The sequence below is a fragment of the Hetaerina americana genome, unplaced genomic scaffold, assembly GCF_022747635.1.
Source record: "Hetaerina americana unplaced genomic scaffold, ioHetAmer1.1.p SCAF_20, whole genome shotgun sequence".
In the NCBI taxonomy this organism is placed as follows: Eukaryota; Metazoa; Arthropoda; class Insecta; order Odonata; family Calopterygidae; genus Hetaerina; species Hetaerina americana.
This window is the reverse complement of record NW_027286764.1, coordinates 209186-353364: the sequence shown is the minus strand read 5'-3', so window position 1 is coordinate 353364 and position 144179 is coordinate 209186. Positions and strand designations below refer to the sequence as shown.

At 44.8% G+C, this 144179-nt stretch overlaps 1 protein-coding gene across 1 annotated transcript; it reads left to right on the top strand.

Moving 5' to 3' along the window:
• Positions 1-47398: 47398 nt before the first annotated feature.
• On the top strand, positions 47399-131351 carry LOC139688540 (U8-agatoxin-Ao1a-like). Its single transcript, XM_071586073.1, has 3 exons — positions 47399-47572; positions 122955-123015; positions 128502-131351. The coding sequence occupies exons 1-3, from the start codon at positions 47485-47487 to the stop codon at positions 128641-128643; spliced, it is 291 nt and encodes a 96-aa protein (XP_071442174.1). The 5' UTR covers positions 47399-47484; the 3' UTR covers positions 128644-131351.
• Positions 131352-144179: the final 12828 nt, after the last annotated feature.

The following is a 144179-nucleotide window of genomic DNA, read 5'->3' as shown; positions in this document are numbered from 1 at the left end:
GAAGGCCATCTTCTTGAGCACGGTGAGAATCCATTCGATCCGGACCAGGTCAAATGCTTTCTCAAGATCGATAGCCACCAGTGATAAAAAACGATCGCCATACAAGGGGGCGGAAAAAATGATGTCGCGAATTAAAAGTGCTGCATCGAAAATGTTTCGCGTTTTCGACACGGCGTACTGGGATGGAGAGAGGACGACGTCGGCAGCAGCCGTCATTCTACATCGTAGGACGTGCGCCAATATTTTATAGTCTGCGTTTAAAAGGGCGATTGGCCTGAAGTCGTTGAACGACTTTGGCCGCGTCTTCTTTGGTATAAGCGTTATCACGGCGGTCCTCTGACTTGCAGTCAGAGAGCCGCTAGCTAAAATGCAGTTAAAAAGGTGGGTTAAAATAGGTTTTAAAACATCCCAGTACGCTAGATAAAATTCAAAGGGTAGGCCGTCCAAGCCGGGTGCTTTGCCCTTCGGGAACATGGAGGAGACGCAGTCCAGTTCGTCTGAACTTATGTCTCGACAAAAATCGTCTTTTTGATCTGTGGGAAGCGTAGGGAGAGGGGGGAGAGGGGGTGCGTCTCCCTCCTTCCATGGAGGATACCTGTTAAAGGTGTTTTGAAAGTGCCGGCCCGCTTCCTTAAGGAGGTTGGTGTCACCGGCGGCAGATTCTCTGACAGGGATTCTGTCTATATCGGAGCCAGAGTTGGATTTCATCCAGCGCCGAAGCTCAGATAGCGTTAGGGGGCCCCCTTTATCCGTGTCCAGTTCTTTTTGCCACTGTTGGGGAGCGTATTTTTGGAGCTCGTGGCCAAGGATAATTTTTTTTAGGGACGACACTTGGGCGTGGAAACCCTCCGGCGCCACATCCTTACGCAGGAGCTCTTCCAGCGCTCGGCGGTAGAAGGAGATGGTGTAGTTCTTTTCCCTACGCCACTCGAAAGTTTGCCTTTTGATGTGGGTGACAATGCGGGGTTTGAAAACCTCGTCCCACCATAGAGCGAGGTTTGCACCGGGACGGAGTGCCGCGATCAGTGCACACACCCGGGTGCGGATAGAATCACGACGAGTCGCGTCCTCCAACACGCGGAGGTCCATGCGCCACACGGAGCCGCAGCGGTGGACGTGCGCGCCCGGGGTTGTGTCCGGGCACGTAACTCTCATGATCACTGCGCAGTGATCAGAGAAGGACACCGGGAGGGTGTCCACTGTCTGGACATCATTCTTTAGGGATGTCGAGACGAAGAGGTAGTCAATCCGCGTCCGAGAGTTAGGCCCTGATCGCGTGAAGGGGGCGGGACCGGCGCAATAAGAACGCACTGCGTCAATCGCTCCAATGGAGTCGAGCATCAGTGAGAGCGCCCGGCTTGGGTAGTATGTCACGTTATCCCTGTTCGAGGCACTATCCTCTCGGCGGTAGATAGTGTTAAAATCTCCGCCCAATATGGCCTTCCCCGAGAAGGAATACAGGTAGGGGAGGAGAAGTTCATTGAAATATGTTTCGCGCTCTGCCCTCGCGCGCTCACCGGAGGGAGCGTAAAGGTTTGTGATATGGATACCATTCACGATAACGGACGTTATTCGGCCCGAGGGGTGGCGGCGAACATGAGAGAACGGAATGCCATTTCGGACTAGGGTGGTGGTGCCAGAATGACTTTCGGCGAAATTGCCGATAGCCTGAAAGATGTTCGCATCCCAGACTATGTCCTCCTTTACCTCTTGGAGGAGGATTACATCAGCCCTAAGGTCGCGGAAAAAACGTTGGAGGACTGCAATTTTTAAAGCGCTATAAACGCCAGCAATATTAAGCGAAATAATATTCATTGGTGGAATGAGAGGACAGCTATGGGCACCGGACATCACTTACCAGAGTCCTGGTCATGGCTTACGTCGCTTCGGTCGCGGCTCGAACCCGGGCGACGAGTGCTTCGCCGCTTCCCGGGACGCTTCGTCCGACGGGTCGACGATCGAGGTCTCGAGTTGTCACCGCATACCTCCCTTCCGACCTCGTCCGAAGAGGAAGACCCAGCCGTGGTCTCTACGAAGAGCGGGTTACTCGGCGGCATTCCACGGGGGGCCCTGTTCGAGCGAGCAGAGCTGTGGGCCGTCCCAGCCCAGGAGGTGGCCTCAGGGGGGGGCGGGGTGGCGGACTGGTGGTCTTCTGCCGAAGGGGCCCCATCGGGAGAAATTAGAGGAGATCGGTCGAATTGGTCCGCCTCTAGAGGAGCCCTGGGAAGATCGTCGACACCTTGGCTGTCCTCAAAGGAGAATGACGATGGAATGTCTGGGATTGTTGACGTCGACAAGGTTTTGCTCGTACATGTGTCAACTTCCGCGGCCGGTGATACTTTCTTGATTTTCCGTGACACCGTAATCGAGGGGCCCGCCGTTGAGGAAGGGGGACAGTCGTAATCGGATACATCCTCCCCCGCTGTCACCCGTGATTCTCGGGGAGTTGGAAGCCCGTGAAGCAAGGATTGCGGGAAGAACGCATCGTTGGCGTGGCCAGAGAAAGGAAGGACGCAGGATGATCTGTCCTCTTTTGACGGGGTCACGGAGATAGGGGCTGGTGGTCGTGAGTGTGTATCCGAGCTGGTAGGGACCGCAGCTTTATCAATGCTCGAAATCAGCAGTGCAATGTCGTCCGTCCTCTTCTTCTTCGGATCCCTTTCTTCCGTTGACGACTTTCGCTCCCTCTGAAATTTCCCTCCAAGTGGAGGGGGATGCGGGGGTTCGGCGGGGACAGCTGGGGGCGCACCCTCGATAAGTATCAGGGACCGCGCCCTCTCCTCCACAGCCATCTCGGGCTCATCTATCTCTTCGGCGGTGTTCGGATTGGAGACCAAAAACATTGCTTCCGCATAGCTCTTCCCTCCCTGGTTCCGAGGGCAGGTCTTGCGCTCGTGGCCTTCTTGGTTGCAACGGGCGCAGGTGCGGCGCTGACCCTCGTAGATGATGATGGCCCGGTTGCCGCCGATGTGGAGGTACGAGGGGATATTTCTTTCGACCGTCATCCGCACCACTCTCGTACCTGTCAACACGCGTGCCAATTTGTCGCCCTCCCACCTGTTCTCCCACGAGCGATGGATTTTTCCAAAACGTTGAAGCTCGCCTGTTATATCTTCCAATGGGGTTTCCACGGGGAGACATAGAACCCTGACATTACAAGGGCTACCGGAGGTCTCGTCAATGGTAATCGTCGTCCTCGGATCAATTTTGGATGGAAACGGTAGTTTTCGTGGGATATTATCCAGAATCCTCTTCATAGTAGCTTCAGTTGCCAACTTCAGGAATACCAAATGGCGGTTATATCCAAATTGGATCGCCACAATCTCTTCGGGTGTGAGGCCCAGCGACTCTAGTGTAAAGAGGTGGACCTCCAACGGAGTAGTGGGTTTCGCCTTCTCATCAACTTGCAAGGCGAGCGTGTTTACGCGACGTACGACCATTTTGAAAGAAATCAAATGGAGCACGCCAGCGCCAAGAAAAGAAGAAGAGCGCACTGAAAGCACTCCAAGAAGGAAAGAAAGAAAAAAAAAACACTCACGAACGCTCCCTCCCCGCCACACGCACCCGGCGGTAGCAAATAAAAAGGAGCCTAAGCTCTACACCAGGAGTCAAGGTCAGTCTTGATCCAGTAAACAAAACAAAAGTACGGCCTTCCCGGCGGAAGAAGTCGAGAGTCAAACAGCACGCTTCTTGATGAACTAGGCGGTCAACCGCCGCTTGAAACAAAACACGATCGGAACCTCGATTTCCGAGAGACTCCGGCAGTGCCGCTCTCCAAACCCCGGCGGCCGAAGCCTCGGACGCCGGCGAATTTTAGACACTCGGTGAACACAGGCACGTCCTGCTATCGAGGCAGCTATCGAGGAAACGTAATTTACCCTGAGATCCGTGGGTCTAATATGTCGCCAAGCGCCCCGATTCTTTAGCCAAGAGATGGCGTCAGGGGGCTGTTTCACCCACCAAAGAAGAAATATCTATAAATCTATATAAGTGAGTATTTATTCGCGTTTGGCGGGATTTTGTGTTTGAATGTGTATTTGGCCAATGTGGCTCATCTCTTTCTTCTGGTTATGCGTGCCACGAAACGCACTGTTCCTTTCCTGTATGATGTTGTATGAATTCTAACCCACTGACCTTTTCTCTTGTGTGGTGTGTATTTCTCCATGAAGAAAGAGGGTGGGGAGTCAGGGCTTCCCACCTTGGTTGGGAAAGCATGGTTTCCGTTCGCACAGGGGAGGGGAATTCCTGAGAGTAGGGAGGGACAAGGGATCATTTACCTCATGTTCGTTTTGGGAAGGAGATGGAGTGGAGGGGAGGGTCTTGGTGAAAATTGGACTTCATTGATGAGTGCCAAGTCCTGGCGTCGTATGATTTCGCAGGGAAGGCTTCCCTCCCCCCCACCTCATCGGCAATTTGAAAGTGAGGAAAATCCATCCTCCACCCTTCCGCTAACCCTTGCTAGGGCATGCCTCCTGGAACCATGATATCCCTAATGATCCCTAGTGATCCCTAATTACCCTAATATCCCTAGTGATCCCTAGTGATCCCTAATTACCCTAATATCCCTAGTGATCCTTAATTACCCGTATATCCCTTGTGATCCCTAATCACCGGTTTTCACCCCTTTTTGCCCTGTGCTTCTTTGGGTATTAAGACCATGTGCCCAGTAACTGACCAGGGGGGGGAGCCCCGACCTCACCCTCTTTTTCCACAGACCACTATGGAACAGCACTTTGGGACACACCCCTTTGGATTTCGGCAACAGGAAATCCCCCTCCAACCAGCTAGGACGTTCTCTCCGGACCTTGAAGAATTTTGCACCTGTTTACTATGTCTTCCCCACCCCCTTCCCTTCCCCCTTTTCACGTGCGTAGTCACCCATGCTGCCTTCCACCTTTCCTCCCTCTTCCCACCACTACCCTCCCTTGCTTGCTATTTTGTATACATATATACTGGACTCTTGAGGGATGACTGTTGCCTGGTGGTGATGTAGTTGCATTGAAACCGGTCGCATTAATAAATCTTATTTTGTAGAAAATTGCAAATTTTTAATCAGTCTTGATATTCCACCTTATCACCTGAAACGTCTCTTTTTATACAAATGACGCCATTGTAGAGGAGGAATGATGGTTTTTAATGCAACCTGATGACTTCTCCAATGTTGACCTTCGAAAGGTAGAGATACGTAAGACCCTGAATGTTGGCTCTTTAGAAATGACTTGAGAATAACATAAAAATTAAGCCTCTATCTCGATTATCTGTAGTAATAGTTAAAAAGTTCCGATTCCTCCTCGTATTCAAGAGCCCATTTGAGGTGAAGGTATCATGTGGGAATAACATCTGGACTCTCTTTCGATCGATGGAACAATTTCAGTGAAATAACCAGTGTCATTGGGGAAAGCTATATTTTATGGCCTAGGTATTTATTAAAACTTGCTCAAAAATTCTGCCGTTGATACACAACAATTAAGTATGTACCAATTTGAAGCTTCGTAGGGAAGGAATGTTTCTATTATATTTGGAAAAAAATACGGACAATTGAGTTAATTATTACTCCGATGAAGGAAGCCGCCGCCTCCTTCCAGTCGATTGGGAGAGAGGGGCCAGGGCCACTGCCACCGCTCGGGGTCCCCACGGCTACACGGGCCCCGGCCAACTGAGCGCATAGGAAAGGATGAGGGAGGGCTGGGGCGATGGGGACTCGGCGGCACGGTGGAGGAATGGTTACGGAGGGTGGAGTTTCCTTTTCACGTGTGGTGCCCCATTACTGGCCACCATCCCCTCCCGCCCACGGGAAGGGGGACAGCGAAGCGGGAGACGGTCGTCATGGGACCCCCTCCCTCTCCGGAGGCTAGCGCGACTCTATTTATGCTGCCTCCTTCCACTTGTTTGGTCTCCTTCCCCTTGTTGCTCAAACACATTTGTTGGTGTGAAGTGAGACACTTCAACGTTGGAACTGGGTGGAGGAAGTGCTTGTTACATTTTAATCTAATCCATGATTCATCTATGCGGCTGCAGATACACGCATTTTTTATTATGTTTTCTTATGCATTTTAAACTATGTGCAGCGTTGAGTTTGTTTAATGATATTTCGAATAATTTAAAATTGAATCATGTAATGTGGGATGGTTAATGATTGTTCATGGTTCCCCAGACAAGATTTATGGAGTATTATTCAAACATCTAGCCCAGCGTAATCGTACTCGTACTGAAAAATGAATGGCGTAAATACTAAAGTGAGGACATTTCAATAGGTTTTTCTTTTAAGAAGACGCGAACTGGAGGCTATACCTGGGTATTTGCATAACGTCCAACAAATTGGGGAATATCTACACGAGAGACCGATTAGGAAAGTATTGGAAAGATTTATCAACAAAAGATCAAGTAAGAACGGGGAGAGTAACGGAAGTGAATGGCATGTAACTCATATTTTGTATTTTGTAAAATTAACGAAATTGTATTTGGGGTTTAAACATAAGGCACCCCAAAAATAGTGAAATTGAAACAATAAATTACCCGATCCTGCTCGAACGGGCCCAATTATTATTATTATGTCGCACGAAGGACCAAGTTGAACCCCCCACACAAGAGTGGGGTGTACCAACTGCTTGGCAAAGACTGCAACCATAGATATACTATACATAGGCCAGGCGGGAAGGAGATCTGAGACGAGAGTAAAGGAGCAATGAGCATGCTTTAGAAACAACATCTCCAATCGTCATTCTTCGCCAAACGCCTGAGAGATTGTGGCCACAGCAGCGATTTCATCCCGGAAATCCTGCACATAGAGAAGAAAGGTCACCGCCCCAATGCGCTGGAGCAATTAGAAATACTTCAGCACATGGATTACGGAGATGGCGTTGTTCACCGCAATCTGTTTCATGATGCTGAGTTCTTTAAGAGTGTTCTCCTTAGACATGTGAATAGAACATGCTCTGTGTAACATGGCGTGGAAGGCCGATAATTTTTTAGAGCAGTAGTGCCTAGAATTATGGTGAATGACTTCGTCTGTATAACACTTCTTCCTGAAAATGGAAAAATCAAACCTATTGTTTTTAATTTTAATAGTCAAATCTAGAAAGTTGAGGGAACCATCTGCTTCTAATTCCTTTGTAAATTTTATATTTTTATCTCTAGAATTATGGAAATTTAAAAACTGTCTAATTGTCTGTCAGAACCCGTCCAGACGCAGAAAACATCATCTACATATCTATACCAGCAAGGGATATTTTTTTATTGGGGGATTCTCTGAGGACAACATTAGTTGCTCTAAATTGTCCAGGTAAATGCCTGCTAGTAGCGGAGAAGGCGGAGAGCCTATTGCCAAGCCGTTGCTGGTAAATTTTGCCGTTAAACACAAAACTGTTTTGTTCCACACACACTTTTAAGGAGGAGCACAATTAAAAAATCACCGGGGTTGGAACCCTTGCTATAATAAGGGTAACTTTCATAAGGTTTAGAGCTTATGATCTTGGAGCACTGGGGAATACATTTTTTGACATCAAACGATACCATTATGCACTTGGGGGTTACTATTTCTTTAGACAACACATCAATAAGTTATTTTGATTTTTTTATTCCGTATTTCAGGGAAAATTCGTAAAAAGTTTTGAATAAGACGTTTAACTTAATGGCCCATAAGTGGTTTGGGGCCAAAACATTGGAAATCACAGGCCGAATGGGTACCCTGCTACACAGATTATTTACCCTGATTTTTGGCAGAACAAAAAATCTGGGTACTAATGGATTCATTTGCATTAGGTTGCGTTTCTTCCGAGGGCTTATTATCACTTCACACGAGTTGATGGAAGCTTTGCACACTTCCTGATATTCGGGTGTGGGGTCCTTAGTTAAAACTATTGCTTTATTGTTCAAGATGAAATCTTCACACTTCTTTTTTTTCTATGTGGAAAAGCCAAGGGGTTTAATTTCAATTTCAATAAGATTTTCACCAAGTGACGCCCGAAACTGTTTTATTTAATTAATTACTGCAGTTTTTATTAATACAGACGCGTTAAGAAGGGAAAATAAGGGGATAATTGATTTATAATAGGCCGTTTAGTTATTTTCCCTTAGCCCCCGACAAAATTTACGCACATGATAAAGTAATTTCAAAAAGATGGCGTTACACCTGAATTAAAAGACCTTTGTAAAAGTTTCACAACATGCAAGTTTTATTTCACTTCACTCAGTAGCTCCTGTGTAATTTAATTCTTCAACTTGAAAATTGCACCACAGAAAGAGTACACTTTTTGTCTATACTATAATGTTTTTTAAATTAATGGAGGTACTATTATACATATATCCTGTTGGTAATATTCAATAGTTACTTACCGGGGACCAAATGAAAAGTTCACAGGAAGATGGCTCAATTACATGGGAAGGCCTAGAGTTAACCGGCCTGACCTAGAGTTGGCAGCAATTGTTTGAAAAATATCACTGCACTAGAAAGTACGCAATCTGTAAAGCATATGCTTCAAATTTGAAGACGCTACGTTGTTTAGTATTTGCTTGGCAGTCATACTTAACGTTTTCAGTGAAATTGTGAAAATGGAGAAAATTGGTCCTCCTTAGGTGATACAATACTTATATTTGAAAGCCCTCCACCCGACCAATATAGTGAAAGCTGAACTGGATTCTACTCTGTATGAGTCTGCTCCTTCGTTTACAACAGTAAAATATTGGGTAACATAGTTTAAACGTGGCCGCACGAGCTGTCAAGACGAGCATCGCATTGGTCGACCAAATGAGATGACGACTCCAGAAACGGTTAAGAAAATACACAAAAAGATGCTGGATGACTGAAAGTGCCGCGAGCGAGGAATAGTAAGCGTTTCAAAAAGTGCGGTATATCGCATATTATCTGAAAATTTGGACATGAGAAAGCTGTGTCGCGTTTGCTCACACTCGAGCAAAACCAGTGTCGTGAAGATATTTCAATTGAGTGTTTAGCAACGTTTCACAGTAACAAAGCCAAAATTTTTGCGCCGTTTCATAACCATGGATGAAACATGGGTCCATTAATTCGCACCCGAGAAAAAAGAACAATCAAGACAATGGATTCAAAAGGGCTACCAAAGAAAGCGAAGACCGTTTCATCTGCAGGCAAGGTCGTGGCGTCAGTTTTTTGGGATACGCGTGGGATGATTTTCATTGACGATCTTGAAAAAGGAAAAACTATCAACGGCGAGTATTATGCGCACTTATCAAGCGAAGAAATCAAGCAAAAGCGGCTGAATTCGGTTAAGAAGAAAGTGTTGTTTCATCAAGGCAATGCACCAGCTCACAAAAGCGTCATTTCAATGGCCAAATTTCATGAATTAAAGTTTGAATTGCTACCTCATGCACCCTATTCACCAGATTTAACCCCCTCGGTTTATTTTCTGTTCGCAAACTTGAAAAAATGGCTCGGTGGTCAAAGATTTTCCAACCGTGAAGAGGTGATGTCGGCAGTTTATCGCTATTTTGAGGAGCAAGAGAGTTCTAATGATAAAAAGGGTATCGAACTTATTGAACATCGCTGAGAAAAGTGTATAGAGCTGAAAGGAGATTATGTTGAAAAATTAATACATTATTTTCAAATATTTTTTTTTTTTTTTTTTTGGGTCGGGTACTTCATTGACTCGGTTGGGTCGGGTACTTCATTCACTGTATATATACTAGCGGCTATGCCCGGCGTCGTCGAACAAATCTATTCGTGCAGTTGTAACAAGATTTAATGCGTATTATAAGCCTTTTTGTGTTCGTGGGCAGTTTTATTTCCTTTTTCATTCCCAACACCCACAATTTAAAAGCCTCGAATCTACGCTTTATCATCCTGCTTCAGTGACCTTGTTTCCGCGCCGCAAGAAAATAAACAAGAAATTTCGAGAAATATACTACAACAATAAAATTGAGAAAGACTTCATTTTTCACGTCGCATGCTTATCGTGCAATTACCCCTGCCACACACCCTAGCGGTGGCGGGCAGTTATCATGCAGATAAATGGAAGATGAGGGTGCCCAGGAGGGTCAACCGGAGTCGAACCCGGTCCCTTCAGTCTGCAGCTGAGAGGTCTATCCTCGTGACAACTGCACCCTCGAAATTAGGAATCATAACAAGAGTAATTATTGCATTTGAGTGACTTCACAATATTGCAATTGTAATCCAGCAACTTTATCTCCAGTACATGTAATCACAGCCACTAATATTTAAAAAATCAACTCGAGGGTTTGATGATGTAAATGCATAAATAGAAAATGAGAACAAACTCGAACATGAGGACAGATTCTAGATAGTCTTTGAACTTTAAAAATGAAAAGAACTTCATCCTAAAAGCATTTTACTCCGATGATAGAACTGTTGTATTAAAAATGTGGTAAATTTCGGAACCATTCAGACATTCGTAATCTTTGATCTGTTGTATGGTGTCATTGCTATTGATAATCTACCGGTTAAGGTAGGTAATGAATGAACATCAACATGTACCTAATAAATATCCTGTCTCTCCCAACAAAACACAACTCAACATACAACTCTAAAACAATCCCCTCTTTATCTCCGCATGCTTCCTTCCTCCCGTCCAACATCCTCAACCCCTATTCCTGCCCTTCTTCGTTTGCCTAGCATTCTCCCCTCCATCAAAGTCTTCAGCATCCCACTGTCGGTCAATACGCATTTTTACGTCTCTTCAGGATTTCTCCCAAAAAACCCCTCTCCTTGCCCACCATGCCTAGCACTTCCTCGTTTGTTTTCCTTACCGTCCACTTCACATTCTCCACATACACATTTCAAAAGCCTCAAATCAACGACTCCTATCATCCTACCTCTTCAACGACGATGTTTCCGCACCGTACATAAAAACGCTCCATTTCAAAGTTTTATTGAGCTTCTTCTTAGCATCTTTACTCAACGTCCCTGTCATAAATTCTCTCCCGGTAAAAGCCTCTGTGCCAAGGGCAATTTTTCCCCTTAGGTCCCATCTACTTGGACCATTTTGGTCCAAAACACTTCCAAGATATGTAAACTGTTCCTCCTGTTGTAGTATTATCCCTTCAACCTACTTTTATTTTGCGCCTTATATTTATTATTTCTTCCCAATTGATCCTATCAAAAACCTTTTCGCGATCTGCGAAACAAGCAAATGTATCCTGATAGTATTTTTATGTTCCTCTATGTTAGTGACCCCATTATGGCATCACGCGTGCCTTTTCTCTGGGTGAGCATTCTCTGATCCTTCCGTAATAAGTCATTTTTATCCTCTCTCAAAAAAATCTACCCAAATTAATTTGGTATCTTTTTATATTTTTTCGTAAAGAGTCATTGAATGACCCACGCACCAACTAAGTCTTATCTTACTCGTACTCAGGCACACGAAGAGGGTGTAGAGGACTCGAAGGAACTTAGATTGTAAGAACCCGTGCACCATGAACACCTTTTTCCCCCAGACATCGCCACCAAAAAAGAGAGAAGACGTCTCCGCCCCTCCCTGCCCGCATTCTCCCAGCCTCGACTGCTCTTCTCTCCCTCCCCTCTGGACCCTCGCCGCACGATTTGAGGATAACAGGGGATGATGGCTTGCTTGCCGTTCAAGACCACCAGCCAGCACTCTTGGGCGCCATTTCACTGATGCGCAATGTTTGCCTCATGCGTACATATTTCTAAGCAGCACAATTGAGTATTTAAAAATAGCTATGAGATCATTTGGAGGAAAAACATGGTTGCACTCCCAAGGATAGGATGAGGGGAAATCTCCTCTCTTTCTTAACTCATCGTTGAGCGGCAACTAGACAAGTAGGCAGGGCAAAGGAGACGATGCAGATGCCCAGTGCGGAAGCGTGGCCCACGGGTCATCCGCTTCTTGAGCAGCCGACTGCGTGTGTCGTTGTGGTCCCATCGTCATGCGAATGTGTGTGCGCACGCCTGCGTGCGATTGATTCATTAGGGACGCGTGTTATACGACATGAGCACTGCAATTGCACACCTTTGGTTTTCACGAGGCACTTTTTGTGAAATGAGATACGATGTCAGTACAATAAATACGCGAACTGAGGCCATGCAAACTTTATTTCGTAAAATTTGGTCCACATCGATTTTATCCCCTTCAAAGTACTCTCCATTCCTTCCTATGAACTTATTCCATATTCTTTTCCACTGTTTAAAACACCCTTGGAAGTCCTCGGTAATTAGGCTTTTTAGTTTTCTCGCCCTTCCTTGCTTTATTGTGTCCGAATCTTCACAGGGATATGTCCCCATCTCATTTTTGCATTTTAGGAATAGGAATTCGTGGCGTGGGGGCGAGATCTGGCGAATGAGGAGGATGATCAAGGATCAAGGTGATTGACTCGTATTGTCGTTTCCAATAAAAATCATGTCAGAGAAAATCAATTCTCCGTTATTAAAGCTTTACTGTCAAGCTAATGTTGCGACATTAATATCCATAGGAATGGCATAATCAAAAGCTTTATAAATATTTAGCTATCAAATAGAACCTTGAATTTTTGAAACTTTTATTTTGTTTCTAACAGAAATGATAATTCTAGATTGAATTGACAGCCTCTGGTTAAAGATAAGAAAAGTCTATACTCTAGCATTTAGACTGCGGTCTATTCTCTAATGTATCTCCTAATCTTCCTGGAGATTCTCCTACTGGAAGTTCTAAACACACTCAGACGACACATTGCATGATTTATTCAATGCTTCTATTTCGTATGAATCTTCTAATACCTGTCAGCACTTAACATGTGTTGGGCACTCTTCATTATTATTATTATTATTAGGTAATCTACCGGATTATGTAAGTCAAATTAATTTTTAATCTAGATAGTTATTTGCAGTGCACTTCATATTCGTGATACATAAAATTATTCTAGTATTTTTCTATTTGCCACGAAGATACACATTCATAAAAAATTCAATGCTACTTTCTTTAAATACCGATTGCAATCGCATGGGTCGGCAAATAAGTGTAAAAATCCAACGAGAACCCTTATCGTGCCTCTTCCCTTTAACACTCAATCCACTCAATCCACCCAAGTAATATACGGGGTGGGGCAGAATGGACTCCCTGATTTGACGGGTGAATTGTAAAAAACACCCATGATAGGCAAAAAGATTTTTATTTCTGAAAACTACATCCAATGTTTTTTATTTTAATTAGGATTTTAAATTATTTCATCCAGGTTAGCGATGCACATGGTGAGTCGACTTTGTTATTACAGCGATGGCATCTGCAATTGCCACCTTAAGAGCTTCCTAGGTCTTTGGTCCAACTTTGTAAACCTCAGGTTTAAGATATCCTCAAAGAAAAAAAATCACATGGGCTCAAATCCGGGGAGCGAGGGGGTTATGGAACATCCCCTCGTAAGGAGATATGGCGGCCGGGAAATTTTTCTTGCAGGATTTGGCGTAAATGATGAGTGGTATGAGCCGTGGCATCATCCTGTTAAAACCAAAAGGCTTCTCTGTCATATTCCTTTGCATACTCTTCCATTTTGGGAAGTAAAAATTTCTCCAACATCTCACGATAGCGCACAGAGATCACAGTAACAGTTGAACCAAGAGATTCAAAAAAGTATGACACATTAATGCCTCTGGAGGACACAGCGCACCAAAGTGTCACTTTGAGGCTATTAAGAGGTGGATGGAGATCGTGAGGGTTGTCAGTCGCCCAGCAACGGAAAGATTCCTCATTTACTGAGCCGGAGAGGTGAAAATGCGCTTCATACATAATACCTCGCAAGCCGCCGCAAGGGCGTGTGGCGGGGGGTACAGGGTTCGTCCGGAAAATAAGTGTACTGACTACTGATTTTTTCCCGCCGCTCCAGGCGCGCCCAGCACCGCTCTGACGGGCTGCGATTGGAGGGGGGTATGTTGGCAAGCGACGCTGAAAAAGGCAGTCGGCTCTGAGCTGTGGTGTAGTGAGGAGCTCTGTTAACGCGAACCTCCACGCTCGACCCACGTCACGGAACGCGATGCCGAAGTTTTTGGAGCAGCGTTATTCCATCAAATTTGCGGTTAAGCTTGGGAAATCGTCTACCGAAACTGTCGGTATGATTAACCAGGCTTACGGGGAGTGAGCCATGTCCAGAAACATGATCTTTCGGTGGCACAAGATGTTCGTGGAGGGCAGAGAAGAGGTCGACGACGAGTCTTCGAGAGGTTCCCGATGATGCCTTCGCGGGAGCGTTCCAGGAATGGGAACGCCGCTGGAACAAGTGTATCGACTCACAAGGGTCCTATTTTGAGGAATATTAGCTTAAGATATGTAAAAGTGTAATAAATTTTTTTTCCTGAGCTCAGTACACTTATTTTCCGGACGAACCCTGTATATATTTCTATAGGGCAACTGACCTATAGAAATAAATCTGTCATTATGTGACCATTTTTTCAAATTTGTTTTTCTCTGCATAAATTGCAATCTTACCCCTCGCAACTAGACCTTGGTGAACTGAAACTTAGAGGGGGTCCTCACGTATCGTTACTCAGTTATGTTCGTGGCGGACCCGGTAATGCAAAATGTGGTCGAGGGCCTGCGATTTTTCCAATCCTCAAAAGACTTCTGGAACTCAACCTCTGGCATAGCTCATTCTCAGCGATGCGTTTATAATCTCATCCATGCGACCCTCTTTGGAAGGTTCTCTTTATTTTCGGGGGTTCAAAAAAGCCACGCGGGGCCATTTCTGGCTAACATGGAGGCTTGGAATTCATTAGTGCTGTTTTTGACCAAAGATGCACGAAGTGAAGTGATGCGAAGAGGCATCATCGCGGGAGTGCAAAAGCTATGAATTTTTTCGCCACAAACACGGGCGTTTTTTTGTATTTCTTTACGCAAATGGCGTTGAATTTGTAATTGATACTCTTTATTGGGCGTTTGATCTCGTGGCAAGAACTCATAACGCACTATGTGAAATTACAGAATTTCCGTTGATTTTTGTACACACTTCGCATGTCCATTACATGTGGCGGAGATTATTGAACATTTTTTTATCGCAAGGGATTTTCAATGGACGATGGAATTTGATTAATGGGCATGCTATGAAGTTCTTTTTCTCTCACCTGATTATTTATAATATTAACATTGGTTTCAATGAGATTGGATAATCATTTCAGCAATTTTCCCTATGCGAGTACCTTCTTCGCTCATTTACATCTAATTTGAGGCCTGCAAGTTATCGCTAGAGTGTACAGCTGGGGGTGATTAATTAAAAGCCAGGCATGCAACAACAAAAATCAAATATTACAAATAATGGAGATAATGTTAACTACAGATACATTCGCTGCGGCATCTAATTGCCAGAAACGTCTCTGTGTATGCGAGACGAGCTACTCGCTAATAACAGGAAAGGCAATTAAATAAAGGTTGAAATAAATAATGAGAATATACTTGGCTTTTTGGGGTAAAAAAATCCCCTTTAGTGCGACAGTTTACAGTTATTCTCTACCCTAATGGTTCCCCGGGAAAATGATGCATATTAAATCATGCTACACAGTAATCTCAAATTTTATCGACATGATCTCTCCTACCGTAGTACGTTGGGCTGTGGATGCATTTACATCTTCGCTGAAGAGACCTTTTTCCAACGTACAGGGTCCGTACAATAAGTATCGTGACTGGTTCTCTGTAGCCCCAACGGAGGGGTGGATGGGGGTCCGACCGGTCGGCTTGGTAGAGGGGTCCCCCACCACTCAGGTGCACTTTAGTTCAGTCGCTTCCGGGCATGCGTTGAGACAGGTGGTGTATTTTTGTGGCGTGTGATTGTTTGTGTTGTCATCGCGCCAGCATGGAGCGCACCGTCGAGCAACGCTACGCTGTGAAGTTTTGCGTTAAACTCGGGAAATCCACGTCGGAGACCCTTGAACTCATTAAACAGGCTTGGGGATGATGCCTTAAGCCGCACAAGAGTTTTTGAGTGGCACAAAATGTTTAAGGAAGGCCGGAAGCTCGTCGAATACGAGCACCGCGTCGGACGCCCGACGACCGCTCGAACCGATGCTCAGGTGGCCAAAGTGAAAAAAGTTTTGGACTCTGACAGGCGTTCAACCATCGCCCTTATCAACGAAGAGACCGGCCTTTCACTCGGAACCGTCCACGCTATTGTAACAGAGGATCTTGCGATGAGGAAAGTGTGCGCGGAGCTGGAGCCGAAAGTCTTGAGCGAGGAACAAAAACTGTCGCGGGTGGATATTTCACAAGAAATTTTGGACTGCGTCCCGGAAGATGAAGATTTTCTCGACGTTATTACCTCAAAGGATAGCTCAAAAGGAGCTCAAAGGATATCGGTTCGACTCCATCGAGGCGGTTCAAGCGGCGACGACAAAGGCTCTCAACAGTATTCCGGAAACCGACTTCCAGCGGGGTTTTGACGAGTGGGAGACGCGCCGAACTAAGTGTATCGATGCAGGAGGAATGTATTTTGGAGATTATTAAGTGATTTTAATAATCACTGCAATTAATATTGATTTGTGGAATCAGTCCCGATACTTTTGTACGGACCCTGTATGCAAGAAATTGAAAGCGGCAATTAAGCCTTCGCTCATTCTAAATTTGTGGACTGTATTATTGAAGCAAAAATTCCACCTAATCGAAAAAAAGGAAATACGAATGACACGGTGTCAATATTAACGTTAGTGTTATTTCGAAAAACGCTGGACCTTAATTTCCAGCTTGCTTCGTTTATGGACCTTTGGGTACGACGAAAGTCATAATTGTTAAATAGGAACTCAAAGCAGAACTTCTATTGAAAATAAAAATATTTATTAGTTTCAGAACACTTTTGGTTCTAAAGATGCTGTTGCTTGCTGGACCAGTTCATCTATACTATTCCTTGTTTCTCAAGGGTAAGCTTGCAATAAATCTCATTTGACATAAATAATACCACCATTTATGCACAAGTTATGCCTTCTAATTTTTTTCCCATCACGTTTACGAGTATATACTAAGTTATGTACGAGATGTGGTATTCACCGAGCCCATCACCATTGCCGTCAGGTCTACCTCCGTCCCTGTGTGAGCATCAACCGGAAGGAATCGTCAGAGTGGGATGGGGGATTCCAGTGATAGACAGCAGTAGCGTCAGACGTGTGATGGTCCCACTGCGGGAGAGGGCAGTCCACGGGGGTGTGAGCCTGCGCCTGACGACATCTTGCATTCCTATTGGCGACGTTCCCCAGGTGACGAAGGCGGTTGGAGCGGCGGCGGGCCTGCGGGTCGTGGCTCATGTTAGCGTCATCAATGCCGCGGAAGGTGGCTCTGAAGAGATTCTGAATTCCTTCAGGGAATTGAATTCGGAAGTGAAGCGGGTGGGTGCTGTCGAGGGGGTTGATGTGACGCTCTCGATCTGCGACCTTGTCCCCTCGAGGATTGATCGTGGACCACTGGTTTGGAGCTGAGTGGAAGGCATCAATCAGAGGTTTCATGCTTTCCTCAGAGATATCGGGGCGTATCTCGTTGACCTTCAGCCGGCGATCCAATCGTCTAGGAATCCCCTGAACCGTTCTGGTGTTCACTACACGTCTGAGGCCGCCAGGAGTGTACGCCGCTAACGTGTTTGACATGTTCTCCTCTCCAAACACTCACCAAGTCTTACACAAATGTGCCTATGTACACACACATTGGTATATATCAGGATGTATGAATGTGTGTGTATACGTATAATTATATATATATATATATATATATATATATATATATATATATATATATATATATATATATATATATATATATATATATATATATATATATATATATATATATACATGTACACACACGCCAGGGGTATGATTAACGAGCACAGCAGGGCTTTTTTAAATTTAGCTGTTGGTCAGCATGTAGGTCAAAAAATGGTTCTCTAAAGTCTTCTATGCCAAATTATTTAGCTTTAAACGAAGTAAGGGTCAGAGCTACCAATAGTTCATTTAACACGAATCAGATAGCATCGGACGGAAAATTGTGTATGGAATTCAATATTAATAAGAAGACGATCCTCCTTAAAAATTCAAAAGCCACAATGCCAAGGAAATATTATCTGCGTGAGTATTTAATTTCCGAAGTTTAAAGGACCAAGTCGCAGAATAGCATCAATTTATTCAAAGCACGGGCGCAGATATAATTGTTGGGACAGAAACTTATATCTTCGACGGTGAAATTTCCCAAAATCCCTTTCCGTTTGCAGATACGACAAAGTAATTAGAATCGGGGGCGGTGCAGTTAAAAATTCTTGCGTCAGCAGGGCTGAGGTAATTCCAGGTAAGCGTTTGGTGCTCAATTTAGAGGCCTCAATTCCAAAGAATGTATGCATGCGCATTTTACGGGCCGCCGGATGACAAAGACAACTAATTCATCATTAGAACTAGATCAGCAAGTCAAAGGCTTCTTATCCCAATGTGGCGATCACGATATTGGTGAGATTTCTGTATTCCATCGGTTAATTGGAGCACACATAGTTTTAAAAGTGGGAGTAAAGACAAAGATGCCTAAGAGCTACTATTACATTCCATTACGTTGAACTCCATGCGTCAAATTGTCACTTCACCAACTAGGGGCGAAAATATTCTTGATTTGTTAGCAACGAACATACCAGGAAAAGTCTTAAGTATAGAAACTATAAAAGGCCTTAGTGGCCACAAATCAATGAATGCTAAGTTTTCCCTACATGGGGTCCGAAATAAGAAGCCTAAAAGAAAAAAATTACTTGCTTACAGAAGGGAAATACGAAGGCCGAACCTAGATGGTACAACGCGGATATTAGAAGATCATTATGACGGCAAAGGCTATTTCACGCAAAGATGAAAAATATTAAGAATGATTTCTCTATCCGAAAAATAAATGGGAACGCTAATGATCACAAGAAATCTAGGGCGAACGCCAAGAAGGAAGTTCGGAAAGGGTTAATCGAATTCAGATGGAAAAGATAAACAGAAAATTTGTAAGATAATCCGAAAGCATTTTGGCCGTGCGTCAGATAAGTTCAGGGAAATAAGTCAACGGTTAATTCAGTCAAAAACGATAAAGGTGAAAGAGTAACCCGTAGTTTGGAAAAGGCTAACTTATTAAATTCCTTCTTTCAAAGCATCTTTACCGATGTATCAACGGACGTCTCCGATAGCTCATCAAATTGCCCAACCAGTCAACCCATGCCCAAAATTGGAATCTCATATGATGGAATAGAACGTGTGGTGAAAAATATTAATCTTCCGGGTCCAATGGAATTCTCGCTCGTATATTTCAGGATCCAGCTTCGGAAATTGCGCCGTATCTAGAGATGATATTTAAGGAATCGCTAGTAGATATCAAGGTTCCCTGGGATTGGAAAACGGCTACCGTAACACCAATATTTTAAATCGGAGATATGAAGGAACCGAGCAATTGCAGACCTATTTCCCTCACATCCATATCATGCAAGGTCATGGACCATACAGTCGCTAGTTCGATCGTGAGACACGTCGATAGTCGAGAGTTATTGATGAAAACCCTCCACTATTTCTAAATGGTTATATCTGCGAGACTCAGGTTGCGTTTTTGGTTAATTATATCTTTGGCGCGGGAGTGAGCAATGTACCAAAGGTCGCGGTTTTTCTAGATTTGAAGAAAGCCTTCGACAAAGTACCTCATAGTAAGCAAATCAAAACCCAGAAGCGTATGGCATAGAAAAAATACCTCTTTTATTCCTAATTTCAATTAACGACTTTAACCCCGTAGTCACTAGTAAGATACGTTTATTTGCCGACGATGCAGAGGTTTCATCTACATCTACCCTATCCCTCGTCCTGAAGACAAAAGGGCATTAGCAGATGGTCTAAATGCAATACAACGCCGATGTTGCTCTTGGCAAATTTTAACTGCTTGGTTTGATGAATTTGCGGAGTGAGGGCCGTTCCCTCCCGAACGCCTACTAGGAACATGGGAGAGAAAGTGTTGACTCGATTAAATACTTTGGCGTTAGCCTCAATCACGACCTCCCTTAGATGAAACAAATACGGGGAATATGTGAACTAGCTAAAAAAATAGGCTTGAATAGAAGAGCACTGGGTACATGTGATGAAAATTTCAAATAAAAATGTTATCCTTCGCTGGTTAGAACCCATTTTGAATATGCTGCAAGTATATGGGATCCTCACGAATAATTGATGATTTCCGGCGTTACTGAAGATGTCGTTTAACGTCGAAACCCGGGTCGTATCGAAATAAATTTTCTGTGGAATCACAAAGTTACTATTTTTTCATTTCCAATCCTCACGAAGTTGGATTGATTGCCGAATTTGATCGCGTGCAGCAGCTTGTTACGATGAACTTAGTCGCGTATCCAAAATATTAGAGCAGCTAGGCTGGGAATCACTCACGGAGCGAAGGTTAAATTACAGATTGAAGCTCTTGCATAAATTGGAAGGTCGTGTCTTTGGCGGTGATGTTGAAAATGTATTATTACCCCCATCGTACTACGGCAGGAGAGATCATGTCAATAAAATTAGAGAGATCAAGGAAAGACCAGATGGATTTAAGATGCCATTTTTCCCACGAACGATAACGGATATTCAGAATAAAATAACGTAAGTCCGATCGTGTTGGGGGGAAAAGTATTTCAGGATAAAAATAGTCTGGTGTGTAATCACCCACTGCCATATGTTATAAGCGGTTGCTTGCAGGGTACTAAAAGAAATTTTAAAAAGTGAACCTGACGGCCTAAGTGTTACTTTAATATTCTATGGTTAACTTTATCATGGAAAAATATCAAAGGTCTCTCGCAAACTTTAATGCTTGCTTGCGTGCTAGTTTCCCTGAAAGGATGTTCTACCCATGGAGCTGGGAAACAAGTCTCAAATAATAATGGAAGCATCTCAAAAGAACAGCATTGCAATATGTTCTTACCGTACTCCAGATGTTTTTGTGTCATGCAAAAAAGATTCGATATTCTTATTTGGTAACCCACCAATACATGCCCTCTTTCTCTTTGGGAAAGGTTTATCGGCAAATGAAAATATGGGCCCGGGTTATCTTTTACGCCTGAATTGAGCTCGCACCCTTCATTGCTCAAGTCAGTTATTATGGGCAACCCAGGGTAAGATGATGTCTGAAGAGTTTTAAGTGATTTCGTCGATAAAGTGCATGTTGTAAATGCATTTAGCATTTTATGCCAATACTTTAGTTGATGCCACTCATTAGTATTTGAAGCGTATTCCATTGAAGGCTCTCCTTCATAATTTCAATAGTACTACCTTGATCAAAAATTTCCCGGAATTTATTCAGAAAATTAAAAATACAAGTTTATTCATCTAAATCTATATTGTCCCCTTCAAAGTAATCCCCATCGACTGCAACACACTTATGCCGGCGCTTGATCCAATCCTCGAAACATTTTTTATATTCGGTTTTCGGTATGTCCATCAGTGCTTCCTGCGATTTTTCCATTACTTCCTCTCGGCTGCTAAAACGCGTTCCCCGTAATGGTTTTTTAACTCGATTGAACAGAAAGAAGTCACAGGGAGCCAAATCAGGTGAATTCGGTGGCTGTTGGATGGTATTTGTTGCATTTTTCGTCAAAAAATTACGAATAATGATAGCACTGTGCGACGGTGCGTTATCATGGTGCAAAATCCACGAGTTTTCTGCCCACATTTCTGGTCTCTTTCGGCGAATTGCTTCACGCAAACGTCTCATAACGCCCAAATAATACTCTTTGTTTACTGTCTGGCCTTCTGGCAAAAATTCATGATGCACTACACCGTTGTAATCCATGAAAACCGTCAGCATTGCCTTCTTTTTTGACTGAAAACGACGTGGTTTTTTTGGTCTCGGCTCATTTGGTGAACGCCATTCACTTGCCTGATGTCTGGATTGCGTGTCGTACTCATAAACCCACGTCTCGTCTCCAGTAATGATCCTTTTGATGAATGTGGGATCGGATTCAGCCTCGCAAATCATGTCTTTTGCGACGTCAACACGGTCTCTTTTTTGCATGAAATCGAGGTCTTTTGGCACCAACTTTGCTGCTACACGACGGAAACCCAAATCATTAACCACAATGTCTTGGGCGGATCCATAGGCAATGTTCAAGTCCTCCGCTATTTGTCTGATGGTTAATTTGCGGTTATTGACCAACATTTCTTTTACTTTATCAATTTTTTCACCGACTTTCGATGTCGATGGTCTGCCACTGGGTTCATCATCTTCGATTGACTCACGACCACTTCTGAACCGCTCGTGCCACTGGTAAACAACCGTTTTTTTTAGAGAATCGTTGCCGAAACACTTTTCCAACATTTCCAACCTCCGTGCGCCACTAAATCCGTTTTTTACGCAAAATTTAATACAAGTTCGTTGTTGCAAATTTAAATCCATTTCTGAAATTGTAAAAAATCGCCAACACACACAGAGATAGATGTACTCTTGGCTACGTAACTTTTGCAAATGTCAAGTTATGACACTAAGATTTAAAGGGAATATCAACAACAGATGTACCAATTTAACAAAAAAAACAGAACTCAAATCGGAACGATGGGAGCGCCACACGGTGGTTATTCCGGGAACTCAACCTCCCTAAACGACCGAGAGCAAGTGGATCGCCAAATACTATTTGTATGTATTACTTCAATTAAATACAGAAATCTCATTTTATGTAGAACGTTTGTCGTGGGTATATTCGGTATTAAAGATTCTCATTCATTGTTGTTCGGTGTCTCCCAAAAAATTCCGTTTTCCCTTCCACGTGGGTAGGCTGAAAAGCAATGCGCACATGCTTGTAGAGCGCGAACGAAATGACCTTCAGAAGCTTGCTGAGTGGCACGTGGAAGTAACATTCCCCCCTAAATACTCATGCTCAGGTTTGAGGTCGTTGCATTCATCCATTGTATTTCGAGAAGCCAAAGTATGGAGCCGTGTTCTAGTGCTATGTCAACGCGAGTCAAACAGATGCTATTATCGAATTTTTTACTGCAAAAAAATTGACTCCTACTGAGATTCATCGTCGTTTACAGGCTGTTTATGGTGACGATGCTGTTGATAGCTCTACTGTAAATCGATGGGTAGTAAAATTTCGTGGTTGCGAGCCTGGAAAAGCCATAATGGTTGATGAAACTTCTTTTTACTGTGTTTTGGGATGCTCACCGAGTTCATGTGACCGATTTTATGGAACGAGGGGCAACGGTAACTTCTTCTCAGTATATACAGACTCTACATATTGGACCCGGAAAATTTGTTAGGTTTAATATTTTTCACCACACGTTCTATTCCATCAAATTAGATTTCAACCTCCATCTCTTCTTCTTGCTTTCTCCATCCAGGCACAAATTTTCTCTCAGAGAGGAAGGAAGCTCCTCCACCTTTCACTCTTTGCGTGGCATCCCTTTCTCAGGGTAATCCCCTTTCACATAAACGGTGCCAAAAAAAGCAATCCCATCTCAAGGGTGTGCCAGGTACACACCTGGTCCTTCTGTGGCCCCCTTTCCCCACTCCTATCACTCCACGCATTCCTCCTGCTTCCTCTTTCATCCGCGAAATATGCTAATAATGTTAACGAGAGTGGCCAAGAGAGCTGAATTCAACAAGTTGTGACGTACCTGGCTGAGAGAGTTGCTGCAGAGTGACATAGACCTCGTGGCAGTCCCGTTCCTTGGGCAGCACAAATGTGCCAGAGAGGAAGGTCTTGCATCGGATGCGCAGAGGGGAGCCACAGGTGGAGAGCGGCAGTTTTTCCACGGCTGCTATGTGCATGTGCGGCACCTGCATGGAGTGAAATTAACACGCAGAGGAGATGAGCGAGGAAGCCTACAAAACCGCTCCACAAAGACTAATGGCAGGAAGAGAAAGACAAAAATTAATAAAGCTCTCGAGGAGGGGAAATCGTTCAGCAGGAGATCCTTTGGCTCCTCCCAAGCCACTCCACCTCAACGGTTCTCCACTCATGGGTGGCCTTCGGTTGGCACAATCCAAAAGCTTGAGGCAAATTAAAATGCAAGCGTGGATGATGGATATTTCGATGATGTAGAAGCACTCACGAGAGCAATATAACACTTGGACAGCACAATCGAGCAAAAAAATAAAATAAATAACACATAAAAGGACACTCACATTTCACACCTTTCGGCCCTCTCTCAGAGGCCACGGAGAAGGCTGCGGGGAAAGAGGGGGGAGCGTTCCTTTACCTGTGCTGGTTATGGTTTCCCAGGAAAATCTGGTCCCCGAAACATCACACGGCTTGGGCGGAGAGCTGAGGGTGACTAAAGAGGCTTACCCGGTAATCGAACCGGGGCCCTCCGGTCCCGCCCTATCCCTAGACTACCGCATTTCCGATTTCAATCGCCCATCCTGGGATAACTCCTACGTTGACGCCGCGGTGAGAAACCGCGATTCAACACTCGCGAGGCAACACTCGACATGGTGCCCACCACACACTCGATGTCCCTGGATACGAAACAGGGGGACGACGCTCTAGATCCCTGTTTGCTAAGCTACCGGGAAATGACCACATAAGTAGATCTAAATGAAGAATCTACTTCAGCGCTTATTACATGCCCCCTAATCCCACTCATAACTTCCTTTTTGGAGCTCGAAAAGCTAACGCAGTGAATATTATCTGGAATTAATGATCGCGAAGACGTAATCGGTGGAGATTTCATTGCTCCCTTGATAATTGGAACGTTTGCAAAAGCAAAACGGGCGGGAAAGACAAAGACACCCGAGAATCGCACATCGGACACACTTGCCAATTCCCCCCACCCCATCACACACCGGACCTTCCAAACCTTCCCCTCTCAAACCTTTCCCCTCCTTCCCCTTTCAACTGGCATCCTCGTCCTCTTGAAACCTTCTCCTCAGTTCCTTCTTTCCCCAGAAGAAGGTGGTTTAGCCACTGCAAATTCAGAATATGTGTGAGTTTCATTCATATGTGTTTCTCTGTGTTTTTGTCGGCAAATCTGTGGTTCAATTGATAAGAAAACATATCTTTGATATTTTGCATGGATTTTCTTCCCTTCTTACTCCTTGGCAGTCCTTCCTCCTTTCTGTGGAGTGACCTTACCTTTGCACGTTTTCCATATCTTCGCACTGCATCTTTCACCTCTCTTCTTTTGCTCTGTTTGTTTCCTTCCTGTTAGTTCATGATTTAACTCCTTATACTTCCTTCTACCTTGTTCACATTCTTCTCTCGTTCATTTTTCAAATCATTTCATCCTTAATTCATGGTTTCCCTTTCTTGCATCTTCATTATGTTGCTATGTGTATGTATGCATGTGGTCTGTGCAATTAATACACGAACTGGTGCAATCTGGCGGCCATGACGCAGGCTATAGCCCCGCCCACTAGTGGCGATAGTTGCCCAATGAGGAGCCGTCTGTGCTTGGCGGATCGTCGAGCCGTGCCTATGGTGCCTGCCAGTCACGCTAGTATCTGTTGCCCTTGCTCTTTCACTGTTTGTCGAAAATGGAAATTAACGAAATCACGGAGCAACGAATCAACATCAAGTATTTTGTTGAAGTGGGGTAAAAGTCATCAAGAAACTACTGAATTGTCGACAGCTGTTTACGGTGTAAATGCTCTGGAGAAGAAAACATCCGTGTATTCAAGTGGAATGAGCGTTTTAAAGATGACCACGCCACGGATGATGCAAGGCCGGGACGACCTTCGACCACCTCCTGTGTTGACGACAGCATTGATCGTGTGCGGTCCCTTGTCTTCACCAATCATCGAAAAACTGCCCGAATGATAGCTGATGAACTGACTTTAGGAAAATCAACAGGATGCGTCGCATGCAACCAAATTTGACTCAAGGTGATGGATGGATCCTTAACCATGATTGTTCGCCAGTTTCTGGCAAAAAATTCAATCGCCATCCTTGATCGTCCTTCTCATTCACCAGATCTGGTCCCCTGCGACTTTTTCCTATTCCCAAAATGCAAAACTGTGATGAGGGGACATCACTGGGAAGAGGTGGACACAATAAAGCAAGAAACGACGAGAAAACTAAACCTAACTAAGCCTAACTGTCGAGGACTTCAAATGGTGCTTTGAACGGTGGATAAGAAGATGGAATAAGTTCATAACGATGATTGGAGAGTACTTTGACGGGGACAAAATCGATGTAGACTAAATTTTGCAACATACTGTCCGTATGGCCTCAGTTTGTGTATTTATTTGAGAGGGTAGTATGGTCATTTTTTGAAATTTGTAGCATAGGGAAATCCGGATGTAATCACTGATTTCATGTGATTCATACCCTGAGAATAACCTTTTGACCCAATTAAAATTTTTCTCGTGGCTTCTATCGGTGTCGCGTCGTCCTCACCGAAATATTACTTTTAAATTTGCTGTGTCTTTGTTGTTTGTTCGTTTAACACTATTACTCAGTTCTTCATCTTCAACGGCAGCCTTTACTCCTTTAATGCACATATTTGGTTTGTTCTTGTGCTCCTTGTTGATATCCAGCCTCTTTTCTTCTACACATTTGTTTTTCTGTGTTTTTCCTCTTAAGAATGGGTTTCCAGCCGAACTCCCTTATCCATGATGTGGGCTTAGTAATTTTTATCCTGATCTTATTTGGATCGATTAATTTAATAACCTACCTTTTTGGGGGATCGGCATGGTGCGGTGGCTATCGTACTGGCTTCCCACCCAGAGGGTTCAGGTTCCAATCCCGGAGCAGCGGATATTTTACAGTGGTCGATTGAATCACCGTAAAAGAACTTTCACAGAAATCGGTTGAATCCTTTGTGAATGATGGCTCGTACGTATTGCAACTAAATAGGGAACCGTGGCGGTCACCTGGTAATGTATATGCTATGAAGCGCACCAGATCACGAAAACCGATTCACGCGAAAATGGCACCGAAGACTCAAAATATACCCTGGTACAATTCCTGAAAATATTTCCCGAATCGTAAAGAGTGCCGTCGAGATATCGGGCACTTCCGGTTCCCCGCTTAGTTTTCCGAATTCGGCAAGTTCTGCACCGATTTACGTGAAATTCGCGTTGTATACAAGTATTCACTACCCTAACAAAATACTGAAATTTCAGTATGAAAATCCCACCGATTATCGGGAAATCACTCGAAAACCGGGATTAACGCGCACTTTTTGAAACTCTACAGAACCTTCAAAAAGGAAGGTAGGAATTTCGGACATAGAGAAAAGTAGTACAGAAATTGTAGATAATATGCGCAAAAAATTCACTTGAAATCGGATAAAACCTTTTCCACAATCGCAGGTTTCCTTCTTTTTCCGTTGGAATTATCAAGAAATAACCATAATAATGTGAGTGTCCTCTTTATGTGTACCGATATAGTTTGTTGCTATCCGAGTATTATATACATACGAGGTCTGTTCAAAAAGTATCACGAATTTTGAATTTTCGCGGGTTACGTATATTTGATTTTTGATTTTTCTGTGGTGTTATGTTGGTACTTATATCTCTCAATTATTCAGAAACTTTCGGCCATTTTGAATGTTCAGTTAATTGTTGACAGCTGTTTTTGCTTGGACGTGTTTTGGCTTGTCTTCCATTCTTGCCTGTTCCAAAATATTGATCTAAGAATCTGTATCAATTTCTGTGAGAAAAACGGAATTAAGTGCGCGGACGCATTCCGAATGTTGATTTTGGCATATGGAGAAGCTACCTTTGACCGAAGAAAAGTTTATCAGTGGTAGAAAATGTTCTCAGGGGGGCGAGAAGATGTGAACGACGAAGAATGCCCGAGCACGTCAACAACAGAAGAAAACATCGATGAAATGAAGAAAATAGTATTGGCCAATCGTCGAATCACCGTTAGCTCGTGCTAGTGCCATTCGATTTAGGCATGACACGGGTCGCCGCAAAATTTGATCCGAAAATCCTCAATTTCGACCAACGCATTAACATTGCTAATGAGGTGTTGGACTCTGTCCGTGACGACCCAAATATGCTCCTCCCAAATGGGTGATAACTGGTGGCGAATCATGGTTTTATGGTTATGACGTGGAATCTAAAGCTCAATCATCCTAATGGAAGTTGCAGCATTAGCCAACACCGAAAGAAGTGCATCAAGTTCGGCCGAATGTGACAGTTTTGCTTACAGTTATCTTCGATTGCAGGGGCGTGGTGCATCATGAGTTCTTGTCACAGGGTAGAACGGTAAATAAGGAGTATTACCTGCAAGTGATGCGCAATTTGGGTGAAGCAATCCACCACAAACGCCCGGATTTGTGGAAGAACAACAATTGGCTTCTGCACTATGACAACGCCCATGCTCACACATCGTTATTTGTCCGCGAATTTTCGGCCAAAAACAAAACCCTATCGATGCCGCAGCCGAGATAAAGACTGCATCGAAGGAGGAGCTGAACAAGATTTAAAAAATTATTTTTTGAAGTGCTTCGAGGATTGGAAAATATGTGGGCACAAGTGTATAATATCTAATGGGGATTACTTTGAAGGGGACAAAATAGATATTCATGAATGCATAAATATTTTTTGAAAAAATACCAAAGCCGTAAAGCTTTTTGAACAGACCTTGTAGAGTAGGTTGCTGGATTGTGTTTTGTTAGAATTCACAAAATATTTAGTTGGTAGTTGTGCCCATGCAAAACCTACCTTGACCGGTAGATTACGCAATAATAAATAATAACACCCCCCTCCACGCGCTCTTGGGTGGGGATTCATTCGTTAAGTGTTTGTACTCCATGCAGGTGAAGACAATTGGTCACTGGCGAATTGCAGGTGGGTTCTCATTTTTCAAAAGGGTTGGTTTCCTCACCTTCTTGGTAGTCATTGGGGAGTAGTCACGAACATCATCACAACTGGAATGGTTTTATCTGATGTTACATGAATGGCGTGCCTTTCCGTTCCCCTCCAACGTTGCCTTTCGTCGGATCGAGCGGTGCCATACGCTTGTGCGAGTATTGGAGCAGAGGTATTCTGGCTGGTGACGCGGAACACTGCCGCGCGACAGATAGCGGGGTCGTGCATGGATGTAGCACCCTATTTTCACCGGTGGCTCATCACCCTCCACCGCACGCCTTCGCGGCGGCCCGCAGGATCACAGATGTCACGATAGGGATTGTGGCTGGTGACCTCACATCCCCCGCCACTCACCCTTGCGGCGGTTTGCGGGGAATCATGTAGATGTGAAGTGTTCCTCCGCGGCAATGAATACTCCTCCTCCGCTCTTGTGTCGCCTATATAAATGCTTCAATCCAAAGGGAAAACTTCATCGTCCTTAATGTCTCTCCTTCCCCAAAGCTACGAATGCATCTTGACTCCGGAATGTATGTTCGACATCTGCTCTTTTGTTTTCAATCCTACGACATTTCGGTTTGTTATCACCCGTACTCTCTCTCTCTTCCGTGGGGAAGGGGGGACCTTCCCGCTGCCTGCACCGTTGGGTCGCAGTCCCTTCCGGTGTCCTTGGGGAGGAGAGCGTTTTGTGTTGCATGTTAATGCGGTGGTGGAATTTCGCCTTCTTACTTATCACATTCTGGCTTGCGCGTTATTGGATAAATTTCTTACTTACTCCTTTGGTCCAATTGTTTGTCAGATGATAGGGTATGTATTTGCATTCGTAAAAGTTTAAATATTTTTTGTACGGATTTATACGCCACGGTGGGCATAGTTTTGCATGTGGTATTGTTCCTTTTTCTGGGTGGTGACCTGACACCCCCCGCCACACGCCCTCGCGGTGGTTTGCGGGGTATTATGTAGATGTACTTTCTTCGTATTTATTGAAATTGTTCACCTTGCGTGTCGTGAGAGTTTCGATGCCACTACTGTCTTCACTGAAACACCTTAAGAGGAGCTGAACTTGGTTGGATGAAATGATGCCGACATCGCAGGTTGCTTAGAGCATAGTGTTTGTTTTGCGATGCTCCCTCTTTCCCGAACCAAGCGAGCGATTCGCAAGTCGGATTCGTCGCATTCAATTTAAAGTGCCGAGTGTCGCATTCGCTCTGCTCCCACGGAAGCGCCACAGATCGAAAAGAGGGCCGCGCCCGGCGTCTCGCCTTCGTTTCCCGGCGCCCTCTGCCGGGCCGGGCGCCGTGCGTCTGCCACACTGTGCCGCGTGGGAGGGAGGAGGACTCCGCTGGAAGTCGTCGTGGGTTGGTTGACGTCACTCCCGGGGGGCAAGGGAGGGAGCCGTATCTCCTTTCCGGATCTCCCCTGGCGCCCACCCTATCCGAAACGCGATATGGGGGTGGGAGGGCCCCCGCGGCTTGTTATTACCGGAGACCCAATGTGCAGTCGCCGATGTGGGCGGATGCCGAGGAATGGAATCGGATTGCGATCCCCGTGGAAACTCCTTCCCCCTTCTCACGATCCAAATTTATTCCTTCCTCCTCGTTTCCAAAAAAAGTCTCTTTCCCGTCGTCTTTCCAAAACCACCGAAGGTTTCGATTGCGCCGTGAGATGCGGCGGATTGCCCAGGGCGATGAAAAAGACAGCGTACGCTGGTGTCGTCATCTCGAATTGCTGTGGTCGCAACGTTGATTGCACGGAATGAGCGAAGGATATGCAAGTACACATGCACATTTTCCTTTGAGCGATCGGATATTCTTTTAATGGTTTGAATGACAATGGTTTCAATGGTTTAATGAATTGAATGACATGAATACCTTTGAATTTAATACAATAATTGAGATTCATCCAAATTAGTGATTTACATAAGTAGAGATTAAAAGTCATTAATATTTTTATTTACAGTTGGGTTGAATGAATACTACAACTTTCCAACTAGTGAATCACACACTGACACTGGATATTCACTGACGCATGTGCGTAAGCGCTCATACCCGTCAGTTTATAGTGTTTGATATATAAAAACATAAACACTGTAATCAACACGAAGGTCGGTTTGGTAAGTGATGGTAGAGTTCATCCAGTACTAAGCCCGACGGCCTGTGAAATTCACACATCATGGTAGGGGGGCCAGTTCCTTTCCTTGTGGCGGTGATGGTTTCCCAGGAATATCTGGTACACGAATAATCACATAGCTCGGGTGGAGCTGCAGGTGCCCAGAGTGTCTTGCCCGGAATCGAACCCGGGCCCCTCTGGTCAGCTGTCCAACGCTCTACCCCTGGACTACCACGACCCACACACACACACACACACACAAACACACACACACACACACATACAGGGTTCGTCCGGAAAATAAGTGTACTGACTACTGATTTTTTCCCGCCGCTCCAGGCGCGCCCAGCACCGCTCTGACGGGCTGCGATTGGAGGGGGGTATGTTGGCAAGCGACGCTGAAAAAGGCAGTCGGCTCTGAGCTGTGGTGTAGTGAGGAGCTCTGTTAACGCGAACCTCCACGCTCGACCCACGTCACGGAACGCGATGCCGAAGTTTTTGGAGCAGCGTTATTCCATCAAATTTGCGGTTAAGCTTGGGAAATCGTCTACCGAAACTGTCGGTATGATTAACCAGGCTTACGGGGAGTGAGCCATGTCCAGAAACATGATCTTTCGGTGGCACAAGATGTTCGTGGAGGGCAGAGAAGAGGTCGACGACGACCCACGGCCTGGACGCCCATCAACGACACTCACCGACGAAAATGTGCGAAAAGTTCGCGATGTACTGAACTCTGATCGTCGTCTTAGTGTTCGGATGATAGCAGAGCAGTGTAATGTGCCAAAAACAATAGTGCACGAGATTATTAGGGAGCAATTACAGATGCGAAAAATTTGTGCAAAGTTGGTGCCGAAAGTGCTCAGTGATGATCAAAGACTCAATCGTTTGGAAATCGCGACACAACTTGCGGATCACTGCAAAAATGATCCACATTTTTTAGAGAACGTTGTTTCGGGTGACGAGACGTGGATCTTTGAGTACGACCCGGAGTCGAAGAGACAAAGTGCGGAGTGGCACACCCCATCATCACCCCGTCAAAAGAAAGCTCGCATGAGCAAATCTCGGATCAAGGCGATGCTCATTGTCTTTTTTGACTAAAGGGGAGTCGTCCACTACGAATTTGTACCTGAACGACAAACTGTAAATGCTGCATTTTACGTCCAAGTGCTCGACAGGCTTCGAAAACGAGTCGCCCGCGTCCGGCCAGCGATCAAAAACATCTGACGGCTGCATCACGACAATGCGCCGTCTCACACCGCACTTGTCGTGTCGGACTTCTTAGCCAAGCACGGCGTGGCAACGCTGCCGCACCCGCCCTACAGCCCGGACCTGGCACCACCGGACTTCTTTCTGTTCCCGAAGATAAAGAGGAGTTTGAAAGGAACGCGATACGGGACTTTGGACACCGTCAAAGAGGCCGTGACGACGTGTCTTCGAGAGGTTCCCGATGATGCCTTCGCGGGAGCGTTCCAGGAATGGGAACGCCGCTGGAACAAGTGTATCGACTCACAAGGGTCCTATTTTGAGGAATATTAGCTTAAGATATGTAAAAGTGTAATAAATTTTTTTTCCTGAGCTCAGTACACCTATTTTCCGGACGAACCCTACAAGTTTCCTTCCGACTCCGCCTTTCCAACCAGTTACAGAGACGGAGCTAAGAATGACTATTAAATACTTGAACCCGAAAAAAGCCCCGGGTATTGATGCCATTTCAATCAGGCATTTAAAGAACGCGCCACTGCCGGCCGTTCGTCACTTGCTGGGCTTATTTAACAACTGTCTTTCCTGTAGCTATTTTAGCTCAACTGTCTAGCTATTTTCCAGATTCCTGGAAAATAGCAAAACTTTGCCTGCTTACCAAGCCAGGCAAAGACCCGATAATTCCTCTAAACCGCAGACTTATCTTTACTTTCCTCTATCTCAAAACTGTTTGAATCAATTTTGAAAGCCCGTTTAGACCTCTTCCTACGGACCAACGGTGTACAAGTCGCTGTAATAAGCTAGTTTTAATTTTAAGGAACCAATTTTAACTCTTACGACTAATTTCAACATTGTAGCATTGTTAATGTGCGCTATAATCTTAATGTAAACCCCTTCGGGGATATCCTACCATTTCGGAGCAAATTCTTGCTCCGAAACACATTGCTTTAAACGCGAATACTGTCTCTTGTAATGGTCACTGAAAAGGTTCAGAAACAGGGTAAAACACTGCCCCCTGCCCTGCCGTTGCAGGGGATGTTCAAACCGGTGTACACCTTCGAGCCACTGAACAAAAACGGCCTTCCTTCAAGCGAGCTTCCAAAAAACGCGGAAAACAGCTTGCCAGACCCGACACCGAAACCAGTAGGGGCCGATAAGCAAAGGCATTCTGGAAGCACTAGTAATACGAGACAAATGCAAACACCAGCCTCACCGTCTCCTGCTGCAGCAGCAGCTATAGCGGCCATTAACAGGCAAACATTACTTAAATTTAAAGCCCAAAATCCAGGCAAACCGCACGCGACGGACACAATTTTCCCCGAGTGCGACCAACCAAGCCAATCCACAATCCATAGCCTCGCTATACCGTCTACCTCTTCAGCGGAAGCCAATTTAGCCCTTCCGCTCGCCGAGAACACACACACCGGCCCACAAGCGCAAACCTCGCATGGTCAGGATGACGACAGCTTCACTGTCGTCTCTAGGAAAAAAGGCACACCCTTAAAAAGGCGCAGGGTGGTAGAATCCCCGGAAATTGCGGAAACAAAAAGATTTGCTCCTATTGACACGCCTGAGGTGATGGAGACTCAGCCCTCCGTCCCAAAAACACCAAAAATTCCAGCAATTACAGTCCATAACGTCTCTGGGTGGGTAGATCTGACAAAGGAGCTGACGGCAAACCTTCTCACTCCTCCCAAGTGCACCCTGAAAGGATTGAACAGGGTTGCAATAAACTGCGCGAGCGTAGAAGACTACTTCAAAACAAAGGAAATCTCACGTAGAAGGGAATTGGAATTCTCTTCTTACCGGATTCCAGCTGACAGACTCAGTGACTTCTGTATTAGAAATCTTGTAGGGGATGTAAGCTCAAATGACCTGGAGGCTGAACTGCAACGTTTGGGGTTCATTGCAAAAAGCGTAACCCAGTTAACTACAAATAAACCTACCGCAAAACACAGAGATCTAGGGAAAACCACTGGTACCAAGAGACTGATACCAGTCTTCCACGTAATTCTAACGAAAGATCCGCAACCAGGTGACCTCTTAAAAGTAGATTACCTTATGGCCATGCGAGTTAATATCACCAAATTCATAAAACCTAAGGGCGTGATACAGTGCCACAAATGCCAGGGCTTCGGACGCACAAAAAATTATTGTGACATTCGGCCTCGTTGTGTTAAGTGCTCCGGAGTGTACCTAACTAACGAATGCGAAAAAAAGACCGCACTACGCCCGCGAGGTGCGTGAATTGTCCAATGGACCACCCAGCCAATTATCGTGGTTGTCCCGTTTATAAATGGGAAAACCAGCGACGATTGGCGCGTGATAAGCGTGACACAATTTCCCGAGGATCAGCCCGAGGGAAAACATACATACCTGCCCCGGCTCCTGCAGGGAATGCTTGGGCAGCCCGTGCTCAAGGTCGTTTGCAGGACCAAACATCTCTTTCTGCCATCAATCCCTTTCCTTCCTTACCTCCACCCAGAATCCCTCCTCCCCACGTGATCAACCCACTAATGCCCGGCGGCTCTATTCCACTTCCCTCTTCGTCTTCTTCAAATCACCTACCAAACCTTCCTGCTTCAAATACCGCACACGGAGAACAACCCCTGTTTGGATATTTCATGTCCATTCACAATCAGCTAAGTCTCTTAAAGACAAAAGCGGAGAAGAAAATCTTTATGCTTCAGCAATTATGCGAGTTGCACGAGCTTAATGACAAGTTAACTCCGCAACATTTGCCTCCTCAGTTGGAATTGCAATGGCATACTCGGCCGCCAACGGGAATTCAAACATGTTATCAGCTCTGGCAATTTCGATGTAGTCGCCCTTCAGGAGACACATCTGAACCCCAATCACACACTCAAAATACCAAACTATACCACATATCGGCGAGACCGCCCCACCGCTCGCGGTGGAGGCGTGCTTATCGCAGTAAAATCCTCAATAAAACACAAGGCACTGAAAGGGCACGCCCTTAGTACACTCGAATGCGTCGGAATACGACTCCCAACTCCCATAGGTGACCTTGACATCTATTCAGCTTACCAACCTTGTGGTAGGAGGCCTGCTTACCAAGACAGGCAAAGACCCGACAATTCCCTTAAACCGCAGACCTATTTCTTTACTTTCCTCTATTTCAAAACTGTTTAAATCAATTTCGAAAGCCCGTCTAAACCTCTTCCTACGGACCAACGACGTAATACGACCAGAACAAATGGGATTCCGGGAAGGACATTCCACCTCCCTGCAAATACTCAGACTAGCAGAGTATATCAGCCACGGCATGCAGAACAACCAACACATTGCGGTTTTGTTCTTGGATGTGGCCAAGGCATTTGACCAAGTTTGGCATGATGGATTGATACTTAAGTTAATTAAAATCGGGGTACCAATACATCTCATCATGATGTTCCAAAGTTTTCTCGCTTCACGATCCATACATGTCGCCGAAAACGGAGCTCTGTCAGCCAGGAAACAGATAAACTGTGGCGTGCCGCAGGGCGCCATACTATCTCCTATTCTCTTCAACTTCTATGTCTATGATCTTCCTTCTTCTCCATAAACTCTCACTTTAATGTTCGCCGGCGATACTGCTATCGCGGCAAGATCTTGAAGCGGCACTTGTGCCTTCCGAAAGATCCAAAACCACCTCTCTTTACTTGAAAAGTGGACCGTCGACTCGAAAGTCACAATTAATGCCGAGAAAAGCGTTGTTGTCGACTTTCGAAGGAAACGAAACTATCTCCCAAAAAAACCTTTAACCTTTTAATCCGTGCGTATTCCGACGAAATTCTCACACAAATTCTTAGGGATACATTTCGATTACAGACTGATATGGGCCACGCACGTACAGCATGCCTTACAAATAGCAAGGGGCACAAGAGCACTTTGGTCTCCAATGCAACAATTTCAGAGCGTAAAAATCATTCGCCTTGACTGGGACTCGAACCCAGATCCCTCAATATCCGGTCGAGTGCTTTAGCCACTTAAGCTACCGAGGCGTCCTCTCTGCGGGAGATGCCTGTTGCGGCATCTCCCGCAGTTTCTTTGGAATTGGTCTCCACTCTCGTGCTCCAAATCGCGCCTCACGCACCGAGTAAAAATCAGATTATATCTTTCCTATATCCGTCCCAGGATGCTGTACGGTTGCGAAATTTTCGGGAACGCGACAAAAACCGACAGAAATCGCTTAGAAACATTCCAGAATAAAACACTTCGCTACCTCACAAACCAGAGTAAACTCGTACCGATACAGGAGATCAGAAACGCACACAAAATACCTAAAGTACACGACTTCATTCGAGCGCAAGCCAAACGACTCGAGAGGTCCCTTCCACGAAACACGCTTACAAAAAACATATGGGATACTCCCTACATAGAAAACGCCGTCCGAGCTACAGACTTCCAAAAGAAATTAAATTTTAGTAACAAAACCGAATTCTTTCCAACGACTTTTATTTCTTTTATAAGTGCGAAAATATTTAGTGCAGTTAAACAAGGGTTCTCTAATTGTAAATATTTCGTTAATACTTTGTTAAAATCTTTTATTACAAATTATATATAAGAAGGCATCATGTAGCCACTTATATAACAATTGGGGCAATTGGCCCCGACTCGACCCAGTGTTTGCGGGCTTGTCGGGCAACCAAAAGCCAATAGTTGGTCCTTGGAAAAAAATAAGAAAAAAAATAAATAAATATGATAAAAATATAATATTAAAAAAAATTGATAAAAGATTGAGAAAAAAAAGCTAAAGATAAATATATATATATATATATATATATATATATATATATATATATATATATATATATATATATACTCATATATACAGAAACATATATAAGGAAAAGGGATAGGAACACGTATAAAGGACGAACACAATAGAGGTGGGGAAGGCGGAATCGAACGGATCACAAGAGTAAAAATATCTCCTCAACCGGGACTCGAACACCGGATCTTTCCACTTGCCGGGCGGATGCTCTTAACCACTTGAGCTATGGTTCAATTTATTTTTATTCGGTCTAGTATGTTACACTGCTAGTGTTTACATTGTACACATTGTCAGCTTACAGATTATGGTTACAGAATATTTTTTTCCTTATTATGGTTACACACTTACATAGACATAAATTCATATACATGGCATAAAACAATTGTGACCATGAACAATACTGTGGAAGGAAATAATAAAGGCAGGGTTCACAAAATATAGAAGGAATTATTTGGATTAGCGACGGAACATTAGATTTGGTTGGAATTATTGATAGCTTTGAAGCACAGTTATTCAGAAAAACAACTTTTTAACCACGGACGAAGTGTGTCCGGTACCGGGGGCAGCCACATCCGTTCCACCAATGCTTGCATGCCTTTAGCGGAATGTTTATTCGCGGTTCTCATCTGTGTGAATTCCACGATTAGGGTGGTCATTATGAAGGATTTGAAGCTCGGAAAGAGCCGAAAGTTCAAGGTGATCAGATTCATGTCGGTAATGGCACCACCACCGAACACGTCCCAGGTTTTATAGATCTTTTTTAGAGCTTCCCATTCTCTGATTTTATCGTTGCATCCAAGGATGAGATGTGCGACGTTGTCTATTCGACCGCATGACGGACAAAGGGGCGAATCGGCTAGCCGAAGATGGTGCCTCACTTCCCTCGTCATGACTGTGTTCGCGATTAGGTTAAACATTCCACTACGTGCCTCATCGTTCGCCCTGCTGGTCGCCCAGTTTTTCCAAGAAATCGTTCTTTTTAATGTATCTTGTTGCTGCTCGGTAAGCGCTCTGACATACAGGGTCTTCACCCGAATTGCTTCTCCATCTCGCAGGAGAGAAGCGACTTTTTTCGTTTCATCAAATGCCCTCCGGTGGCATACGTCGCGCGCGAGTTCCTGCCACGCGTCCTTGAGGAGTGCCTTGCGCCACGCGTCGTCACCGCCGAGGATGCGCAGGCTAAGCTTCGCGTAGACCACCTTCGCCTTTAGAGCTGTATCGGTTAAATTGAGACCACCCTGCTCAAACGGGCCATAGAGCTGGTTTCGGGACACTTTCTTTACGTAGCCATTCCAGATCATTTGGTTGGACACTCTAATAAAGTATGCGTTGTATTTAGTGGGTAAGGGCCATAGATGGGCCACATACCATATCCTTGGGAAGACAATCTGATTGAGGAGGCGGACGCGGGTCACGATCGGGAGGGAAGGGAGTGAAAGCTTTCCAACACTCCATTTTACATGATGGTCAATAATTCCCCAGTTTCGCTCAATCGTGGGAGCCAACTCCCTCTCCCACCAGAACCCCAAGATTTTGAGCGAGGGCGCTTCTGACCAACCGATGGAGTTCGAGGGCCGGTCGCCCTTCAGCAGCAAAAACCCGGATTTCCGGTTATTGAGGAAGATACCACCCTGCTCATATGACTTTAATATGTCGTGGGCTAGGGCCATGTGGGACGGGTCGTCTACGAAGAGCGTTATGTCGTCAGCGTATGCGACGCCCAGGCAGACGGCGCCGTGACGACGTACCCCGATTCCACTGCTCTGTAGTCGTCTGAGTATGGGGTCTAAGGCAAGGGCGAACAGCAGCATTGACAGTGGGCAGCCCTGCCGAACGGAGTTACTGACGGGGATGGGCGGCGAGGTGGCATTGTTTATCCTAATTATAGAGTATATTCCGTTATACATCGTTGATACGGCACGAATGAAGTACTCGGGGAAGGCCATCTTCTTGAGCACGGTGAGAATCCATTCGATCCGGACCAGGTCAAATGCTTTCTCAAGATCGATAGCCACGAGTGATAAAAAACGATCACCATACAAGGGGGCGGAAAAAATGATGTCACGAATTAAAAGTGCTGCATCGAAAATGTTTCGCGTTTTCGACACGGCGTACTGGGATGGAGAGAGGACGATGTCGGCAGCAGCCGTCATTCTACATCGTAGGACGTGCGCCAATATTTTATAGTCTGCGTTTAAAAGGGCGATTGGCCTGAAGTCGTTGAACGACTTTGGCCGCGTCTTCTTTGGTATAAGCGTTATCACGGCGGTCCTCTGACTTGCAGTCAGAGAGCCGCTAGCTAAAATACAGTTAAAAAGGTGGGTTAAAATAGGTTTTAAAACATCCCAGTACGCTAAATAAAATTCAAAGGGTAGGCCGTCCAAGCCGGGTGCTTTGCCCTTCGGGAACATGGACGAGACGCAGTCCAGTTCGTCTGAACTTATGTCTCGACAAAGATCGTCTTTTTGATCTGTAGGAAGCGTAGGGAGAGGGGGGAGAGGGGGTGCGTCTCCCTCCTTCCATGGAGGATACCTGTTAAAGGTGTTTTGAAAGTGCCGGCCCGCTTCCTTAAGGAGGTCGGTGTCACCGGCGGCAGATTCTCTGACAGGGATTCTGTCTATATCGGAGCCAGAGTTGGATTTCATCCAGCGCCGAAGCTCAGATAGCGTTAGGGGGCCCCCTTTATCCGTGTCCAGTTCTTTTTGCCACTGTTGGGGAGCGTATTTTTGGAGCTCGTGGCCCAGGATAATTTTTTTTAGGGACGAAACTTGGGCGTGGAAACCCTCCGGCGCCACATCCTTACGCAGGAGCTCTTCCAGCGCTCGGCGGTAGAAGGAGATGGTGTAGTTCTTTTCCCTACGCCACTCCAAAGTTTGCCTTTTGATGTGGGTGACAATGTGGGGTTTGAAAACCTCGTCCCACCATAGAGCGAGGTTTGCACCGGGACGGAGTGCCGCGATCAGTGCACACACCCGGGTGCGGATAGAATCACGACGAGTCGCGTCCTCCAACACGCGGAGGTCCATGCGCCACACGGAGCCGCAGCGGTGGACGTGCGCGCCCGGGGTTGTGTCCGGGCACGTAACTCCAATGATCACTGCGCAGTGATCAGAGAAGGACACCGGGAGGGTGTCCACTGTCTGGACATCATTCTTTAGGGATGTCGAGACGAAGAGGTAGTCAATCCGCGTCCGAGAGTTAGGCCCTGATCGCGTGAAGGGGGCGGGACCGGCGCAATAAGAACGCACTGCGTCAATCGCTCTAATGGAGTCGAGCATCAGTGAGAGCGCCCGGCTTGGATAGTATGTCACGTTATCCCTGTTCGAGGCACTATCCTCTCGGCGGTAGATAGTGTTAAAATCTCCCCCCAATATGGCCCTCCCCGAGAAGGAATACAGGTACGGGAGGAGAAGTTCATTGAAATATGTTTCGCGCTCTGCCCTCGCGCGCTCACCGGAGGGAGCGTAAAGGTTTGTGATATGGATACCATTCACGATAACGGACGTTATTCGGCCCGAGGGGTGGCGGCGAACATGAGAGAACGGAATGCCATTTCGGACTAGGGTGGTGGTGCCAGAATGACTTTCGGCGAAATTGCCGATAGCCTGAAAGATGTTCGCATCCCAGACTATGTCCTCCTTTACCTCTTGAAGGAGGATTACATCAGCCCTAAGGTCGCGGAGAAAACGTTGGAGGACTGCAATTTTTAAAGCGCTATAAACGCCAGCAATATTAAGCGAAACAATATTCATTGGTGGAATGAGAGGACAGCTATGGGCACCGGACATCACTTACCAGAGTCCTGGTCATGGCTTACGTCGCTTCGGTCGCGGCTCGAACCCGGGCGACGAGTGCTTCGCCGCTTCCCAGGACGCTTCGTCCGACGGGTCGACGATCGAGGTCTCGAGTTGCCACCGCATACCTCCCCTCCGACCTCGTCTGAAGAGGAAGACCCAGCCGTGGTTTCTACGAAGAGCGGGTTACTTGGCGGCATTCCACGGGGGGCCCTGTTCGAGCGAGCAGAGCTGTGGGCCGTCCCAGCCCAGGAGGTGGCCTCAGGGGGGGGCGGGGTGGCGGACTGGTGGTCTTCTGCCGAAGGGGCCCCATCGGGAGAAATTAGAGGAGATCGGTCGAATTGGTCCGCCTCTAGAGGAGCCCTGGGAAGATCGTCGACACCTTGGCTGTCCTCAAAGGAGAATGACGATGGAATGTCTGGGATTGTTGACGTCGACAAGGTTTTGCTCGTACATGTGTCAACTTCCGCGGCCGGTGATACTTTCTTGATTTTCCGTGATACCATAATGGAGGGACCCGCCGTTGAGGAAGGGGGACAGTCGCAATCGGATACATCCTCCCCCGCTGTCACCCGTGATTCTTGGGGAGTTAGCAGCCCGTGAAGCAAGGATTGCGGGGAGAACGCATCGTTGGCGTGGCCAGAGAAAGGAAGGACGCAGGATGATCTGTCCTCTTTTGACGGGGTCACGGAGATAGGAGCCGGTGGTCGTGAGTGTGTATCCGAGCTGGTAGGGACCGCAGCTTGATCGATGTTCGAAATCAGCAGTGCAATGTCGTCCGTTCTCTTCTTCTTCGGATCCCTTTCTTCCGTTGACGACTTTCGCTCCCTCTGAAATTTCCCTCCAAGTGGAGGGGGATGCGGGGGTTCGGCGGGAACAGCTGGGGGCGCACCCTCGATAAGTATCAGGGACCGCGCCCTCTCCTCCACAGCCATCTCGGGCTCATCTATCTCCTCGGCGGTGTTCGGATTAGAGGCCAAAAACATTGCCTCCGCATAGCTCTTCCCTCCCTGGTTCCGAGGGCAGGTCTTGCGCTCGTGGCCTTCTTGGTTGCAACGGGCGCAGGTGCGGCGCTGACCCTCGTAGATGATGATGGCCCGGTTGCCGCCGATGTGGAGGTACGAGGGGATATTTCTTTCGACCGTCATCCGCACCACTCTCGTACCTGTTAACACGCGCGCCAATTTGTCGCCCTCCCACCTGTTCTCCCACGAGCGATGGATTTTTCCAAAACGCTGAAGCTCGCCTGTTATATCTTCCAATGGGGTCTCCACGGGGAGACATAGAACCCTGACATTACAAGGGCTACCGGAGGTCTCGTCAATAGTAATCGTCGTCCTCGGATCATTTTTGGATGGAAACGGTAGTTTTCGTGGGATAAGATCTAGAATCCTCTTCATAGTAGCTTCAGTTGCCAATTTCAGGAATACCAAATGGCGGTTATATCCAAATTGGATCGCCACAATCTCTTCGGGTGTGAGGCCCAGCGACTCTAGTGTAAAGAGGTGGACCTCCAACGGAGTAGGGGGTTTCGCCTTCTCATCAACTTGCAAGGCGAGCGTGTTTACGCGACGTACGACCATTTTGAAAGAAATCAAATGGAGCACGCCAGCGCCAAGAAAAGAAGAAGAGCGCACTGAAAGCACTCCAAGAAGGAAAGAAAGAAAAAAAAAACACTCACGAACGCTCCCTCCCCGCTACGCGCACCCGGCGGTAGCAAATAAAAAGGAGCCTAAGCTCTACACTAGTAGTCAAGGTCAGTCTTGATCCAGTAAACAAAACAAAGGCACGGCCTTCCCGGCGGAAGAAGTCGAGAGTCAAACTGCACGCTTCTTGATGAACTAGGCGGTCAACCGCCGCTCGAAACAAAACACGATCGGAACCTCGATTTCTGAGAGAGTCCGGCAGTGCCGCTCTCCAAACCCCGGCGGCCGAAGCCTCGGACGCCGGCGAATTTTAGACACTCGGTGAACACAGGCACGTCCTGCTATCGAGGCAGCTATCGAGGATATGTAATTTACCCTGAGATCCGTGGGTCTTATATGTCGCCAAGCGCCCCGATTCTTTAGCCAAGAGATGGCGTCAAGGGGTGAGATGGCGAGAGGGGTTAAGAGCATCCGCCCGGCAAGTGGAAAGATCCGGTGTTCGAGTCCCGGTTGAGGAGATATTTTTACTCTTGTGATCCGTTCGATTCCGCCTTCCCCACCTCTATTGTGTTCGTCCTTTATACGTGTTCCTATCCCTTTTCCTTATATATGTTTCTGTATATATGAGTATTTATTCGCCGTTTGGCGGGATTTCGTGTTTGAATGTGTATATATATATATGCAAAACAGAAAAAAATAAATTGTAGCCCAGAGTTAATAAGTTAGTGTTTAATTTTAAGGCTTTAGGATTAGTTAACGTTATTCCGTCTTGTTGACGAGTAAATGGGCAAAATGTTCCAGCCCTTAAAATTAAGGTAATTCATTTCAGTTCCTCTTCTTAAGTTACGGCCAATTGCCAACCCACTAGTGGTCTTTCTTTCAATTTCTCCTTCACTAACACTGGATAGGTACACGTTCGTCACTTACACTTTCGTTCGTTATTGTATCCCACGTGCCGATTACACAATCACTGCAGCTGAAGGGGTGGACGTTGTCGCACCGAAGCAGCTTATTTCGATAGGGCAAACGCCCAGACAAAATGGGTTCTGGTCTGGTCTGGCCTGAACACCCACTTGACTTTGGACAGTGCCTGGTGCATAGTCTTCTTCCAAGTTCAAGTCCCCATTCGATTCGCTCCCCGTAGATGGTCACCTGGTGACCGAAATAACGGTATTGGAGTTCTTCTTCATTATTTTTATTGGCTATAGGATTTTCTTCTTTGTGACAGCTTGTTCAACAGGCAATAGCTCCACATCCTCTATTGTGCTACTCTCTATCCTTTTGTTTGTGATCCTGAGAACAACTTTAGCTGCGTGGGATATCAAACTTATTATCCTGTAGTCCTCACAATCAGCCCATACAGCCTCTTCCTCCCACATTTGCCTAAACATTTCAATAGTTCCGCAGGAATGTTATCCACCCCCACGACCTTATTTAGTTTCATCTCCCTTAATGCCCTTTCTATCTCATCGTCGAGTTCGCCTTGACCTAAGCTATTTTCATCTACATCATACTCGTAGTATTCCCTATCTATGTCTAAGCATAGTCGTTTTTCTGCTTCCGTGCTGATTGTTAGTTTAAAAGTCAACTCAGTCGAGATATCCCTTAAATGAATTGAAAATACTGTTTTCTAACATTTTTCGGCATATAGAAGTGATAGAAATGGGTCTGTAATTACTGGGGTCCTCTCTGCGCTCGGGATCCTTTTTTAAAATATAATTTTTCCAAAATGTTTCCCACGGGTTGGTATGCCCACTGCTCGACGGAGGGAGTTTACCCGAATGAATGTTAACAATGAAGTGCAAGAAGGCGGTTATGAGTTATTGCGGGTCAGTGTTAGTACACCCGTAAACATAGAATACGACTAGTGGCTATACTCACAAAAACACACGCTATTGTGAAAGTCTAATGAATAACTACTGATAGTAGCACAATTCCACTGGATAACATTTATTGTGCGACCGGGTTTCGATGCATTGGATCATCATGAGGTGACAGAATGAAGTTGAGCGCCGTCTGTTAGACATCTTTCATTGCGGGCGGAGGGGAAAAGAGGGGAGGGGGTAGAGGAGATAGGGCGGAGAAGTGGAGAAAGGGGGTTATGAGGGGGGGAAGAGAAGGGAAACGTTTGCAAAGGATAGCGGAATACACAAGAGTTTCGACCTTGCTAAAAACAGTACAAAGAGTCTTAGAAGGTGGTCCACTTGAGGGAATGGCGGCAGTCACTAATAACCGACCCATCGGCAGCGAGGACGACGCCAGAAGGCGGGCCGAGGGATGGAGGCCAAGGGGATTAGGACCTCTTGGAAGGGTGGAGGCCGAATACCACCCCCCCCCCCCCTTTGACTCACACACTGGAAGGGGGGAGGAGCGGTTGCGTGTCACGCGTAGTCAATATTTACCAACGAAAGTTGATGGAAAGGAAGGGGAAGGAGGAGGAAGTGAACTGCATGTCATTGAAGAGGGGGGTTTTCTCCTTTACTCGTTGGAAATTTTCCAATTGTTCCAACGCGTCTAATGTTTTGCATTTATTCGATTAATGTAGCACTTTTAATTCGGAATCACAGGTGTGGTTAGTCTCGAGTAGGTGTTTGGCGATGGTTGATGCTGTGTTGCCTAAAACCGTGCACTTCTCGTGTTCTTTGATTCGAGTGGAGAAATTGCTGCCTGTTTGACCCGCGTATATGGCATTGCACTCGCACTGTATCGCATACACACCACTCTTCCTTGTATTGCCGATGGTATCCTTGTATTTGCAGAGGAATTTTAATATGCGGAAGGGTGTGTAAAAAGAGACTCCAAATTTGTTCTTTGGGAGTGCATTGGCTAACTGGTACGATGTGTTGTTGATGCACCATTTTCGGGTTTCCGTGGTCCGTTCTGTTTGCAGGGATGTTGGTGGCGAGCTTTGTCCTTTTCTTCCGGAGTAAGGAGTTGATCAAATCCTCCTGGTAGCCATTTTGACGGCGATGCGTTTGATTGTATTTAGTTCGCGGTCAAAATGTGTCTTAGGCATTGGGAGTTTGATTGACCTATTTATCATGGAGTGGGAGCTGGCTGGTTTATGGGTAATGGAGTGGTGTGAATCCGAGGGAATCACCAAGTCTGTACGTGAGGGCTTTCTGTAAACACCAAACACGTGTTTACCCTCTCGAAAATCGATGGTCAGGTCAAGGAAATTTATTCTCCCATCGACTCCCGTCCCATGGCGGTCTTTAAAGTAATATGCCCTGTGTTTAAATATCGAAATAATTTTCCCAATTGCCTATTGCTCCCTGCTTAGATTATCTCGGTGTTTTTCGAGCGTTGCAATTTTAGCGATCAACATTAGCGTTGAAAAGGATGTCTTGGGCCTCTATTTTCGGGATGGAGGGAAAAGATTTCGGGCATCAAATGAAAGTAACTTGGCGTTCGGGGGTTCATCTACATAATACCCCGGCTTGAGGGGTATTATGGGGTGGGGTCACGCTTTTTGAGCTGTTCCACAAAAGACCGCGAATTTTTTATCCTGAATTTTGGTTTGAAATCGGATAGTTGGCGAAAGACTAAATTTAGAGTGTAGGATAATTTATGCGCCGGTGCACTCATACTGGCTACCAGTCTGGTCTGATTGGTACGTCTTGTCTGTGAAGTTTGGGTAAACCGTATAGTCTTGGGGGTTGGGGGTTCATATTAACCTGTTGGAATTTTTCCTTTTCACTAAAAACATTGACGGATGAAGATATGGCCTTTTTACTAGCTTTTGGAATATTGAAATTCAATGAAATAATTGTGTGGAACTACAAAGTGTATTTAAAAAATATAAAGTATAAAAGTATAAAGTATAAAAGTGGAATTTAAAAGTGTGTGGAATTACAAAGTCGATTATTTCATTACATTTCAATATGTTATGCAAATTCCCCAAAGTTACGCCTGAGACAACAAATTTTAGTTTTTGGAATGCTATGGCGGGGTCTTTCTTCAGAATTTCATAAGTGTTGGAAGAAATGAAGTCTTGACACTTACTGATATAATTTTCTTTATCCAGAATAAATATGCTGTTTCCCTTGTCTGGTATGATGATGGTGAGTTTCTCATCTTCTTTATGTGAATGTGAAATGTATATTTTGTACATTGTAATGTGAAATATATGTAAGACGGCACTTAACTTCATTTTGTTAACTGATGATGATGATGTTGAAGCCCGGGCGTACCGTAGATTTCATCCGGTGGAATAATTCTACTTTCAGTTATTTCTATGCTCGATTTCCACCGTATCGCGCCCGAAACTACTCAATTTGTTTAAGTTTATGTTGACAGGTAGGCCTACATAGACGTATATATTAATGCAAAGCGTACTTTCATTTACTTAAAATCAAATACTTATGCATACAACTAATATGTATGCACCAAAAAATTCAATAGATGTCTGCACAGCCTCTAATCTGGTTCCTACTTGGAAGAACATTGATTTTGCTGCTATAATTTCTGATCGTCCCAGGTATGAGCAATCATTTGTGAATATCTGCCCTGGAGACCATCTCCCGCATCTTATCTCTTGCGTTCCAACCTGCCCAAACGGCATTGGGGTCACAATAACTCCCTTTGTGCCACGCTGAAACTCGTCCGTTCTAATGCATTTGTAGATTGCCCTTCCCGCACGGGTGAAATGTTACCACATGTAATCGTCGATTGCGTTGAATGTGAGCGCGCCCTTTTTTTACGGCTTTCCCTCCATGTCTTCTCAGTGCAGTCCGTGGAGCGGTTACAGACAGTGTACTATTTACACTGTGCTCCCAGCGGATTTTTCCCGTCGGCCACCTTTAAGGCTTCCATGAAGCGGATCTCGGGGTTCGCGGAGTAGAGAGACGTGGTGCGGATGGCGACGTGCCACACCCCCCGCCATACGGACCTGCGCCGGATTGCCCGGTGGTGCGTAGATGGGAGCGACACGCCGATCGCCAGGCGCCCCGGCAGCAAGAGGGCTCTTCCGAACCGCAGGGGGGCGCCTACTCGGCAGCAGGGGGACGCGGGGCACCCATCTGACCGGGGGGGGGGGCAGGAGACGTGCACTTGCGAGCGGAGTGCGCGCGCATGCCCCGAGGGAACTCCCTCCCACCCCATGCGGCAAACACCCCATCGCGGGGGCGGTGGTTGGACGGGGGCGGTGGAGGGTGGCGCCCGCCCCACTCGCCTATATACGCCGCCGGACGCTCACTTGGTCGAGAGCAGCCGCCACAGCCGGAAGCACTGAGCATCGTCATCCCCCGCAGCAAATCACCAGCGCCACGCCCGCCATGAAGTCCCTCGCCCTCTGGATCGCTCTCGCGCTGCTCGCCCTGGGCGCCCTGCAGCTCTGCGAGGCGCTGCCCTACCTCGAGGAAGGTGAGAGCCCTCCGACGGCGGGCACCCCGACTCGCGTGCCGGCCCAACGGGATTCGCCGCCCAACGCGAGCGCATTCTTCCGGTGGGGCAGCCGCGAAACAGTTGACGTATCCGTGGGAAATACTTAGGGATAATATTATCATTGAAGGACTCGGATCCCTCCGCGGTTAGATGCCGTCTTCATCCCGCGTGATAATCGGCCTCCAAAGAGCACATGAACTTGTATTTCGCGGCCATTCACACCCTCGCCGACCTTTTCAGTTCTCCCCTGTCGTTTTATTGCGACAAAGAAAACCGTTATCCACCGATGACCTCGGCTGTCGGTCGCCTCTTTTAATCACTCCAGTAACCCTTATGGTAGCGTTAACCTCACCCTTCAACCCTTCCGCTCTAGGCCGTGGCTGAGATGAATGGAATATTTCATGGCCAAGTTTCGAAGTCCGTACATTATAAAACCGAAGTTCACTTGCGGGCCCTGGTGATGCTCGTTTGAAATTCAAGCTTGTTCTGAGCGTTTGTCTTCCGCTTGGAATTGAATTAGGGGTGGCGGTGCCAATTGAAATCAGTCATGGTTTCCTGCGATTGGACCTCGATACGAGTCGACGAAGCGAAAGCCGTGCATCGGAGGCCCGTGCACCTCGCGCGGCGAACGTCGCCCCTGGGAACGAGACTGCTGCGATTTCCTCCCTCGGCCGAAGCGCTCTATTCGACTTCCATCGGGTGCGCACAAACCATTCTTCCTCTCATGGCCTCGGGGACCATCATAACTGTTGGAAGATTGGATGGGGTGACCTTCGGGGATAAGCGGAAAAGTCTCCGCTCTTTGTTGTTATCCCCTTTGCGGGGGGTCAAATGCCGACGTTTTGACGAACAATTCCGTCGTCTTCCTCGGGGAAGACGCGTGCTCACGGCGTCAACATTATGATGGAATTGTGGAGACCGAAGGTGGTTACCTGGAATGAGTTTCCCGCGAAGGATGCATTTCTCTCTCTCTCTCCTCTTCCGGTGGCCTCCGTGTGGAGTGGTGAGCGCGAGTGTCCATGGGGACAACAAGTGACGACCGCGACTGCGTCCTTCCCTCGTCGCCCCAACCAAAGGGGGGAGGGATGATCTTTACGGCCGACGAGAGAGAGAGTGGAGGGGGGCGGGGGCGGCCTGCACCCCCCACCCCCCGCGCTAGTCGCCACTACGGCTTTCGACGTGCACCTTCGATCGAGGTTTTCTCGTATTTTCACACCACATTCAGTGTCTTAGTAAAATTATTTTTTTTCGCCTAGATTTGAATGCGAAAGGTGGCCGAGGGTCAAAGAATCAAAGAGCGAAATGCATGAAGGCAAACTGCTGCGATTGCATGACCGAAAACAGTCTTCAAAGATAAATTCGGGTCTTGATCACGTTACCACGGGACTGCCATTCTGGCAACCTGGGTTCATTCACTTGGAGTACATTTCTAGTCTCATAGCTCCGTGTTCGGGGAATTGCAACTGCTTATCCATATAGAATCTATATAATCTGATCAATAAATCTGGATTGTATAAATTTGTAACTTTTGCGTGAGGTTTTTTTTCTTAATTACGGATGGTGTCCTAACACCCCCCACCACACGCCCTTGCGGTGGCTTGCGGCGTATTTAGTGGATGTAGATGTGGAATCTAACGTGGGGAAGTTAGAAGCCAAGGAAAACTTCATAAACGCACTTGATTAATATAAATGTGTATATTCACCGATTTTAAGGGACCTTGTTATATTTCCAAGATAATGGAAGGAACAGCGAACTTTTCCACAGAGTTTCACCAACCAAGTGATGCGACTCGTTTCGCCGAGATTCCGCACCATCGGGCACAAATGAAAATAGCGTTTGTGCCCGATGGTGCAGAATCACGGCGAAACGAGTCGCAGCGCTTGGTTGGTGAAACTCTGTGGAAAAGTTCGCTGGTCCTCATTTTGGTATGGATATATAAAACTTCCACAAAGTGAAGCCTGAATCCATAAAGTTTATGACTATCATTGCTGAGATATTCAAAGAAAGGAATTGCTGCTTAAAGAATTTCTTTATCCTTCATTGAAATTCATTGAAATATCTCAATTCATATTTAGTAAGCATCCGTGACAGGTCAGAGTAACAAAATTAGTTCGCTTTACTCCTACTGAGTAAAGCGATTCGGCACCTAATGCAAACCAGTCTCAGCGAAAGGTGATCCTTGATAGAATTTTCGGGGGCGTGGGCTGGCATATTGGCTCTCTCCGTCGGCCGAGTGCGCGTCTAAAGCATTCGCACCGAGGGAGCCTCAATCGCAAAAGTGAATACACTCATGCTCCGAGAGTACCCAATCTCACTCGCATAGAAAATGAGTGCAAACCATCCACATTGCCGTGGTAGGGTGCCAGTCATTCACAATCCCGGGTATTTTTCTACTCTGTCGTTTACCTGCTCGACCCCTTACCATATCTGCGGGACTCCTTAACACTTACTTAGTCTGTGTATAAAAAAAGAAAATATTTTGTGATAACCTTTCGGGATACTCACTCCTCTCCAATAAGGTCTCCATCTGTGGCATTTCAACAACACAACCAACTAATTCAAAAACAGTACCAAATGAAATAAAAATTGAAAACACTTAAAATTACAAGAACTTATTTTAGACGAAAACAACCGTTCGGAGAATCTTTCGGCCCGCCCCTAAACGTGGAGTTGCCCGTACCTAATTAAACCCGCGGCCGACTACGGCTGCCATTCAACCCTTGTAGCATTTTCTACGTTAGACTTAATCAAATTACATCGCTGATCAGTAAACTTGTACGTAAACAGTGGTAAAATATTACTAATAATAAATTACCTGGAGTTTTATTCCTATACTCCGGTTCAATATGATGAACCGATAGCTATTAAATAAAAACAACACAACTCGTCTAAAATCAGACCTTTTTTAGACCTATTATTTGTCATTACATACATTATTTATTGAATTATTTAAAGATAAATTTTTATAAAATCATTGCTATAACAATCCTCATTACTGTCTCGAATTCACAGATACTTTGGGAGATGCTTTTGATAAGTAGTATCGGAGAAAGGAACTTTAAAAAGGGCGCTACGATGTAGCATTGGCTAAAAGAACCCTTTAAGTTATCCGTGATAGTTATTTAGAAGACTTAATATTATTTATAAGTAAATTACGAAGCGAGATGGCCTTTCCCAGGTGTTTTCTACGCAAGGCCAGCAGTGGAAGATTTATGCTGCGACTCAGTTCTCCAGAGTCCTCATAACCTGTTCCTTCTTTTGAATCTGTTGTGGAGTACCCAAATGAATGAATTTCGTACACTATCCAATTGGAATGTATGCCTTTTATAATAAGGATTCAAAATAAAACGACCATATTCCAGTCATGACCGACCCAAAGAAATAGAACACAACCTAAGACAAATTATGCCGTTGCACTATTGAACTATTTACATGTCCGACGTCTAAAACCTTAATTAGTCTGTGGGCCTCCACTGCAATGTGCTCTACGTGTATATTAAAACAAAGTTTATCGCCAAGCGTAATCGCTAACTTGGGCACGAATTCGTGAGTACTTTCAGGGGTGTCACCATGTTGATAAGAGATATGTCATCATTATTAATTCGAGGCGTTTGAAATTTAGAGCCGTTTGTTTCAATGTGGATAAATCATCGATTGCCCGTATCCCAACATACACTGGCTATTCAGTTCATGAATATAAAATCCAAGAAATAGATACCAGAAGTAGCAGACCATTTTTCCCCAGGACTATAAAGGATAATAATTCAGGGTTATAAAATATAATGCATATAAATGAATGGTTGGTTAGTTTCCTTTCCGTGCATGCCTTTTTGGTCGGCTCTTCCCGAATGACATCTCTCTCTCTCTCTCTCTCCCCCTAAGGCGTATTTCGTTGCACTCACTTGCGTCCCCTCCCTTCGCCATTGGCTCCTCTCCGTCAGCTGCCGACTCCTTTTGGGCCACGATTCACTGCTGCATCATGGGCCATTTATGTAGATGTACACTTATATGAGGTGAAACGATAGGGCAGGTCTTCGTTTCAAGGAGCACAGTTCAAACCTTGCCAATATTGCCGTTTTGAAAATTACTTCATCCCACCGTGCGGAGCCGGCCTTCCTCCGGATACGCAGCGCGACACCTTCTTTCTCTCCTCCCCTCCCCTCTCCCCCCTCTCTTCCCCCGATGCCAGGGGCATTGCTTGAACCCCTGAAATGGACCACCTATTGTACAAAGCGGCGTTTATGGAATTCGCCCATCGATAACGGGGGAGGTGCCACGATGCCGCATGCGTGGTTTTCCAGGAAGTTCTGGTGCCCTCGCGCAACTAACGCACGCGTATTGGTTCAAGTCGCCGAGGGCGCCATAGGAGGCGCCACCCGACCCGGCTTCGGCTACCTCCGACCGAGGGCATTTGAACCACTGGACTGCACAAGGGCCGTCACCACCATCAGGCAAAAATGACGGCGTGTTCATGGGCCCTAATGAAGCGTCATATTTACTCCGTCAGTAGACCCCCCTTGTGCCCCGGAGACGTGTGACGTGGATGCGCATAAGACTTGAGTGAATGAAACTGCGACGGCATTGGAAGTCGAGACCATTACGAGATGGGGAGGTCGGTGGCGGTGATGACGTTCACCGCCATTCAAGATGGCGCTCGCGGGCAGGCGATGGCATTGGCACCGACGTCATCCGGGGGCAGGTTAGGGTGCTTCGCCTGGCACGCGAGCGGCGGTGCTCACTCTCTCTACCTGCGTGCGCCCACCTACGTCCGGTGCGGGCGCTGGCAACTCGATGAGGTCGCCGACGCGGCGCAGCGTTCGATATCGTCGTCAACTCAAGGTCGCGCGTGGGCGGGAGGGGTGGATATCAACAAGTCCCTCCGTAGAGCCCCCCCCCCCGACGCCACCCCCCCCCCCCCCCCGCCACGACGCCAGCCCCCGTCCGGTGCGCAAATCGTGGGCGGCCCCGCCCCCTTCGCGTGCATACATATGTTCCTCCCTCCAACGAGGACGTCTCTCTCCTCCGAGCATCTTCCAACAAATCTGGTGGGCGAGCCTTGTATAACTCCCCAACCAAAGTTTGAATCGAAATTTATGACAAGCACCCCGTGAGTCGCCTTGAGGGCGTGTGGGTCACCAGTCACACATGCAGGCACGCTCCATACGTCTCCTCATATTATCATGCATTCGGATGGAGTTGGTCACCTCGAAAGGGGCTGCTTGTATGCATAAATATTCGCTGACTGGTGAATATACCAACCGTGCAGGAAGAGCGTCGTAAAAATGGGTCTATTTAAGATGCACGCAGGAGAGCGACAAAATATATGAACCACCATTTCTAATTATGTACATAGCGATTGCTGTAATATTCACTCGGATCTGTAATGATGCAAGAAAAAAAACGGCATTTTAAATATATATCCACTCTTTTCCCTATCTCCCTGATTTTACGTACGTCACGCCACCTTCACCAGGGCACAAGGAGTCCACGACGGGAAGATAAGGAGGCGAGAGAATACGGCGGGTTCGACGGTTAAAGAAAGGGGCATGCGTCATATCGGTGATTGATTGGTGGTTGAGAGGAAGTTTTCCGCCAATGGGAAAGGTATAGTCCAAGCGGGGGGGGGGCAGGATTTAGAAAGACAGATGCAAGCCAACTCTAGAGAGATTAGTAAGTGCATTGGTGTAGCTGTTGGCTGGAGGGGGGCACTGCTGCAGTCGGATAGTCCGTGGCAGCTGTCGAAATGTTCGCCGTGGTTATCTGCGCATGTGGGAGGGTGGGGGGATTGCGAGATGCTCCGTGGTGGCTGATTCTAATGTGGAGGGGGGCAGAGTGGTGCATTGTGGACTGTGCTGGGCAGAGGGTGCGTGCATTCGAGAGGGTATGTGATATGTTTAGGAATGCAGGAAGAAGTCGTGAGGGGCGGGAAATATTTGAGCAGGTGTTATTGCGAAAGGGAGTTAATGAAGAGGGTGGAACAAGTTTTGCATCTAGCACGATATCGTGGAGACGGAGGGGTTTTGGTAATTGGAGGGGATTCAGAAAGAGGCCGGAGGTGGATTTGAGAATGCTTTAAAAATTTGCTGGACGTTTAAATGTTGCAGTTGGGCATTTGGAGAGTACTACATCTACATCTACTTAATACGCCGCAAGCCGCCGTAAGGGTGTGTGGCGGGGGGTGTTACGACATCACCCGTAATTAAGAAAGAAAAAAAACCGCTTGCAAAAGCCACAAATTTGTACAATACATAAACGAAACATGGTACACATTCATGCAAAAACCCTTACACCCCACACACATGCAAACACACAAACTACCAACTAACATACACAGGCACCTGAAAGTATACCTAACAACTTTGCAAGGTTTAATTTTGTTCCGACTTTTAAATTCAATGTTTTTAATGTTTCTAAAATGACTTCGGTTTCTCACTAGTATGATTTCTGATTGTTCGGGGAAAGAATGATTATTTGCATCTACCTGTACTGGAATCTATCTCCCTGATTTTACCTTTGTGGTCTGTTCTACCTTTCAGTAGTGGGGGGCCATTATAGTGACATCGTTTGTTCTGAGCCTTTCTAAAAGTCTAAGTCTCGCTTGTTCTCTTCGTATTTCAAGTGGCTCCCAGCCTAAATCCCTAAAGAGACCTGTCACAATTGTGTTCTTATCATAACAATTTTTAACGAATCTGGCGGATTTTCCCTGTACTTTATCTAATTATTTTTGACAAATTTTCTCCCAAGGATCCCAGATGCTTGCGCCATATTCCGAATGAGGCATAACTAGAGCGAAATAACAGCTCCCTTCAACGATCTCATTGCATCTCAGAGTAGCTTGGCAATAGTTTTGCTTTCGGAGAGGGTGGGAAAAATAATCTCTAAGAATCCTTTTAAGGGACTGCACGCCGGGGAAGTGAGTTGTGCTCAGTTGTGGACTCTAACATTCCTTCTGGTTGGATAATTTAGGGGTGTGGGTGTGTTTAAGGATTTTTAAGGCAGAAGGGCGTCCGGACGTCCGATGAGAGAGCCGTGAAATCTTGAGAGGAATATATTCAGGGAATCAGGGTTTATTGCGGAGACGGTGGCTTCGGATAGAAAGAAGACGGGTACGGGGTTGACTGTAAAGTGTGGAGAGAATGACAGTCATTGAAATGAAGATGCAGTTGCTTATTAGTGGGTTTTATGTGGACTGAGGCATGGAATATGCTATGGAGGAGGGAGATTTGTGCATCTAAAAATGTGGTTTGAGTGAAAGAAGAGGTGGAAGTGAAGGAAACAAAGGATATTTGATTGAGAGAAGAGATGCGAATCTTTGATTCCACGTCATGTTGCCAAACGAGAAAAATGTCGTATTATATATCTAAGCAAAATTAAGGATTTCACGGAGTTTTATAATCAAAATATAGGCCTTTTATGTACACTCGTACGCGTATGAGGTGGTCAAATTATGCACGTAAAATTTTAATACTTCTTAATAAAATAACTGCTTTTCTTAATATATTACCTAATTGTGAAACGGTGTCGTGTAAAAACCATCAACTTGATCATTATTGCAATCCATTATAATAATGTTCAACATAATTTGGCCATAATTGCAGCACAGATGTATGTTCAACATTTATAGTTTTGCCGTTTTTCTTTTAAAGTTAGCTCCGAAAGAAACAATTCAACTCTCGAGACAATATCTTTCCTCATTTGCTATTTGGAGCCAAAACGTGACAAAATCGAGCCCCGTGGTTGGTCAGTGATGCTCTGGTGTGGAAGGGGTTAGGTGGGGGGGGAGGGGTGAGGACTATTCGAAAAGGGGAAGGGGGAAGACGGCCGTTTCGCAGTGACATCTTGAGCGTCCCTCGATACTTGCGCTCGAGGTATTCGTAGAATTTTTAAGCACACGAGGAAATTGAGTATGGAGTCCGGACCACGGAGCAGAGCATATTTTCGCAGAAATCGAATGCCACCGCACGTGAGACCGTGCGCCATTCCAAGTTAGCCCGCTACTCTAATGCGACGAATGGATCCGCGCCCGCCCACCCAACAACCCATTCGGCCACTCCAGTGACCCCCGTGCTATTATTTGAACGGCCCAATGCCACGGGCTCAGGTTGGCACACCCTGTACCCGCTGGTTTTGATTTCGAAGATTGGCTTGGATCATCTCTCCTGACTTTTCCTTCGCTTGCTTCTTCTCATCCTCGCCCTTCTTCCTCTGACATTTCTCCCTTTTGACGCCTCTCCGCGGCGTCCTCCTCCCGACGGGAGGGCGCATAGGAAGACCGCAGGGGGTGTGCGTCAACGCGCGGCAGTCGGTCGAGGCCCTTGGGGAATCCTGCCACGCGGGTGGAACTGATAGTACTCTTATTATCCGCGCACTTCATTTAGCGATTGCGGAATAATTTTGCGACGTGTATATTCTGAAGCAGAAATCCGCAAATTAACTCAAACGTCTGTCCGCACGCATAATCTTCGCTGACAAACTTTTATGTATGTTTGATGTTAATTTCTTTTGTTAGATTTTTTATGTTAGACCTCAGAAATTCGTGCCTAGCCCTGATATTGGCATCACATTCACTCATTGCAGATTAAATTCCTCGACAATTGGCTCTCGGTCGATGCGTTCATTTTTCAGACCATCGCTGAAAATGCCATTTATTTTGCTGGAATCAAGATAAAGATGTGCCGTGACCACTTTTATGTAGACAATTAAATTTGTTGACAAACTTATTATTTCATTTCCTGCCTTTTTCTTTTTTTGGTACGGGATGATTGAATGCGCTCCCCTCGGAGTCAGTCCATCGCTCTCTCGTTCACATTCCGCATTTTAAGTTTTATACCCGAGTAAGAATATGATATTCTGGTCAAAATCATTCAGGTGAGTATTCACCCCCTACCACACAGCCGGCGGTGGCTTGCAGGGTGCTCAAAGATACTCAAGATTGTCTGAATTTTAACCACACCCACGTCATAGGGTGTATTTCTGATCGCGCCCGCATTTACCCAAGAAAATTTAAGAATTGTGCACCTGCCCTGCTGCTTTCCCATATTGCGTATTTAAGTACCTATTAATTGTTAACATGAGGATATAGTTCGTGAAAAGGTCGGTGAATGTCACCCATTTCCCATTCCTTTCCATAAGGCCATCAAAATACATTTAAAATTAAGCTCACGGAAATACGTTGTGATGAAGTTTTGGAATGGGACTAATTCTCCCCCGAACGCCTTCTTCAATGAAAACACCGAAACAGCAAGCGTGTACTCAATTGAATACTTAAGGTTAATATTCCTTACACTTGGGTGAAACCTACTGGGCTAGTAATGCAAAAAGCTAATAAGAAAATCAGATTAACTACAAGAGTACGTTATTTGGGAATTGTGACGAAAATTTTAAAAGAGCAATGTTGCTATTTTTTGCTGGTTAGGTTTTATTTAGAAAATGCTGCTGGTGTATTATGGGATCCTCATGAAAAAAATAGAAGAGCACTGGGTACATTTGATGAAAATTTCAAAGAAAAATGTTATCTTTCGCTGGTTACACCCCATTTAGAATATGCTGCAAGTATATGGGACCCTCACGAATAATTGATGATTTCCGGCGTTACTGAAGATGTCGTTTAACGTCGAAACCCGGGTCGTATCGAAATAAATTTTCTGTGGAATCACAAAGTTACTATTTTTTCATTTCCAATCCTCACGAAGTTGGATTGATTGCCGAATGTGATCGCGTGCAGCGTAGAAGACTTGTTAAACGTTGTTAGGATAAACTTAGTAGTGTGTCCGAAATATTAGAGCAGCTAGACTGGGAATCACTTACGGAGCAAAGGTTGAAAACAGATTACTCGTGAATCTCTTGCATAAATTGGTAGGACGTCTATTTAGCAGTGATTTTGAAAATGTAAGATTACCCCCATCCTACTACGGTGAAAGGGATCATGTCAATAAAATTGGAGGGATTAGGTGTAGAGTGGTAAGATTTAAGATGTTATTTTTCCCACAAACGATGAGGGACCGCACTAGGGGGAAAATTATTTCTAAACGAAAGTAGCCAGGTGTGCAATCACCCCCTGCCACACACCATAGCGGTGGCTTGGGAATCGAGATGGTGCGGGGGCTAACGTACTGGCTTCCCACCCAGAGGGCCCGGGTTCAAATCCCGGCGGTGTTGAATATTTTTCAGAGGTATCTCGATCCCAATTTGAGGTGCTTTGTGGAGGGCACTTTGAGTGAGTACGCCGTCCGTCGGATGGGACGTTAAGCTGCGGACCCCTTGGCGCCTTTCGTAAAGAGAAGGCTAATGCCGACGCCGGGTTTCTCTCCACCCTTCTTCCTTTCCTGTTCATCCCCTATGGCGCAAATGACCTCAGCTGTCGGTCGCCTCCCCAAAATACTACTACTACATGTTCCGCAAGTGTTCGTGGCTTTACGTGTCGATCCGAAATCGCCGGACAAGTGCCCATTTTCCCACGCATTCGCACTCCACTGCGCATATTTTCCATTAAATGTCTCATTAAATGCCCTCTCCTTGCACGGGTTAATAAATGGTGACAATTCTGCCTTGCGCCTTTTTTTAGATGCCTCCAGAGTCGACCATTGCCAACTACTCTCTGTGTAGAACGCATATCAGTGTTCTGAGGTTGGCGTTCGTTCCAGCTCACCCTTAAGGGTGAGTACTTCTTCATATTACAGTCCGCGTCGCCCAAGGACTCGATGCGATATATGCAAATTGGCGTCGGTTTAGGTTTCTCCCTGCCCTTCTCGACGGTGGGTGAGTCGGAGAGAGGGAATAATGAATGGCTTCCCTCGGGCCTCCTCAGTCAGTGTATAGTCTTCCTCGCCCCACTCCGCTCTTCTCTCCGGCTTCGACAGAAGCTTCCATGCTCTGTCCTCAGGCTGATCATTTTGAAGTTTTAGGAGGTTTCCGCCTTTTTATTATTTTTATGGAGACTGCAACTTTCTCCCGATTGACCAATGATATTTCTCCCGTCATTTACTCACAGCCTAAGTGCGCGTTGAATCTGAAATTTGGAATCTTTTTCTAGCGTGTGTGAATGGAACGGCGGATATTCTCCGATCCAATATCACTAGAAGACTCGGAAGGAACGGAGGGACATAAGTGAACAGGTGGCGTCTGAATGGACGCGTGGCTAATGTGGACAGTCATAGACGGACAGTACGGTGCGGACGAAATGCGTGTGAGGGAGTTAACGTTTGCTTCTGCAACAAGGAGGTGACGGGGTGTAAGAAAATTAACCTGTTAAGGCTTTGGTAAAGAGTATTCCTGTATGACTTATACCCTTAGTCATTGAGGCAAGAGGGGTCACGTGCAGATTGGAGGATTTTGAAGTCCGGGTGGGAGAAGAACAGAGGAAGTAGAGTGGACGGATAGAAAAAGAAACGGTGGACTTCTAGACGTGGTGTTGAGAGGGGGCATTAGTAGAAATTCGGAGGCAGGCAGGCAGGCAGGGGACGCAGGCAGGAGACGTCGTGAGGCAGTGTAATGCGAGTTGGAGGGAGCGGGAGATCAATCAGGCAGATCGAAAGTATGCCCAAATAAAGGGCGAATTTTTGTAATTTTAAGTCTGGGGTTTAGGGATTAACTGTCCACGTACTTATTTTAAAGCCCCGAACATGCCCTCGTCGCCGTCTGCGATCTGCATGCACAAATCACCCATACTGTCTCACCTCCAGTCAATCCTATCCTCCTCGGCTCTCCCCTTCCCCCCTCCTTCGTCCTCTCCATCCACACCCCCTCCTCCTTCCACAGCCATCGTACCTTCAGTTGCCCCTTCAGAGCGCGTGGCCCTTCCAGTCCTTTCGTCGATCACAACCTTCCTTCCTAATGCTCTGCAGTGCATCCTCACTTAATCCATCCACTGGTCCTTGAAATATCCTCCAGATCCGCGGCTCAAGGCTTGCGATCCTTTTTTCCAAGCCTTTCTTCCGTGCGGTCCACGTTTCACGGCCCCATCTAAAACGCGGTCTAGGTGGCGACGCCTCCGCAACACCGTCTTCCTTCGGTCAGGGTCAATACTAATTGCTTTTCTCACTTTCCGAGAATGTTTCCTCCCTCCCCTCTCCTCTGCCTGCTCCACATTTCGCGCGCCCCGCCCCTCGCCGCCTCGCACTTCTCACGAACACTTGAACCGCCCGCCCAGCATCTTCCGCTCACGTCGCTCTCAATCTAACAAGTATTTTGAATAACTCCCAGAGCGCGCTTTTCTCCCTCTCATCACTTGGCAGTCGGTCGACGCCGTCGGGTTGACCAAGGGTTTGCGGGATGAGGCGACCGAGACATCGGCGCAGTTCGTCCAGCAATAGTATCACAATGTCCCCGCTGGAGTGAACTTCTAAAACTGCCCCTCTACTCTGCTAACCCTTGGAAACATTAATTGACATATTTGGTAAAATTTTAAAGTCAGGCATGTTTTTATATTTAGCTAAATAATTGTGGTAAATAATATTTATGTAAAGTAGTGGGTCTTAGTATTTGTTAAGTTTCAAAAACAAATGCTATTAATTGTATTTATTTATTATTTTCGCCATGATGCGAATGGGAGGTGACGAGGGATTCCTATTTGGCTTTGATAGTATTTCGTGCGCGTTATCGCTGAGATTTCAGTTATCTATTTTCCAAGTCTCCGAACTCCTTCTTTTCAATTGATCTACTTATTACCCCGAAAGCCGTCGCAGGGGCGTGTGGTGGGGGTGTTCGGACACCACCCATAATTTAGAAAGAAAAGAAAAAAAACGAGTGCAAAAGCCACAAATTCATACATCCACAAAAAAAACTTGGCATACATTCATAAAAGAACACTTACACCCCACACACATGTTCCGACTTGTGAATTCCATGTTTTTGATATTTCTAAAAGAATTTCGGTTTCTCGTTGTTATGATTTCTGATTGTTCGGGGAAAGAATGATTATTTGCATCTATCTGTACTGGGATCTATCTCCCTTATTTATCTTTGTGGTCTGTTCTACCTTTAGGTAGTGTGGGGCCATTATAATTCCCTTAGTGTCATCGTTTGTTCTGAACCTTTCCAAATAAGCATCGCTTGTTCTCTCCGTACTTCAAGTGTTTCCCAGCCTAAATCCCCTTAGAGACCTGTCTCACTTGTGTTCTTATCATAACAATTTTTAACGAATCTGGCGCATTTTCTCTGGACTTTATCTAGTTCTTTTTGCCAAATTTTCTCCCAAGGATCCCAAATACTTGCGGCATATTCCAAATGAGGTCTAACTAGAGCAAAATAACACCTCTCTTTAACTTTTTCATTACATTTCCCCACTACCCGTTTTATGATGCCGAGTTTCTTTCAAGTTGATCCGCATATTGTCCTGATATGTGCTCCCCATGAAAGGCGTGGTGTTGGAATAACCCCCAAATATTTAACTTGATTGGCCGTAATCAGTACTGAACCCTCTATTTCGTAGTTGATATCCTGTTCGCTGCTTCCTTTGTTCCTAAATTTCAAAACTGCGCATTTTTCTATATTAAGTGTTAGTCCCTATTTATTGCACCTCTCCGTGATTGTGTTTAAGTCTCTAGAGAGTAGCTCGCGATCTAGTTGGCTCCTTATTTCCCTGTATACCACCGTGTCGTCAGCAAATAACCTCAGATTGCTACCAACGTGTGTGCTTAAGTCATTAATGTATATTAAGAGCAGAAGAGGCCCTATTACACTTCCCTGGGGGACGCCCGAAGTTACATCTCTATCCGTTGAGCACAACCCATCTATGACTACTATTTGTTTGCGATTTGACAAGAAGTCTCTGATCCAATTAATTATTTTCTCATTGATTCCATAGTATTTAATTTTATGTAACAATTTATTGTGTGGGAATTATTCGAAGGCTTTTTTGAAATCCAAGAATACTGCATCGACTTGTTTGTGGTTTTCTCCCGATCTAAGTATATCGTGAATTAAGAGACCAAGTTGTGTTTCGCATTGCGTACACCACCCGCGTGGATGTCCTGGCTCCTTCGTGGTTGATCGGGAGGCTGGGAAGTGGTTTGGCACGCACGCCGTTGGGTTGGGACCGCATGGGGGGCAATCGGGACTCTTCGTCTCGCTCCTCACCCCTCGCCAAGTCGCGCGCCATCCGTCGGCCGTCCGTCCGCCCTTGCTCACGGAGCCTGAGCGCTCCGGTGCCGTGAGGGACTCGTGGCGAGACCGCAAGGCCACCCTCCTCCTCCTCTTCCGCATCACGCTCCCTCTGACCCCCCCCCTCTCGCCCCCTCACCCTCCCTCCCCCCGCGACAGGTAAGCAACCTGTGGAGCATTCGTGACCGTTGAAACACTCCACTGCGGACGGAGCATCATGTTTCGTCGTGCACCAATGGTGCCCGAGAAAAGAATTAACGCTTAGGAATGAAAAAATGGCCTCCAAAGACATCTACACCATACCCTGCAAGCCCCCGAGAGGGTGTGTAGCGGGGGGTGTATACACGCAAGGAATGCACCGAGCAAATAAAATCACGCACCACACATACATAAAATAAATCTGACATGCAAATCAATTAACTACCACACACACACAAACACACACACGTGTATCACTCTGGGTAATCTATAGGTTAAGATAGGTTTTGGATGGTCCCAACTACCAAATAAATATATCCTAAAAAAAACAGCCAAAATGTTTCCTCATTTGTTTTCCCTTCCGTCCACTTCACCTTCTCCATTCTTCTCCACACCTACATTTCAAAATCCTCCAATCTACTTCTATCCTCCTGCTTCAATGACCACGTTTCCGCGCCGTACATAGCTACGCTCCATATCAAAGTTTTCACGAGCCTCTTCTTAAAATCTCTTCTTCTCTTTCACCATTTTTGGTTAAAACACTTCAAAATTATTTAAAATGTTCCACCTAATTGAGTTTTTGACTTCCTATTTTAACATTTAAGTTAGCCTTCTGTTCTTGGAAAACAACTAACCCTTGGTTCAATTTATATTTATTCGCATCCCCTATTCATGGCACTGAGTTTCGAATTCACTCAATGGTGCTTGTAACCCCTTGGCTGACCGACAAACTAGCTTTATCATCAGCGAACCTAACTGATTTTACGAATTCCCCGCCCACTTTCATTCCTACTTCCAGTTCTTCCCATGCCTTTTTAATCGTTTTCTCTACATACAGGTTGAACGGCAATAGCAATAATGGGCAACCCTGCCTTACACCTCTTCCTAACACTGACCATCCGGACTCCCCGTTCCCTACTCGCACCTGATAGCAGTCTGAGACATGTACATGTTGTGGATTAGCCTCCTTTCCCTCCAATCTATTCCTGTTTTCTGCAATATACTCATTAGTTTTTCCCAATTCACTCTATCAAAGCTTTTTCGAAATCTACCAAACAGGCAAATACATCCTGGTAGTGTTCTATATTCCTCTCGATTAATAATCTCATTACTGCAATGGCATCACGCGTACCTCTCCCCTTCCTAAACCCAAACTGATCATCCCCTAAGTAATCATATTCTCTAATCTTATTCTTTTGTTGATGATCGTGAGAGCCTATTTTAGCTGCGTGTGATACCAAATTGTTCTGTAGTCCTCACAAGATATAGCCTTTACCTTTTTTTGAATAGGATCTAACACTGGTCTGACGTCTTCCACCCAGGTTCCTTCTTCATAGATATTTTGAATCAGTCCATATACATGCAGAATCTTCCTCCGGAAATTTTCTGAAGTTTCTTAGCCCCGCTGGAATGATGCCCACCCCCACGGCCTTATTTGGTTTCATCTCCCTTAATGCCTTTTCCATCTCATCGTCGGGTATGCCTGGACTTAAGCTATCTTCCTCTACATTATATTCGCTTTCTATGTCTAAGCTTATTGGCAAAAGGTCTTTACCATCCTTCCATCTCTCTTGGATATTTTCTGTATCAATTATTATCTTACCTGCCTTTTCTCCAACTGTTAACATATATCTTCGCTTCTTACTTCCCGTTAGTGTTTTGAACTTCATGTATAGCGCACTACATCTACATCTACATAATACCCCGCAAGCCGCCGTAAGGGCGTGTGGCGGGGGGTATTAGGTCACCAACCGTAATACACTAATTTCACTCCTCTTCTGCAAACTTTTTATATCCTCGCACTAGGTTATCCAACATGCTTCTTTTGCTCCTTTTACCCGCCAAAACCTGATATTTAACTCTTTGTACTTCGAAAGGAGAATTTGGGGTTATTACGTCCCTTCTAAGACTGACTATATTAAATAATGTCTCCCTAAGCCCTCAAGTGCTTTTTACACTCCTTTAAAATGAAGAAATAAAAAAAAGAAGGCGGAGGAATATTAAGATTGAGGAGGTTATTGTTCCGATTTTATTATTACATAATATATATTCTTCTATCTTTAAGGAAATGTTTTATAAATTGTCAGTTTATGCCCCTCAGGTTATCATAGCCACGTTTATCTAGCTCCTCTACGCTGCACGCGATCCAATTCGGCAATCAGTCCAACTTCGTGAGGATCTCATAAGTATACTTGCAGCATCTTTTAAATGAGGCCTAGCCAACGACAGATAATGTTCCTCTTTGACCTTTTCATCACATTTACCAAGAACAACTCTAATAAATCCTAATGTTTTGTGATATTGTCCACAAATTCCCTGAATGTGTTTCACCCAGGAGACATCATGAATGAGGGTAACGCCTAGGTATCTAATCGAGTCTACGCATTCCATTTCCGAGTTCCCGATGCAGTAGGCGTTCGGGTGGGAGTTGCTCTTTTTCCGAAAAATCAAAACCATGCAATTTATTAACACCTCCCTAGGGAACAGTAGAAGTGACTTATGAATGCTACCTACGAGCTAACTACATCTATTACCACTCTTTGTACCCTACCATTTGAAAAAGTGTTTTATGCAGTCCAGGATATTTGCATCCATGCCATATGCTTCTATCCTTGTGAGTTTTTAAATATGAGGTACTTAGTTGCAATCTTTTTTAGAATCTCGAAAAGCCACATTCACTGGGACATTGGCTCTCTCCCGAAAAAAGAATATAATGAACGCGAAGCGCAAGTTTTCTCTCGCAAGATTTGCAGTTGACTTGACGAAGAAGCGACTCCCAGATATTCCTCAAAATCTGGAAATCGACTCTGTAGCAATTATTTGAAGCCAATATGGTCCCCTTCTGTAAGCAAGTATATTTGTTTTTTAGGCTGCTTATTTCGGGCCCCATATTGGGTAAAGGAGAATGATTTCTACACTCTGAAATTGGTGTATTGTGAAGCTTAGAATTCATTGAGTGTGGTTACTAGTGTCTTTAATCGTATTGTCAAGAGCTAAAACTTTTTCGGGTATGTTTGCTCCTAATAAATCAAGAGTATTGTCGACCCTAGTTGGTGAAGTGACAAGTTGAGGCATGGAGTTCTAAGTAAAGGAATGTAACATCGACTCGCAGGTATCTTTGTCTCTACCCCCCTTTTTAAACAAAATGTACTCCAATCAATTGATTAGATATTGAAATCTTCACCGATTAGAACTCCAATGATAGTTGTGATGAGCACGAGCGTTGTTTTGAGATGAGAAACTTTTGATTTGCCGCTCGAGTTCTAGTATTGAATTATCTTGGTCGGCTGGCGGCTTGTAAAATGCGCATGCATAAATTCTTTTGGATTCAGGACTTTCGACTGAGCACCAAACGCTTTTCTTACAGTTTCCTGGGATTACCTCGGTTCTGCTGGCATAAGAATTGTTAACCGCATCATTTACCCCACTCCGGATTCTTTAAGTTCGGTAGACAAGAAAGAGCAATCACGGAGTCTCCATAGCCTGGCGTGTGCTCGCACTGAAATACATCAACTTCGGCGGTTCAGCTCGAGCGTTCAATCCGAATGTTGTTAACGCGTCAATATTCCTCGAGTCCCTTCATAAACTCCTCCCGCCATATGTCCCCACCGTATTTATAAACATCTAATATATTGATTCCAGTTGCGTCGCGCCTCTTGCCTCTCACATGTAGTCCTTGGACCACGCGATTCAGCGGGGTGACCGAGTGGCGTCTCGGTGCTTCGGAGGATGCCTCGGGTACACACCATCCTTACGTTGACACCAGCCAACGTAATGATGTCCCGTGGTCCCCTCCTTCCCCTGCCGTGCACATGGGCTCTGACATTGGGCCGCGAGTGCTATTTTGATCAAATGCGCGCTCTAGTCCCGCGAACAAAGCGCTGCTTCCCGCCGAATCCCGCCCTCGGCCCATCCGCCCTTGTCCCGCGACTTCCCTTCCTAATTCCATTCACCCCTCCAGGTTCATTCAGGGGCTTTCCATCGCTGAGCCTGGGGGGGCACCGTTCGGTGATCTTCTCTTCGAGGGGTGGAGAGCCGCGCTTTTATTTTCAATCCATATGAACTCGGGGGCTTTTCGCAGGAGCATGTGATCACGTTCGATTAATCGAGCGAAGCCATAAATTCGGTCGACTGGGAGATTGAGGTTTATCATTTGCTGAAGTCTCCGCCGGGTCTGTGAACGCCGTCGACCGCTCTCGGAGCACATCTGGCGATGCTCTGAAATGGAAATAAGCTCCGCTCATTTCCGAGAAATCTCGACAAACCTTCAAAGAGTTGCTTCCAATCGAAATCGCTCGTCAATTTCCCAGAGCATGTGTGCGATTTCTCCTTATCTGGTAGCTGGAAAACTGGTCGACATTCTTTCTCTATTGGTTTGACTTTTCCATTAAAAAATAATTACTTTTCTGCACTGATCAACTTTTTTGTGCGTATTTGTTATATTATTCCGTCGTACGCAATCCAGCAATTCGTTCTCACCGATCGATTCACTGACAATGCAATCGATGGGAAAATACGCGGCGAGGGGGCGGGGGGATGATGACTCTTCACATACGAGGCAGTGTCTCACTCCTCCTTTCCGTTCCCCTTTGGCCCGTTGGCGATAATAAGGAGTCAATTTTTGTGTCAGAGCGTCAAAGTGCGTCGTAATGTATGTCAAAATGTTCGGCTGGCTAATGTGTGTAAATATTTCGTTGTGCCGGGCAGGGCCTCATTCGGCTTTTGTATGCTCGGAGTCGGAAGTTTTAATGATTTCCTCTTTAGAGCCGCCACGATTCCTGCATGCAATCGCGATTTCCAACGCCATTTGCTTCTCGTCGGTGAGCGTGACATCAAGTCGCTACGTTTACTGAGATGAAACCACATTAATTGATGTGATAAAAAATAGAAATCGAAACTTATTGAAAAACGGACCAATGTATTCAAAAATGTAATCCTGAGGGCTCCTGATCAGTAAATGAAAGGGATGATGATTTCACTTCTCGAGTTGAACGGCAGTGTTGGGGGGGGGGAGGGAAAGCGGTCCACTTCGTCGCCCGCTGCCTTCCGTGAGTGACATTCCTCGTCATTCCATGTCGTGTGGTCTTGTCGAAAGATCAGATTATGAGTATTAAAATATTCAGTAAGAAATGTAAGGCTTTTTAATGCAGGAAAATTTGAATTTGTCAGAAAAAGGTAATTTACGTTAGAAAAACCTGCGAAATTTTTTACCATTCTTTGTTTATGTTCATTGAGTTTACTGGTTATCCATTGCAGTAAACGATAGAGAATGTAAAAACTTAACTTGAAAATATTGACATTTGGAGAACCTTTAATGATAATTTCGACGTGGGCATACAAGGTTTGCATAAAAGTATCGGAAAGAATTTTTCGCTGACGTCACTGTACGTCGCAGCTCGCTCACCCCGCACAGGCTGGGTGGTGGGGGTTCTGACCTTCAACACGGACAAATCGCCTGCGAACTGTCGTTCAGGCTAGATCGTGTTTTTAGTGGACTCCTGGCGAGTGACTCGGTGCAAGGGCAAAATGCAGCGAACGATTGCTCAGCGGAAAGCCAAATTTAGTGATGGACTGAGGAAATCGAGTGCGCAAGCGCTGGATATGATTCGCCAAGCGTTCAAAGATGGAAGCATGCCACACTCTGCGATTTTTAAGTGGCACAAACACTTCAGAGATGGCCGAGACTTGATAACATTAGCTTTTTAAGTAACAATCAGCACGGATTCAGGAAAACCCGGTCATGCGTGGCCCAATTAGGATTGTTTACACATGCCTTATTTTTTATCGGGTGAAAGTGGCATTCAAGTAGATGCGATCTCTTTGGGTTTCAAAAGGCATTTGATAAGGTTGCCCATGGTAAACTTATTCATAATGAAGTCGGCGGGTATCAACAAGTGCGCGATAAATTGGGTAGAAGAGGTTCTTTCAGAGCGGGAACAGAGGGTAGTCCTCGATGGTGCTAGTTCCGACGGCGTACGAGTGACCTCGGGGGTACCTCAGGGAAGTGTAATCGGGCCGCTGATTTTCTTCATTTTTGTTAACGATTTGAACCGCACAGTGAAAGGTAAGACAAGGATCCGAGTGAAAAAGACCTCATTCGGGAAATTGAGAAGGTTCAACGACGGGCAGCCCGTTTTGTAAAACAATCTTACGATAAATCGCAAAGCGTCACCGAAATGCTCATTGAGTTGGGGTGGGAATCATTAGAAGAGAGACGATTGAAAGCAAGATTGAAATTATTAAATAAATTCAGATCCGCATGTTTCAGCACCGAAATATTGCAAATTATTCGCACTCCTACATACATAGGCCGCTTGGATTATGGATATAAAATTCGGGAAGTAGATAATAATAATAATAATTGGGCCCGTTCGAGCACGATCGGGCATTTATTGTTTCAATTTGTTTTTTGGGGTGCCTTATGTTTAAACCCCCAATAAAATTTCGTAAATTTTACAAAATACAAAATATGAGTTACATGCCATTCCTTTCCGTTACTCTCCCCGTTCTTACTTTATCTTTTGTTAATAAATCTTGCCAATATTTTCCTAATCGGTTCCTCATGTAGGTATTGCCCAATTTGTTGGACGTTGTGCAAATACCCAAGGATAGCTTCCAGTTCGCGTCTTTCCTCGGCATAAATTGGGCAATAAAGGACTCTATGTATTGCCGTGTCCTCCTCCATCATGCATTCACACGTCCCCTCCTTTTTTTTCCCTATTTTCTTGAGGTATGATCTAAACTCCCCGTGGCCCGTTAAAATTTGCGTAATACCGTTGTAAGTTTTAAAGTTGATCTTCATTCTTTCCTTCACGCTAGGTAAAAATTGTCTGGTTGTTTTACCCTTTTCTAATGTTTCCCATTCCCGTTCCCACATATCCAGGAAATACGCTCTTATAAAATTCCTGTTCCTGCTCCATTTCTCAGTTGGAGACAAAGCTACATCTCCCAGAGTAGCCTCTTCCATCTGTTTCAACCGTACCTTGATTCTTCTTTCCTCTATTGAGAACGTTATCGGCTGTATCCCAGTTATTATTTGTAGAGCTTCATTACAGACCGTATTGTAGCTCCCGGATATTGCAATTAGGCAAGATCTTTGGGCCTCTTCCAGTTTTCTCCGGATTCTGCTGTAATTGAGTCTCTCTCCCCACACCTCACTGCCGTATGCCAATATTGGGATGGTGACTCCGTTGTATATAGTTCTTAAGCTATTAGTGGTGATGCCAAATCGGTTTCTGCACAGCCTTCTTAAGCAGTTAAATATTTTCTTGACCTTGCCTGCTGCGTAATTTGCGTGCTCTTGGAATGTTAGTCTCTCGTCGAATTCAATGCCCAGGTATCTGAATGCGGAGGATCTTTTGATGTTTTGACCATAGATTTTTATAGTTGGGTTTCGTGACAATTTTTTCCCGAATACGACGTACTTAGTCTTATTCACAGAAATTTTTAATTTCACGTTCGTACTCCATGACTCCACTATATGGCAACATTCTTTTGCGAGTTTTTCTATTTCTCTCCTGGAATTTGCAGGCATTGTGATCACAACGTCATCAGCATAGGCTGTCCATCTGCAGTTTCCAGGAAGGGGCTGATTCAGTAAATCGTTCATGGAGATGTTCCAAAGAAAAGGACCGAGTATGGATCCCTGTGGTGCCCCTTTTGTAATGTTCTTTTCAACTTCCAGATTATTTAGTTGTATTTTGGTGGTTCTATTCAAGAAATAGTTTTTAATAAGTTCTACTATTGGTCCCGGGACTTTATACCTTTTGAGCTGGTTTATGCAATGGGGCCACCATAATGAATCGAATGCTGCTTCGTAATCTATGAATAAGGCCACCTTATACTTATATTTACGATTTTTGATTTCTTGCAGAAGTTTTATTGCCGCGGCTGCGGTGGATCCGCCTCTTCGAAATCCAAATTGGCTTTTGTGAAGTAGATCCTCCTCACCAACTGCTTCTTCAATTTTCATTTTAATGATTCTTTCGAACATTTTCCCCATTTCGGGTAGTAGTGTTATGGGTCTGTATGCCTTAGCATCGGAGGGATCTTTTTCCTTAGATTTCAAGATGGTGCATAGGACACCCTTTTTCCATGCCGCAGGGAAGTACTTGTTTCTGCAACAGTCCTGTAGCAATCTAGTTAAATAGTTGAGGATTAACGGCTCTGCTGCTTTGATCAATTCAGCGTTTATGCCATCAAAGCCTGGGGCCTTTTTCACTTTCATCTCTTTAATCGCGGTTCTAACTTCCTCATCGGTGATATCTATCTCCGTACTTTGCAGACAAGGGAGGTTAGCCTCACGCCTAATTACTTTTTGCTCTTCAGTTTCATTTTCTGCTGTGTCATCCGGCACTAGCGTGTTGATGATGCTGGAAATGGTTTCGTCCAGGAATAGAAGCTCCCCTCTGGCGTTGGTCTTAGCTGAGTATGCTGGTAGGGTTTTAAATTTTTCCCTCGCGATTTTATATATTAACCCCCAGGGGTTTTCCTCAATATTTGACCTCGAGAATTTCTCCCAGCTTTTTTCCTTGCTTTTTTGCAATTGTTTTTCATAGTTCTCCTTTGCCTCATAGTATCTTCTTTTGTTGATGGTACGTTCTTCGTGGCTAATGCTTTTCTGGTAAGTTCTCCGTAGGTTTCTGCAAGTTATCTTAAGCCTATGAAGTTTCTCATTCCACCACACTGTTTCGTTTCGTCGTGTTCTGGTCAGAGGGATCGAAGCCAGAGCGGAACCTTGCAGCGCCTCCGTAAGAGATCTAACTCGAGCATCGATGTTGTTATTGCTTGGATCCCATGGCAACAATTCACATTTGTACCAGGTGTTCTTTGATAATATCTCCATAAATTTTCTCCAGTTTGCTGCACCGATATTAAATCTTCTTCGATGACAGCGTTCATTTTCTGTAGTCGTGCCAATCTGGTATGTGACTAATCTGTGATCGCTGATAGATAGTTCGGTATGAACCTCCCATCTGTACACGTCTCGTATTAATGCCGAGTTACTGATGGTTAGGTCTACATTTGAGCAGCCTATTGTCGAACTAAACGTGTACGGTTGCCCCGGTTCGTTTATTATATACAAGTCCTCGGAAGCTATTAAGTCCTCCAATGCCCTGCCTCGGTCATTGGTTTCCTTACTAAACCATATTTCGTTCTTTGCGTTCGAGTCAATTGCGACTAGTATCCTTTTATTTTTGAATTTATGTATCAGGCTCTTTAGCTCTGTGATGTATTCTTGGATGTCCTCCGATGGTGGCATATATCCGGAAATCAATATCAATGGTTTCCTATCAGCCCGAATTTCTGCAGCTGCGAAGTGATTTGTTGTGCAGTGCTCAAAACTCAAGAAATCATAATTTTTGTTGAAGACCATGATGCTTGCAAAAAATTTTTCTTTGGCATTTGCTGGTGTAATGCGCGTTTGCACTCCGAATCCCGGGATTTTCCATTTTCTTTCATGACTGTTGCTGTACACATATGGTTCCTGCGTCAATATAATATCTAGCCCAAGATCCGTTGCTATTTTTCTTAATTCATTAGTATTAACCTTTGCCCGGGAAATAGATGACAGAACTAGCCGACTCAAGGAGTCCTTCCCACGGACAGTACGGAATAGCAACTGCAGGGTTAAAGATAGCAAAAATTCCACTTGCCACCCTCAGCGTCTAAAGAATAATAAGTTCCACTCAAATGCAGTTCTCTTCCACTCACCTCGTGTGTTTTGTTATCATAACCCATTCTTTCCGAATGACCTCATTAGTGTTCTTTTCATCTGTTTTTAAGTCTCCCCTTCAATCCCTCGTCCCTCGCCGCGGGTGGGCCCGCCCATTACCTGCAACGATGGGTCGCATTCCCTGCATTTCACAGTTCCCTTTGGGGGAGAGTGTTTTGTGTAGCATGTTCATGTGGTGGTGGAGTTTCGCTTTCTTGCTTGTTATGTCCCGGCTTGCGTGTTGTTGGATGGCTTTCATGCTGCATCCTGGGGTGCAGTTCTTTGTTTGTTTATGCTTTATGTGTTTGCATGAGTGTTGGATGAGGGGATTTTTGCATGAGTGTGTTCGCTGCTGCTGTCGTAATTTTCCATGTTGTTCTTTTGCATGTGAGATTGTTATACGCTGGATGAATGCAACGACCTCAAACCTGAGCATGAGTATTTAGGGGGGAATGTTACTTCCACGTGCCACTCAGCAAGCTTCTGAAGGTCATTTCGTTCGCGCTCTACAAGCATGTGCCCATTGCTTTTCAGCCTGCCTTCGTATAATCGTAGCAATATCTGAAATAAATCTCATCCGAAACATTTACCATTACTTTGCTGCAAACGTTGAATGATAAAAAGTTGGCCAGTACAAACCAATACATAGCAAGAAATAATGAGCTCTACGGCCTCTCAGTGAAATAGAATGGGGAAAAAACTCCAATGGCCGTAATAATTAGTCGCAACTCTCTCGTCAGACCAATTGTTGTGCTGGTTTAACGGGAACCACGTCAGGGACCAACCACGACCTCTCGACCAGAATACCCTCTGTGGTGGTTTACGGGGAATTAATCCGCGTCAGGGACCACACAGAGCCACACACACACTATCCTGACTGAAATCCTTCACGAGGCTATGACACCCTGCTGAAGAATTTCAGATGGAGATGGAATCCTTCACGAGGCTGTATAGTAGACCCCGTTAAAGATTCCAGGATATTCTCAAGCACACACTTTGTGGCTGGTACAGACCAATCACACACACAAGCACTCAAGGAACACACGCTCAAAAGGGCCCAACTTCTGGGAGAATCTGGACACGGGTAAAGAGCGCGCCCGAGGATATGCGTCGAACACGCGTGTTTCGGCCACAAAGTGGCCCTCTTCAGCGAACCGAAGGGAAAACACCTCCAACACAAGGATGAAAGTAAACAAACGTCAAATATATATACATAGAAACTGTGGGAGTTAGGGGACCAATCGAATTAGTGGGAAGATGGAAAGGGGAGGAGTACTTTAAACGTATTGGTGAAAAGGATGGAAGGGGGGAGGGAGGAAGGTGGAGGGGGAACAGAAACAATGGACTGAGTGGAACGGGAAAGAGTGAAGGGGAAGGGAAGGGGGGTGGGGAAAAGTAAAAGGTATCCGAGTAACGGATTATGAAGGGGAAGTGGGGGGACCTTAGTCCAACGGAAATTTGTTGTAAAACTAGAGAAGAAGTCACTTAAAAAGGAAATAAAGTGGGTAGAATGGAATCGGCCCTTTATCGTTATTAACAACAACATTTTTGAATTTGTGTATGAAAAGGCTTTCAATTGCGTCCAAAAGGTGGTTGGGAGTCTGTTTGATCAGTTTCAGTTCCTTTTCTGATGTTTGATGGTCTTCCTTGAGTAAATGTAGGACAGTACTCGATTTATCTGATCTGTTGTATCTGTAATGGGCCATATGTTCTTTGAATCTAGTTTTAATATTCCTCCGCGTCTGGCCGATGTAAGTTGAATCGCAAGAGGAGCAATTTATTTTGTAAATGTTGGACTTATTTGAGGCGTCCATTTTGTGCTTAGCGTTACCTAAAAAATGTTTTAGCTTGTTGTTGCTGCTAATTAATGAATTAGTATCGACGGCTTTGAAAATCATTCCCTAGCCCTTTTGTTAATTGTGGGTGGAACGGCAGTTTGATATACCGAGGGGTTTTATGTTGTGTGAGGGTGGTTGTGTTTTGCACTAGTTTTTATGCTTGTGCTTTTTTACTAGGTTGTCAATAATGTACTCTTTAAAGACATTTTTAATAGCAATAAGTTTGATGTTCTTTAATTCATTGAAGTAGTTGTTTCTATGCAAAGGAGTATTTACTAATCTGTGTACAAGAGCATGGAAGGTGCCCAGTTTGTGACTGTGGCGTGTAAACGAATCATGATGTATGTAGTTGTTGGTCTGTGTTGATTTTCGATACACGTCGTATGATATCTTAATATTTATCCTCTCTCTGGTTCTTCTGATTCATTCTCTCTCTGGCCCTCAGCCTGAGCGGACCTGCCTACTGAGCGCTCCTCATAACCGGCTTGACCCACCAGAGGCTCCCTGCCTGCCAGCTTGATTCTCGGTGCTTTTGGTTTTAGTGAAGTGTAGTGCGGTGTCAACGTACACGTTGCTTCGTTTATATAGTTTTCGTTTTGTGTGTGGTTTGTTAACCGTAGAGTGTGGTAGTAGTAATTTATTTTGGTGGATTGGGGTGGTTTTTGTCCTTTTGTCTCTGATTTGTGATCGGTGAGTGCTTTCCTTTTTTCACTATCTTTTTTTTGTCCTCTGAAAACCAGACCTTTTTTCACGAAAACCAGCATCGGTTTTTCCGCTCAGGCTTCATATTCCATTCTAAAGTGTAACTTATTGATTGAGCTAAATTTAGCTAACCCCTTTTAGAAATTTTAGCATAGTGTATGCAGGCTAGCTTTTGTTGGGAACTCGGTGGTCAAATTAGGATGGCTTCATCCAGGTCCCCTGTTTCCATGCTCGAAGGCACTGGCGAATGCGCGGCTTTAAGATCGTCATGCTGGAGAGAATGGTGCGGGAGCTTCGATCGGAGATCGCCGGCTGGAGGGCTCCCCTCAGGAGAGATGGAGCTCGGGGTGGGAATGCGAAAACCCGCCACGCCCAAAGGGACGCACGGATTCGTCCGATTGCTACAGGTGGCAGGGCGATTAGAGACCTACCCCGTGTCCCATCTCTCAACGAGGGAGTGTCTCACGTCCGTAGGTCGAACGATTGGAGGGTCGTCTCTCGGGGCAAGGGGAAGGTAACGCTGTGGCGAGGATTGGACTCTGCGGAGGCAGATACCATCCCCGTCTCCAACAGGTACCAGGTGCTGTCGGATGACAGCACCACCGTACCTGCAGCCCCTACCCCTACTCCGAGGGCACTGCCTAGGGTAAGAAATCAGCGGTCGGGAAGGGAGGGAACCGTTATATTAGTCAGTTCCAATGTCCGGCGTATAATGAATCCGCTGCGCCGCAGAGTCCAACAGGAGGGAGGTGTTGGATTCTTGTCGTCCTGGTGTATACCAGGCGGCGGGATACCCCAAGAGACGCTGGCGGTGAAGGCGGCCGTCAGTAATACGGGCTGCTCCAAGCTACGTATTGTGACTCATGTCGGGACAAACATCTACATCTACATAATACCCCGCAAGCCGCCGCAAGGGCGTTTGGCGGGGGGTGTTAGGGCACCACCCGTAAAAGCTAACAATATCACATGCAAAAGAACAACATGGAAAATTACGACAGCAGCAGCGAACACACTCATGCAAAAATCCCCTCATCCAACACTTATGCAAACACATAAAGCATAAACAAACAAAGAACTGCACCCCAGGATGCAGCATGAAAGCCATCCAAAAACACGCAAGCCGGGACATAACAAGCAAGAAAGCGAAACTCCACCACCACATGAACATGCTACACAAAACACTCTCCCCCAAAGGGAACTGTGAAATGCAGGGAATGCGACCCATCGTTGCAGGTAATGGGCGGGCCCACCCGCGGCGAGGGACGAGGGATTGAAGGGGAGACTTAAAAACAGATGAAAAGAACATTAATGAGGTCATTCGGAAAGAATGGGTTATTATAACATGAAACGACGCCTCGGAACGTGGATCTGAAGAGATCCTGCGCTCCTTTAAGGAGATGCACTCGGAGGTGAAACGAGTCGAGGCAGAGTTGAAGGTCCAAATTAAATTAAGTATGTGTAGTATTGTGCCGTGTGTAGACCGCGGAAGGCTCGTTTAGAGCCGAAATAAGGGTTTAAATCGGAGATTGCTGGGATTTTGCCGGGAAATCGCAGCGGACTTTGTTGATCTGAGGCCCGTCCTCTCATCGTGTCGGGTCCCCCTCAATCGCTCCGGGGTCCATTGTACTGCCGAGGAATCGCAGTTGTTAGCGCGTAGTTTACACGAACATGTTACGAGGGTTTAGTATAGCTGGTAGGCAAGAGCGTAGGTCATATATTGGGATAAATAATTTAGAGTGCAGCGCTTTTTGTCAATTCAGTTCAGGTTAGGCCTCTCAAATCCCCAAAGATATTGAACAAACAAAAACTTGCATTAAAACCACATATAACCCACGTAAATTTAATAAAATTGGTGCCTCTAAATACATATCAGATAGCAATGCGAGTGAATGTAATTCTTTTGCATCTGTTAACCACTAATCGTCTCAAAACAGTTTTCTTAGCGTACTTAAAACCGAAAAACAAAAAGTAATTGACCAAATTAAAATTATAACATTAAACTGCCGTAGCATTAGAAACAAAATATCGGATATTGAACATATTTTATGTCTGTACAAACGCAAACATAGTGGTTGGAACGGAAAGTTGGCTCACGGGAGATTTCGCCAACAGTGAGGTTTTTCCAAACGGTTTCACAACTTACAGAAGGGACGGACCAAATAGATTGGGTAATCTCTATTTGGTCCGTCGTTGGACCAAATAGATTGGGTAATCTCTATTTGGTCCGTTCATTATGCATTGCATTCGTCAGTATTCATTGCAGTGAAGTCACATCTTAGTAGCCAACGATACGATTGCGACGTAAATGACATGGAAAGTGTTTGGTGCAGCATTAAGGACTACAATGGCAGAAGCCTATTCGTGTGTTCATTTTATAGACCCCCAGGTTCTAACACAGATGTCCTACACAAGCTCGACGAACAAATATCCACTCTCAGCAGCAGACATAGCAACAGTATTACTATAATCGCTGGTGACACAAATCTACCGTCACTTGACTGGGACACGTACGGCGCAGGAAAATCTGCCAAAAACCGAGATTCATGCCAAGAACTCCTTCATATATTCACAAAACACTCCTTAGATCAAATTGTTAAATCACCAACACGGGGCCAAAGCATACTAGACATCTTTGCGACCTCTATGCCCGAAATCATTACTAACATTGAAATAATAGACGGAATCAGTGACCATAAGGCTATTCTTGTCGAGTTAAAAACTAAGTTCGTCAAAATAAACAAAGAAAAGTGTAAAATATACCTATACAACAAGGCAAATTTTAACGGACTAAGGGAATATTTAAAAATAAAATTACCAGAATACAAGAAAAAAACACTGACAACCAATACAGAGAACACTTGGAATTATTTATTAAATATTTTACGCGAAGGAATGAAGACGTACATCCCGTCCAAACTCAAATGCGACACTAAGGAACCTAGATGGTACAACAGGGAAGTTAGATCGGCATTAAGAAGGCAAAGAAAGCTACATTCAAATTTCAAAAAGAGTTTAAAAAGTGACATTATAGTTTATGTGAATACATCCAAACAGCTACTAAAAGAATGTCGTTGTAAGACGAAAAGTATTATGCGCACAGCACTACACTCTTTTAAATCTAAAATGCTAAGCGAATATCTTGAGGAAAATCCAAAGTCATTCTGGTCCTATGTTAGGGAAATACAGGGTACACGTCCAACTGTCCATTCTTTGAAGACGGAAAATGGAGAAATCATTACAGATAGCGTGAAAAAGGCAAATATTTGAAACTATGTTTTCCAGAGCGTCTACAATAAAAACAAAAACGATCCTCCACATCCACCCGGGGAACACATGAGCGATCTTACACTGACCAAGCAGGGAATAGTACATCTGCTCCGTAGTATCAAAGCACACAAGGCACCTGGTCCGGAAGAAATACCTGCTAGAATATTAAAGGAATTAGCTGAAGACATTGGCCCGTTTTTACGTTTTGTTTTTTCTAGAATCGATAGAAGAAGGGTCAGTGCCTCGCGACTGGAAGCTAGCCCATATAACTCCCATCTATAAAGGCGGCGATAGGGATAAACCGAAAGCATTTCAGGAATTGATGGGATTGGTTTGAGTTGAGGAAAAACTGGTCCACCTCTCGTGGTTGGCATGCTTCCCATCCCGAGGCGCCGTGGTGCGGTTCCCTCCCAGAGCGCGGGTGCTGCAGTAAGGTGTGCGGGGGAGCACCTGCGAGGGTAACGGTGCGCGCTCCTCACTTCCACGCTCCTCGTTCGCGCGAACGGAGCGAAGGACGACGCCGGGTTTCCTTCTCCGCCTCCTCGTCTTCAGGCGATCCCTAACGGTGGCGACCCTCGAGGCCACGTGCCCCATGACCTCTGACCCCTTCCCCCCTCCCCCTTCCACCTATTCTTTTAATTCACTCGGCCCTCGCCCCATCCGCCTCTTCCCAACGACTCCTTGAGATTGGCATTCATTTCCTTTTATCAAAGTCCTCTCTCCCTAGATGAGGACGTCGAGATTTAAAGGCGCAATTTGCGCCTCGCAGGTATTTCCTTCCCGGATTTTTCATCAGCCACTCCCGACTTCAGATAGATGTGTCCCACTATCCATCGAACTAGCCTATGTTCCATGACCTCGCATGCTGTGGATGAGGGAAATATGTCTCGAATCGCTCGGTTTCTCCTTGTCTCGGTTTTTAAATGTTGGCGCCACTTTAGCCATTTTCCAATCAATGGGAACCTTGTTAGCTTCTGGCGACTCCTTTAACGTGATTTCTACATACGGTGCAATTTCCGTCGCCGGTCCCTTGAATATACGAGCGGGTTTTCGACCGGGCCCGGAGGATTTAGTACGTTTCATATTATTAAGCAAACGCTCTCTTTCATCAATTGAGATTTCAATTTCGAAATCGATTGATCGGCACGATTTGGCAAGCTATACATATACATTTACTCAATACCCCGGAAGCCACCGGTTGGGCGCGTGGCGGGGGGTGTTAGGTCACCACCCGAAAAGGAGAATAATACCACACTCAAAACCAACAAATTCAAGCCAATCTGAACACACAGAGAATATTTGTATCAAAATCTACTGCGGTCTATCTCCCTTATTTTCGTGCAATCATTTTCCTCCCTATGTAATTATTGTATTCTCTGATGGTTTCCGATGCACCGACCGCCGCGAGAATGTTTTCGTGTGCCATCTCCTCGTTTCCACGCCAACCTTCCTGGAGTGTGGCACTCGTGGTTGCGTCGTCGAGGCCTTAGCCCTTGGGCCTTCTTAGCTTGGCTGCCCTGGATATCTCTCGAACTCCTTCCATCTCAAGATGTGCACGCGATAAGGCGAGCGATTCCACTTCCTCCTCCAAATTTATCTCCTCTCGTCGAAAAACCTTCAGGCTCTCTCTCCTCTCCACGCTAGGATTTTATTTATCATCCAGGATTATTCATTCTTTCATATGAGAGTCGTGAAGTACTTATGTCCATTGTGACACCCGAATGAGTGTTGGATACTCTGGTATTACTGCGATGCCACATACGAAACGGAGCGTGCTACGTACTTACTACGCGTTGAACATCAACTCTTCCTACGCCAGTTTCTTTTATTACCTCATACATGTCAATCTCATCGACGCACACACTCAATTCTCAAATGGCTATGTAATGACCAATCAAGTATTTGTCTGCCTTCGCCTATGCCGGGACTTCATTTCCGGTTCGCCAAAGTCTGGCACAACTTTAAAAATTCCCTCGGCTTACCCCACCGCCTCCCACGCGGCCACCCACAATTAGGGCCGTAATTAGCTCCCTCCTGAGTGAGAGATCTACTGTTGGCGGTGGGGGGAGGGACGTTGATCGGACGGGCAGGGGGGTAAACACCTCGTTAGGGTGAAGCGTTGTTAACAATGAAGTCTGCCGCCATTTTCTTTTACGCCACCCGCAGTGCTTCACAAACGTGGGCCCAATTTGACCCAAACCAGGGCCCCCATTCCCCCTTCAGTTGAAACGGCATTTTATCAAACCAATTTAGGCTTTGAGGACCGTTTTAATTAATTCGTTTCCGGAAATTCGGGGCGACGGACGCGGTTAATGGAATGTGTTGAGTGGGCGGGCGGACCCACGAGCATCTCGGGAAGCGAGAACACACTTAGAGTTGTGGCTGAGGAGTGCGTGCGTGCGCAGCGAGGCCGGGCCAAGAGGAAGGGGTGAACATTGAAAGCTTGCCTTTGGTGAGCGCCTCGAGGAAAGGGCCGCTGAAGGTGTCCGGGGTGTGCGGACGATACATTTAGAGGGGGACCTGAACAGTAATCATACGAGTTTTACACCTAACTCGTAGAAGAGCAAAGACATCAGTGCTACCCTCTGGTTGGCACGCTTACTTCAAAAAGTAACAATAGCATAGTGGCCGGGTCTGTCAATACGAATTGCCACTCGGTACAAATCAGAAGATGGCAGATTGAATGAGCAATTCGTCAAGGAAGTGCAATATCTCTACTATTTGAATGGGCAAAATCAGGTAAACACTGTTGTGGATTTGGGCGAGCATTGTTTACGGGCGCTATTAGAATCGTGTCCAAATTCCGCCCTTGTGATGCACCGACCGCTAAGACTCGCTGGAAGCGACATGGAACGCAAGCATCCTGGAGAGTAGCAAGTTGGTTAAATAAATGACATTCAGAATATATTCAGAATAAATGAGGTACTGCTTTCTTTCCTGAATTTCGTCACTTTCAATGCAAATGATTGAACTATTTTAAATTAATAGCATTGTTTTGCTATGCCAGCCGAGTAAACCAGGTAGGTTAAGACAACCTGGAATGAAACAGGCAACAATTCCAGATTGTAAAAATCATTCGCCTTGACCGGGATTCGAACCTGGATCCCTCGATTCGAATCCCGGTCAAGGTGAATGATTTTTTACACTCTGCAATTTTTGCATTGAAATGCATAATGGAATATGCCTACGTTGAAAGTTACTGTCACGGTATCTCCCGCAGTTTCTTGGAATTTAGAATGAAACATGTTTAAGCTTCAAACAATTTAAATATCATTTTCTATCTGTATGAAAAATGTAAATACCTGATAAGCACTTCTTATATTTTATTTGTATTTTCAAAAACAAGTAAATGTTATTTTGAAGTACTGTGGATGCGTTTCGTTCAAGCTATACAACGTCTGCCCCAAGGGTGGTACGACCGAGTCGATTTAAAACAATTCATTGCCGGAATTGAAACGTTCACTCAAAAGAGTCTTCCAAGGAGCACCCTTGGGCGTCCACACACACACGACTGCCAGCGGGTTTCCCACGCCTCGTACGCCTTCTGGAAGGCGGCGCCCGGTATGCTACCAAGCTCCCTCGTCACGGCCTGTTATAATGCTTCCACCCAGCCGTCGTGACGTCCTTTCAGCACGGATTTGAGGCGTGGGAAGAGGGAGAAGTCTGGTGGGGAACTGTCTAAAAAATTTCGATTCTCACTCGCATGGTCGAGAAACCCGTGGCAGATCCGCGTGCGAGTTTCCTTTTGTTCGTCCGCGAGCACTCGCGGAACCAACTTCGCTCACACCTTTCTCTTGCCCATGTTTTCGGTCACAAGTCCATGCACATTACTCTAAGGGATGGGAAATTCATCAGAAAAGATGCGAACGCATAATTTGCGATCCCTGTCAAACAACGCCTTCTCTCTTACAAGATTTTCGTCACCCTTTGAGGTCGAAGGGCGTCCTTGACGCTTAGCGTCATGAATATCTTCTCTGCCCTTCCGAAACAACTTGTGCTAAAAAAAGGCACCCGATCTACCCATGGCGTTATCACCATAAGATGCCTTGAGCATGTCATGAGTCTCTTTCCCGGTTCTTCCCAGTTTCACGCAAAATTTGATGGCGAAGCGATGTTCCAATAATCGGTTCATGACGGAGCAAATGACATCACGTTACAGAGGTTCCGCAAACGAACAATCCGCACTCAGCTAAGGATTGGAGCCAACTACCATCGGTCTCCAGCCTTTTCTGATACTCTCCCCCCCCTCGAACTCAAGCAGAAGAACCGCCGTTCGTCCGTCTGGCTAACCGGGAAAATATTTCATATTACTTTTGGGACTGACCATGTATAGTATTTCGTCTCCGTTCCGGCTCCATTATTATTTGATGGGCTCCGAAGTTAAATCGTTCCCGCTCATCAAGCTATTTAAAGGTGTATCAATGGGAAAATGTGTTTGGAAACGTAGCAAATACGCAATGGAATTTTGGTGGGGGCATGTTGGCTGCAACCAGTGGGGTGTTTATTCCATATTTCGTGCAGGAAGACCAGCCCAAAACAACGATCGAGACTTTATAATCAGGAGAGATTTCAAAGTCCCGTCTTTTGATTGGAGCGCATGTCATTTTCAAACAGGCTGTTAAGACAAAGATATCGCTATTACATTCCTTTACGTAACTCCTTGCATCAACTTGTCACTTCCACAATGATATATTTGATTTGTTAGCAAAGAATAGACCCGAAAAAATTTGAACTCTCGAAACTATTGAAGGTAAGTCAATTGGCAAAGTCGGACTCGGCTGCTTTTTCGAAGAATTCCTGCGCTGTCTTTGGGATAAGTTGGTCGAGCGTCTCCAAGTTCTCTCGTGGTAGTGCACGTGTAAGACGAGGGCATGACGGCCGAATCCCAAAATTCACCGCGGCGCAGAATTCGGCTCCTCTCCGGCGAGACTCGTTTTGGACAATCAAGACAATACCGGCGATGCAGACGCCATTACTGGCAGCGCGCACGGCCGCTTTGGTCTTCTCTTGGTCCGCCATGGTCCATGCTCAGGCGGGCAGACGACAAACCGGCTGAAACGCCCTACATGGGATCCGAACTAAGAGACAAAAAAGGAAAATTTGCTAGTTTAACGATTGGGGATTGTGATTCCCAAAGGGGATTCCCAATGGGGATTGTGGTTCCCAAGGACTTTTTCTTTCTAGAAAATCGCATAACCTTTGTTCTATTAATATTGATTCTCATCCCATAACTGTGGCACTGAATTTCCAATTCACTTAGCAATGCTTTCAACCCCTTGGCTGACCGACAAACCAAAGTTTGGTCATCAGCAAACCTAACTGATTTAACGAATTCCCCGCCCACTTTCATTTCTACCTCCAATTCTTCCCATGCCTCTTTAATCATTTCCTCTGCATACAGGTGGAACAGCAACGGTGATAATGGGCAACCCTGCCTTACATCTCTTCCTAATACTACCCATCCTGACTCCCCGTTCCCCACTCGCACCTGAGCTGTCTGAGACATGTACAGGTTGCGTATTAGCCTCCTTTCCCTCCAATCTATTCTTACTTTCTGCAATATACTCATTAGTTTTTCCCAATTCACTCTATCAAACGCTTATTCGAAATCTACGAAACGGACAAATACCTCCTGGTTGTGTTCTATATTCCTCTCGATTAATAATCTCATTACTGCAATGGCATCACGCGTACCTCTCCCCTCCTAAACCAAAACTGTTCATCCCCTAAGTAAACATTCACTCTACTTTCTATTCTTTTGTTTATGATCCTGAGAATCACTTTAGCTGCGTGGGATATCACACTTATTGTCCTGTAGTCCTCACATGATGTAGCCTTTACCTTTTTCGGAATAGGAACTAAAACTGATCTCACAAAATCTTCCGGCCAGATTCATTCCTCATTAATATTACGAATGAGCCCATATAGCCTCTTCCTCCCACATTTGCCTAAACATGTCAGTAGTTCCGCAGGAATGTTATCCACCCCCACGGCCTTATTTAGCTTCATCTCCCTTGATGCCCTTTCTATCTCATCGTCGAGTATGCCTGGACCTAAGCTATCTCTCTCTACGTCATGTTCATTTTCTATGTCTAACTTTATTGGTCTAAGTTCTTTACTATACAGTTCTTCTATATACTCCTTCCATCTCTCTTGGATCTTTCCTGTGTCAACTATTACCTTACCCGCCTTATCTCTAACTGTTAGCATAGATCTTCGTTTCTTACTTCCCGATAAAGATTTAACTTTGCTGTACAGCGCGCCAATTTTACCCTTCCTCCACAGACTCTCCATATCCTCGTAGTGCGTCTTCCACCATGCTTCTTTGGCTTTATTTGTTGCCCGCCTCAATTTATTGTTCAATTCTTTGTATTTCATTCTGCCTAATTCTGTATTTATATTCTTTCATTTTCGCCGCTAATCCATCTTTGTAATCATCTCATCCGTGATCCATGGTTCCCTAGTCCTTTTAGCGTTAACGGTTCCAAGAGTGTATTTTGCGGCTTTAGAAAACCCTTTCTCGATCCTTTCCAATTTTTCTTCGATAGTACTTAGCTCTTAACCATCCTCCATGATTTCCTCTACCACCTGTTTGTATTCCTTCCTTTACAAACCATTTAATGCTTCTACATTCCATTTTCTAACTCGCCATCCCTGCCTAATCTTTTTGAAACAGACGCTACATTTCATAGCAACTAAATTGTGATCAGAGTCCGCATCCGTTCCCGGGAAGCTGTGGGAATTTATCGCACTGTTCCTAAACCTGTGTCTAACCAGGATATAATCTAGCTGATACCTTTCTTAGTCACATGGCATTTTCCATGTATACCTGCGTCTTTTGTGGTGTCTAAACCAAGTGTTGGTGATAACTAAGCCCTGTCTCCTGCAGAACTCAACTGCTTTCTCCCCGCGGTCATTCCTCTTGCCTAAACCGTAGTCCCCCACCTCATCACCATCTCTTCCTTCGCCTACCGTCGCATGCCAATCCCCCATCACTATCAAATGTTTCCCTGCGGGAACAAACGCGATTATGTCCTCTAACTAATCGTATATCCTATCGACCTCTTTCTCTGTCAGGTATACATGCTCGGTGGCCTGTATACCTGAATAATAACCAAGTTGGTCGGTTCAGCTTGGATCTCTGCTGTTAATAATCCGGTACCGGCTCTATGTTGACTACGCTTCTTCCTACATCTTTATTTAATACTATGGCACCATATAGTTGGCTCTCGTCCCCGCCGCTGTACATTATTCTATAATGATCACTCCAGTAATCCCCGCTATCCTTCCATCTCACCTCGCATAGACCTAAAATATCTATATTTTCCCTTTCAATCTCTCGCTTAACATTCTCCAATTTCCCTGTCCTCATCATCGTCCTAATATTCCACTTTCCTATTCTAACTAATGTTGTCTTCTTCTCCTGCGTCTTCTGTCTTGCTACTGCTGGTTTTCACTTGCAAGGGTTTCGTGGGATGACGACCGCGGAAGCCTTGCCTCCCACGCTGCCCGGCACGACGCACGGCCGATTAGGCCAAGCCCCGTAGTTGCCACGACTCAAAATCTCTGTATTGTCCATCATTTAAATCTTGGGAATGATAATTAAGGTGGTTTCCCGTTTCCTTCCTCAATAGTGTTTTTAACGTGACACAATCACTTATTGGCCGCCCCACTGGGGTCAGACGCCATTGCAGTCGCCTCACTGAGGAACAGACGCTGCGTGGACTACATTTCGTCTGGCTCGTAACCTTCGACCTATCTGGCATGGGTGACCCTACCAGGATCAATTATTATTACTCCCGCCAGCACAGCTCTAGGGGTCATCGGAACGCACAAGCCCTTCCACCACGTCAAGGTTGTAGTCCGGGGAGCGATTATATATATATATATATATATATATATATATATATATATATATATATATATATATATATATATATATATATACTCACTAACTTTCGAATTTTCGGTGGTCGTAGCCACCTTCATCAATGAAGAGAGGTATTTTTAAATTCTTTCGCTAGGATTTCTGCTTTGTCGTTATTTTCGTAAATGAGCACGTCTCCGCGTCGATAGGCGATGGCCGGTGCTGTATTTCTTGGTGATTGGCTGGGAAAGTTTCCAACGGAATTGTCATCGAAAGAGTTCCCTTCTTTACATCGTCCCTGATTTCCGAGTATGGCTTTATGTTCACTCTTCTCGGGCCTTCATCTCTCTTGCACCACTCCCGTGCGACTTGGCCCCGAAAATTATTATATAGGATTTACTTAGATTTATTTATTTAGATTTCATTATTTATTTATTTAGATTTCTCCATGCCTCAATGAGTTTTTATACTTCAGCTGTTATTCACGGTCGCCTAAATTTTTCCTCCTCACTCACGAGTTGCTCCTTTGGTTATCACATTCTTCAAATCGTTTCGCTGCCCATCTATTTTTGTAAGTTTACAAATTTTGACGATTTGTGATTTCAGGTTGAATGAGATACCATAATTAAACGTGGAGGTATCTGCTCTGACTGTCTACAGTATGGTACATGTTCTGGACATTTTTGAGTTTCATTGTTTTTTAGTCCTAAAAGGCAACATACGTGGGAAAATCAGGATGATGAATTCCGATTTCCATAATTATATTTTTATATTATGAAAAGAGGTATTAATTTACAAAATCCCTTTCCTCCTCCTTCAAGAATGTGCTGCTAAGGCGTCGTGATTTGTACACATTTATGGCGCTGGATTCGGGGACTAGTGAACTGAAATCCACGAGGTCGAATGAGCAGGACCTGAGCAATCCTCAGCGGGGTGTCAGTCGCCCGATTGCTCAAATGGCTCGCAATGGAGAAGGAGAATCCTTCTGGCGAAGAAGGGAGAGACAAAGGCGAGGAGGTGTTCCCCGGAAGACCGCCTCACTCCCTGCATCCGCCATTCAATTGAGTCCGACTGCGACTCTCTCTCCCTCTTCACGCCCGCATCCTCTTGCATGAACTGCATTTTAAAATGTGCAACGGTCGACTTACTCGGAGTCACTCCGTACATACCTCTTCCTTCACGGCTCACCAGGCGCGTATGCCCCTCAGAAGGGAATAGCAATGCCATCGGGCAAAATGTAAACATTGTGGCAAAATTATACACCAAGTGCTATTACTTGTGACATTTTTGACCGCCTGCCTGCATGCACATTCCTTAATTGTTCGTCGGAATGCAGTACTTTGACCCTCCGAAAAACCACTGGGTTTTGCAGCGAAAATATCCAAGGAAAACGGTTTTTCGGTATCTTTAGCAGTAGTGGCATCCGAGAATTAAAATAATTCAGATTTGTGGACGATAATGCTTCGGAAAGCCATTCGGGGAACGGATTGCAATCGACGTCGAGACCGATTCTGAGCCAGTATGATAGAAAGGGAATGGGAATCAAACTAAAAAACTCAAGAAAAAATAAGGAAGGAGTAAGGCTAATTAAAACATTAAAATTGGAGATAATGAAGCCCCAGATGAAGTAGAACAGTTCGCGTGTGGAGAAGGTTCCAAAGAAGGGAGTTGGAGAAGTACATGGTTAGGGCATTCAAGGAGCGATCGCGTAAAGGGAAGAGGAGAATTTAAGAGAGGCGGGGTGGGGAGGCAGGGCCGGGAAAGACTAGGAACTTTTCTTAATTACGGGCGGCACCCTAACAACCCCCGCAACACGCCCCTGCGGCGGCTTGCGGGGTATTAAGTAGATGTACATGGAACTGCGGTAGAGATGTAACGGGTGCAACGTTTGGTGTGGAGCTTAGTTTCTTCATGACCCTGAGAATGCCTCGGGGGGCGCACGAGCCGGGGACGGTCAACTTTCCCAAAACCGACCTCTCCCGAGACCGCCGGACTCAGTTGGCATCTCCCACCGCGGAGTGGCGCTCCGAAAGGAGGCGACCCACAACCTCATCCGCGAACACTCGTTTCTCCTCTCAGCTCCCTTGTTTCCTCCCCTGTAATTTCCGCCTCCCAAATGTCCATAATTTCGCCACCTGCTATCCCCCTCCGGCCCCCACTCTCAATCCCTCTCGCTGTCCGTCACCCATATCACCATCGATCCGTGTAGACCACCCTCCACAGCCCCCCCCCCCAGACCCTCCAACAACACTCCCGCCCGCCCGCTCTGTCATTCGATTCGCATTTTTTACACCTCGTTGACGCCCCCCGACCTCTTCTCTTCCGTCCCCACCCCCTTCTCCTCCGCCCCCGAGGCGTGGGGCCGGGGGAGCAAGCGAGCGGTCCTCCTCGGTGCTTTCCGACGGCGGCCTCTTACCTGATGCCTTTGCTCTTCTCCCACGATACTTGAACCCCGGGTGACCTCGGCGGAAGGCGATGCACCCATTCGACGCCCCATCTCCTCGAATTCGTGTTGGGGTCCCCAATCCCTCCACGCGCCTTCCAGCGCTCGGTCCACGCTGTGCCCTGCTCCAGAGTCCCGTTTCAGCTGATGAAAACATTCCTTCCCTTTGCAATTAATCACTCTGGATCTTGCTGAAATTTTTGCTTGAAATGAACGGTAAAACGTTCTCATGGTACAAGTAAAACGTGACGAGTTTTCGAATTGCCTTCTGAATTCGGGTGACTCCTAATGATGAGATTTCGACAATTCTTCGAAGAGGGGTATTGCTAGACATCCGACCATGTAAAACGAAGGAAGCAATGGGTGAAAAATGAAGTCTGTTCTCTCTTTGTTACGAGGGGAATTGAGTCTCTTCCCCCCACAATTTGAGTCCCGCAAAGGGCTTAAGGAATGGCGTGCTCTGAATTAATTCGTTGAGGAAAGGTCTCAAAGACGAGGAGGGTGGGGGGAAGGTGGTGGGGGGGGGTGCCGGGAAGACGGCCGACCGCGCTCAACAGCGATCACATTCATATTTCCAACTGCGTCAAAGTACATTTACGAAGCTATGGTTGGACTCTTCGAGATATACGTATAATTGGCGATTTACGTCTATTTTTCGTTGCTTTGAATTTCCCAACCAGTGGCGTGGAATTCGCTGCGCACTTGTTTAGGACGGTTCTGGGAGGCGTGTGATGTGCGTGTGGCGCCTCGCGAAGGCGCCGCGAAGAGAGTGGCCCTTCTCGAGGTCACCCGTCAGCGGAGGTGACCCGCCAACGGAGGTGAGTGGGCCAGGGTGACGAGGGACGTCCGAACGACACACAGGCTCGGCTCTTACTCGTCCATTCCCTAAGATGTCTGTCATTCGGTTGCCTTGCTTCTGTTCATTCCCTTCCATCAATGGTGTTCCCTGCCGTAGGTCGGTTATTTCAACTTTCAGTTCACTCAATCGCTGGGCCGTTGCGGCACGGGGACACCGACGGATGAGCGAGGAAAAGGGGAGGCGTTCCATTTTTACGCATATCCTCGGTTGCCGCTTTTCCCTCATTTATTTGCATAGGTTGGAAACATATTTGTAGAAGTTTAATATTATAAAAGGTAGTCTTCTTTTGAGGTAAATTTTTGATGGCCACAAAGAGTAACCACGTTTACTCCTCGAATCCCCACCCAACAAGACAAAGCGTGACGCACACTTCCACTGCCCATTGGTTTCATCCAATCCACTCGTGTTCTCTTCACTTCACTCGCCCCCTCCATGCCCTTCACTTCACTCCATCCCCTTCACTTCACTCCATCCCCTTCACTTCACTCCATCCCCCTCACCCTCCATCCCACAGCCCTCGACATTTCATCGCCCGCAAAATGCCTGGCGTCCACTTTTGCTGCCTCTTAGGAATTCTTCCAACTACCGTCTCACTTCCTCAACAGTGAATAATGCCTCTTCGTCTCACTTGCTGTCTGTTCATTTTACATATCACTTTCTTCTCCATACCTAGGTCTTAAAATCCTTGATTTTGTCAGCCATCTTCACTCAAGGAACAAATTTTCGCGACTCTCAAAATTACGCTTCATATCAATATGCTGACTGCTATTGAATAACTGATCGAAGCTCTTTTCCAATTGATATTTTTTTTATTTTACGATCGGGTTTCGATGTATTGCATCATCATCGGGTCCTGATGTTGATGTAACGCATCGAAACTCGATCGGTTATTCATTACGTTCGACTTCCACCACATCACGCCTCAAGCTACTCAATCTGACTGCTATTCTCAACACTTGTATTCCACGCCGCTGTCACCTCTTCACTCGAGCTCGCGAAAGCTTCTTTGCCCGATTTACGTAATTCCTCTCTTATACGTAACTTCCATGAAAGATACGCGATAAGTACGGGCGTACTAATCGCTTTATCGTTCGTGGGAAAATGACGTACTACACTTTTATGTATTTATTTATTTACCCTTAGTCCAAAAACATCCTTTTTTGGTGCGCTGTATAGCAAATTTAAATCTTTATCGGGAATTAAAGGGAAATCTATGCTAACAGTTAGATATAAGGTGGGTAAGATAATAGTTGACACGGGAAAGATCCAAGAGAGATGGAAGGAATATATAGAATAACTGTATAGGGAAGAACTTTGACCAACAAAGTTAGGCATTGAAAAATAATATGACGTAGAGGAAGATAGCTTAGGTCGAGGCATACTAGATGATGAGTTAGAAAGGGCATTAAGGGAGACGAAACTAAATAAGGCCGTGGGGGTGGATAACATTCCCGCGGCACTATTGAAATGTTTAGGAAAATGTGGGAGGAAGAGGCTATATGGGCTGATCCATAGTATTTATGAGGAAGGAATCTGGCCGGAAGACTTTGTGCGATCAGTTTTAGTTCCTATTCCGAAAAAGGTAAAGGCTACATCATGTGAGGACTAAAAGACAATAAATTTGAAATCCCACGCAGCTTAAGTTGTTCTCAGGGTCATTAACAAAAGGATAGAGAGTAGAGTGAATGTTTACTAAGGGGATGAACAGTTTGGGTTTAGGAGGGGAGAGGTACGCGTGATGCCATTGCAGTAATGAGATTATTAATCGAGAGGAATATAGAACATAACCAGGCGGTATTTGCCTGTTTGGTAGATTTCGAATAAGCGTTTGATGGAGTGAATCGGGAGAAACTAATGAGTATATTGCAGAAAATAGGAATAGATTGCAGGGAAGGAGGCTAATCCGCAACCTGTACATGTCTCAGACTGCTCAGGTGCGGGTGGGAAACGGGGAGTCCGGATGGGCAGTGTTAGGAAGGGGTGTAAGGCAGGATTGCCCATTATCACCGTTGCTGTTCAACCTGTATGCAGAGGAAATGATTAAAGAGGCATGGGAAGAACTCGAGGAAGGAATGAAAGTGGGCGGGGAATTCGTTAAATCAGTTAGGTTTGCTGATGACCAAGCTTTGGTTTGTCAGTCAGCCAAGGGGTTGCAAGCATTGCTGAGTGAATTGGAAACTCAGCGCGAGAGATATGGGCTGAGAATCAATATTAATAGAACAAAGGTCATGCGATTTTCTAGAAAGAAAAAGGTTAAGATAAACATTAAAATAGGAGGGCAAAAACTATAGCAGGTAGAACAGTTTACGTATCTCGGAAGTATTGATAGAAATGAGCTCTTACGGCTAGTAATACATAATAAATGTGAAACTCCAATAGCCGTAAACAGTTTACCTTTCTAAACAAGTAAAAATGAAATTAGTTGGCTAGCGCCACAAGTCAAGAAGGGGTAAAAGGTAAAAAAAAGGAGAGGATAAGAAAGGTGAATACGAATACGCGTATTTCGGCCACAAAGTAGCCCTTTTCAGATTACCCTTCAGTACGCTAGGTTCCGTGCTATCTGTTATACATTAATTTACTAGGAATGAACTTGCTGACTGCTCAGCGCGTGATCTGGGGGAAGTGATTCCACATATCCTCAGTAATTCGTTGATTACTATCTTTCTTAAAACTATCTAATTGATTCTGTAGCACGTACCTAAGGCCATTGTAGTCCCCTTCTTTAAACAGGTAAATTTTCCTGTCAGGCTTCTTATTTCGAACCCCATGTAGCGAAAAATTGGCATATTCCTTTAGTAGTTGCTGTAGTAAAGACTTTTTCGGGAATATTCGTTGCCAACAAATTCGATGCCCCTAGTTGGTGAAGTGACAAGTTGTTCCAATGTGTTCAACGTAAAAGAATTTAATAGCGATTGAGGATTAAACTGTTTACGGCTTTTGGAGTTTTTCATTATTTTATACTACTAGCCGTAAGAGCTCAATTCTATCAATATATTGAAGCTCTTGCATCAATTGGAATATGGGTCTCTTTAGCAGTGATGTTGAAAATGTATTGTTAACCCCATCGTACTACGGTAGGAGAGATCATGCTAGTAAAATTAGAAAGATTAAGTGTAGAATGGATAGATTTAAGATTTTTTCCATGAACGATAAGGGATATTCAGAATAAAATAACGTCTGGTGTGTATTCACTCCCTGCCACAAACCCTGACGGTGGCTTGCAGGGTACATACATAAATTAATAAAATTGTTGCGTGCTTTCTACAGGGATAAATGGATGTCCTTCATCGACCTCCAATCGTGCAGGAACCATCTGATCCGTTCTGGTGATCAGTACACGTCAGAGGCCGCAAGGTGTGTAGCGGTTGGGATACTCGATCACTGCAGTGCTTTTTTAGATTAAAGCGTTGGTCTTCGTGTTGGACAATTGGTGGGTCTCTTAAGTCTATTTGCCGAATAATTTACGTTTTAATAAAGTGGCTGTCAGTGAGTCATAAAATAGGTTCCTTAACGATAATTACATAGGATTGGACGGTAAATTTTAATTCGGTATTCGATAAAAATAAGAAAATTAACACCGTCAATATTGATGCAATCGTTATGTCTACGAAAACTCTTGAGTAGTGGTTAACTGTCCATGTTAAAAAAAATTACTGAGTTACATCTCAGTATTCGGAACTATCTCCGGAACCGAGAGTGGGTTTTCGAAAGAAATTCCAGACGAGGAGCTATTTCCAAAAGTCTTTAGAATGCACAGAAGGGAGAGAGAACATAGGATACGAGGAGTGTTCATAGATGTTAAAGATATATCAATTTTAGAACTAGAAAGAGAGGTCGCCAGTCTGAATCCCCATTTCCACAATAGGAGCCTTAAGATCGGAGGGGATTTCAATCTTCCATCCACAGACGGCAAAAACTATACTTACATAGCAGGAGGAACGGACAAGGAGTCATGCGAGCCACTGCTTCGTGTTTTTACATCACATTGGTTAAACCAGTTAGTTCCAACGCCCACCAGAGGAAACAATACTACCTTGAACAAAAAGTTCCCGGAATAACCACCGTGTGGCGCTCCCATCGTTCCGATTTGAGTTCTGTTTTTTTTTTAAATTGGTACATCTGTTGTTGATATTCCCTTTAAATCTTAGTGTCATAACTTGACATTTGCAAAAGTTTCGTAGCCAAGAGTACATCTATCTCTGTGTGTGTTGGCGATTTTTTACAATTGCAGAAATGGATTTAAATTTGCAACAACGAACTTGTATTAAATTTTGCGTAAAAAACGGATTTAGTGGCGCACGGACGTTGGAAATGTTGGAAAAGTGTTTCGGCAACGATTCTCTAAAAAAAACGGTCGTTTACCAGTGGCACGAGCGGTTCAGAAGTGGTCGTGAGTCAATCGAAGATGATGAACGCAGGGGCAGACCATCGACATCGAAAGTCGGTGAAAAAATTGATAAAGTAAAAGAAATGTTGGTCAATAACCGCAAATTAACCATCAGAGAAATAGCGGAGGAGTTGAACATTGCCTATGGATCCGCCCAAGACATTGTGGTTAATGATTTGGGTTTCCGTCGTGTAGCAGCAAAGTTGGTGCCAAAAGACCTCAATTTCATGCAAAAAAGAGACCGTGTTGACGTCGCAAAAGACATGATTTGCGAGGCTGAATCCGATCCCACATTCATCAAAAGGATCATTACTGGAGACGAGACGTGGGTTTATGAGTACGACACGCAATCCAGACATCAGGCAAGTGAATGGCGTTCACCAAATGAGCCGAGACCAAAAAAACCACGTCGTTTTCAGTCAAAAAAGAAGGCAATGCTGACGGTTTTCATGGATTACAACGGTGTAGTGCATCATGAATTTTTGCCAGAAGGCCAGACAGTAAACAAAGAGTATTATTTGGGCGTTATGAGACGTTTGCGTGAAGCAATTCGCCGAAAGAGACCAGAAATGTGGGTAGAAAACTCGTGGATTTTGCACCATGATAACGCACCGTCCCACAGTGCTATCATTATTCGTAATTTTTTGACGAAAAATGCAACAAATACCATCCAACAGCCACCGAATTCACCTGATTTGGCTCCCTGTGACTTCTTTCTGTTCAATCGAGTTAAAAAACCATTACGGGGAACGCGTTTTAGCAGCCGAGAGGAAGTAATGGAAAAATCGCAGGAAGTGGACATACCGAAAACCGACTGTAACTTTTGCAAATGTCAAGTTATGACACTAAGATTTAAAGGGAATATCAACAACAGATGTACCAATTTAACAAAAAAAACAACTCAAATCGGAACGATGGGAGCGCCACACGGTGGTTATTCCGGGAACTTTTCGATCAAGGTAGTATACTTGATCTGGTAGCCAGACATTCATCCGAAGACGTCCTGAGCACTGCAGCAATGCTTAGCGACCGCAGAACAGAGCTAGTTAAAATTAGCTTCATGAATATGAAAAATCAGAAACCCAAGAGAAAAATTTACGTCTTAGACCGTGCCGACTACGAAGGGTTAAGGCGTGACATGCTAGTCTTATTTTTCATTTAAGGAAAGCAGTAGAAACGGAGAAATTGAGAGTTTGTGGAGTGCTTTTCTCGACGACACGGGCTGCAATTGAAAAACACATACCTAGTAAATTTAAACGTGGCCAAAGGGAACACATGTGGTACAACGTAGAAGTACTTAAAGTATCAAAACACCAAAGAGGCATTCACAAATGAGGAGATCACGTAAGGGCGAGTCTAAAAATAAACAGAATTAAATAATACATTATTATAAAACTGCTTCAAGTGTTAGGAAATCATATCTCCACGTGTTCAGAGAGTTCAATAATAAAAGATTGGATGAATATTTGAACAATAACCCGGAAACGTTTGGGCATATGTACGGGAGATTCGGGGAAACGCGTCGACATTGCAATCCCTAAATAACAACGGGCAAAAACTTGACACCAGTTAAGGAAAAGCTAAAACATTGTACAACCATTTTCAAAGCCTTTTTGATAATAATTCCCAGGAACAATGAGAGTCACTGCTCGATCGCTCCCGTGAACCCATGCCTGAAATTGTAATATCTTCTCTTGCAATCGAACGCCTACTTCCAAAAGACATCAGTTCAAACACATCACCAGACCCCATTAAATCCCTCCTCCCGTGTACAAAACGATGTCCTTAGATATAGGTTATTATTTGGGAACAGTATTTGATAAATTCATAAATGATCGTGCAGTAACTAAAGCCTGGAAAATAGCCAATGTCACTCAAATATTTAAAATGAATGACAGTATATGCGTGCGATTACCGACACATCTCTCTCACATTCTTCTCGTGCAAAATTTTACAGCACATAATTGTAAGTTCAATCATGAGTTATCTCGATTCTCAGAGTTTACTTACAAAAAACCAACACGGTTTCCGAATGACCTTGCGAGACCCAAATGGCACTTTTCGTTCATGATATTTTGGTCTCGGGAAAAAATAACGTTCCGGTCGATGCTATATTTATGGATTTTAAAAAGGCATTTGACAAAGTCCCTCTTAAAGGGTTGCTCCAAAAGTCGGAAAGCGACGGGATTGATGAACGTTTCATAGGCGGGATTGATCGATTAATAACAGGCCGCGAGCGAAACGTCGTAATAAACGAAGTATCATCCGACACCGTAATTGCCCCATCGTCCAATATTGTTCCTTTAATGCATTAATGACATCGGGTCTAAGGTTTCCACTAAACTACTTCTACTTGCTGACAATTCTGTGATATAGTATAGGGAAATATCCAGTCATGAAGTGCAATGCAAGTGTGCAATGTGCAATTGAAAAGTGATTCGAGACATGGGAGCTAGAATTGGATTAGTATTAATGTGCCTCGATAAATTTTGGGAGGAAAAGTATTTCACTTGAAAACGCTTTCACTATACAGGGAACAAAAAAGCACTTATAATCGGTAAAGCACGTGAATGTAGCGATAAAAGAGGTTATTTCCTGGGGAGATACACGAAATAGCTACTAAACATTTAGGATTCATAAAAAGAACACTTGGGAATTGTAACGAAAGGGTCAGGGAGCCGTTAGTTCGGCCCCACCTTGAGTACGCTGCGGGTGCATGGGAAGAGGAAGGTTTACAGGAAATTTGAAACTAGATTTAGCGCAACGAAGAGCAGCTAGTTTTGTAAAAAGTTGTTATGAACAAGGTAGCGGTGTCACGACATAATTGGAAGAATTAGGATGGGAGCCACTAGTCGATCCTAGGCTTATATACAAGATAAATTTGCTGTGTACATTTCAGGAATGTTACTTATCTGATGATGTTAAAGAATTATAACAGGCCCTGATTTACTCCAATCGATCAGATCACATTCGTAAAATCAGAGAGATAGTATAATATTTTATTGAATACTGTTGTATGTACCATATGTACAGGTATGTACCTTCTTTTGTGGCAATAACATTGTTTCGGTGCATGATTAAAATAATATTTGTGTAGAGGTGTCGTGTTTGATATTATGCATGAATGGCTGGTGACCCCACAGCCCTTACGACGATTTATGGTGTATTGAGTAGGTGTATGCGTATTCAAAGCGCAGGTGAATTTATAATTATTGAACCAGAAAGTATTTAACCGCATAAATCGCCGCCTGAAACTTTCTCAAAATCCTTGTTGTTTGCTGAAATTCGGGAATTAATAACAGGCCTGTACCAAAAGTAATAAAACTGAGTCGATCGAGAAACTGAATTGCCGGAATAGATACGTTCACTCAAAAGAGTCTTCGAAGTAGCCCCCTTGTGCGTCCACACGCCGCTGACAGCGGGCTTCCCACGCCTCGTACGCCTTCTGGAAGGCGGCGCCCGGAATACTGCCAAGCTCCCTCGTCACGGCCTGTTATAATGCTTCCACCCAGCCGTCGTGACGTCCTTTCAGCACGGATTTGAGGCGTGGGAAGAGGGAGAAGTCTGGTGGGGAACTGTCTAAAAAATTTCGATTCTCACTCGCATGGTCGAGAAACCCGTGGCAGATCCGCGTGCGAGTTTACTTTTGTTCGTCCGAGCCAACTACCACCGTTTTCTAGTCTAGTTTTCTATGCCTAGTCTTTTCCGACACTCCCCTCCCTCGAACCCAGCCAAGGAAACCGCCACCAATCCGTCTGTCTATCTGGGAAAAAATGCCCTACTACTTTTGAGATTTAGTAGAATCACTCGATCTTTTGAGATTTTGTAGAATCACTCGATGTTTGTTATTTAGCAGCAGTCTCTTTGGAGATGATGTTGCTAATGTAATATTTTCTCAATCGGACAAGGGTAGGACAGATTTTATATATATATATATATATATAATCTATCAATATATATAAAAATATATAAAATTAATTATATATATATACATATATATATACATACATATATATATATATATATATATATATATATATATACACATATACATACATATGATGAATTTAAGGGGTACTTTGTTCTCACAAACGATAAGTGACCAGAATGAAACTGCTCGACCGCGAGAGGAGAAAAAGTATTTAGGGACCAAAGTAGTATAGTGTGTAATCACCTCCAGCCACACGCCCTAGTTTTTACTTGCAGGGTCCCACGTTATGGCGTATTAAGTCAAGCGAATAAATAGTGCCCATACCTTGCGAATTTCGTTTCAATGTAATATCCATTGCACAGGAAAGGGTCCGATTTCAGGTGCTCGAGAGTGCAAGACCCCGGGTGACGTGAGGGTTGATTGGCACTTGAAATTGCGGGCCACTTTCTCTTCACCGACGGGCGTTTCATTCGGGGGCGTGCCGATGGCGGAATGGCTTCCCATTATGTTTTGAGCTATCTCTCCTCCCCTGTCCTCGTGTCTCGCGGGGCGATGCCTGGTGCATATCAACGAAGGCCGCTCCCATTTGCAAACGTCGCACGTCAATTTGCACGCTTTCAAATTTAGGAGGGTGCTTTCAATTGGCTTTCCCCCGAGGTTGATTAATGATCCCTTCTCCGTGGAAGCGGTAGGTGCGTTGGCGCCTGGTGCTCGTCGGTGTTGGCCAAATGGCGCTCCCCGCCTTTGGGGTCACTTATGTCCCAATGCAACGGTCGGACGTTTAGCTTTGTGCCGTCATTGCTGTTGCGGTGACATGGGAGCCACTGTCGCGGGCGCCCTTCGTGACTCATCACGGCGATGCATCTTTTACTTAATTTTTCGTCTTCACCAGTGACCTCATAGGTCAGCTCTTGAAAATCGTTAGTTTTTAAGGCAATCAGGAATGGTTAAATGCAATTTTTGACACATTGAAATGCGTCTCTGTCTACATTTCACCCTGCACGGCGCCAGTAGTGCGTCCAGTTGACCTTAGAAACAAGTAGTTGCATAAAAGAGACGCAATGCGGCAACATTCTCGACGTATCAACGAGTAAATCGCATAATGCTATCGCGAGCATGGAATTTTTAATCGAAATTCGAGACCATAGAGCTGTATTTGTGTACATGGAAACTAAGATCACTTACGTGATCAGGGGAAATCGCGAAGTGTAAGTTTCCAGGAATGGGAATTAATAGCGTCCTCTGGGGATTAAGAAGACGTGCTTAAAGTAATCCCATTGGAAACACACAGGGAGCCACGGATCACATTCGGATGGCATCTTTTCATATGATCCGTGGTGGGGTTGCGCATCGAAAAATGGAGGCGGGGAAGCACGAAGGGGTGATAATGTCAAGAGGGGTGTTCATGAGGCGGACAACTCAAATCAAGGAAGAACGAGTTCCACCGGACGTCTCGACGAAAAACCAATGCAGACCCCACGAGATAATCCCACGAGAGGTCAACCTGTATGGTGCCCTGCAAACCACCGCTAAGGCGTGAGGCAGGACGTGATTGTACAGCAAACTACTTTTCACCCAAAACACTTTGGACACGAGTCACTCATGAGCATTATCCCAGGATTAGAGAAACAACACCGAAATATAAAAAAACACAGCTCCAGATCCAAACGAAATCCCCGATGCAATACTGAAGACATCTTCACTCCCTAAATACATTCCACCTTATTTTCAAACAATTTTACAAATCGGACAACGGTAAATATCTCTTGTTCTATTTGATATACAATAACGACATACCTTTCCGCGGTTTCATCTACATTAGATTATTTGAAAATGCACCTAGGCAATTGCAATGCTACTTCCCTCATATCCATTTTAAGTATAGAGCATATCATTGCTAGTTCGATAGTGAGACACCTCGATAGCCAAAGAGTTATCGATAAAAAGCCAGGACGGTTTCCGAGAGGTAATATTCTGCATTGAGGCACAACTAGCACTTTGTGTTCATGGTATTCTTTGTTCGGGAAAGGGTAATGCCCCAGTGGATGTGCTTCTTATAGATTTTATAAAAGCCTTAGCCAAGGTACCTCACATTAAACTACTCACTAAACTTAGATGCCTATTGCATCGATAAAACAATCCTACATACATACATATTATTAGTTTTATCGGTAATACAAAGTGCCCTGGTAGCCACCGCCTGGGTGTGTGGCAGGAGGTTATTACACTCTAGACTACTTTTGATTCAAAATACATTTCCCCTAGCGCGAGCGGGCAATTTTATTCTGATCCCTAATCGCTCGTGGGAAAAAACATCTTAAACCTACGCCCTTTTCAATTTTAATTCTAATTGCCAAGTGTCACACTAAAGTCGTACAGAATTTAAATCATTTAATAAAACTGCTTTATCTTAAGTATAATCGATATCACAGTAAACCACAGCATCGCCGGCAAATAATGATATCTTAATGTTAGCCAAGATGCTAATAATACATTTTGAGCATCAGTTGGCGGAGGCGAGTTGATAAGCTATGGGAATAATTGTTGAACGCGAATTGAAAAAAGGATTTTTTAAATTTGGCCTTTTCTAAACTGCTGATTACTCTTTCGCCTTTATCGTTTTTAAGAGAATTAATTGTAGTCTTCGATCCCCGAACCTCTCGGACATTAACTCCGTGGCAATGGATACGTTTATATGCTGACGAAGAAGCGGTGTCCCGAGATATGCGTAGTCCTGAAGATATGGTATCTCTCACTAGATGGTCTTCATGTAAGGCAACATTGGCGCGATGCTTGGTAATTAAATTAAACTTAAAAAGGTTCGTAGTGATAAATATTAGGAATAGGAGTAGTTCCATCGAGAACGACTGTTGCATCAGAAAATATAGGCATAAACTCTATCCTAAGCAAAGTACTAACTAGTCTAAGTACTCCAATAAAAACTCTATTAATTTGTTTTAAGGTTAAAGTGTAGGTCACGTGGTCAAATAGTGGATCTCTGAATTCCTCGTTACCAAATAATTTAGCTTTAAAAGAGGCTTGGGCCATTGCTTGAGACGCATCCAATAAATATGTATGCATCATACAACTTAGATAGCATCGGATGGAATACTTTAGGTGGAATTCGATGATAATAATAAAAGACGATGCCTGTTATAAATTCAAGCAATCATAATGTTGGCAAAAAGTATAATAGTAGTTAACTTGCAAATTAAATAAATGAATTGATAACATCACCGTATTCAAAGCACATATGCAGTTATAATTTTTGGAGCTGAAAGCTGGTTAACTACGGAAATGGCAGACTGAAATTTTCCCAAATACCCTTCTATTACTAGAAATGAGATAGTAAATAGAATCGAGCGATGTTGTTATTACAGTTAAGAGTTCTTGCGTCTGCGGGGCTGAGATAATTCCAGGATTTGGTTTGCAAAGCATTTGATGCTCTTTTGAAGGTTTTCAATCGAAAATAATTTATGTATGTATATTTTACAGGGCGACGGACGACAAAGATAATTCAATGCTAGGACTGGACCAGCCAATCAAAACCGTCTCACTCCAAAACACTCGTGATCGTGATATTTCGCCCTGACGGACTGTCAATAATGGCTTTCTCTGGTACCGCACATTATTTGCAAAAGTAAGGTATTTTAGGGGATGATATTGGTTGGTTGCTTGAGGGAGCGTTTAAAATTAGTTTTCCCTGGCTGCCAAGATCCGCTTCCGGTTATAATAGTTAGAGATGACGACTATGACATGTATCGTCGTAGAAAAAAGAATCGCTAATTATTTGCTACGGCGGTTACCTTTCTCGTATTTAGTCATAGTTTTGTTTGCCGTTGTTGTTAAAGCATTTTCAACTCTACTACAGGATGGAAGTGATCGTAGAATTGTCTTTGGAAGTCTTCCGGATAATTTGTACAACGGTAATTCATTCTGTAGTTTGCCAGTAACTGCGCAAAAATTTTGATTCGGAGAGCTAAGACAAAACAGGAAAAATATCTACCCGTAATTGTGTGCTCTTCGGTAGGAAATCAAATCAGCCATTGTTCCTGAAATTTCGATGGGTTCTTTTTGTAAATAATGTCATCTGATGGTAAATATCAGAATATTATCCAAGCTGAATCGGAAGTGAGCTGCTGAAATGAAGAGTCCACTTGAACCCTGCCATCAACGTTTGTTAAAAAAGGGGCAGGTTGTGCACAATTATGAATAACTAGTATAAAATAAGTCTCATGAATGAAATACAGGAAGTTTTGATTCATTTTAATCGCAGAAAAACGTTTTGACAACAATTTTTCTTATATGAAAACAACATTTGTGCGTAGACAATGATTTTTTCATTTATAATTTAGCAAGCAATAGAAAATTTCGAAAATTTATAAGGCAATTCAAAAATGGAGCAATTTAACGAATATCATGGAAAAATGTATCGAGAGGGCCAGTTTAGCTACTTGATGACTCTCGTGGTTTAACTAAATTTTCGAGGTGAACTATGATGCGCAAATCTTTGGCAAAATATTTTGGAATCGACAGTTTGCAGTCGGTTATTCCAAAAAAGCCGATGTTTTATTGTTGAAAGATGAATGGTATTCAGCTCCAATATTTCTGACTTTTATTTTCTATGATGCATGCAATGTGTTAAGTGGGCAAACCAGTATGTCTAGCGTTGAAGATAATTAGATTGGTGGAAGTGGAAATTATTTAGGGATGCCACCGCCTGCCGGGGCTAGGGATACGCCAATTAGGGATTGGGGGTGATTTAGGGAGCGTTTCGAGGAGAGGCGAGGGTGGGGTGCGAGGGAGTGTCGGCATCCGTGCACTCCAAGCGGCGGAGGGGGTCCTCAATTAGTCGTCTCACCCTTGAAGGGCTCTCCACCGAGCACCGGCCGTTGCAATAAGGGTCGCGACGTCCCGAAGAGACCTCGGCAAGCCACGTGCACTCCCACCAACCGAAGATGATGGAAAAAGATTTCAAAAGCTTCTAAAGAATTTCTTTTGACTGACTCATGAATAGTTTATTTCATCGGCATTTACAATTCAATCCCCCTATTATCTGAAAAACATTCGGGGCAATGAAGGAACGCTGACTGTATGATAATGGAAAAAGGTAGTGGAGATTAGGAAGCCTCTTAAGGGTCTTTTTATATTCATTATTATTACTAGTGTGGAGATGGTTTGATCCCTAGGAATGGAAAACGGCAGAAATGGTTAGCGACTAATGTGAGCGTATTAGGCAGCCAGGAAATGGAGGCGTTAAGTATTTTCAAGAGTCGATTTTGGACGTGAGATGATGTGTGTCTGCATGCGATGGCCAGATATGGGCCGTGGTGCTCAGGAGGAGAAAATGAGAGAAAGCCACCGCGAGAGAGGAAGAGGGAGTGGAATTGGTTCCTCAAGAATTATTATTATCATGTAATCTACCGGTTGAGGCAGGTTTTGGATGGACACAGCTGTCAAATGACTATTTTGCGACTCCAAACAAAACACAATCCAGCAACCCACTTTGCGAGTTCTTCAAGTCCCTCTTCATGTCTGCGTACTTCCTTCCCCCATTCATCCCGTCCAACACCCTTGCCCTTTCCTTGTCTGCCATTATCATTCTCCCCTCTATTAAAGTCGTCAACATCCCACTGCCGATCAATACGCCCCTCATCCATTTTTACTGCCTCCTTATGATTTCTCCGAACGATCCCCTCTCTTCGCCCATCATACCAAGTACTTCCTCATTTGTTTTCTTCTCGGTCCATTCTACATTCTCTATTCTTCTCCACACCTACATCTCTCAAAATACTCCCATCTAAGTCTATCCTCCTGCTTCAATGACCACGTTTCCGCGCCGTACATAGCTACGCTCCATATCAAAGTTTCTATGAGTCTTTTCTGAATATCCTTACTCAACGTCCCTGTCATCAACTGCCTCCTCCTTGTGAAAACCTCTTTGCCTAGCGCAATTCTTCTCCTTACGTCCCTACTACTTTGACCGTGTTGGTCCAAAACACTTCAGAGAAACATAGACTGTTCCACATGCACTAGTTTTTGCCCTCCTATTTTAACGTTTAGCTTAGGCTTTTGTTTTCTGGGGATATCGCATAACCTTTGTTTCATTTATATTGATTCTCATCTCATATCTATCGCACTAAATGTCTAATTCACTCAGCAATGCTTGCAACACCTTGGCTGACTGACGGAATAGAGCTTGGTCATCAGCAAATCTAACTGATTTTATGGATTCTCCGCCGACTTTCATTCCTACCTCCAGTTCTTCCCTTGCTGTAGAGCGCACCAATTTCACCCTTCCTCTGCAAAATTTTTACATCCTCGCACTGCGTCTTCCATCATGCTTCTTCTTCTCTGATAGAATCCCGTCTCACTGTTTTACTCTTTGCACTTCCTTCTGCCTAACTCGCTGTTTACTTTTTTCCATTTCCTACTCTCGTTTATCTTTTTAGTTATATCTACCGTGACACGCGGTTTCCTTGTCATTTTTCTATTAACAGTTCCTATGTTTGTTTTGCGGCTTTCGATATCCCTCTCTTGATACGAGGGTCATCCGGAAAGTAGTACCCGTTCGTGCCGCATGAAGTTCTGACGACGCGAGTAGCCGCTGGACGAGGTCAGATAGCTTCAGTGGCTTGTCTGCCTTCTCTGAGCCAAGTTGCGTGACGCTAGCATTGCCTGTGTTGTTTCTGTGATTGTTTACAATGTTTAAAAAAATTGAGAACGCCGCCAGTTGTGAAGTGAGGGCAGTGATTAAATTCCTCAATGCAAGAAACGTTCGCCCATGTGATATTCATCGCCAATTAAAGGAGGTGTATGGAGACAATGTAATGGACGAGTCGTCTGTTCGGCGGTGGTGTCGCAACTTCAACATGGGGAGGGGGAACACACACGACGATGAGCGTTCGGAGAGACCGTCTGTCATTACAGACCAACTGGTGAGCTCAGTTGACGAATTCGTGAGGAACGATCGGCGCGTCACAATTGATGACATCTGTGAGCATTTTCCCAATGTTTCTCGAACAATTGTTCATGAAATTGTTAAACACCATCTGCATTATGCAAAAATTTGTGCAAGATGGGTCCCTCGCGTATCTCAATGAGCTGGCGGCGAAGGACTATGCAGCAGGAATACAGAAACTTGTCACACGTTATGACAAATGCCTTAATTTGCTTGGAGATTATGTTGAGAAGTAGTTTAAAGTATCCTCTTTCAAATAAAATTTTTTATGTTTGTTAATATTTACTTTTGTGTCTTTATTTCACGAACGGGTACTACTTTCCGGATGACCCTCGTACAATCCCATTTTTCTTCGATAGTTCTCAGCTCTTTACCATCCTCCATGGTTTCCTCTACCGGCTGTTTGTATTCCTTCTTTATCGAGCCATTTAATGCTTCTACATTCCATTTTCCAACCTGACGCCCCTGCCTTATCTTTTTAAAACGTACGCTACATTTCATAACAACTAAATTGTGGTCAGAGTCCGCATCCGCTCCCGGGAAGCTGTGCGGTTTATCACACTGTTCCTAAACCTGTGTCTAACCAGAATATAATCTAGCTGATACCTTTCTGCATCTTTTGTGGTGTCTAAACCAAGTGTTAGTGATGACTAACCCCTGTCTCTTGCAGAACTCAACCGCTTTCTCCCCGCGGTCATTCCTCGTGCCTAAACCGTAGTCCCCCACCTCGTCACCATCTCTCCTTTCGCCTGACCGTCGCATTCCAATCCCCAATCACTATCAAATGTTTCTCTGCGGAAACACACGCGATTATGTCCTCTAACTGATGGTATATCCTATCGACCTCTTCTTCCTTATGCTTGCTCGGTGGCATGTATACCTGAATAATAACCAAGTTCCATGACCGGGAAGGTAAAGGTTTATTGCATGTCATCAAATTTGAATTCTTAGGTATTCCGGAATGATTTCATTTCAATGGAATAGTGTTTGTTCCAAATAAGAAATAATTTTTCATACGTTTTTGGTGTACTCGATAACATCAATACGATTTTGTATGGAATTTGCTGAAGAATATAATTTACTATATTTGTAATGGTGAACTTTAAAGTAGCCATAGTACAAAAATGGTGTGAGACCACTTGACCTAGGCTTTTAGTTTTGTAGTCGGGAAAATTTTACTTATTAAAATCGGTGTAATTTATAATTTTCCTCTCCTTTTTGATGAAGTTTTCTTCTCATAATATGTGTAGGATAAGATTTGCCAAATATGGAAGACAAATGCATCGCTGAATATAAAAATGAATGTGGATCGTCATTTTTGATTCAACGTTGCATTGGACTTTTTGGCATCTCTATGTACTGGAGGACGAACGGTGAAGGGGTCGATAGCGCCTCGGGGAGGTCTTTGCTTCGCGGCGAAATGCAATCATGAGAAGAAGGCTTCCGTAGGTAATAGCTTCCTACACCACTTCACTTTCCTCCCTTCGCCCCCCCCTCCACCCCCCGCAACCCTGGGAGGAGGGGGGGAGGGAGGCTGCACCCCGCTGCAACCGCCCGTGACTGACGCCGCTCTCGGCATTGGACGCGGCCCGCCTCCGAGGCGCGCAGGCGGGCCGTTTTTTATTGACTAGTCCGGATGACTTCACAATATTACCATTAGTTACACGTATTGCATATTTAGACGAGGCATGTAAAGGAGTAAATTGGGTGGAATTGATGGTTGCACTACAGAAAACAAGAGCAGAATGCAGGGATAGGCGACTCATTCGCGATCTGCGCATGTTTCAAGGCTGCTCAGATGCGTGTGGCGGACGGAGTGTTTGGAAGGGGGTTTGGAAAGAGAGGGATGTGCTTTTCAACGTTTACCAGAAGGAAATGGTAAAATAAATGTGGGAGATACGTATGAATGAGAATAACAGAGAAATTCATAATGTAAGTTAGGTAAGCAGATGAATAGACTTTTATTAACCAGTTAGCCGAGGAATAGTAATCTGAAATTGTGAACTTATCCAAGGAATGATCCTTAATTATATTTCTCGTGATAAATCGTGCAATAGTATACATTTTTGTCACTTAATGAACGCAAATGTGTAATACTCATCTGGTTAAAGTTTCTCCTCTTGCGGTGCCGCAGCCGGTTACATGTTGAGCAATGCTCAGTCGCCGACAAGGATGAAGGCAAGTCGGGCGAGTAATGGACCGCGCATACCTTCCTTGGGACGAATTTCCAGCCGAGACTTGGTGGAGTTCCACGGAAGGCAATGTAGAAGTAGTTCACCCGTTTTGCACATCCAGGAGATAGCTTATAGCGTTTCAAGAAGGGAGGCAACTATGAAGTAAGGCTGTCTCCGAGCGCCGGACACTTCTCTCATTGAAGTAAATATTAAAAGCCACGTCGGAATTGTGAGAAAAGATAACGTAAAAACTTTTAACAGACCTATCATACATTTGAAATTTTTTCCCTGTGCCATCTGGATGTTGTTAACCGAAAGGTTTATACGCGAGACGTGTATGTTCGTGCTAGGATCCGCAAAGCCATACTTGTCCCTCGAAAAACAGTTAAAAACATGTATTATCCTCCCAGAAGACTAGACTTAGCTTCATGTAACTTTCCCTGTCCTTCAATGCGGGAAAACACCTCGGAAAGAACTTTAGTGATCAGGAGCAGGTGTTGGCCTAGAACGCGTTCGCCTGCTGCAATAAATAAATAAATATACACCCACACACAAACAAGAAGGTTGTCTGAAATACCTCCAACCTCAACATGAAATTGGTAGCACTCTTCAGCAAGTCGGAGGTTTGTGTTTCCGCATTCGTTGAAAAGTATTAAGCAAAATGTCAGTCTTTTTGATCTCTCAGTTCTTGCTTGACAATCGCTTGAGTGAGTTTTTGTGATAATGCAAACATTGAGTATCAAGCTGTCATTAAATATTTGTTTTTGAAAGGCAATACGCCAATCAAAGAGGAATTGGACACGCCGCTCTGGGACTCCACAGCATTATTTACGATCGTGAAACGGTCAACTGAATTCAAACGAGACCGTACCAGCTGTGCTGATGATGAGCGTTCGGGACCGCCAAAAACAGCAGCAACAACCGATAACGGCGAAGAAGTTCACCAAATTATCAACAACTGAACGACCGTCAAAGAGGTAAGAGGGATGGCGGAGGCTTTGGGAATATCGAAAGCACGCTTTCTTCATACAACATTGAATGTAGAATTGGACATGAGTTAGGTATCCGCGCATCGGGTGCTCACTTTGGACCAACAGCGTATTCGAATTAATATTTCTAAGGCCCCGTTGGAGCGGTTTAAGCGAAGCAAGTCAGTCAAAATGAAACTTGGATGACAAAACGAAACGATTCGGTGATATGACGACTGTTGATTGGGATAGTCATGAAACTTGGTGAAGCGATTATCTTCTACATCTACATAATACCCGCAAGCCGCCGCAAGGGCGTGTGGCGGGGGGTGTTAGGTCACCAACCGTAAAAAGGAACAATGCCACATGCAAAACAACAACGTGGAAAATTACACCCACAGCAGCGCACAAACTCATGCAAAAATACCTTCATCCAACACTCATACAAACACATATACCACAAACCAACAAAAAACTGCACCCCAGGATTCAGCACGAAAGCCATCCTACAACACGCAAGCCAGGACGCAACAAGCAAGAATGTGAAATACCACTACCACATGAACATGCACCACAAAACACTACCCCCCGAGGTGACTCTAAAAGGCAGGGAATGCGACCCAACGTTACAGGTAATGGGCGGGCCCACCCGCGGCGAGGGACGAGGGATTGAAGGGGAGACTTAAAAACAGATGAAAAGAACACTAATGAGGTCATTCGGAAAGAATGGGTTATGATAACAAAACACACGAGGTGAGTGGAAGAGAACTGCATTTGAGTGGAACTTATTATTCTTTAGACGCTGAGGGTGGCAAGTGGAATTTTTGCTATCTATAACCCTGCAGTTGCTATCCCGCATTGTCCGTGGGAAGAAGGAGTCCTTGAGTCGGCTACTTCTGGCATCATTTTCCCGAATTTTATATCCATGATCCAAGCGACCAATGTATGTAGGAGTACGAATAATTTGCGAGACCTCGGTGCTAAAACATGCGGATCTGAATTCATTTAATAATTTCAATCTTGCATTGAATCTTCTCTCTTCTAAAGATTCCCACCCCAACTCCATGAGCATTTCGGTGACGCTTTGCGTTTCATCGTAAGAATTTTTTTACAAAACGGGCTGTCCGTCGTTGAATCTTCTCAATTTCCCGAATGAGGTCTTTTTCACTCGGATCCCACACGCTACATGCGTATTCTAAATAAGGCCTAACAAGAGCGTGGTAACAACGTTCCTTGACATTCGAGTCACTTTTGCCAAAAATGCGTCTAATAAATCCCACTTTTTTATATGCTTGACCGCAGACTTTACGTACGTGAGTCGCCCAAGTTAAGTCTGTTGTGAATGTAACACCTAGGTATTTTCTTTTAATATATATTTTACCGTGTCAACTACTGCTAGGTCACCTCCAGCTAATTTGTAAGCAAATCCCGTTGATCTTTTAAAGAAATTTACCACCGAAAATGTATTATGATTTAGTGACAATCCCCATTTAGAACACCATTTAGTAATGCAATCTAAATCCTGCGCTAGAATAAAACGATCCTCATCCCCAGATATCTCCCGATAGATCAACGTGTCATCCGCGAACATCCTAATTTTACTTTTCATTACGCGGTTCAAATCGCAAACAGAAATCAAGAAAAGCAACGGCCCAATTACTATTCCCTGAGGTATCCCCGGTCTTCACAAAGGTAAAACAATAATGGGAGAGTATTGCGCATCATTACTTGCCATTCTGAAGGCAGAAATTGCAAAAAAAGACTGCATCTGAAGAAGAAGAAAATGCTTTGCCATCACGACAACACAAATGCTCACACTTGGGCGGTCGCCAAGGCCAAAGTTCACGGATGCACTTCAAATTGGTTGACCACTCACCACATTCAACCGACCTGACGCCCGCAGATTCTGACTTGGAGGACCGAGATTATCATCCAATGTAAATGCCTATTTCGCGAAGAAAGGCGTCAACTACTTCTTGGAAGGATTAAAAGAGCTGAAAAAAGCGGCGAATCGACTTAAAGGAGCCCATGTTGGAAAATAGAAAGTAAATTTACAGAAAGAGTAATGCTGAACTATTGTAGCGGTAATACTAATGCATGAACTTCGATCATTGGCCTAACGAGTAAGTACACGGTATGCATGGGAGGGTGGAGAGAGGGGATTGTAGGGGAGAAATCCAAATAAGGCAGAAATGATGGATGCTGAGTGTTTTGACTGGCCTTGGAAGACTGTTATACAGAGGAGAATGTTCGGTAGGCGAGGAAGAGGCAGGAATAGGGGATAGGGAACGGAATGAAGGAAAGAGATATGGACTTGGTGTAGAATAAGGCGTTGATTAGGAGAAAAACAAAATTAGCGCTGTTCCAAAGATTTATTTGTAACGTAGAGCGCGTTTAATTTCATCGAACCATCATAATCAGGTACAAGACAAGATTCAAATTGTGAATACAAAATATTAATACCCTCCACGGACTACAGCCTTGACGTGGCGGAAGGGCTTGTGCGTTCCGATGACCCCTAGAGCTGTGCTGGCGGGAGTAATAATAATTGATCCTGGTAGGGTCACCCATGCCAGATAGGTCGAAGGTTAGGAGCCAGACGAAAGGTAGTCCACACAGCGTCTGTTCCTCAGTGAGGCGGCTGCAATTGCATCTGACCCCAGAGGGGCGGCCAATAAGTGATTGTGTCACGTTAAAAACACTATTGAGGAAGGCAACGGGAAACCACCTTAATTATCATTCCCAAGAAAAATATGATGGACAATAGAGATATTTTGAGTCCTGGCGACTACGGGGCTCGGCCCAATCGGCCGTGTGTCGTGCCGGGCAGCGTGGGAGGCAAGGCTTCCGCGGTCGTCATCCCACGAAACCCTAGCAAGGGATAACCAGCAGCAGCAGGAAAGAAGACGCAGGAGAAGAAGACCACATTAGTTAGAATAGGAACGGGGAATGTTAGGACAACGATGAGGACAGGGAAATTGGAGAATGTTAAGCGAGAGATGGAAAGGGGAAAAATAGGTATTTTAGGTCTATGCGAGGTAACATGGAAGGATAGCGGGGATTACTGGAGTGATCATTATACTATAGAATAATATACTGCGGCGGGGACGAGAGCCGATGAGGGGTTGTCATAGCATTAAATAAAGAGGTAGGAAGAAGCGTAGTCAACATAGAGCACGTACCGGATAGATTATTAAAAGCATAGATACAAGCAGAACCGACGAACTTGGTTATTATTCAGGTATACAGGCCACCGAGCATGTATACCTGACAGAGGAAGAGGTCGATAGGATATACGATCAGTTAGAGGACATAATCGCGTTTGTTCCCGCAGGGAAACATTTGATAGTGATGGGGGATTGGCATGCGACGGTAGGCGAAGGAAGAGATGGTGATGAGGTGGGGGACTACGGTTTAGGCAAGAGGAATGACCGCGGGGAAAAAGCAGTTGAGTTCTGCAGGAGACAGGGGTTAGTCATTACCAACACCTGGTTTAGACACTAGGACAAGGAAACCATGGACCACGGATGAGATGATTACCAAAATATATGAGCGGAGAAAATGGAAGAATGCAAATACAGAGATAGGAAAAATGAAGTACAAAGAGTTAAACAATAAATTGAGGCGGACAACAAATATAGCAAAACAAGCATGGTGGAGGACGCATTGCGAGGATATGGAAAGTGTGCAGAGGAAGGGTGAAATCGGCGCACTGTACTGCAAAGTTAAATCTTTATCAAGAATTAAGAAAGGGAAATCTATGCTAACAGTTAGAGATAAGGCGGGTAAGGTAATTGTTGACACAGGAAAGATCCAAGACAGTTGGAAGGAATATATAGAAGAACTGTATAGTAAAGAACTTAGACCAATAAAGTTAGACATAGAAAATGAACATGACGTAGAGAGAGATAGCTTAGGTCCAGGCATACTCGACGATGAGATAGAGAGGGCATTAAGGGAGATGAAGCTAAATAAGGCCGTGGGGGTGGATAACATTCCTGCGGAACTACTGAAATGTTTAGGCAAATGTGGGAGGAAGAGGCTATATGGGATCATTAGTAGTATTTATGAGGAAGGAATCTGGCCGGAAAACTTTGTGAGATCTCTTTTAGTTCCTATTCCGAAAAAGGTAAAGGCTACATCATTTGAGGACTACAGGACAATACGTTTGATATCCTACGCAGCTAAAGTGATTCTCAGGATCATAAACAAAAGAATAGAGAGTAGGGCAAATGTTTACTTAGGGGATGATCAGTTTGGGTTTAGGAAGGGGAGAGGTACGCGTGATGCCATTGCAGTAATGAGATTATTAATCGAGAGGAATATAGAACACTGCCAGGATGTATTTGCCTGTTTGGTAGATTTCGAAAAAGCTTTGATAGAGTGAATTGGGAAAAACTAATGAGTATATTGCAGAAAATAGGAATAGATTGGAGGGAGAGGAGGCTAATCCGCAACCTGTACATGTCTCAGACTGCTCAGGTGCGGGTGGGAAACGGGGAGTCCGGATGGGCAGTGTTAGGAAGAGGTGTAAGGCATGGTTGCCCATTATTACCATTGCTGTTCCACCTGTATGTAGAGGAAATGATTAAAGAGGCATGCCAAGAACTGGAGGTAGGAATGAAAGTGGGCGGGGAAGTCGTAAAATCAGTTAGGTTTGCTGATGACCAAGCTTGAGTTTGTCAGTCAGCCAAGGGGTTGCAAGCATTGCTGAGTGATTTGGAAATTCAGTGCGACAGTTATGGGATGAGAATCAATATTAATAAAAAAAGGTTATGCGATTTTTTCTAGAAAGAAAAAGGCTAAGATAAACATTTAAATAGGAGGGCTAAAACCAGAGCAGGCAGAACAGTTTACGTATCTCGGTAGTGTTTCGGACCAACACGGTCAAAGTAGTAAGGACGTAAGGAGAAGAAATGCGCTAGGCAAAAAGGCTTTCACAAGGAGGAGGGAGTTAATGATGGGGACGTTGAGTAAGGATGTTAAGAAAAGACTCGTGAAAACTTTAATTTGGAGCGTAACTATGGACGGCGCGGAAACGTGGTCATTGAAGCAGGAGGATAGACGTAGACTGGAGGCTTTTGAAATGTGGGTGTGGAGAAGAATGGAGAAGGTGAAATGGACAGAGAAGGAAACAAACGAGGAAGTACTTGGTATGGTGGGCGAAGAGAGGGGTTTGTTGGGAGAAATCCTTTGGAGGCAGGAAAAGTGGCTGAAGGGGGTATTGACCGGCAGCGGGATGTTGAAGACTGTAATTGAGGGGAGAATGTTAGGCAAACGAGGAAAGGGAAGGGGCAGGAAAGGGATGTTGGACTGGATGAAGGGAGGAAGAAAGTACTCAGAGCTGAAGAGGGACCTGATGTAGAGTAGGATGTTGTGTTTTGCTAGGGGTCACAAATTATTTAATTAGTAATTATGTCCATCCTAAAACCTACCTTAACCGGTAGATTACCTAATAATAATAATTATTTATAGATATGTATAAATTCGCCTTCGCCAAATAACACCTTTGTCGGTGACCCCGGATTTACAAGCGTCCATTGAAAATAGACGAAAGCAATTACAGAAAAGGAAAAATACAAAATACAATAGCATAAACTGGATTTCAATTCTGTGCTCTTTCATAAAATATCGATGCGTGGTGCCTTGCCGTTACACTCGATGTGACATAGGTGAATTTCTGGAGAGAGCGAGGTTGACCCCGTCCAGAGATGTTTCCGATCGACTCACCCACTGCCCCTCCACGCCCTCCCTTCTCTCGCCTCGCTGCATTGTGATCCGCCCACACATAAACCACCTCCTAGAATCCTTCTCCACAAAAGCCCGCGGTCGTCTTGGCAACGGAGGTGGGGGAGGGATGACGCGTGGGTCGCCGTCCCCCGTTTCCCTCGGCGGCCCGCGCGGCCGAGTTCGAGGCGGCGTCCCTCTCCTCAATTTCGTCGAAGAGGACGCCCTCCAGGGAGACGCCATCGGGCGGGCGATCGAGGAACGAGGCGACGAGCGGATCACTGCTCATTTCATGCGGCGGAACGCTGCGTCATTCAAGCACTCGAATACATCTACATCTTCATAATACCCCGCAAGCCGCCGCAAGAGCGTGTGGCGGGGGGTGTTGGGTCACCAACCGTAAAAAGGAACAATGCCACATGCAAAACAACAACGTGGAAAATTACACCCACAGCAGCGCACAAACTCATGCAAAAATACCTTCATCCAACACTCATACAAACACATATACCACAAACCAACAAAAAACTGCACCCCAGGATTCAGCACGAAAGCCATCCTACAACACGCAAGCCAGGACGCAACAAGCAAGAATGTGAAATACCACTACCACATGAACATGCACCACAAAACACTACCCCCCGAGGTGACTCTAAAAGGCAGGGAATGCGACCCAACGTTACAGGTAATGGGCGGGCCCACCCGCGGCGAGAACGAGGGATTGAAGGGACGACTTTAAAACAGATGAACAGAACACTAATGAGGTCATTCGGAAAGAAAGGGTTATTAAACAGAACACATAAGGTTAGCGGAAGAGCATGCATTTAAGTAGGACTAATTATTTTTTAGGCGCTGAGGGTGGCAAGTGGAATTTTTGCTATCTATAACCCTGCAGTTGCTATCCCGCATTGTCCGTGGGAAGAAGGAGTCCTTGAGTCGGCTACTTCTGGCATCATTTTCCCGAATTTTATATCCATGATCCAAGCGACCAATGTATGTAGGAGTACGAATAATTTGCGAGACATCGGTGCTAAAACATGCGGATCTGAATTCATTTAATAATTTCAATCTTGCATTGAATCTTCTCTCTTCTAAAGATTCCCACCCCAACTCCATGAGCATTTCGGTGACGCTTTGCGTTTTATCGAAAGAATTTTTTTACAAAACGGGCTGCCCAGCGTTGACCTTTCCTTCGATAGTACTTAAGCTCTTTACCATCCTCCATAATTTTCTCTACCGCCTGCTGGTACTTCTTCCTTTTCAGACCATTCAATGCTTCTACATTCCATTTTCTAACCCGCCGCCCCTACCTTATCTTTTTGAAACGGACGCTATATTTCATAGCAATTAAATTTCGGTCCGAGTCCGCATCCGCTCCCGGTAAGCTGTGCGAATTTATCACACTGTTCCTAAACCTGTGTCTAACCAGGATATAATCTAGCTGATACCTTTCCGAGTCACCTGGCATTTTCCATGTATACCAGCGTCTTTTGTGGTGTCCAAACCGGGTGTTGGTTATGACTAACCCCTGTCTCCTGCAGAACTCAACTGCTTTCTCCCCGCGGTCATTCCTCGTGCCTAAACCGTAGTTCCCCACCTCATCACCATCTCTTCCTACGCGTACCCTCTCATTCCAATCCCCAATCACTCTCAAATATTTCCCTGCAGGGACACGCCCTTATGCTCTCTAAGTGGTCGTATATCCTATCGACTTCTTCCTTATGATTTCTTATTGGCATGTGAACCTGAGCAATGACCAGGTTGGTCGGTACTGCTTTTATCTCTACTAATAATATTCTAACCTCTGCTTGTTCAATGTTAACTATGCCTCTTCCTACTTTTATTTTCAAGAGACATTGTGCAGAGACATGCAGACAGTGCAAGAGACATGTATGCAGAAATTCTTGACATTTCTATAAATGTAATTATTTATTTTAAATGCATTTGTAACTGACAATTGATCGGTTATTAAATTTGATGTTTCATGAGTCATTTTAACGGTGTATTCGAGGGTTCCATACATAGATACATATCACCTGGTCCGCCATATTTCGCTCACAGCCTAATTAATTTATGGGAGTTTAAAAGTGCGCGTTTCGTTTTCCTTTTTCTGTCGTCGTCATGGGAGTCGCAATCTTGGTGCCGTCGGAATGGGTCGTTGGAAGAGTGATGCCTTGGGGACGGAGGGGGAAAGGGTGGCTGGAAGGATCGTGCTTAGTGCAGTAGAATATAATGAATCCTGAAGATTCGTCATCGTGCTTTGCCGAAGTTGGTTCGTCAAAGTTCAAGGGTCGCGAGGGGCAAGTGCTGTTGGCCGACCGGCCCATTTGTTGCCTGCCCTCTGGAGGACACTTTGCTCCAAGTTGTGAGTGACGCAATTAATTTTCATGGCGTTATACTATACTGTCCCTCTGGAGAAGTGGAGTTGGAGAGGCGTCTTTCGGGAGAGGCCCTCCCGGATTCCAATTACGTGGAATTCCGAAGTTTTATTTGGATTAGCAAAAGAACGGAAAGGGCAGGAGCGGACAAACGTTCGGAACTCCGAATCGAGTCCGGTGATGGCAGCCAGCCAAGCGAGGAACTCTCACTCCTCGCTTGTGGACGGAGGCAATTCTATTTTTTCTATTCCGGTCGGGGCGGGTCTTTGGCTGGGCACTAGTGTTATTATATCTAAGCATCTATTTCCATGTAGTTTCAGTTACGGCTTTGCGTGGGGTGTTGTCGTAATGAATAATTTCGGTCTTTTCTCAAGATAGTCGGCGAATTCCTTGAAGTTCTCTTTCCCGTAAAGATGCATCACTCTCCTGGGTTTTATGATTCGATTTACCGGTGTGTGCTATTTGGCAAGAATGGTCGCTCATCCCTTTCGATACGCGGTGGCAACATCGTTCTTGAAACAATTTGGAAGAATGCATTTAGAATGTTAGCTTTTACCTCACAAAGAGTAGGTTGGGTGAGTAAACTCACGAGTTCTAAGAGACGAATGAGCCGGCGCGTTATCGTGGTGAAAAACCCTCTGTCCGCTCCAAAGTTCAGGTCGTTTTCACCTGATTCTCTCTCTTATAGGCGTATCACAACCTACAGGTAGTACTCCGTGTTTGACTGTCTGGCCTTTCGGTAGGTATTCGTGTTCACAACCCCAAATGCATCGAAAACAAAACAGTCAACATCACCTTGACATTATAGCGAACTTGTCCATCATTTTTTAGGCGGGGGAATGTTTCTCCAAATCACCTTTTATGATATTGGACGAGGAGGTTTCATCCTCTTCAGTTCGATCAAACATTATTTGACCGACTTGAACTCGATGTTGTTGTTGATCTGCTTTTATCAGGCGAGGCACGAATTTGTCGGCGACGCGATGCATCTTCAATGTAACACGAACCAATCGAGATGCCACACTTCTGCAAGTTCCATAGCAGTCAAAAGTCTATTTGCACGAACAAGGTGGTTCACTTTCTAGGTGTGGGGGTCATCAGTGGACTTTGAACGGTCTGCCACTGATTGCCGCCCTTTTTTGAACCATATAAACCACTCATAACACGCGGTACATTTCATAGCATCCTCACCATAAATAATGGTAATCAACTCTCAAGTCTCAGGGAAGTATTTGCGGAGTTTCAATCAGAATTTCCCAGAACATTGATGCTCCCTCAAAGAGCTCATTTCCGCGGATTCGATAAGTCGCCGCACTCAACGAACACCCCTTCATATAACCGGCCGTAACTAAACAACAAACAAAATATCAACGAATTGGTTGAAGGCGGTTATTTGGGAAATTTTCGTCGATACAACGCCTCCAAGCAGAGTACAAAATTACCGACTGGAGGCGCGAAATTTTAAAAAGTTCGGGAACGTTTTAAATAGACCTCATACATCCACTTTATTCAACCCCTTTGTGCGTGACCCATAAGGTCATTCGACGATATTCCCTGACCATTACAGAAGCGGTGTTAAGATCCACTTTTATTGGAGAATCGATTGAATGCAACGTATCCACAATCCTGTGAATTTCGTTGTTTCTCCTTTCGGAAACATTTGCACATATCTTAGAACTGTCCTTAAGGCAATGACAGGCTTTCGAGAATCCTCCTTCAGCATTAAATAGTCATTGGCTGAAGAATTTTCAGGCGATAATAAAAGTTCCTTGCAGATTATTCACCGCGTATCACTTTCGTTGTTACCCTGTCAGCACTCTCATGTTTTAACTTGTTACGGCTGCCACTGAAGCATTTCTTGAGAAAAATAAACGACATGTCTACCACATACGAGGCCAGTTAAAAGGTATCACGACTTTAGTGTTTTTTCAAAAATTAATTATTTATTCATGAATATCGATTTTGTCCCATTCAAAGTAATCCCCATTAGATATTATGCATTTGTGCTAACGTTTTTCCATTCCCCGAAGCACTTCAAAAAATCGCTTTTGTGATCTTGTTCAGCTCCTCCTTCGACGCAGTTTTTATCTCGTCAATCGTAGTGTAGCGTCGTCCATTCATGGGCCTCTTCAGTTTCGGGAATAAGAAAAAGCCACTGGGGACCAGGTCTGGGGAATGCGGTGGCTGCGGCATCATTGGTGTGTTGTTTTTGGCCAAAAATTTGCGCACAAGTAACGATGTGTGAGCAGGGGCGTTGTCATGGCTCACAAGCCAATTTTTGTTCCTCCATAAATCAGGGCGTTTGTGGCAGAATGCTTCGCGCATAACTTGCAGGTAATATTCCTTATTTACCGTTCTACCCTGTGGCAAGGATTCATGATACACCACGCCCCTGCAATCGAAGAACACTGCAAGGAAAACTTTCACATTCGACCGAACTTGGCGCGCTTTTTTCGGTCTTGACTCGTGCTGCAGCTTCCATTGGGATGTTTCCACGTCATAACCATAAACCCTTGATTCGTCACCAGTTTTGACCCCCAGGAGCTAATTTGGGTCGTCGCGGATAGAGTCCTACATCTCATTAGCAATGCTAATGTGTTGATGTTTTTGGTCGAAATTGAGCACGAATTGAGGTACAAATTTCGCGGCGACCCGAGTCATGCCCAAATCATTGGTAAAAATCGAATGAAACCAGCCAATCGATATGTTTAGGTCCTCAGCAACTTCTCTTCGACGATTGGCCAATACTATTTCCCGCACTTCATCAATGTTTTCGTCTGTGGTTGACGTGCTCGGGCGTCCGGCGCGTTCTTCGTCGTTCACAACTTCTCGGCCCTCTGAGAAGATTTTGTGCCTCCGATAAACGTTGCTTCGGTCCAAGGTGTGCGGTCTCCATATGCTTGGTCAACATTCGGAGTGCCTCCGCGCACCTAATTTTTTTTTCACACAAAAATTGATACAGATTCTTAGATCCATTTTTTGGGACGGGCAAAAATCAAAGACATGCTAAAAGACATCCAAGCAAAATAACTGTCATTAATTAACTGAAAATTCGAAATGGCCGAACTTTTGGAATAAAAGAGAGACACAAGTCCTCAGTCATTTCACTAACGGCGACTCGACGATTGGCCGTATCGGCCAAATATAGTTCTTTTCTTCACTTCATCAATGTTTTCGGCTGTTGTTGACGTGCTCGGGTGTCCGGCACGCTCTTCGTCGTGAATCTTCGATGTGAATCTTCTCGGCCCTCCCAGAACATTTTGTACCACCGATAAACGTTGCTTCGGTCCAAGGTAGCTTCTCCATATGCCACAGTCAACATTCGGAATGCCTCCGCGCACTTAATTTCGTTTTACACACAATTTTGATATAGATTCTCTGAACAGGCAAAAATCGAAGACAAGTCAAAAACACATACCAGCAAAACAGCCGTCAAATATTAACTTAACATTAAAAATGTCTAAATCTTTCAGCATATGGGTGAGACATAAGTACCATATTTAACGCCTGAAAAAAATCAAAAATCAAATATAGGTAACCCGTGGAAATTCGTAATTTGCGATACTTTTTGGTCAAACCTCGTATATTACACTAACAATGTTACATAAACTTACACATTTGAAGAAATTATCGCTATTATTGGTATTCCTACTGGTACGATAGCTTTTGGTTGGGCTCAGTCTACACATTTGTACATCATTGCATTTACTTCCCTCTCGTAACGTTTACAAAACTCGAAAACGGACACCATAACGAAGTGCCTCCCACTTTCCGCATGGTACTTCCCCCTTCCCTTCATTCCGTCCAACATTCCTATCCCCCATTCCTGCCCCTTCCTTGTTTCCCTAACATTCTCTCCTCCATTACAGTCTTCAACATCCCAATACCAATCAATTTGTTTTTCAACAATTTTTTCTGTCTCCTAATCATTTTTTCCAGCTATCACCTATCCTTGCCAACCGTACCCATCACTTCCTCGTTTGTTTTCCTTTCGGTCCAATCCACGTTCTCCGCACCCAAATTTCAAAATCTTCCGATCTACTTCTATCATCTTTATTCAATGACCATGTTTCCGCGCCGTACATAACTACGCTCCATATCTAAGTTTTAGCGAGTCTTTTCTGAGCATTATAGCTCTTTATATAATAGATAGTTTATAGGTCGATCATCAGCAAACCTAACTGATTTTACGAATTCCGCGCCAATTTTCATTCCTCTATCTATTATAGTTCATCCCATGTCTCTTTAATCATTTCCTCTTCGTATATGTTGAACAGCGCAGATGACAATGGACAACCCCTGCCTTACTCCTCTTCTTAACACTGTCCACTCTCCATCAACGGAGAAACCGCGATTCATACGATCCCAAACCTAACATGCGCACCAGCCATTCAATACACCAAAATAACACGAAACTGGGGAACAAGAGCTCTCTTAGCTCCAAGTATGTTCGATGAACTGCCCCGAAATGATCTCACATTCAGATGTGACCGAAAGAAAGCCAAATGACCACAAGACACTCTTGCCGGAATATATGCGCCGTTCATGTGACCCTGAAGAAAGTTACCTCTCCTCTGGAAAGGAAACATCGATTTCGCAGACTATCCTAAGAAAAAGGTCGAATTAATTATTCCGAAGAACAACGAGGAGGCGAACAATTGCGAAACAAGAACTTCCGGGGGAATGTTTGTCGATTTGATTAGACATGGAATGGGAAAATGTTTCTAGTAAAACAAAACACGGGCGCAAGGAGCCACGATGGCGTGCGAGGGGGTCGTCGGCCCCGCCCAAGTGCCACCCACCCTCCCCCTCCTCCCCCAACCCCTCGGCGCTTGGGCGAAGGGGTCTTCCCCCACTCCCGGCCCCGGCCCTCATCGATTTCGGGGCAGCCTGTCTCCGGAATGCGAATCGTCGTTCTTTGAATCCTCTCGGGTCTCACTCCGTCCGCCTCTTCCCTACGACTCCTTAAGATTGACATTCGGTTACTTTTATGTAACATCCCGCAAAACGAAGGAGCACTTCCGATAGCAACACAGTAACGCATGCAATTGCTTCAATCATGCTCATGTCTATGTCCCATGGATTCCTCTGCGGTGACTCTGAGCGAACTCCACCGAAAGCGGCACTCCTCTCGCGGAGCGCGTGAACACCAGTACAAGGGGGGGGGGGCGATTCCTCGTATCAATCTATCCTCGGCAGTGTATCTCCCTAATTTTGGCACAGCTGTCATCCGCATTGATCTACATCCGTAGAATGCCCCGCAAACCGTCGCCAGGGCGTGTGGGAGGTTGTGTCAGATCAAGAGCTGCTCCAATACATGTTCCACGAGCACACCGCCACCTTCCGCCGAAGGGACGTGGGGCGACCGAACATTGTTCTTGCAACATCCATAAAACGCATTAAAATGGGAATACTATTAGCAACCACTTCATGGAATGCACTAAAAAGACGAATAAATCCATTAACATGATGGACTCGCAGTTGCCAACTGTCAGGTAGCATTCCACTCTTGCAGAATAAATGATATACAATTAGATTAGCTGTGCAACTCCATTTACACATGCCACACGAGCAGTCCAAGGGCTCGTGGCGTGGGCTGGTGCACCGGGGGGGGGCTGCCGTGTCCTGCAGCATCTGGGGTGGGATATGCGAAGACTCGGAGCAAGATGTAAAGCAATTGCACAGGCACCAACCAATCGTGTGGCTCTACCGCGGGCCTTACCTCTTGATGGCAACGCGACCGGCGAACCCCGAAGGCGCGAACCCCGAGGCGATGGTGCATTGGCGCTTGTCCATCATCAAAAGTGACCTCCGTGCACCTTTCCTTTTCGTTTCCTATGCACACACAAACACATATATACGTGGTCTGTGCAATAAATGCGCGAACTGGCGCAATCTAAAGGTCCTGGTGCGGACTAGAGCATCACCCACCAGCGGCGCTAGTTTCCCGAGTCCCAATGAGCCATTTTTGCTTGGCGGTTAGTCGAGCTGTTCGACGAACTTAGTCATTGTACAGGTATCATAATGGAGTTTTTAAAATAAATATAAATATTTAAAAAAAAATATTTATTTACGATAATTTCAATACGTGTATGTGTGTGTGCATTGGACATTGTTGAACGCCAAAAATATTTGTGCGTGTGTATGGGTGTGTATATATACACACAAGCGAGTATACAATTCTGTCCAATAAGTCTGCGAACAAAGGCCATAAAATCTTCATTTTGCCTAATTTAGTCTTGATCGATTTTATCCCCTTCAAAGTATTCTCCATTTGCCGCTATGCACTAAATCCATCTTTTTTTCCACTGTTTCAAACACCCTTGGAAGTGCTAGGCAGTTAGGCTTTTTAGTTTTCTTGTCATTTCCTGCTTTATTGTGGCCACATCTCCACTCATCACATTTTTTGGAGTCGGGAATAACAAAAAGTAGCTGGAAGGCGGGATCTGGCGAATGAGGAGGATGACCAAGGATGGTGATTGACTGTTTTGCCAGAGACTGGTGAACAATCAATAATGCTGAATGTGGAGGTGAATTGTCATCATGGTTAAGGAGCCATCCATCGTGTTCTCTTAAAATAGTCTGCACTGTTGATTTTCCTAAAGTCAGTTCATCAGCAATCATTCGGACAGTTTTTCGATGATTGGTGAAGACAAGGGACCGCACACGATCAATGCTGTCGTCAACACAGGAGGTGGTCGAAGGTCGTCCCGGCCCTGCATCATCATTCGTGGCGCCTTATCGGCCATCTTTAAAACGCTTACTCCACTTGAAAAAACGGATGATTTCTTCTTCAGAGCGTTATCAACGTAAACAGCTGTCGACGACATTTCAGTAATTTCTTGACAACTTTTACCGCGCCTCACCAAAATATTTGCTGTTGATTCGTTGCTCCGTGATTTCGTCAATTTCCATTTTCGACGAACAGTAAAAGAGCAAGGGCAACAGGAACTGACACAGCTCGACGATCCGCCAAGCATAGACGGCTCCTCATTGGGTCTCTGACAACTAGCGCCGCTAGTGGGCTATGGTCCGCATCATGGCCGCCAGATTGCATCAGTTCGCGTATTTATTGTGCAGACGTCCTAGAGCATAAATGGAAAAAGTAATCGTCCACATTATTGTATGATGTAAATATATTAGGGTAAATAAAATGAAAACCGAAAACCCGCTACCACAACCAGTCGAACGAGCACCAACAAGAAGGACATTAGAACCCAGCAACTGCGTGCGCCCCTGAGTGGTGCGACCGCGCAGTCCTCATCCCACAGCGATATATCGATACTCGACAACAGATCTGCCACCTATTCTCGCGGACTGTTTTTGTTTGTGGTGGGTGGTCCGTTTTCATTTGAACTCTCCTCATACAAAACTCTTTGGCTACAATGTGAAGATTAGTGTTTATTACTGAAATGAATTTATTAATTTAAAAAGAACTTGATTCAGAAAACCAAGGATAAAAAATTGAGGAAGAATAAAAATTAATATTGTGGTTATCAAATTGACTTTTCGTTCGAGGTGCCCAAGCTATCAAAATTACACTTCTACATTAAGACGAGAAAGACCCTTATTGATATGGGTTATCAAAAATTACTCAAAACAAGAGTGTGTTGATGCTGATGAAAATTTTTTCCAAAAAATACAGTTAATATCCCAATCTTTTGTAATTGATTGGTGGAGTTAGTAGATAGTTCCGCACCATTTCTAAACTCTGAGGTGATGGTTTGAAGTGTATCAGAATCACCGCCTAGACTGCTTCCACCAGATGGGCTGGCGTCATATAAGGGCGCAGGGACAGGTGGCCGTCATTTATCACACGACTGTCTCTCTCTCTCTCCCTCGCAGATAATGCCGTGGACGACTACACCAATGACCTGGAGCGCCTCCTGCAGAACGCCGCGCAGAAGTGAGTATGTCCGGAGAGTTGGGCCCGCACCAAGCTCCGCCAACAGCCCCCAATGGCCTCGTGGCCTCGTGGCCTCCCTATGACCTCACCCGTGCTACCCCCACCTCTGCAGCCCTACTGACAACCCGCTGGTGCTCCCTTTGACCCCACCATTTGGACAGTTCGCAGTGGGCAAAGCAGTCTGCTCACACTATCGCAGCAGGATTCGTACGGAGTGAAGGGACGTTTAGACACTAAGATGGTGGTGCTAGCCCTATACCCACCGCCACGCTGGGTTGAAGCGTAAGTTACTTTTTGGACAGTTAGAGCATGGAATGGAATTAGGAGGTATTGACTGGAATGACAAGACAAGAGTATCAGCAGGCTTTAGAGGAGAATATGCCCAAGGATAGGGAGCTGGGTACGATAGAGGAAAAATAAAAAAGAAAAAGAGGGACGTAGAAAGCCGTAAACAAAACTATGGGAAACAGTGAACAGGAAAAGGACAAGGAAACCATGGAGTACAGACGAGATGATTGGAGAGATAGATGAGAGAAGGAAATGGAAGATCGTAAATGGAGAGTTAGGTAAAAGGAAGTATAAAAAGTAAAACATTAAGCAGAGGAGGGTGATAATTGGATGAAAAGAAGAGTGATAGAAGGCCAAGTGCGAGGTAATGGAAAGTTTTTAGAGGAAGGGTGGTGCGCTATGTAAAAAGGTTGAAACGCCATCGGGAAGTAAGAAAGAAAAATTGGTGTTAACAATGAGAGATAGCTCAGGAAAAATGTGTGTTGAATCATAGAATATTCAATAGAGATTGAAGGAATGTACAGGTATCTATAAGAACTCTGTGTCAACTAACTTAGGCCAGCAAGGTTGGACATGGATAGAGAATAAGACATGAGTGAATAAGGAGGATAGCTCATGGAATAAAATTATCTATTCACTTATAATATGTGTAAATATTTTTCAAATGTGTTCACTGGGAGTTTCCAAAAGCTGGGTGTTTGCGACTCTTGTTCTTATTTCCCCCGAAGCACAGTTGAGCTCCCTTTAATTCGTATTAATTAATTAAATTAATATTACTGGATATATTCTGTTTTTCCTCAGTCACTTTCATACTCTTAGTTGAATTTCCACTACATAGTTTTGTGATTTCTAATCCCCTTAGTTGAAACCGAGTTTGTAGTGATATCTGGAATCTTAGTGTCAATTGTGTCGGTCATGCTGTTTCCTCGCATCTGCGATTTGTCAAATGAGAATTGAGCGAACATACTTATATTGAGATGTTTTTGACTTGAATCGCTTTTTTCGCTCCGCTTCCAACGCAAAACATGCTTCAACTAATTTTTACCTGATTAAAGTCGCCGGAGCCTGAAACGTCTGTCGTTGTCACAATTAGTGGGAAGTTTGAGGTTCCAGTCATCGAGTGAACATTTGCGCTCTTGGTCTGTAGAATGGACACATTCATGAGCTTCTACGATTGCGAATATTCCGTGTTGTCTGCCTTTGTTCGTTCGAAGGTAGGTGAGTTCTCTATTCGACCTTTTATTTTTGATTCTTTGTTATTTTTGTGTGTAAATATTTATTCAGTCTAACGCCTAATTTTATGAAAATGTTCGATGGAAGTAGGGATAGAGTAGCGCGTATTATAGAGGATAGATGCGAGTGGGGTTATTTCCGAAACATTTCGAAAGCTGAGATTTAATGCAATATTAATACGGCCTATTTTTACTCGTATGGATTTTCCAAAAATGGCTTTTTATTTATTATTGGGCTCATAAATTATCGGAATCGTTATTACTTTGTGTCAGACGTAAGATATCTAGCGTTGGTATTGCTGAATCATTTCTTTTTTTCATTTTTATCACTAATTCCTCGAAACTTGATGAATTATCGAAAGTCAAAACTTGACTTTCTTATCGACCAACTTTGCTACAGCTCTGAACGTGTCCGTGTGTTCTCCTAGCTCCCAACTCCGATGCATCGGCGGGAAAATGGTCCCAGAAGCGAATCAAATTGTGTGAAGTCCATCTTCTCCACATAAACGTTCTTCGTTTGGTTGCTGGTTGTTAGTCACAGGTTTTCTAAATGGTAACTGTACATTAGGTTAGCTATAGTGTATTTTCTGAAAGTCAAAATTTTGCTGATCCCACCGCCCAACTTTATCCCAATAAACAAAAAAACAGACTGTACAAAATTTCACTTAAATCGGACCACTACTAGACGACCCTCAAATGCCTTGAAGTTGGAACAATTCTTCAAATAACTTGAAAACTGTGAAAATATTATGGTTTTTTAATAAAGCTACAATTTTCCCTTAGGGAAAGATATTTTTATTTAGAACAATACTTTATTTAGAATCAAAACATGCATATGTGAGCGAACGAACATTGAATATTATTTTTTGATATGAGTAGATTTAGTAGCAGTTGGGTGATTTTTACGGTCTTGGGCAACGATCGGCGAAACAAGTTCATTTTCATTTGCATCTTTTGTGAAAATGCTATTATATTCCTGAATTATTTTGACACCCCTTTCTGCAACATCATTCACAACAACAGTCATCTCCAGTTTTTTAATTGCACTTTTGTAGCCAGCATCATTCTTCCATGCTGAAGGGTCTTGGTCGAGGGAATCGGTGCCGATTGAGAATCTCGCCAAGAAAGTTTTTGTCACGAGGGAGTTGTCAAAAGACGAAAACTCGTTTGTACAGGAAGAAAAATCATTTTGGTGCACAATGTACCTCTTTAGTTGATTTTTTCTTCTTCCTCTTCTTCACCTTTATCTAGCATAACTTGAATCATATTTTTTTAACCGTGATTGGAACATTGCCATCAAATAAGGATAAAGCCAAGGTTTAGGGATCTTAGTACCATAGATGGTTTGAAAATGTTTTAACATCGGCATTACTGATTTCTGGATCAAAATACTGATTATTAAACCATTGACGCTTGAATAATAAATCGTTATAAGGTACTTTCATTGCTTCTGGCGATGGAAACCAGGCTCGATCGTAAACTCGAGCAAGAAAAATACATAATCTTTTTAAAGATTTCTTCCCCCATCAGATAACTGAAATTGATCTTGAAATTGGTAAATCTTGAGTTAATAAATTGTTTTGGTCATCCACCTAGCATGACTCACATCTCCTGGTTTACCAAACGATATCCCGCTCTTCGGAATACCGCCAAGATAGATCATAGTTAACTTCATCAATTCTCGGTAATCATCTCGCTGTTGTTTCTGCTCATAAAGATGGTTTACAAGAAATCCAAGAACGGTAGAGCGGGCATCATCAGGCACCGGTTCATTGCCACCGGTTCCGTCAATCTTCTTGCCGAGCATTCTCCAGGATTCTCTAAATCTTTTGAGAAGCGCCATATCTGGACCAGAAGTTCCACTCATCGCCGAGTTGACAGATCTCCTCAAAACTAACTCAAAAATGTGATGACGGCAAGGAAGGTACAACAGAATACGACGGAACAATTTTTCTAGATTTATGCTGGCACCATTCATTCTATCTGTGTTGCTTGCAGTCGTATCACTGCGAAGTGCCTCGATGTTATCGAGTATAGCCCACTTCTCCACTGCTTGGTAGGCAACAGCCATGGCTTGCTCCTCTACTGAAGATTTTGGGGACTCCCAACAATTGCTCCTTGCTTTCAAAAGTTATTGCCAATCTATCAATCTTTTCAACACCTGCGAGTGCTGGAAGCAACTTTCCATCCCAGGGCAACACTGATTCTTGGCAGTCGTTTAGTTTGAATTTGTGTCGAATTGGTGTGTTTCACTTCTCTAATTTTTTTTCGAAGGCGTTGAAATGAAGTTTTAATTATTACCAGGCTTCTTCGTAGCACGCCCGAAAGCTTCTACAGCAGCCATCAATATGTAAACCCCATATCTATCAGTGATTTTGAACCGATAAAAAATCTCTGAGAGACGGGGAATAAAAACTGCAACGTACCTCGAGTTTCAACTGTTGCTGCTGCTGCAATTGTTGCTGTTATTTGCTTATAGATGGCAGAAGAACTTTCACTCTCGTCATCACCATCACTACTTTCGCTATAAACCGATGTGGAATCATCAGTTTTTTTACATATCAAAATGTCGTTCCATTTCTTCACAAGTTCTTTTTTTCCGAGCAGCTTCTATTTTGGTGTCCTTAATTACCCTTTCTCCCTTGTGTTTTAGTTCTCGATCTACAACAACCACGGAGCCCGGTCGTCCTTTTTGGCGCTGAAGCATTAAGAAATTTTTGTCATATTCATTTCTCATTTGTCCCAAAGCATATGAATGAGCAATGTCGAACAAATCGTCCAGAGTTTCCACGAAAAGATCTCTTTTTTTTTCTTTTTCTTTGCCGCTAATTCTAGACACATTTTTCTGTAAATGTTTCCATTCATCATAGAATTAAACTAACTCGTCAATACATAGGTCAGTTCTTCTTGAGGGAATTTGTGATTTTTTCCGAAAACACTCCTTGAATCATCAATTCTGCACTTTCTTTCGTTGTAATATTTACATCTCTTAGATTGTAGAAAAATACGCTTAAAAATTGTCTGCCTGAAGGAAGTTTGGCCCCAACGATTCGATTGGAAATGTAGCCAACAAGAGTGAATTTAAAAACCTTTTCTTGTGTGCCGAACGGCCTGAAGAATTTGATTCTATTTTACAATTCTGGGAAAAGTACTTCAGAAACGTGACCTTATTCCAGCAGCACTAACAGTTCTGAAACGATAATATGACCTCAGAGAAAATTCCAAAACTTCATAGTCGATTAGGGTCGCCTCGCAGTTATTCGATTGAGCTGATTTTTTGCACTTGTCGTTTTTTTATTGATTAAAACAAGATAGGCGGGGGAGAGCAAAACTTTTAGAAAGTTGAAAAATAAGGGTCATCCTACTTTACATGCTGACAAAGCTCATACTGTCTGTTTCTGTTGTGCTTTATTATTTACGTTCGCGCTCATAAATTTGTATTGAGTTACGTTCAAATTGTGGAAAGCTCATTGGTGACGACGTTCACTTGATAATCTTTAAGGTAAGAACCGAGATAGAGTCAGCAGCGTCAGACTTGGAACGGTTTTCCACCTCTTCTTGATTTCCTTTGGCATCCTCGACCCTGACGCCCCCGCGAGCATCCTTGCTCTTCCACGAGACTACATCGAGGTCACTGTCTGAACGCCGCGTCCGCAGCCACGCGCTAAATCCCCGGAGGAAGAGGAGGCAATCTAGCGATTGGGGGAAGCATTAGGCTCCTGGCCGAATGGCCCCAGTTCGATTCCGGATGACACCGCAACTCCAGTACTTCCAACCCAAGCGGCGTGATTTGACCCAATCTTCCCGGGGAGCGGCGGACAGGGAGTTCGTAGCCGAGTTAGTATCGCAGGCGCCCTCCCGACACCGGGACACCCAGCCCCTCCTCCACATGGTGCCCCACACGGGGAGGCCTCCCGCGTCTTCCTCACGCCTCCCCAGACGCTCTTCCTTTATCTATCTCTTCAGGCGGTCGTGCATCCGCCGCGGGAGCAGCTGTGAGCACCGCCCCGGTGACTGCTGCGCTAACCTCACGTGCCGCTGCAACCTGTGGGGGACCAACTGCCGGTGCCAGCGGATGGGGCTATTCCAGAAGTGGGGCAGGAAGTAGGGGGGCAGCCGGGATATGGAGTGCCGGGGTGTGACTGGAGGGGCTGCTTTCGCGTAGATAGTGGGGAGGGGGTCGCGTCCACTCCTGTCTTACTATGTTTCTTTTTACGTTGATGATGATGGAACTGGATGGCAACCAGACACCCACAGTTGACGACTGACGATTCTCGACTTCTTCGAACGTGGCCTCATCTGATTGGACGCGATGGGACTTCGCAGAACCTCTCCGAGCCCTGTCTCCGTCGATTGGACATGAAGGAAGGTCACGCCATCTTATTTTTAATTGCACACAGACATTTCCCTTTGCTTCACTTGCGAAGCGTCGAGTGTTAATGAGTAGAGGCGGATCGCACCAAGTAATACGCCTTTATTGTATCTCTTTTGTTTTCGGCTGACGCAAGTCGTCCTCTCTGCTCCTGGTATTTTTCGGGTTTTGTGGAAGGCTTTGCTGTGAAGGGGTAGGGCACGACCCACGGGCGAGAAGTATCACGAACGACGAATTTCGAGTGAGGGAATATGAGCGCCCGACCTTTGCGCGTGACTGGATCACCGCGTCCATTTCGAATCCCCCTAGCATGGTGGTACGTCGATGGCCAGGTGAGGTGCGGCCCGCGATATGTGGCGCGTCCCAGCATCGAGCCGCCCGCGATTCGCTAACGCGCCCGAGTCACGCACAAATGGCCCGACCCGTTGTACGTACCCTTTGTGACCTTCTTGTCATTTTGTTGTTCCCTAACGCATTTGAATGGCCTAAACATTCCATCGAAACGATTGAAAATCAGCGCGCGAGTAGGCGGAGTGGTGCGGGAGCCGCGGGGGTAGGCGGGGGGGGAGGTTGGCCGCGGTGGAGGAGGGCGTTTGGTGTTGGCCGATGACCACAACCCCCATGGCATGGAGGGCCATGGGGCGACGCCCTCTCATCTCTCCTGGCAACAGTTTCAAAAAGATGAAAACAATAGTTTCCATATTTTATTAGTATAATATCTGCGGTAAATGGGGCGGATAGTATCAGATGGTCATTTTTGTATTCATGACGAATCCTTAAACGTTTTCAAACTTCAGAAGTAATGATGAAATTCAGTTTTTCGCAAACGATTCGAATGAGAGAACGCTGTTGTCAGGGACACTAAACATATTGGGCCCATTTGATTATATTACGTATATATTATAACAAATGCATATGAATTAGGTGTTTTTAAGTTGATAAACTGCTATCTTCCTAAAGTAGAGGAATTACATCCTGACATCGGTTACAGTTAAATACGCAAGTATGGCTACCGGGTGCAAAGGTTCGTTGCGACGCACGCACAAGGGTTGAAATGCTCACTGGACGGGGTGTTGATGCCATATTAAAATAGAGAAGTACATTTAATTTTATATTCCGGTGGAATAAAAGTGCGGCATTATTATCGTGTTTTCAAAACAGCTGACGCAGAACAGGTTTCTTGGCGTTGGGTGTCTGTGGTACCTTGACACCTTCTCTCAATGAGGAGCACCACCTCATCGAAGTTGGTGTTTTTAATCACATTCGTCGACAATGCGGATACTATCCCAAAGTCTTCCAGAAAGTTTTCCATTTTCATTTCGTGCTTCCGATTTCAATGCTTCCACGGATTCATTCTCATTTGTCATCAAATTTTCCGTCATTTTTAATCTATCAATTCAGGCACCACTTGCTCCGGGCGGGCGCTTACGATAGCTCGAAATCGAAGCCTTTCGTTTGCACGACTTGCGAAGTGTGTCGCGGCGAAGGGACGAATGAAGGCGGCCCTCTGCGATACGGCGCGGGCGACCCCCCCTTATCTCTCGGAAGTAGCGCCATTCGGGCGCGCGGGCATCCACGTCTGCGCCATTCGGGCGCGCGGCTGGAGGCGGACCTCGAAAGTGGTTGAGAGCCGAGAAAAATGTGGAAATGCAGCGAATCTTTCGGCCGCATTAATTTCTCGATAAAATGGCTAAATCATTTCGCTATTTAGCGGACGAAGGTTCACTCTTATTTTCCCCCTCTGCCTGGATATTCACGGACGTTTTAGCGGCCAAGTGTTGGATCAAAGTTGATGTGGTAGAGGCACGTGAAAAGATATCTAAGCCTTTAGAAAATGAGTTGGCCTTGCATTGTTCTTCCCTCTGATATTTGTTTGGTCGTGAATGATTTTTTGGAAATTTCCCCTCCATGTAAGGATCAGGCCACAAAATGTCCGCAGGCACAGCAATTAAATGGAAATTGGAAGTTTTCCGTGCGCAATCCTTCTCCGGCCGTTCTGCCAGACTCCCTCCCGTCGCTTTTGCCACCGCAACCCCCCGAAGAAGTCAACGGGGCGACCACCCCGGGCAGCCGGGGGCCCGCCCTCCCGAACTGACCTCCATCCCGATCCGTGCTGTCTGCGCCCAAAAGAAAGAAAGAAACGGTCACATCGGAAGCAAACAACAACTGTGTGTTTTGGTGTAATAAATAAATAAATAAATATATGTGTGTGTGTGTAAAAGGAGTCATTGTAGCAAAATTAAATGAAGTCAATAACCGAAAGTCATATTTAAGAGAAATATTGTTCTTAAAATGTTTGAATAAAAATTATAAATAATATTTATATACAAAAATGAACAAAAAATTATGTAACCTTCCGAAAAACCGCGTGAAGTGTATCTGTAATCTATGGAAAAATATCATATGAGAGAAATAAATGATGGGTAGCATGTAAAAAAGAGACGTATCTTGAGTATGACTAAATATCCGTGCACTCCCTCATGTGTCTCTTCATTCGGACGAGCTTTGGTAAATATAATGGCCCGGAGTCAAACGGGGAACCCTCAGCGTGTTGCTCATGTTCCACGGGTTGCTACTTTTGGACGATCAGTATGAGGGGCGACTAGACGCATGAGATTATCAAGTTCTTTGTGCCCTCCTTGTTTCGTTCCTCAGAGTCTGAAGACCACCCATCCCTTCGACCCTCTTTCCCTTAAATCTTACTTTCCGTTTAATATGTTCTTGCACCCACGGACATGGCGTGTTATCCGGCGGCACCCATGCTGATCAGTCGGCTTCCTCCCCGTCCATTTTCCTCCTCAAAGAAAATGGACGGGGTATGGAGAGTGAACATCCAGTCGACCGACCGACCCGCGGGGCTTCCCCCGACGGGATGGTGATGACGTCAGAGTGAAGGATAAACTTTCTCTTCACGCAAAAAATGAGTGTTCATTCAAAGCACTTCGCCGTCAAAAATGAAATGGTCAAGAGAGCAGCAAAAGAATGACGTGTTGCCATTTTTTTCTCCCTTGCCCGAACAAGAGTTGGTTAGTGATTCCGACCGAGGAATGAGTAGTGAAACTGTAGTACTCCTTCGGAACTTGGTTCCACTGGAGCCATGGAGTGCTTTTTTGAAGTGATAGTTGAAGGAGTATTTTATGCTAATTAACTTTTAACTTTTTTTTTTCAATATATAAATATTTTTTTTTAAATATTGTTTTATAGTAGTTATTTTTATTGTTATTTTTCCTTTTCCGTATTTTTTTTAAATATTATATATATATATATATATATATATATATATATATATATATTTTTTTTTTAAGGAAAATGAAGAGGCAGGGATGGAAGTTGAAGGAAGATAGGTACAAGGATATACTGCGGGAGGGGGTGGTGACAATATCCGCTTGTAGTTTATCAGGTAGGATCGGGTGGAGTGAGGTGAGGGAGGTTAGGAGAGCCTGGATCGGATCGCTTTTTTTTATGCTTGCACATTCCTTGTAGGGTTATTTCTTGGTGGGAAGGGGATAAATTTTTTCTTAAGGGTGGGATGGAGGTGGGTGGTTTGCGGAAACTTGGGTGTTTTTTTCTTCGGGGGCGTTGAACGAAACTGCTTCAGGAGTTGATGAGCATATTTAATTTTGCCAGTCGGGAGGGACGAGGACCATAGGGAAGATATGAGGGGGTTTTTGGAGCTAGAGATGGACCTGCTATAGCTATGAAGAGCTTTTTGGATAAGCTCATTGACCGTATTAATGTTTAGTTCTTTATGGATGAGGGTATTGGGAACAAACCAAGGGGCTCCTGCAATGCGTCTTGTCAGCTTGTTTAGCCATACCTCGATTTTGCTTATCGCTCCTTTGGGTGCTGTGGCCCACACGGGGGACGCGTAAAGGACTTGGGGGAGTAGTATGGAATGGAGGATAGCAAGTTTGGAGTTTAAGGAGGTTTTGGAGGATCTGGAGAGAAGGGGGTGAAGAGCGAAGGATGCTGAGCGGAGTTTGGCTAGTTTGGATGTGACATGAGAGGAGAAGGATAATTTTTCATCTAGGGTGACGCCGAGGAAGGTCGCGCAGGTTCTTTGGGGGATGATGCGGAGATTAAGGGTGAGGTACGTACGGGTGGTCTTAAGAGGGTTGCGTGAGAAGCAGAGTTTTGAGAATTTGTCAGGATTGACTTTAAGTTTCCACTCTTCGAGCCAGTCTCCTATCAAGTGCAGATGAGCTTGCAGAGCGTCATCAGTCTTAGACGGCCACCAGCTTTGGGCTGCAATGGTTGTGTCGTCCGCATATAGGAAAATGTGTGTGAGAGGGTGGGAGGGTAGGTCGTCGATGAACATGTTGAAAAGAACTGGGCTAAGGACCGCCCCCTGGGGGACGCCTGTCAGCTGTGGTTGGGATGGGGATTTGTAGGTGTTATGGAGGATAGAAAAGGAGCGATTGTCGAGGAAGGATTGTACGATTTTAATAAGGTAGAGGGGAATGTTTTTCTTGGTAAGCTTGAGTAAGAGACCTTCGTGCCAGACCTTGTCGAAGGCCTGACTAATGTCGAGGAACACCGCAGTCGTAACCATTTTGCTGTTAAAACCGGATTGGATAAGCTCGGTAAGGCGATTAATCTGGTGTACAGTTGAGGTGTTGGGTGCAAAGCCAAATTGCTCTTGCCTGAACAGTGGGAAAGGGAGAGATTGCAAGCGGCTAAGAATGACTTTTTCGAATAATTTGCTGAGGGCACATGTGAGGGAGATAGGACGGTAGCTCGAGATCTCAGAGAGGGGTTTGGGGAGCATTATTATATTGCTTTTCTTCCATATCAGCGGGAAGTAGGAAGAGGCCAGGCACGCGTTAAATATGTCCGTAATGAATGAAATGCAGGGGAGTGGAAGTAATTTAAGGGCTTTAGTGGGGATATTGTCTGGGCCTGAGGAGCACTTGTTTGGCAGTTTGGAGATGAGGAAGCTAACTTCTCTAACAGTGCAAGTCTGAGGTTCAGGGGAAGGGATGAGTTTAGTAGCACATGCATAGACGTTTGCTTCAGAGTTTGATGAGGTTGCAAGTGGAGAGGAGAAGGTGCGTAGCATGCGAGTGAGGAAGGCCTCTCCTCTTTCGGAATCAGTGGTAAGTCTGAAGTTGTTTACGATTAGAGGTGGCGTTTTTTTAGTTGTGTTCCTGAGGGACCTTTCCATTTTCCAGAGAGAGTTGTCATTCCGGTTGAGAGTGGCTATCTTACTGTTCCATTGTGAGTTTCTGTGTTTCTGTATTTCTGATTTGACCGCTGTGTGTAGGGTGTTGTATTGTGCTTTGATGTGGGGAGATCTTTTTATCTTGTTTTTTTCCATTTTTTTCCAATCCTTTATCTCTTTTTTTAAAAGTATATATTTGATTATATATATTTCAATGTCTCTTTTTTTCTTATGTATATACATGTACAATACAGGAGTGTCACAAGGTTTTTACAGCATACAAAACAGAAACCCTTGTTTGAATACACTAAAAAAAATTATTATACTTATACAAGAAATAAAAGTCATAGGAAAGAATTCGGTTTTGTTACCGAAATATAATTTCTTTTGGAAGTCTGTAGCTCCGACGGCGTTTTCTATGTAGGGAGTAATCCCATATGTTTTTTGTAAGCGTGTTTCGTGGAAGGGACCTCTCGAGTCGTACAGCTTGCACTCGAATGAAGTCGTGTACTTTAGGTATTTTGTGTGCGTTTCTGATCTCCTGTATCGGTACGAGTTTACTCTGGTTTGTGAGGTAGCGAAGTATTTTATTCTGGAATGTTTCTAAGCGATTTCTGTCTGTTTTTGTCGCGTTCCCGAAAATTTCGCAACCGTACAGCATCCTGGGACGGATATAGGAAAGGTATAATCTGATTTTTACTCGGTGCGTGAGGCGCGATTTGGAGCACGAGAGTGGAGACCAAAGTGCTCTTGTGCCCTGAGCAATTTGCAAGGCATGCTGTACGTGCGTGGCCCACGTCAGTCTGTAATCGAAATGTATCCCTAAGAATTTGTGTGAGAATTTCGTCGGAATACGCACGGATTGAAAGGTAAGAGGTTTTTTTGGGAGATAGTTTCGTTTCCTTCGAAAGTCGACAACAACGCTTTTCTCGGCATTAATTGTGACTTTCGAGTCGACGATCCACTTTTCAAGTAAAGAGAGGTGGTTTTGTATCTTTCGGAAGGCACATGTGCCGCTCCAAGATCTTGCCGCGATAGCAGTATCGTCGGCGAACATGAAAGTGAGAGTTTGTGGAGAAGAAGGCAGATCGTTGACATAGAAGTTGAAGAGAATAGGAGATAGTATGGCGCCTTGCGGCACGCCACAATTTATCTGTTTCCCGGCTGACAGAGCTCCGTTTTCGGCGACATGTATAGCTCGTGAAGCGAGAAAACTTTGGAACATCTTCCAAAGAAACTGCGGGAGATGCCGCAACAGTAACTTTTAACGGAGTCATCCGCTAATGTGCATTTCAATGCAACAATTTCAGAGTGTAAAAATCATTCGCCTTGACTGGGATCCCAGTCAAGGCGAATGATTTTTACACTCTGAAATTGTTGCTTTGGAACATCTTGATGAGATGTATTGGTACCCCGATTTCAATTAACTTAAGTATCAATCCATCATGCCAAACTTGGTCGAATGCCTTGGCCACATCCAAGAACAACACCGCAATGTGTTGGTTGTTCTGCATGCCGGGGCTGATATACTTTGCCAGTTTGAGTATTTGCAGGGAGGTGGAATGTCCTTCCCGGAATCCCATTTGTTCCGGTCGTATTACGTCGTTGGTCCGTAGGAAGAGGTCTAGACGGGCTTTCAAAATTGATTCAAACAGGTTTGAGACAGAGGAAAGTAAAGATATAGGTCTGCGGTTCAGAGGAATTGTCGGGTCTTTGCCTGGTTTGGTAAGCAGGCAGAGTTTTGCTATTTTCCAGGAATCTGGAAAATAGCAAGAGGAAAGACAGTTGTTAAATAAGCCCAGCAAATGACGAACGGCCGGCAGTGGCGCGGTCTTTAAATGCCTGTTTGAAATGTCATCAATACCCGGGGCTTTTTTCGGGTTTAATAGTCATCCTTAGCTCCGTCTCTGTGACTGGTTGGAACGGCGGAGTCGGAAGGAAACTTGGGCTACTTACAGCAGCTTCAGCCTCTTCGTCCTCCTCCGTTCTTGGCCAGTCACTTCTGAGAGTCATGGTTCCCTGGAACACGTTGGCGAGGATTTCTGCCTTGTCATTGGCGTCAAAATACAAGTTGTTGTTATGTCTGATGGGCTGGTTAGGACGGCCTTTTTTGGTCAGTTGATTAGCAACCTTCCAAAGGGATCCGTCGTCGAAGGAGAGGTTGTCGAGTTTGTATCTCCACTGGTCATTAAACCGATTTTTGATCTCGCGTTTGACGCAGGACGCGAAAATGTTATGACGCCGTTTATAGGCGCCATCCCTGGTTCGCGCCCATTGTTTGCGGGCCTTGTTGCGCTGTTTTATGAGCAATAGGATGTCGTCGGGTAGGGCGTTTGAAGGAGGAGGTGGATGAGGATACGGGAGCGATGCGAGTGCATGCGCTTCCCGCATTGCCTCCGTGATGGCAAGGACATGAGTGTCAATGTCCTGCCGGTCAGAGTAATATGGGATGGGGATTGCCGAGAAGGCGTCTTCTGCAAGGGAGGCGAACTGTTTCCAGTTCGTTCTTACAGGGATGGAAGGATGTTGCTCATAAGGGACAGTCGCAATGTTGGCTTTAATCGGGTAATGATCACTGGAGAGATCGGGTAGTACCGTTGGAGTCGTTATAACAGGTAAGTTTTTAGTAAGGCAGAAATCGAGGATGTCCTCCCGTCCACGACTGTCAATGTGCGTCGCCGTTAGTGGCACTGCGACGTCTACCATGAGACGCGGACCGGCAACCCCATTCTAAGTGTTTTGAATTCCAATCGCCGATGGCTACGACGCGTCTGTCAGTCGGGAATAAGGGACGAAATTCGTCAGAAACAATAGTCTTACCACAAGGTTGGTAAGCTGAATAGACGCCAAGGTCACCTATTGGAGTTGGGAGTCGTATTCCGACGCATCAGAGTGTACTAAGGGCGTGTCCTTTCAGTGCCTTGTGTTTTATTGAGGATTTTACTGCGATAAGCACGCCTCCACCGCGAGCGGTGGGGCGGTCTCGCCGATATGTGGTATAGTTTGGTATTTTGAGTGTGTGATTGGGTTTCAGATGTGTCTCCTGAAGGGCGACTACATCGAAATTGCCAGAGCTGATTAAATTTTTGAATTCCCGTTGGCGGCCGAGTATGCCATTGCGATTCCAACTGAGGAGGCAAATGTTGCGGAGTTAACTTATCATTAAGCTGCACGCGCATAATTGCTGAAGCATAAAGATTTTCTTCTCCGTTTTTGTCTTTAAGAGACTTAGCTGATTGTGAATGGACATGAAATATCCAAACAATGATTGTTAATTGTGTGCGGAATTTGAAACGGGAAGGTTTGGTAGGTGATTTGAAGAAGAAGAATAGGAAAGTGGAATAGGGCCGCCAGGCATAAGAGGGTTGATCACGTGGGGAGGAGGGATTCTGGTTGGAGGTAAGGAAGGAAAAGGATTGATGGCAGAAAGAGATGTTTGGTCCTGCAAACGACCTTGAGCACGGGCTGCCCAAGCATTCCCCGCAGGAGCCGGGGCAGGTATGTATGTTTTCCCTCGGGCTGATCTTCGGGAAATTGTGTCGCGCTTTCAACGAGCCAATCGTCGTTGGTTTTCCCATTTGTAAACGGGACAACCGTGATAATTGGCTGGGTGGTCCATTTCGCAATTTACGCACCTCGCGGGCGTAGAGCGGTCTTTCTTTTCACATTCGGTAGTTAAGTGAGGCACACTTAACACAACGGGGCCGAATGTTGCAGTAATTTTTAGTGTGCCCGAAGCCCTGGCATTTGTGGCACTGTATCACGCCCTTTGGTTTGGTGAATTTGGTGATATTCACCCGCATGGCCATAAGGTAATCTACTTTTAAGAGGTCACCTGGTTGAGTATCATTTGTCAGAATGACATGATACACTGGTACCAACCTTTTGGTACCAGTGATTATTCCGCTTTCCCTTTCCTTGTAAGTGGGCTTAGTTGTTGTAAGTTGAACAACACTTTTTATCGAATATCCCAGCCGAAGTAGTTCGGCCTCTAGTTCTTTTGCGTGTACGTCTCCCACCAGGTTCTTAATAGAGTACTCCCTGAGCCTGTCAGCTGGTAGCTGATAGGAGGTAAATTCCATATCCCTTGCTTCGAGAATTTCTTTAGTTTTGATGTAGTCATCTACGTTGCCGCAGGATATTGACACCGTGTTTAGTCCTCTAAGGACTGAGTGAGTAGGAGGAGTGAGTAGATTTGTTTTGAGCTTCTTTGCTAAATCAACCCTCCCTTTAACATTATGCACAGTTATGGCTGGGATTTTTGGGGACTTTGGAACTGACGGCTGAGTCTCCATCACCTCAGTCGTATTTTCAATAGGAGAAAATACATTGCTTTGTGGTATTTCCGGGGAGGAAATGACCCGGCGCCTTTTCATTTCCCTTTTTCCTAGAGACGACAGTGAAGCCGTCGTCTCCCTGACCATGCGGTGTTTGCGTTTGTTGGCCCGTGATTTGGTTTTCGGCGAGAGGGAGGGTATGGGTAGTGACCGCTGAAGAGGTGGACGCAGTTGTATTCGTGATTTGATTGGCGTCGCCAACGGCGGAAGTAGTGACAGCTAATTTGGATGTTTTCGCCTGGTGTGTGTTTTTGTTAACTGCCTGCCGCCTTCGGAGTGCAGCTATAGCTGCGGCTGCAGCAGGAGAAGGTGTTGAGAGATTAATGTGCTGCATATTGTTGCTTTCGGTCCCCGTAGAAGGCCCCGAAACACTGGTTGCAGGTTGTTCGTGGTGTTCCGCCATGCTATTTTCTGCCGGTTTTGGACTTGCGTCCGCGATTTCTGCAATTGGTGATTTCAGACCAAAGGTGTACATCGGTCTGAACATTCCCTCTAACGGCAGGGCTGTAGATGCCTGGTTTATACCGTTTTTTGTCGTTTTTGTCTCCGCCGGTGAGGACGAATCGGCCATTTCGGGCTTACTTCGCCGAGCGCGATGATGCTCCGAAACGGCACGATAGCCCGGACTGGGCTTCGTGTATTTTCGCGCTGACCAATACCTTTGCACCTCATACTACGCAAGCCAAAAACACAGACATCATCACCTTTTCTACCTCCATTCTCTATTCCCCCTCACCAGAACCCATAACTTGCTCCTCTAGGGAGGTTTCCAATGCTATCGCATCATTCCCCAATAAATGCTCCTCTGGTCCTGACTGCATACCAACAAAAGCTATTAAATTACTCCCATCACCATACATTGACTTTCTCACTTACATTCTAAACTCTTGTTTTGCAACTTCGTACCTCCCAAAAGCTTGGAAGGCTTCAGACATTATCCTTCTCCCCAAACCTGGCAAGGACCTGTCCGATGTGGACAGTTACAGACCTATCTCTCTTACCTGCACCCTCGGCAAGCTCTTAGAGAAACTTATTCTGAACCGCCTCAAACAACTTTCACATCCACTATACAGAAACGAACAATTCGGGTTCACAGCCAAAACATCCACTGTTCACCGAATTAACCGACTTACAGAATTACTTACCTCCGGTTTTAATACTAAACTTGTAACCTCTGCAGTATTCCTTGACATTAGCCAAGCAGTCGACAAAGTGTGGCACGAAGGTTTGCTCTACAAGCTGAGCCAAAAGAACATCCCGTTGTACCTCTTTAAATTAATTCAATCCTTCTTATCTAACCGCACCTTTTCTATTTCCCACAATTCCTACAAATCGAGCTACCAACACATCTACACTGGCGTACCCCAAGGAGCCGTCCAAAGTCCCCTACTGTTTAACATATACGAGGGTCATCCGGAAAGTAGTACCCGTTCGTGCCGCATGAAGTGCTGACGACGCGAGTAGCCGCTGGATGAGGTCAGATAGCTTCAGTGGCTTGTCTGCCTTCTCTGAGCCAAGTTGCGTGACGCTAGCATTGCCTGTGTTGTTTCTGTGATTGTTTACAATGTTTAAAAAAATTGAGAACGCCGCCAGTTGTGAAGTGAGGGCAGTGATTAAATTCCTCAATGCAAGAAACGTTCGCCCATGTGATATTCATCGCCAATTAAAGGAGGTGTATGGAGACAATGTAATGGACGAGTCGTCTGTTCGGCGGTGGTGTCGCAACTTCAACATGGGGAGGGGGAACACACACGACGATGAGCGTTCGGGGAGACCGTCTGTCATTACAGACCAACTGGTGAGCTCAGTTGACGAATTCGTGAGGAACGATCGGCGCGTCACAATTGATGACATCTGTGAGCATTTTCCCAATGTTTCTCGAACAATTGTTCATGAAATTGTTAAACACCATCTGCATTATGCAAAAATTTGTGCAAGATGGGTCCCTCGCGTATCTCAATGAGCTGGCGGCGAAGGACTATGCAGCAGGAATACAGAAACTTGTCACACGTTATGACAAATGCCTTAATTTGCTTGGAGATTATGTTGAGAAGTAGTTTAAAGTATCCTCTTTCAAATAAAATTTTTTATGTTTGTTAATATTTACTTTTGTGTCTTTATTTCACGAACGGGTACTACTTTCCGGATGACCCTCGTACATAGATGACATTCCCATCCACCCGGATACCCACCTATTCCTCTACGCCGATGACACAGCCATAGCAGCCCAGAGCTGGTGGCCTTAAAAAACCACTGACGCACTGCAAGCCCACCTTGATCTAATCGAGTCCTGGCTTGCTGAGTGGAGGTTATCTGTGAATCCCTCTAAATGCACCAAAGTATGCTTTACCCGACATCCGACAAAATATAACAACACCTACCTTACCTTAAATCAACAAATTGTCCCACAGAAATCATCCCACACATTTTTAGGTGTAGTAATGGACTCAAAATTATCCTTCGCTCCTCATATTAATCATAAAATTTCCAAAATCCGCTCCACCGCATTTGCCTTACATCCCCTTCTTACTCAAACCTCCAAAACCTCTCTTTCTAATAAATTGAATATCCTTAACTCAGTATTGCTTCCACAAATTCTGTATGCATCACCAATATGGGCCACAGCCCCTGCCTTTGCGTTAAAGAAAATACAGGTTTGGCAAAACAAGATTGCTCGCCGGCTTGGAGGAGCCCGCTGGTTTATCCCAACAGTGAATGTTTTCAGAGACCTCAACCTTCCTACCATAAATGAAGCCATGCCTGCCGCCCTAATAAGCTACAGGAAGTCACTTAAACAGTCGAAAAATCCCCTAATCGCAAACCTTTGGTCCTCATCCCTACCTTCCGGAATTTACATCTACCCGCACCAACTAGTCAAATCAGAAACATGCATCCCTAGAAAGAAGAAAAGCCTGAACCTACCGGCAAACATAACCCTTCATCCCACCCTCAATCAACCTCATCGTGATTTTCCCCCACCTAAGGAAACTCCTTCTAAGCAGAAAAAGAATAAAATGAAACAAGGGCCTGGCTCTCCTGATATCCCAAATCTACTCCCACCTCATCCTACCTGAGCATCCTATCCCTCACCTCCATTCTCACCTCCATCCTTACTACCACATCAACCCGTTATCACCATAATAACTTAAAAAAAAAAAATTACTTAAAATGAAAAAAAAAATTAATTAAAATAATAATAATAGATAAAGAAAAGGAAATAAAATAAAACAAGACAACTGAACTCTCCTTGTCACTCTACCAACCTTAATTAAAAAATTACCATAACAAAAGTAGCAACCCTGCCTCAAAAGGATGCGAATCCGAAGGAGTAGTTATAGGTTTACTTCCAATGGTCTGGTCTGGTCTCTCATACACTGGAGATTAATTGTCACCCTTTTTAAAATGAGTTTAGGGGAACCCTAGCGTGGGGACCCACCCGGTTCACCGGCGAGTGCAATGCACCCAGGGGGCGCTTCGCCGGATAGCCGAAATGAGACGACCGTTTTATTTTTGATGAGGTGCAGAGCGCCACCCGGGAGTGAGAAAGTGGTGCTGTGTTAGCCACTCCTCCCGGGTGCCTTGCGACCTGGGCTATAATACCAAATGGTTATGACGTACAGCAAACTTCTTTCTTCGTCCAATCGATCTGGGTCCAATGCTGTCTTATCTGCTTTCTCGATCTGTCGTTGTTGATATCGAAAAGTGTTATTTGAAACAATGAGCTGCTAACAGCTGATCCGTCTGGTGGCTGGTCAGGCTGCTCCGATCGTTGATCTCTGTCTCGTCTCGTCTCCTGTCTCCAGTCCTGTCGTCTGTCTCATCAAGGTTGCATGAAACTGGTTTCATCTAGCATTATATGTAGAATGTTATAAACGAATTAACTTCACAAATTACCCTGGAAAATCCTTAAAATCGTTGACATTTTAGCGCTATGGCTTCTGTGAGTCGCCATTTCGATAAATTTCCTCTGAAGCGACCGCGGCGGTGTACATTGTTCAAGCGGATGGAAATGTAGGACTTGGGGCTCTTTTTCGACTACAGGCTTGTTACACGTTTTTTCGACTTGGTTGATTGTTCGAGTTGGCTGTAGTAGTTATTAGGCGACCGACAGCTGAGATCACTCGCGCCATTAGGGATGGATGGGAAAGGAGGAATCCCAAGATACCTGCCGGCACCGGAGGGAACCCGGTGTCGCCAGGTATCTTGGCGCTAGTGACCTGTTGGGTGGGTGGGGGGAGATCGAATGCCATTCTTCGGCCGGGGATGTGCATTTCGTGGCAGCATCATGACCATCAATAAGCGTTAGCACGTGTAGAGAACCAACCCCCAACTACTTACACGTGTCAGGGCCACCGTCCATCCAGCCCTTGTAATTGGGAGGAGGGATCACGCCTTACAATCAATCGCCTCCCCTTCGCCATTCGGGAACAGCCGCCTGGGCACAGCAAGCCGTCGATTGGGCACCAGTGCCGACAAGATTATCCGTACCGGTGGGAGTTCCCACCATTACCGGTAGTTTTAACAGCAGACAGGGAAGGGACTTGTGAGATATTGGGACGTGTGCTTATGTTGTTTGCGAGAAGAAGAAACTTACAGACTATACTAAGAACTAATTACAATTGACAATAGTGACAAACATAATTTAGTGAGAGGAAACTTAAATACAACAGATAAAGAACAGATTATTTCATATTTTTTATGTCTTTTTTTTATTTATTTATTTTCTTTTTTGACTATTTATAATAATTTTTTTTTCATTTTATTATTTTTTTAACACATTTTTTTTCTTTTATTCATATTTCATTTTTTTCCAGGTTGGTTTTTTTCCCCCGGTTGGATTTTTTTTACTTATTTATTATTATTATTTTTTTTAATATTATTATTATTATTTTTTCTCTTATTTTTTTTTATTTTTGTTTTAATATAATTCAATGACATACAATTGTAGGAGCAACTATAGAAATGGTATACAAGAACAGCGTTGGTAATTTGTTTACATACAGATATAGTAGTATTAACAACTGAAAAGTTATGTGATATTGAATAAATCTAACAGTGATATTATTAATATATATAAATGTGAATACACATATATTTTTTTAATACAAAGTAATATATAAAAAGAGAGATAGGAAAGACTCATAGGCGAGTAATATGTTTAGGCAGTGTAACTGTGGATTTGGATGGGATGTCATAGTTCCATATATTAGTTAAAAGGGGGTTGTTTGTGCTCGGGAGGAGAGATTGGAAATTTTTGACTAATTTCTTTAGAAAACAAGCTATGGTGGGAAGTTTAAGGGCCGAGCGCACATGTTGCATATTCGTTAGTCTGGAAATTTTTAAGAGAAAGCGGATGGTTTTATTTTGGAAGGTTTCAAGTTGGGTTCTGATTTGTTTATTATTGGCAAATATTTCTCCACCGTAAAGAAGCTTTGGACGGATAATACCCTTATAGAGGCGGATACGGGCAGGGTGAGACAGAGAAGAGTTCCCAAGAAAGAGGCTTCCCATACTGTTTTTTGCAGCATGGGCAGCGCAGAGGCGGTCTTTTAGATGTGGTTGGTAAGAAAGCTTACGATCCAGTATTACGCCTAGGAATCGGTGGTTAGAGGCCCTTGGGATGGGTGTGTGTTTAATTCGTGCGGGGTATTGTATCTGTCATGTTTGCGTCCTCGTTCAAAGTGTACGTATGTGCTTTTTGTGGCGTTGATTTGTATTTTCCATGTTTGTGTCCAGCGGTGAATTAGTGTTAAATGGCTGTTAAGTCTTCTGAT

Bases quoted from the DNA above. Each gene is read 5' to 3' on its own strand.
- LOC139688540 (XM_071586073.1), top strand. From the start codon at position 47,485: ATGAAGTCCCTCGCCCTCTGGATCGCTCTCGCGCTGCTCGCCCTGGGC. The intron at 47,573-122,954 runs GTGAGAGCCCTC...TCTCCCTCGCAG, and splicing joins GCTGCCCTACCTCGAGGAAG to ATAATGCCGTGGACGACTAC. The intron at 123,016-128,501 runs GTGAGTATGTCC...CTATCTCTTCAG, and splicing joins CTGCAGAACGCCGCGCAGAA to GCGGTCGTGCATCCGCCGCG.